At 35.4% G+C, this 144,179-nt stretch overlaps 2 protein-coding genes across 2 annotated transcripts; one reads left to right on the top strand and one right to left on the bottom strand.

Moving 5' to 3' along the window:
* Nucleotides 1-4,050: 4,050 nt before the first annotated feature.
* LOC123538365 (uncharacterized) lies at nt 4,051-11,876 on the bottom strand. Its single transcript, XM_053530448.1, has 6 exons — nt 11,161-11,876; nt 10,215-10,281; nt 9,368-9,535; nt 7,728-7,904; nt 6,462-6,590; nt 4,051-4,557 (listed from the first exon to the last, which is right to left on the bottom strand). Exons 1-6 carry the CDS (start codon nt 11,467-11,469, stop codon nt 4,271-4,273), a joined length of 1,137 nt encoding a protein of 378 aa, XP_053386423.1. The 5' UTR covers nt 11,470-11,876; the 3' UTR covers nt 4,051-4,270.
* A 24,715-nt stretch (nt 11,877-36,591) lies between these two features.
* On the top strand, nt 36,592-141,438 carry LOC123539393 (neurobeachin-like protein 1). Its single transcript, XM_053530566.1, has 55 exons — nt 36,592-36,731; nt 53,678-53,769; nt 55,630-55,779; nt 56,569-56,650; nt 57,684-57,799; nt 61,357-61,430; nt 62,636-62,718; nt 66,399-66,578; nt 67,315-67,423; nt 68,647-68,753; nt 69,405-69,587; nt 72,484-72,727; nt 73,824-73,927; nt 74,227-74,328; nt 76,180-76,316; nt 77,098-77,230; nt 78,230-78,349; nt 79,265-79,639; nt 82,915-83,004; nt 84,895-85,066; nt 85,469-85,602; nt 87,058-87,214; nt 89,119-89,221; nt 90,124-90,271; nt 91,470-91,628; nt 92,293-92,452; nt 92,947-93,947; nt 98,290-98,422; nt 98,907-99,016; nt 99,208-99,339; nt 99,801-99,921; nt 105,562-105,746; nt 108,026-108,175; nt 112,337-112,494; nt 113,360-113,484; nt 114,710-114,839; nt 116,221-116,369; nt 116,703-116,833; nt 118,245-118,352; nt 118,686-118,781; nt 119,646-119,770; nt 120,690-120,830; nt 122,084-122,214; nt 123,337-123,446; nt 124,064-124,181; nt 125,266-125,363; nt 126,009-126,122; nt 126,746-126,835; nt 127,193-127,302; nt 128,008-128,180; nt 128,561-128,655; nt 129,125-129,241; nt 135,222-135,383; nt 136,739-136,887; nt 137,189-141,438. Exons 1-55 carry the CDS (start codon nt 36,672-36,674, stop codon nt 137,328-137,330), a joined length of 8,178 nt encoding a protein of 2,725 aa, XP_053386541.1. The 5' UTR covers nt 36,592-36,671; the 3' UTR covers nt 137,331-141,438.
* Nucleotides 141,439-144,179: the final 2,741 nt, after the last annotated feature.

The following is a 144,179-nucleotide window of genomic DNA, read 5'->3' as shown; positions in this document are numbered from 1 at the left end:
GCTTCTGCTGCTGCTGCTGCTGCTGCTGCTACTGCAACTGCCACTACCACTGCCACTACCACCACTGCCACTACTACTACTACTACTACTACTACTACTTTCTATTGTTGCCGCTACCGTACTTTACTGCCACTGCTAAGTATTGCAACTTCTATTAATACTAAGTTCTATGCTAGCAGTTTCTTGTGCAGTTTTCTTCAGAAGAATTACGTCATACCGAAGTTTGCAGGGATTATTGACACTGGTGTGTTTTGTGAACGTATTGTGAATTGTTATTTTCCTGAAAAAAAATGTATACACCAAGATACAGCGTCTAGAAATAGAATCCCTTTTACCGTTGCGGAATGCTCTGATTTCTGTGTCAAGTGATGGTATCTGGGGCTATCGTCAAACGGAAGGACGGACAGACGGACAAGGGCAAATCTATATGCCCCCCTCCCCCGAGTGGGGGCATAAAATGCAGCAATTAGGCCTTAGATACATGAATTATCACTAAATTTGACCAAATGACCGGGGGTCGTTTTTTTATGGGAGTCAATATTCTTCGTGAGATTCAGTTTACTTCACGTTGGGGAGTCATAGTACTATGATCTGGAGGTCATAATACTATGACCGGGGGGTCACTTTTTCTATAGAATAATGACCGGGGGGTCATTATTCTATGGGGGTCGAAATACTTCATTACACCGGCACATTTTTTATATAATCTCGCCATGGACAACACAGAAAATGACGTCAGATGACCTTCAGCTTTTTCCGGAAGTAAATAAAATGAAAGTACACAGGATAAAGTCGCATTTGCATTGGTCTATAATCAGGGTTCACCCGCAGGGGTTACCCCGTTTTGCTAATGGAGAGTCAATTTTCAGCAGTTTCTAACGATTTGAAAATGCTTTAGCACAACATGTCAGCTTATCATTTACGAAAAATATTTGCAATCAAACAAAAATCCCACAGGGGTCCGTAACGGAGCTGCAACCTAGACATTTCAGAAATATTTCTAAATTGAATTTCGTGTAATAAATGTTGATTCTACGGAAGCGTGAAAGGGCCACCAGACGCTAAGACGTTTTATTACGTTACGGCCGCGGAAAGGATATAATTATAGTTGATATAATTATTCATCGATTTTTTCAGTTACACGAGAAACATTGTATTTTTATTTTATCAACATTTGTTGTATTAACGGCAGATAGTTCACAAACTAATACAGAAATCATCTCACTATCTCACTAACTATTTATGTTTTGCAGTAGAAAAACAAGATAGAATTATATTTCAATTTTAATTATTTATTTATTCAATGATCATTAGAGCTGCAATCTAATATTGAAAACTAGAGAAGGTTTCTGATGAATTAAATTCCTTTTGTACAGTTGAATGTATAAATATTGTACCTGACACGAGACGTGACATTTTATGTTGCTCATTGCTTCTTTTTAATAAAAACCATAAAGGTGAGAAGCGGTTATCAATTAGCTAATTAAACCTTATTATTTGTTTTGTACACTACTTGCGTTTTATATAACCATAGATCGAAGAAGTATTTGTCAATATGTCAAACAATTGTCATAAAAATAAGATATGTTTCGGTGGTGTTATATTGTACAAAATGTAATATTTCAAAAGATTTCCGCTTTAAGTGTTTTGAAAGTCGGTGTTTTAATACAATGTTCAATGCAAAACGTTACTCTAGTACAAAAAATTAATTTATTAAGATAAAAAGCAACACTACTATTTTAATTGTTATTATTTAAATTATTATATTATTTGAGCTGAACTTTGGTTATGAGGAGACTACGTTCTTGAAAAGTGGCTTCTCCCTTGGAAAGTGGCTTCTCCCTTGAAAAGTGGCTTCTCCCTTGAAAAGTGGCTTCTCCCTTAAAAGGTGGATTCTCCCTTGGAGGAAGTGGCTTCTCCCTTGAAAGGTGGCTTCTCCCTTGGAAAGTGGCTTCTCCCTTGAAAAGTGGCTTCTCCCTTGGAAAGTGGCTTCTCCCTTGAAAAGTGGCTTCTCCCTTGGAAAGTGGCTTCTCCCTTAAAAGGTGGATTCTCCCTTGGAGGAAGTGGCTTCTCCCTTGAAAGGTGGCTTCTCCCTTGGAAAGTGGCTTCTCTCTGGAAAAGTGGCTTCTTCCTTGGAAAGTGGCTTCTCCCTTGGGAAGTGGCATCACCCTTGGAAAGTGGCTTCTCCCTTGAGAAGTGGCATCACCCTTGGAAAGTGGCTTCTCCCTTGGAAAGTGGCATCACCCTTGGAAAGTGGCACGTTTTGTTTCGTCTTTCGTCTAAATTTTCAGGCAAAAGTGAAAATTTGTATTTTTTTTTTAAATAAATAGAACAAAAGAAAACATTTACAAGAGACGTTTCATTTATCATTTTTTGCATTTCCCAATACTACTGGAAAAAACGGATGCAGGGTTTATCATAAAGTTGCTGTAATGTCAATTTAATATATAATTATGGTATTTATCATACACGAACGTGTTATTTTAGTTGGTTAATTTACGATCATTAAAATAGATTTGATCTCTCATCGCTTTTATATAAAAGCTATCAAAGTAAATCCTCTCCTTTTCATCAACATCACAGCACATCTTTGTCATCCTAAACTAAACTGACAGTTGACCAGACTCGAACCATATGTAATCGTTGCTTACCTTTCCCGTTCATCAAGTTTCTCTACGCTGTTGAGCATAATATTATCAGAACACGAAACAGCGATGATTTTCTGCTCATGCAGTACGCTTTGTCGGTGCAATTCGATCAAAGCAAACCCATCGTTTTAAATGAATTAATTACTGATCCCAAGTACGTTAATATTATTACGCTTAAACAACAGAACGTATATTTACTACATTGAACACAACACAGAACATCTTTATTATACCGTTACTTGATTATTTCGCGAGATGATATGTGCTGCCAGAGCTTTTTAAAGTTTTAGGCAGAAAAAACGAGTAAACCTTGGTGACATCGTCAACACAGTTATGATTTCACAATGTTTTCTCTAACATTTAACATACTGTTTGCTGAGTGGCCGGGTATTCATTTATTGCTTCAGGATGTATTACTTAATCATTTTCTTGTTAATAAGGTGAGTTTGGTCTCATGTTCTCATTTTTTTTACAGCTGAGATCAATGATGACATTTATTTAATTACAGAAAGCACAGGATATCTTAAATGTTTCATTGTAAACTATTTGCTTAATTGGTGGGAATATTTTCCAATAAGCAAATAGGTGCGTAATTGTGTGTATAATACGAACATTAGAAGTGGTAAGGCTTGTTCTACAACATCAGAATAACTTGAACAATGATATTATTGAGTTTTCTGAACATAATAACATACCCCCTGCAGTTTCTAATAGAATCACCATACGCCAACATATATTGTAAAGCCACACATGTTTCGGTTCCCAAGCAAGTCCACAATACATTTACTTCGGTTGATTATAGTACCAGGAAAGGAATACAAAGCTCATAGCTTAATCGTATAAGACGCTTGCGCTACATGTAGTCATATAAACACACAGGTAAAACTGCCATTGGAAGAAAAACACTTTGAAAGGGCAAAGATATTTCATTTATTGCAATAACCTGCAACTTACCTTATACGAGTAAGTTTGTATCTGTACGACGACTTTTGATTAATTATCTAAACGAGTCGAGTAATTGATCTAACTTTAAAAAATGAAACAAGTGAGAGTGGAAACAAAAGTCAAGTTATACAGCGCTGAAGGAGTACGAAACCAAAGTTTGCTAGTAGAACCTTCTGTCTTATTCCTCGAGCTAACTTAAGTACTCGTAGTATTTTGCAAAAAAAAAAAAACAATTAGATTTGTGATTCTGCGTCTGATATTTCAAACCTTGCAGGTAACGAAACAGATTATGATATAACAGCATCTGCCGTAGCTTCCAATATCCTCGTAAACTAAATCACGACTATACACTTCTTGAAGAATCGCCCATGTAAACTGCGTGCAGTGGCACTCCGCACGCACACATTAAACGAACGCGCGCCCGCGCGCAGGTACGCACGCATTCACAGCAGGCTATTTTAAAAGTATATTTACACCCTATAACAAACCTAACAACCATATGACATTATGGTAATATGGAAAGTAAATACCATACTCATCTGCACATTTAATTATCTAATTTATAGCAATTTAGGTATGAGAGTTAAAGAGTAACAATACAAATCAGAATCTCCTTAAAATCAGCAGTCAGTGTATATGTATAAATGTGCTTGAAGTACTAGTTTTCGCGATCCAGTTTAGATACAGTTTCTGCTATAAATCGTTATCCAAGTATATTGAACAATACTGCCCGGATCACTATCCAGTATCGCTTCGTACGTTAAGCTTGCCCTATTACACATCTTTATTGGGTCTGAATAATCCAAGTTTTCCCAAATCTCAAATGACAAACAATTCGGATCACCTCTGCACATATCCTCGCATTGTCCCTCGGAATCGACCGCATCCCCGTAACCTACATCATTGTAACCACTAAATCCAGTATTCACATGTGGTGTAAATGTGTCAGTAAATGATAAACATTCTGAAATATGAAATCAAAGGAGTAGTTTACAGTGTTATAGGAAGAATTCAATATCTCGTTTTATTAGATGAATATTCATGTTAACATATTTCATATATTTCTATTATGCACCTATATATGATATATAATAATAAAATCTATGAAACGATCTTTCTGAAGCATCTAGAATGCATCCAAGCAAACTCAGCAGATTCAGTGTGAAGCTGATCTCTTTTTACACAGATACTGAATTGACTCCATGGTCTCAAATAACCAGAAAGTAGTATTTGTCTTAATAGAGTCATTCATGGTATGATGAAGTATTACCCATTGAAAACAAATATTTAAAGATTGTCATACATTCCCAATGGTAAGAGGGTGATTTAATAAATTCTGTCATTGGTATTCGCATGCCTAAATTTTTAATCAGATCAAGACAATTTTCACGTCATCCTATCTCCCGGCACAGAAACACACTTTTGGAGTTTTGCTGTCAATGACCTAAATGCTGCTCACTAGTCTCTCATTGATATAATGTTGTCGCAGACTTCTAGTGGCATGGCGTTTACCTACGAGCACTTTCCTTAGCAAGGGAAATTGGAAAAAGTCACAGGGACTTAGGTCAGGAGAATTAGGTGCTTGCTCAACCTGAATAACACACATCTTTAATCTCAAACGGCCCGTCAGAATATAATGGACGGTACCTTCTGAGATGCCTGTAGTGTGAGCTATTTCGAAAATAGTATATCGAACAACTTCTTCTATTATACCCATTACGGCAGCAATGTTTGACTTTGTTGCAACAACAACAGGCCTGTAGCATGGACGGTCAATGTCTAGAAGACTATTTTGACTCCCTTGACTTTTTTAACCCAAAGAAAAACAGTTCTTAACGTCACAACAGAACATCTATAGATACAATTCGATTAAAATATATCTCTTTTGGAGATGCCTGCAAAGAAAACTGGGCTTTATTGCAAGCCCTGATTTCTATTTCTTTTCAAGTTTCTTTATAACATTGAAATATAGCCAATGTGTGTGTGCGCGCGTGTGTGTGTGCGTGTGCGCGTGCGCGTGCGCGTGCGTGTGCGTGTGTGTGTGTGTGTGTGTGTGTGTGATTCAACAATGGAAAACTTGGTCAATTGTGGGCAGTGTTGCATTTTCCATTACTGCTCATGAACAGACTCAATCAAACCGAGTCTGCAATTTTCACTGTTTGCATTGTTTTCGGTGCTTTCTACTTTCCAGATTTTATTAGATCGATAATTCACAAGTATATTGAATATAAATCCATTATCCAGCATATGGAACTCCGGAGCTGTCATGTACAATTGTTTCTATGGAAGACCATAAGTGACAGAATTTATTGACGGGAAAAGTACATTTCATGAAACCTGTATAATGACTTCAAGTAATTTATTTAATGACAAGTCAAAAGTTTGTCCTTTATATATACAAAATGATATGGAATTTAATACAGTCATATCCAAAATGTATCAATATTGCCATTTTCTTCCTAGTTTTGATTCTAAAATGGTTTTTAAATTACCTATATGATAGGATTACGGTCATTTTGGTTTTGATACATACACACGAGCTTACGTTACGACGTACCGTACTCTAAATTTCATGCCGTGAGTGAGTTCTTTTTAAACATTATTCAAATAATCGCTTTATAAGAACGCTGTGGGAAAATATTTTCTTTCCTAGACTTTAATGACTTTTTAAGTCATGCATATTCAGATCTCATAACAAGGCCACAATGTGTAATTGTACATTTTTGTAGATCCAGTTTATTTTTATTTTCTAAAAAAAATTGTATTCTTGATTCTTGAGTCAGTTATAATTACAGAAAATAAACCACTTTACATTTACTTATTCAGGACAATATTTTAATTCATTTGGAAATGACCTTTTTGAGTTACCTTGGAAACAGTCGTTGATCTCAGTTTTGTAACGGTATAATGGACGACAGAAGCATTTGCTGTTTACGCACATACTTCCTGTTAACAGACAGTCCGAATGAGCCGAACACGTACTTCCAATTAGCTTCTCTGAAACACGAAATAATGTAAAGAACACGAACTTGTAAAATTGTCTATTCTTAACATGTACTTTAAGCGTATATAGATACACCTATTGTCTCCCATGAAACCTTTAATTTCACACTGAATAACTAATAAACAACTAAATTTATACTTTAATCACGTGATGTAATAATACATAAAATGTACATGTATTTGTATTTTAGGCTTGAGAATACTAACGATACCGCCGGACAGTTACCTTCAAATTGTGTTCCATAAAATGATATTATTATTAAATTTATATTTATAGTCCTTTCCATTGGTCTAGATGTAGTCACATGATCAATGATAAAAAGTCTTATTGACTCGAGGTGGAGCCAAAAACACTTATTGACCTCCAGCTGTGACATCATCACGGTTTGACGTCAAAACAATGCGACGTCGTACACAATTTACCACGAAAAATGATCAAAGGCTGCAGACATTTGTATTTAATGTTTATACTTATAAGTAGGCTGGATTTAATAATAAAACAATTGTTGCCTTTTAGGTTTGGTCGATATGTGGATTTATCGACCTGATAAAAGCGATATCAACCTCGGGCGCATATCGCTTTTATCAGGTCGATAAATCCACATATCGACCTCAACAAAAGGCAACAATTGTATATTATAAATAGATAAAGATTTTTAAAATGATGGATATACGAATATCATTGCAAATATATTTAGATGGTTCATCACGATTCATAGCAAATATAAAATATATCTCATATTTCTTCGTTTGATATATTAAGTTTGTTACCATACACGTCTGTGGGAAGTATGCAAATGTAAGCGACGTTACTGACATGTGGCACAACAGACGATACACTGCCTGTAGATAATTTTTCCGGGCCCCAAGGTTTACTAAAAAGTTTTTTTTTTAAGTTTAAATAATCTCAAAGCACAAATTGTCAGTTACTTGCAGAAAAAAAACTGATTTAGGGTGTTCGCACAATTACAATAAAATCAACGGCATTATTTCATATGATATGTTATATTACAAGATAAATGTTTTTCGTTTTCGCAAATTGTAATGTGTACTCGAAAAAGCCATATAGCTTTGTAATTGCAATCGTGCTTTGGATACATTTGTGTGCTTTAAGTCCGGAATGGTACTTACGACAATGGACTTCGTTTTGATCGAACCATATACCATCGTTAGTACACCGCAAGTAGCTCGTGCTTCCGATGGGTGTGTACCCAGACAAGCATTCGTACTGCAACAGTGCACCTTCTATAGTTGAGTCTCCACCGCCGATCAGTTGAGCGTTAGCAACATTTGGGTAAGGACCACAGTCTTTTGAACAATATACAATACCATTTAGATAAGCATAAAATATATAGCATAAAACACATGTAAACATGTTTGTAGAAAACAATATTGTGTGTAAAAAGTTTTAAATGCTACACATTAAGTAACTATGGAATAAGTCTAAATAAGTGGCTGTCATCAAATATATTAAAAAAAATAAAAAACATTTAAGGTCTGCATATACAATTAGCTCATTATATAGCCCATTTTAACATGCTCGATAATTTTCCAGTGTAATGATACATTGTAACATGTTTCAATGGAGGCTGAGCATAGCACATCTTTAAGACTGGTCTAAGAAAAATATTAATAAATGTGCCAACAAAAATACGATGTGTTGATCTGAAATGAATGACACCAAAAATACTTTACGGAAAAGGTTGTGGCGACATTTAAATATATTTTGAAATATTTAGCAATGAATCATGTTACGACAAAAATACCAAAGAAATGCGCCTGTGCACTTTGCAAAGAACTGTATCCCTTCACGTTTACTTTATGACTTTATCTGGGCTGAGTATGTCTACAGATCAACCTTGTCTTACACGTTCTCCTCAGTGTCAAAAGCAGTATCCAGATGAGATGAAAGTACACTCATTAAATTAAGCTCTTACTTAAACGATAGAGTTTTAGCCTTATAAATATCAAATAATATCTTATATTCTAAACCGGGCATTAAATATATTTTATACGATTCAAAGACTAATTCTTACCCCGTAAATATTGTATCACTTTAACTCTTTATTCTAAGACAGTCATTGAAATTTACCTCGTAAATAATATCGAATGTCATATTTTTTATATTTCTAAGATTGCTTATTTACCTTATTCATAGTATCAATTTTGATTTTAAGACTGGTTTATTAATTCATTACCATTATCAACCTTTATTCTACATTTTGTATCTTAACTTGTTAACAGTAGCAACCTTATTCTAAGATACTAGTACTCGTTACTTTACTAGTAGCAACTTTATCCTACGTTTTACCAGTACTCATTACTAGTATCACCCTTTTATTCTACGATTTACCAGTACTCATTACTAGTAGCAACTTTTATTCTACGATTTACCAGTACTCATTACTAGTAGCAATTTTTATTACAAGTTTGGTTTCTCAAAGACCCATCACAGAATAAATGTATTCGTTTATGCTTTCATGATGGCAGTTATACACATTTTGCATTAAGCAACCGAGAAATACGGTCGGTATTTTCTTTGTTTTTTCAACGCGACGTTTCTCATTGCGAACAACTACAAACTTTTAAAATGATTTTATGTTGGGCGACCTGTGGTTTTCCATTTTAGTAAACAATATCAGTCTCATACCTACTTATTTAAAAACTGATATTTTGTCTCATTTACAATCGAGTTTCCTAAAATATATTGCTATTTCATCTCTTGAATAACAACATATTTATAACTATATGTTCTAAGATTTAAATATTACCTCGTATGCATTGTGGCTGATATGACCATTGACTGGATGTTCCACATGTCGCGTACTTTTCGCCTGATGTCTCCAAGTAACCCGTGTTGCATGTGAACTTTACACGAGACCCAACAGACAACATATTGCCAAGTATACGAGCATTTGCTAATTCGAGTTTCGAGCATTCTGAACAGTTTGAAATAAGAAAGCTTTATGAGGTTATACATATATCTTTCCTGTTATCCTACAAGAAGTGAGAACATATTTTTGATAAAAATAGTTCGTTACTTTAAAATCAATGCACTTCATTTTCTTGCCTTTCTTAAATGAACATTGTTTGCTTATTTGCATTTGTTCGTCTTTTTCTCAACTCAATGACTAGAATTATATACTATCTAAATTCGGCATGTTTATTTTAAAATGTCTTGAATATACTCAGTTCCAAAAGAAAGTGTGCACTTTTTAAGTTTAAATATTTCAAAAAATTCCCCGACGTTTTTGTTTCATTTTTTCATACACTAACTCTCAGGTATAACTCAAAATCTAAAATGCACACCAATTTGTTTACGAACTGATTTAAATTTTGGTACCAAACATTATAAGTTTTCATGAAAATAACCGAGAAAAAATAACAGAAAACTAAGTGCACACTTTCTTTTGGAACTGAGTGTATTTACCTATATCATCCACAAATAGTATTTACTAGCTAAGCAAAATACGGGCATAAGTATGTTAAAGAAGTCATTTTAGTGGTTCAGAAAAAAAAATGATTACAAAACATATCGCGAACTGTGCATACTTGTCAATTTTGGTGACAAAGCAACTGATCAAATATTACTTTACAAAATCCTTAGTAAATAGGTACCTGTAATTCGGCATGTTTTTGTTTCGAGATCGCAAGATGTCCCATCTGTACAATTACACGCAGGTAGCTTAAAATAAACATCAGAACTTTTATTTACAGAGGATTCATGTTGCATTATTACATGAGATGAATAACGTTATAATATGCAGTGCTCTGAGCTTAATAAATTCATCTTGGAAAGACAAAAAATAATTTCATAATCTTATAAGACATCTTTGCTTGTATCAAAATGCCTTCTTTCTGTACCTACTGTGAAATTATTTAATTTCGTGGGCACGAAATTTCGTGGTTTTGGTCAAAACGGCAATTTCGTGGGGATGTAAATTCGTGGATTTCAACTTCTGAACATAAAATGAGTGGAAATTTTACGTGTCCGTTGGCATTAAATTTCGTGGATTGACTCAACCACGAAATCCACGAAAATTAGTCCCCCACGAACATTAATGATTTCACAGTATTATATTTGTAAGAAGATCCGTTGGAAGCATAGAACGCAACCAAGCAAAATAATAGCAGATTCGGTATGAACGAGGCTAAAGCGGAGCTCTGTTACCCATAAATATTGAATGGATTTAATGATACCAAGTTAATATTACTTGACGTCAACGTCAAAATGTTAATAACACTTATGTAATACCAGAACTATAACATGGCCTAATTTCGTCATTTCACTCCCGTGACAAATACCAGTATCATTACTATCTCAAAGTAGCTGATTCCTGTTTACTTTAAATACAATATCCGTTCTCTTTGGTTTAACGTTTCTTTAACATAACATAAGATTCATGATTGAACAATTGAAGCAACAATGAAACCACTGAATTTAGACATTTTCGCACAGAATACAATGAAAGTATCAATCTAGTTACAATACTACCCTTATTGTTTATTCCTTTTAATATGTTAATAATGTAATAATAACACTGAATAACGCGACAAAACTTACACTTCCAATTGAAATGTCTGATTTCTTCACAAATAAGCATGATCTTTTACTTCCCTGGTGTACTAAGACACGTCCGTGGTCCACTCTCAGCAGCTCACACAACTGAAAAAGTCTCCGGTAATTGACTGCTTTGCAATGGGATCTTTTACCGCATTCTTCTTTACATTTCTCCAACGAAATCTCACTTATTCTATGAACTTTTTCATCTTCGTCTAAACAACTGTCAAGTTTTGTGAAGGCAGATTCACAAACACCATACAAAAGCAATAGGAGAACACCAGCGTGATATTGTTGTATCACCAAATTCATTTTCGACTTTAATAGGAATTGTAGAATTGATAGCTGATCCCACTACATAGTGCGATGTTATTAAAGCATGAGTGCATGTATTTCATTTTGCCATAGAATAGAAACATGCGTCAGAACATTTTTACATATTGTATAGGTTTAGAGTTTAATTAAATATTTGTTTACACAACTGTCCAAGTGCTGCTTTAAAGAGCCGGTTTTGAATAGACAAATTTATACACTCTACGCCTTCAGACACTTTTAATTACTGTTTTGTTGTCTGTCTCCTTATTGACCGGGCAAAATATGACAAAAGTCCCACGCTAATAGGTTAAAATTTCACTAGTCAGTATATTCATGACTGTTTTGTTTTCGTGTGCCGACCTTGTCGTTCCTATAGTGCTGGCGAAGATAAAATAATCGTTTGTGACAAAGCCTTCAGTAATTTGAGTGGGAAAAAAATAAACAAATGCTTATCTTCCAGGAAAACATTGTGTTCACATGTCTGGAAATAAACATTTGTTTCTGTTTAGAATCGTACAATGTATCTGAATAATTAAGTAAATGAATTAATTACCAATATTCCCAACCAAGTCACGTCTTAAACTGACAAGATGAATGAATACTGTCACATCCGTTCAAGTAATGTTTGATCATATATTACTAGCATGTTCACTTGAAAATTATAAAAAATATCCTTATTTCGATATGTGTATTTAAAGACATTGTGTTGTATCTAAAAATTCTGTCTGAAGGCATATGCTGTACATATGTATCATACACGGACAATATTGGAATGCAAGTATCCAAGACACAAAACCTGAGTACCTTCTCAATATATGCAGAAAATGAAGTCCCTCCTACAAATGCTTCATTCTATACGTTATAATTACTAAAATAAATATACAGTTTTTTGAAACAAACACAACAAGATGTTTAATTAATTTTTTATTTTATCGATAAAACACCTGCTCAAAGACTCTCAAATTACGGAAATGAAAACGGTTGGTCGGTGGTTTGCTCAGTATTTCCATTGTTTATTTTCAAATATCTTCATGAATATGACAGAACGATTATAATAATAATAATAATGTATAACAATGTGCCTGTAGGTGTCACATTAAAACAGGATATTTGGTAAACTTCTAACTTTCCACACATTTCCATAATACATGTCAATAAGATTCTAAGAATGTTTTGTTAATATTACTGGTCGTAATATATTATGTATTATTTGTTCTCATCTAAATGGCTGTACTTTCATCTCAATGGAATTCTGCGGTAAACACTGAGAAGAACGTTTAACTCAAGTCTCATTTACAAAATAACCATTCACCATGTAAGTTTTCGTAATCAGTCATTCCAACACCTGGAATCCGAGCCGTCAGTGATTGTGTCGTTTTAGCAGGGAAATACTGGATTCCAGCAAATATTCCTGCACCATCGGCGCTGCAACTGGACTGTTGCTCATCTGAAAATCATACTGGATTCGCCAATCGGTACATTAACTATGCGTTTTGGATGGATACTCGTCCAAATACATCGCACAGAACATTGCTCAGCTATTGAAAATTTGGACAAAAATGATTCATTTATTTGATTTCCCTTACGCTGTTAATTGGCAATATTAGAATGAAAAAAAAATACTTATTTGCTTTCTTTTACAAAGTAGAATTAAGATCTGATATATAATGTAAATCTGTTATATGTTACTATTTAGATAATTAGCTGTAGCGTATATCGACCATTTTTTAATGTATATAGGTACTTGCAATCCACATTAAAGGACAAAAACATAGTTTCAAATCACTTTGTTTTAAATAAAGAAAAGGGAAAGTGATATGAATCAGTCAGTTTGTGTATGCTTTGTCTATTGCTTGTCTGGTGCACATTTAGCCCATAGAAAGAAACATGCGATCAACAACATGTGTTGTTATGTGTATTATTAGTTTTAGTTTTAAAACAAAGTCACTGAAGTCCTAATGCAAATACAGACAATAAAAACATTCAAAACAAATAGATTGCACGCAGTCGACATTATGGATACAGTTCTTTGCAAGCTGCACATTCGCAACTCTTCGGCATTTTTGCATAGCATTGTTCGTTGTTAAATATTCCAGGCATTAACGGCCTTTTTCTGTGTTATCTTTCATTTCAGATCAACACGTCGTATCTTTGTAAGCAATGTTATCCATATTTGTCTTTAACTAAAATTTCAAGAATTCTATCCAAATAGAAAGAAACTTTTTTCATTAGATAATGATTTTAAAATCTAGAAACTCATGATCAGCTATGATAAATACATAAGTTAGCATAAGTTAGCATAAGTTAGCTGCATGTACAAAACTCAAATAGATAGATACTTTATTTTAGTCCATAGAGTTTTAAAATACATGTGGATAATAACATACAATAATACATGATGACCAAACAGTGTGAAAACATATAACAATTAGATAGATATTTTGCCATAAATATCTTTTAATACATAACATAACATAACATAACATATCATTTATTTGGCATTAAACACATTTACATTTATAGCCAAACTATTTCAATGCATGCATGGAGTAGAACATGTGACATTTTCAGAGAAAGTCCTAACATGAAGTATGTTTACAAAGTAAGACAAATATAATAAGAATACTTGTAGATAAAAAAGCATTTCAATAACAATGCAAACTATTTAAAGTAAAGCACAAAATAGAATCTATTACACATTATTTCGTTCCTTATTAGCAAAATAAAGGTACTTGGATAGATTATTAAGTGTCACAGAATTTTTTGAAGACATTAATGTTTCAAACTTATGAACAGTTGGCCAGTGGCAAAAATATGGTTTCAAAAATTTCCTACGTAACATATAATATTTTGGACAGACTAATAGAAAATGATATTCGTTTTCTACTACATTCATGTTGCAGTTTAAACACAGTCTGTCTTCCCGTCTGACTTGTTCATATCTCCCTGATTCTACCGCTAGGTTATGAGAAGATAGCCTAAATTTTGCCAGTGATATTCTATATTTGCTAATATTTACATGTTTAAGGTATTCTTCAAGTTGAAATGAGTGTTTGTAAAGGCTATACGAAGCCAGTCTGCTAGAATTATTAATGTTTGAGTACCACACTTGTTTATATATATCAATTATTCTGTTTTTAATAACTTGAAAGTTGATCTGGATATTTTCTTGGTTAATCCATAAATATGTCATTCCGATTTCATTTAAAATAGATTTGATTTGATGGGCCCAGTTTTTCCCACTATAAGAGTTATCATTATCAGCATCAGTTTTTAGTGTTCTATACATACGTTTCAACAAGCAATTATTATCTAGTGATATTAATTTTAACCAATATTTTATTAAAATCAGTTTTCGTTGAATTCGCATTGGATATCGCCCCGTTTCTCCATATAATCCATCTAGATTAGTTGATTTTTTAACGCACAAAATTTTTCGCAGAAACTTGCAATGGATTAGTTCTATATTTTTCCCTTCATTATAACCAAAAACTTCTGCACCATAATTCAAGATAGATCCGACTAGGCTATCAAAACGTTTACATTTATCAGTTATGGATACTTCTAGTTGATTAAATACTATAAATAGATTATGTAATGCAAATAATGAATGCTGGGCTAATTTCTTTTGTGTACGATGCCAGTGTCCATTTTTGAATAAGTTTATTCCGAGGTATTTAAAAGATGTCACGTTTTCTAGGATAGTATCACCGTATGTAAAGTTGTATTGAGTATGTCGTCCTAGCTCGAATATCATGACTTTCGTTTTATTTGTGTTTACTTTTAGGCCCCAAGTTTCGCAATAAATCTTTAGGTCATTTAGCATTGACTGAAGAGCTGTAGGTGTATGTGCAAATAGCACGGCATCGTCTGCAAACAATAACATGAATACCTTTATGTCATCAATAGTAAAAAGGCCATCTATATTGGAGTTAATACTACCCAACATGTCGTTTACGAAAAACAAAAAAAGTAATGTTGAACTAGGGTCCCCTTGTTTTGCACCTATATTTGAATCAAAATAAGATGACACTTCATTTTTGAATTTAACAGCGGCTTTAACAGTATTATACATACTTTGAATAGCTTTTACAAATTTGGAACTAACTCTTTCTGACAAAAGTTTCTGGAATATAGAAAATCGATCCAATTTATCAAAACATTTTTCGAAATCCAAAAATAAGCAATAAACCTTTTTGTTTTCTGAAAGTGATCTGGCGATAATAGAATGTAATAAAAAGATACAATCCACAGTCGATTTTCCCTTTTGGAATCCAAACTGGTTATCAATGATTTTATTATGTTTTACCGACCATTTTGTCAAGCGATTAAGTAATATCTGCGAGTATATTTTCGCGATAATATTTATTAAGGTGATTCCTCTATAGTTTTTGGCTTCTTCGATATTTCCTCCCTTGAATATTGGGACTATAATTCCAGCACCCCATTTTTTTGGATATTCTCCACTTTCAAAAATCCTATTAAAGGTTACAGCTAAGAAGGGAGAGATGATATCAAAAGAGTGTTTATATATTTCCGCGATTAAAGTATCTATGCCCGCGCTTTTGTTATTATTCTGTGAAAACACCGCGTCTTTGATTTCGGAAATGCTTATAACTCCGTCAAGATCATCGTCTTCTATAATATTTGTATCTAAATTTAAATTCTCGTCTCGTGCGTCAGTGCTATATAAATTATTAAAGTGATTGTATAACTCCGATATATTCAGTTCATTTGAATTTACAGAGCCTTTTACATACTGTTTCTTAATTTCCTTCCAAAATTTACGTGGCTGTGATTTACTTAAATTCGTAAGCTTTTTTCCTTCTTGTGATTTATATTTGTTTTTGTTAATACGTAAAACTCGATTATATTCATTTTTAGCGCTTACATAATTCTGTCTCAAAATATTATCAGATTTATTTCTTAAAAATAAATTTCTAAATTTCTTAAATTTCGCTCGTGTAGTAAAACAATCAGCGTTAAACCATGGCTTTTTGTTTCTACCCGGATTAAAATCATGCGTTTCAGTGCGTAATATACGTTCTTGTCCAAATACTGTTTGGGCAGACGTTTTTAATGCGTCGACGAAAGAATCTGTCACCTCATCGATATCTTCGTGGCTGCGCATACGCTCAGTAAGGGTTGAAAATGTATTTTCTTCCCTATTCAAAATTTGTTTAAAATCACTTATTTTTTCACTATCCCATTTTAATATCATCTCTGTTTTTAAATTTGCATTACGTGTTACTTGGTGAGATTCTTTACTTAATAAATTAAACGAAATACCCGAATGATCAGAAAATTCGTTCGGTTCTAACACTTCGAAATGAGAAATACAATATAAGTCATGAATATTTAATAACAAGTAATCTACTACACTTGACCCATTTACTGAATGGAACGTAAAGTCACCGATGTTAAGATCAGCGTGTAGCCGCCCATTACCTATTACGAAGGACGTTGATTGGCAGAGCTCAATCAAGCGTCTTCCATTGCTATCGAGCACGTGATCTTTTGAGGCTCGCGTAGGAATACATACATGGTTCGACAAATTATCGTCTGCATCGATATATCTATCATAATCTAATACATCAGAAATACTAGACGTACGGCTATTCAGGTCACCTGTCACAAAACATTTACCTTGTAATTTATATTTTTCTAAACCCGACTCTATTGTTTCAAAAAAGTCAAAATCATAATTATCTACTAGCACTAGATTATTTGGTGTTACATATGTATTACAAATATATACATTTTCTTCAAAAGGAAAAAGATCCTTACTCAGTTCAATCCAAATAATTCCATTTTGATTTTTTTCTACAATTTTAACATTATTTCCTAAAGTCTGTTTATAGTATACACTAATACCACCACTGTATCTTCCTCTACGTGCCTTACGTGATTTATTTCCGAATATATGTTCGCTATTAAATCCATTTATGTTAAGATTAAGATGAGTTGTCTTAGAAATCCATGTTTCTGATAGAAAAACTACGTCATAATTTTTAATGATATTAATAAAATCCGGGTCTAGTATTTTTCGACTTAGACCATGTACGTTCCAAGATAAAACTTTAATATCTTTCTCGCGACTTCTCTAAGGATTGTCACATACTTTGCCGTCTACATATTTCTTTGTTAACCTATTGTTGACATAACAATGAAAACATATCGACGTATTCAGCGAGTACAGTTAAGTACAGTATTATGTATTCCAAGACACTTAAACCGAATGTAATATTAACCTCGTTATATTAAATTTCAACTTGAACTACATATATGTTATCTTGTATACATTAACACTTACCGTTTACATATACTAATAACGTAAACAAATTTCAATCTCCGTATTGTATTCATGTTAACAGTATCAGAACCGGGGAAGGCCAAGTAATGACCATAGATATACGTGTGTTAAATTACCAATCACGATAGAGCAATAAGGACATTAACCTTTAGCCCGCTGGCGGCAAGTGATTTTGCCTTTGCGACCAGTGCAGACAAAGATCAGCTGCACGTCTATGCAGGCTGATCATAATCTGTATTCTTCGCTATTCAGTCAGTACATTTTAAGTGAACACCACTTTGAATGATAAGTGGTATTGCCCAAACTGAATGATTGACCAGTTCATTATAGAAATTTAGCAGGATGAAGGTTAATTCCAATATAATGTAGAATCTCTTAAGATAAAAGAATGATAAATAAACATTCCTAAATTTCCTTTAAGTTATGTTGACTGGATAAGTTCAATAAACTTCATCATACTCGGTCTATTCCAATACTTTCGTGGTAAATACTGTTTTCTTATATCACTATATGAACTAAATTTAGAACAAGCTGATATTCCTCTTCCAATTTATTGCAAACAAAGCCTTTTCTTTTATCAATAGGAATTCTTACAGGTCTAATCCGCCTTCCAGCTTCAATTTGTAATCTATGTGAAGAGACTCGTAATTCAGTTAACACTTGACAAAACGTATTAACCCTAAAATATTCTAAATATTATGGAAATTGAAATACAAAAATAGTTTTATAAAAAGAAACGGGCTCTATCTGAATTATTAAGTCTAGAATTCCAATTTTGATGAATTGGTCATCCAATCTGCTTAACAATAGACAAAAACGTTTTAATATTGCCGACACCTTCAAAAATCATCTACCAGGCATCTACCACACCTAGGAAACATGACAATTTGTATTACCCGGATATCTTTCCATATCATTTTTTAACAAGTTACATTTATAAACAATAAATACATACTTGTGCTCACTCATTTGTAAAATTCTTAACCAGTGTTTAACTATTCTAAGCAGTTGTACAGTTTTAAAAGACACACGGCCAAGTTCTCCATAAATGAAATCATTCTTTGTGGTTTTTCTTAAGTCCTAAAATTTTCTCGCAAAACTGAAGATGTACTCTTTCTATTGATAAATCGTTTGCAAAGCCACATACTTATATGCCACATACTTCACAACAATAGTTCAAAATATGTGAAATCAATTTATCAAATAATTCTAATTTATTCTTTGGCATTATAAATGTAACTTTATATTAGTATTTATTCAATTTGAACAAAGCTTTCTGGGACTAACAAGAAAATATATGTTGTGCAGTGGCGAAAGAACCACTACCCCTAATTAAATGAATTTAGAAAGTATTTTAGTTGGTTCCGCTTCGTAATAAAAACTAACAACACGTGAAACAATACCCCATTTTCTGAATATCATAATTGTTGTCTTAACATTAACACGAAGTTTCCATTCATTACAATACTGCTGCAACAAATTTATGCTATCTTGTAGTTCATTAGCTGAATTAGCAAATATAACAATGTATATATAACCACAAATATCTTTAACATGTCGACATTTGTACCTATGTACAATTTTTTCTTCTAAATCATTAATAAAGATTAAAAAAGAAAAGGAGAAAAATATTCGCCCTGTCTTACGCCAAGTGCACATGTAAATACTTCACTCAAACTATTACAGTGCTTTTCCCGTGTGATTTTACTGAGTCATAAACTGACTGTGCAATGTTCAAAATCTTTCATCGAAGTCTATATATGTACTTATTTATGCCAAAGTTGTTCACGAGCAATATAATCAAATGCCTTTGTAAAGTCAACAAAAATAGTAAGAATTGTTTTTCCTTGATATTAAACCATTCAATACAAAACTTGTCTATTGTTACAGTACTCATTTGATCAAAAACCTGCCTGAGCTTCAATTTATATATCATTATTTGCTGCCCACGATGTCAACATATTATTGATAATGCGTGTGAACAATTTACTGTACATAATAATGTAATTCCTCCATAATTTGTGACATCATTTATACTTCCTTTCTTATGCAATGGTATCTAACCTTCGAACTATCTATCAGGAAAATAACCTACTTCAAATATTTTGTTGAACAAAGAATATAATACAGGTAATAAAAGATCTTTACCTTAATAGTAACAACCTATCCGAAATGTTTGCATCCGCGTTACTAACTGGTTCATCTTGCAAAAAATATCCGTAGAGCTTGAGCTTGAGCTTGAATCATCGTCCGATACGGATGGCTGCATCTTCTCATTGTTTGATCGCCAAGTCTCAACGTTGTGTATGCCGACGTCATCTGTAGAACGTAGCCATGTTCTTAGTGTAGACTCATTATTAGTGTTTTGAGATCGTAGTTCCTGAGTAGTACTAATAGGTTGTGACCTACTATCAAGATGAGCCGTATAGTCCTGAGAACTTCCGGCTGCTCCGCCTCGCCTTCTGGTATCACTGGCCGTACGTGAACTAAGCCTAGAACGACCTGTTGGTCCCGGGTTCGAATCTACACATTGTGCAATCAAGAGGAAAAATAAGCAAATCCGGATACACAGCGAAAGATTCCTTACTTCTAAAGTAGCATGTCTGTATTTAGACTTTTGTGGTTGGCTAAAGAGCACGCCAAAGATCTACTGAGATTCCCATCTTGTAATGTTATTTTTACACAGTACTTGAAGTTCTTTGTGCAATATTTACACAATGTTTATATATCAAAATAATATAACGTTTTTAACTCGTGTAGAATACGGCTATCCGCAGGTCAGCAGATCAGCTGATGGCTACTATATACTCTATTATCGAAAGTCAGTGAAGCTTGAAATACCTGTGTTGTACCTGTATTATCCTGTCCCATTATAATGTCCAGTTTTTCAATTTATCAAATATAAACTAAAACCTTACACACTGTTTATACCGTTCCAACAAATTATTCCATCATTTTAATGTCACCACACTGTTCGTTAGATGATAACGTTTTACATGCTGTACATTTTGATCATTTAATTTGCAATAAGATTTTTTAAAGAATGAAATGCAAGCATTACATAAATTGGCACAACATGAAGAAAATGTGAACAAATGTACTTCTGCATTTTAAACAAATGCATAACAGCAAAAATGTATTACATGTAAATCGATATTATATGGAATATGATGTAATTGTTATCAGGCATGTAAATCATTTCAAAGTTCTGACACAATTGTTGATACATATATGACACTAGAATTTATATAAAAATAACATTTCTAAAACAAATTCAGAATTTCAGCGCAGTTAGTGATAGAATTTGCATACAATCTTTTGTACATACAGCTTTATACAAGTTTCAAATTAATTTACAGAACACAAAAATTTGTATAAATACAAAAAAAAAACACGTGGTGAACATAAATATGTAAATAGTACGATTAATCTACAATCACAGAGGGCAAAACAAGATTAAACGTGTAATCGCTACTTGGGTAACAGTTTAGTGAATATATTACATTTGACCTATAACTGTCAATCAAATTCGTCAAGTGCAGTCCATGTAATGCATGCAATATTGACCCCGCGTGTTTAGTTCTGGGTGTTTATGTCAGAGATTAATTACCGGGGTGCGGAAGAAGAGGTTAGCTTGTTCAATAAACAGCGTTGTGAGTATAATAGATTATGTTCGTCTTTTAGTCATATTTGTCGCATGTATACAGTTATGAAATTTGACTTAAATGTTAGAAAAAAACAACAAAGAAACAAAAATCAACTGTCATCAACCGGCCGCCACACCTCATAACAATATTATTATTATTACATAGGTCATCAACAGGTCGAAGACTTCTCATTAATCGAGAGACAATCTCTCAAAGTAAAGACAATCTCTCCTTCTAAACATATATCTGTCTTTCGATCAAAAGATATTTTCTGATCCTAAGATTAAAATGAAGGCTGTAAGTGCCACACGAAAAACGCGCATCCGAAATCGGTCTTAGACGAAAATACGTAAAGATTATCTATGAAAGGAAGCGGAAAATAGTTTCACATAACACGTCATTTCCAGCGTTAACTGATATTTTGAACACCGAGGAAGTGATTTTTTAGCCAGAGCTCGACTTTTTGTCTCAAATATTACCTTTAGGTAAGACATAATGTGAAAGAACAAGTTGAGTTGAGTTGAGGTCACAGCCTAAAACTTGGCCGATTGAACACTTCGTCGGTAACGTCTACTTCCGGTAGGATCCCTCAGGTAAAAACACTCAGGTATGTATATGTGACGTCTATGCTTAAAAGTGGTTATGCGAGAATATTTCTCGGACCACGGGTTCCAAAACGCTTGGTGGCTTCAATAAAATCATTTAGTTCGTTGTTGAGCGCCCGTCGCCATTCTTTGTAGGGGTCATTTTCCTCAATGGTTAGGACAGGCTTCTCACTGAAGACTGGTATACCGGTCAAAAGGAACATCTCTTTCTTTGCCTTCTCTCTTGCACTGGTGTATATAGGGCACTCACATAAAAAGTGCTCCACTGTCTCTCGACTTCCACATTCGCAGTATGAACAGTCAGTCAAACCAACTTTATACTTATAGTCTTTCAAACAGTACCCACTCTTTATTGCTAATATGCTTCTTTGATGTGGTAGACCATCAAAGTTTACTTTGTTGCAGTTGACTTTCGGTTGGAACTGAAAAAGAGTTCGTCCACTTTCTGAAATGTCCCATCTACGTTGCCACTTGTCACAGGTAGCCAGCGATGCTGCAGCACGTATCTCTGTCTGACTGGTGGGCTGATCGAACTCCTCTGCCTCCATGTCTTCAGCCTCCTTCGCCGTTTCTTTAGCAAGGGCGTCAGCTTTGTCATTCCCATGTATGTTAGCATGCCCTGGTGTCCACTGGAGGTCTATTCTGCAGTCAGTTTCCTCCACTTGCCTCCATAGTTGGCGTATTTCGGAGCAAAGGTGGGTATTTGAATTGTTCTCCCAGCCTAATGATAGGATTCCCACTGCCGACTGACTGTCACTCAGGATCTTTACTTTTTGGATCTGCCGCTTTTTGATTTCCTCTGTGTGTGACAAGCACCAGCGTTATCTTAATTGCAACCAGTTCACCAACCAGTATTGAAGCGTGTTTGGAAACTGGCTGATTCAACTCTACTGTCTCCCCATATGGCAGGAGGATAAAGGCTCCTGCGCCACAGGGTCCAGGGTTTCCTCTACATGAGCCATCCGTAAATGCTACCATTGACTTGTCATCGGTATCTTCTATCACGGCGGTTATCATTTCCTTAGCCTCATCTTTTTGTTTTTTGCTTCTTGACTTGGAGGAGCCCATGTTGTTCCAGTACTCTGATCTGGATCTTGTAGGTTGAAGGTACTCCAAGTATGAGAACTCTGGTTCAATTGATTTAAGGTTTATTTCTGTAAGAGAACCCATGTCATCTATCTGAACTACCATTTTACCAAGAGGGGATGTATATTTTCTATGAGTCAATCTGTCCTTTATTTCCTTTAGTCTGTTGGCTGTAAGACGGTCTCTATTTTTTGCAAGCAATTTTCCAGCTTCACGTATACCCAACTCTTCTCTGCGCAAATCAAGTGGTAATGTACCAAAAAGAACATCGGCAACATCCCTGCTGGAAGTACTTGGTAGACCCAGACACATTGACAACTCTTTTCTTTGTACCGTTTCTAGTGGTTGACAGTTACTTATTTGCCAAACAGTTGACGCATACTCAAGTTGAGTCAGCACTATGGATTTGTACAATTGCAGCATATTCTTTACACTGATCTTTTCTGTTCTGGAGACTGTATGAAGAATAGATAAGGCTCTTGATCCTCTTTTTTCTACATCTTCAATGTGTGTCTTAAAACACAGTTCACTGTCTAATGTGACTCCTAAAAGTTTTGGGGTTTGTGTTCTTTTGATAATTTTGGAATCTATTACTAGTTTTGTGTCTGGCAGATTGTCTTTGGATTTGGAAAAGATGCAGTACTCTGACTTGTCAACATTAAGTTTCATCCTCCATCTGTAAGTCCACTTTGCAATAACCTCAAGATTAGCATTTACTGTTTCTGTCAAGTCCTGTAGATCACTTCCGGTCTGCCATAATGTGCCATCATCTGCAAATTTAACCTTGTTGCTTGATATATTCTGGAAGATATCTACCATGAAGATGTTGAATAGTAGGGGAGACAGCACTGAACCTTGCGGGAGACTAATCTTAGTTGAGAATTCTTCTCGTAATCTGTTTTCAATAAGACATTTTCCTTTTCTATTTACCAGAAAGTTGTCTATCCATGACCAGATCTTTCCTGTAATACCTAGTCTGTGTAACTTGACTCTTAGACCGTCCCTCCACACACTGTCAAAAGCTTTTTCCATGTCTAAGAATACTGCCAGGGTCATTTGTTTCTTGTTGAACCCATCAATACAGCACTGTACCAGTCTCAGCAACGCATGTGTTGTGTTTCTGAACTTTCGGAAACCTTCTTGTTCTGTGTCCAAGATATTGTTGTGCTCTGAAAAGGCATATAACCGGGAATGAACAATTCTTTCCATGCATTTCCCAAACACACTTGTAAGAATGATTGGCCTGTATGAACTGGGTTGGAAGTATGATTCTTTTCCCTGCTTTTTTAGGAACTTGATGACTGCAGTCTTCCATTGTACTGGTAAAATTCCATCTTTCCAAGATTTCAGAAAAAGGTAATGAATTGAAATACGCAATGTTTCGTTGACATTGATAAGGAGGTCAGTGTAGATTTCATCTGGACCAGGGGCTTTATTTGTTTTAAGAAACTGCAGTGATGCCTCAACTTCCTCATATGTTATGTCTCTGTTTAGAAATGTTTCATTTTCTTCTTCTACAACAATCTTTTCATTATTTTTACTGCTCTTTCTGCGCCATCTTGTATCTTGTGTAATAACCCCAAAGGTACTAAATTAGGACAAATTCCAAGAAATAGAGGACATGCATTATATGTAATATAAAAAGTATGGCGTATCAGAGTATAATTTTTTAATGTGTCAATAGTCGAAAGCATTGATAATAATTGGCATTCTGGTTGAATTGTTATGTGTATTTTCAAATTACAAGATGATTTTAATATTTCGGTTATTTGCGGTAGTCACGTGCATTTTCATAAATGTGATTTGTAACATATTTGTAGCCTTAATGGCCCCTTGAAATAAAGTAAATAAATATTTTATGCATATTTCCCTTAATTCCTTTCATAATAAAACAAATATTACCTACATGTATATTCATAATTGCTGTTTTTTCTATCAGGAATATCAATAACTTTAGCAATTCTTGTATCTTCAGAATTGACAGGGATACACTCGTTATAATCGTTAGCCTTATCATAGTGACAAGAGAAAACTAGATACTTTTCTTGAACCACAGCCAACCCTACTGTATGTATCTCAAGTCCATCACTTTTTTCAGCTGGAAGTTTAATTTCAGATACATGAACCGCAGATACCATTCCGCTCATTTCGGCTAATGTTCTAAAGATACCATACCGCTCATTTCGGCTAATGTTCTAAAGATGAAAGATATAGGTTATAACACACTAAATAGCCACCACTATATATTCTATATAAAATGACAAGTTTTCACAATGCTGCAATACACACCTAGACCCATTTTAAATTTCTGTAGCTTACATTTTCTTGTAGATCAACATTAATACTGTAAAAATATCCAAAGAAAAGTAGGGGTCATGTTTGATGCAAGAAAAATATTTCTGGTCAAACGGACACACCGTAATTTTTACACTGAAATGACAATCACAATTTAGGGTAGGGGTGTATGAATAAATTTCACATGTTAAATCAGTTTGGAGTCTTTTTTCAACATGCAAATGCTACCAGTATGTCAAGTATAGGCATGCAATATGATTTCAACCAATATATAGCAATGATTTCAAAAAAAATCCTTCTTACGGCAAAAAAAACTGATAACTATTTGAATCCGCCATTATGCGACTACCATTTTTTCATAGGTGCTCAGGCTATTTAGTGTCTGTATGCCTATAGTGAAGAAATTATACATGTTTTCGAAAAATATTTTTCACAAATTATTAAGAATAAGAAGTATTCATGCAGTACCAAGTTCATTTAATTTGTTTTTGATTAAACCATATTTCATTGCTAATATAAACACATACTATATAATGAAGAAAACAATTTCGATTCGATCGTACAGAACTATTATAAATCTGATATAATCGAAGTGAAATTATAAAATACTATAGATATTACATGCAATAAAGATGTGAAGAAATAAAAGAGATAATTTTATTGCTATTACATGCAATAAAGCAGAAAATAAGTCCAAAATCGTTTTCGAAGTGACATTTTAGAATTAATTCTATACATTTGAAGAAATAAAAAAGATAATTTTATTGCTATTACATGCAATAAAACATAAAATAAGTCAAAAATCGTTTTCGAAGTGACATTTTATAATTAATTCTATACATGTGAAGAAATAAAAATAGATAATTTTATTGCTATTACATGCAATAAAACATAAAATAAGTCAAAAATCGTTTTCGAAGTGACATTTTATAATTAATTCTATACATGTGAAGAAATAAAAAAGATAATTTTATTGCTGTTACATGCAATAAAACATAAAATAAGTCAAAAATCGTTTTCGAAGTGACATTTTATAATTAAATCTATACATGTGAAGAAATAAAAAAAGATAATTTTATTGCTATTACATGCAATAAAACATAAAGTAAGTCAAAAATCGTTTTCGAAGTGACATTTTATAATTTATAATTAATTTAAGAGTTCAGTGTTAACAACACTTACCTTATATCCCTCCTTTGCTGAATTGAACACAACTCACTTTAACAAATCTCTTTATATAGTATATGTTTGTATTTCACATCAAGTAATAGCTATAAATAGTATATATGTTGATATTTCACAACATGTAATAGCTATTTATAGAACATTATATTCAAATTGCATTAGGCCATGCTTATCTTTATCTGGTAGCTGTTGCTGTTAATAATTCAATGTCAGATTTCATAAACATTCCATAGGATAGTAATCTGGGCCCTTTGCTTTTTGTGCTACATAAATGATATGAACATAAATATTAGAAAAAGTGTAAATTAGTCCTATATGCTGATGATAGTGCTGTTCTTTACTCACAGAAAGATCCTAATATTGTAAGTAAGGTACTTGGTAGGGAACATGAAAACTGTAGTAAATGGTGAGTTAACAACAGATTATCATTACACCTTGGTAAAACGGAGGGTATTCTATTCGGTTCCAAAAGGAAACTTTCAAAAGTTAAAAACTATAGTATTTAATGCAATGGTCATACTATTGAATCTTAAAAATCTGTTAAGTATCTTAAATTGGTAGTGTGTTGGATAATGATTTTTCTGCCACTTAAGTTTTTAATAACATTGTTAAAAAGATCAATTTCAGATTGAAGTTTTTGTACAGACAAAACCATTGTTTGAATATGAAATTGAGAATACTGTTAAGATTTGTTTTATTACAATGCTGTTTTGACTATGCATCATCCTCTTGATAGGGTAGCATCAGATTTATATATGGTTATTTTTATATGACACAGTTCTATAAATAACTCACACAAACACTACACTCAGTTCTATTTTCACATCGATAAACTGTTAAAACATTGAATATGTTAGTTCGATGACAAAGCGACAGAACAAAATGTGGAGGTATATAATAAAAGGGTCATTAGAACAGTAGCTAGATCTGGGATTTTGTATTCGGCTCTCCAGTGTTTTCGAAATATGAATGACGTTTGACCAAATACGTAAAATGCACATAAACCAAAAAGGCTTTGTATAACGCCCTTACATTGGAGCTTTTGGTAGGTATCTTAAGTTTTTGCTTATTATATATGTATTTATCATTCATAACAACAAACAGTTTGTTGCAGGTTTTTGATATGATTTTAAAAATAAAATCTTATATAGTATGTATATTTTCTACTGAAGAAAGACAAGTTAAATAGTAGAGTGAAAATATGTTGGATCTACAGCTAAACTGATAACAAATTTAACAGGTTTCCTCTTTCTGTATGATTTTTGTTGTGTTTAAAGTCGTACCGACTCAATTATGGTCATATGGTGACTTTTCCAGCTGTTTATGGTAGAGGAATGTCCCAGATGCCACTCCTAGCATTATGTAAGGTATGGGCGGGCACCTTGGTAGAATGTCTGTCTGAATGAAGAATGTGATTTTATTACATTTTGCTTCATGACAATTGATGATATATAAAACATAATTTTAAACATTAAATGTTCAAGGGGAGAAATATGTACATTTGTTTGCATAATAGGGTATTGTACCAGTACCTTGATTTTGCCAAACCTGGGTCTCACGAGGCGCTTGCTATAAGAATGATCTGGTCTGGCAAAATCCACGAGAGGCGAATACATCATTGCAGGTGAAGGTAATGCTTTAATGACCCTTTATATGCATGCATGTATGCCCATTTCTGCTATAGCAGCCAAATAAGGCTTAAAAAAATCCGTAAGCTGATCCATTAGAAGCATAGAATGCAACCAAGCAAAATAATAGCGGACTCGGTTTGATTGAGTCTGTTCATGAGAGGTAATGGAAATGCAAAACCTCTCAGGCCCCCTAGCACAGGCTTAAGCGGAACTCTATTACACATGTATTGAATGGACTCCATGATCCCAAAGGACCAGAAAATATAACAACACTGAATCCAAGTACGGGGAGACTCACGGCACTTAAATATTGCTGTTGATAGTTAATAAAATCTGTAAGAAGATCCACTGGAAGCCTAGAATGCAACCAAGCAAAACAATAGCAGACTCTGTTTGATTAAGTCTGTTCATAGTTAATGAAAAATGCAACACCCCTTCACGCCCCCTAGCACCTTAAACCTCGTTTGAAACGCTGAACTGTTTGACGCATGGAATGTTGCAAAGTTTTAAACAAGTAATCCCGTCATTAAATACTTTATGTATCCGATATGAGTTTGTATTCATTAGTGACATACAGGTTGCTTTTCAGGGAATAAGGAAAAATAGAAAGAAGGACCGTTCAGGGAAACACCTCATAAACCGGACGGTCTGTTTCTTATTGAAACAAAAAATAATGCATGGGTAAGTTATTTTTTAGTAAAATATTACCAAACTGTCTCTAAATATTCAAAATATAAGATGCTAAGTTGGAGATATGCATAATTTGTAGCATAAATGAAATTAAATACACACACCTGGCTGTTGCCATGCACGACCATGTCAACCCGTTTTTAAAACGTTCTTTCCGTCATGTCTCTAAATGCGTTCAGTGACATATTTAAAATAAGAAGATAACGAAGATAATTCATTCATATTTTCAGGTATGTTCCTTTTGAATACTTTGTTACTTCAACTTTAATTTTTGTCAATCATGGAACAGCCCTTATTATAAATTATGACATAAGACGCTTTAAGTGTAATGAATTTATGGCTTCATATTGATAAATCGATATGCAAATCAATAAAATATGGTAATAGGTATATGAGCTGGTTCATCCTGTTTCATTCCAAAATAACGTCATGGCTCAGTGGACTAGTTATTATCAAAAAGTGCATCATTTATTTCGTTGTATGGAGACTGATGAAATATTCGTTGTGTGGAGACTAATCTATGTGAGTATATCCACGTGCAATAAATGTTGTAAGGAGTGTATAAATATGAAAATATTTTGCTGTATTATAGAAGAAAAGTTTGCGTGTGGTGCAAACCTTGCACAGATGAGCAGTACTTAAGGTGTAAAGGAAAGTTATGAAAAAATGATCATTTGTAATATATGGCACATTAAAATATGATATGAAAATACAAGATTGTCGTTATTTGCCTTTACTTCAAATAAACGCTAAATTGCACCAGTTACCGTCATCACTACAACAAAATTCCGTGGAGGATACACAAACCTAGCTTCCTCTGCCTACTATGACAAATTCCTAGCTAGCTACTTACCTGCAATCAAGTGCTGGCACTAAAATAGTTTCTTTTAAGATATAAACTTAAAATTTAGTTACTGTATAATCTGTCACGTTACTTCATTAGCTTTTTAATTTCAAAAATTCAGTCATGAAAGGTGTTGTTACCAGATACAATCTTACTCAGTTGAAACTTATTCTTCTATATTATTCTTAAAGGAGTTCCGTAAATCTTGAACACTCAAAGTTTAGTTTGAATACAATTTTGACTGGCAATATTTCTAAAGTCTCTTTTTAAACTCCGACCAGTTTGCCATATCAAACAATAAAAATGATTGCTGATGCACTTTAAATTTAAAAGAAAACATAATTAATGATATATATATTGTCCCAAAGTGTACATGTGTTCGAACAACATTGGTTCAAGTTAAATGTTATCATGGCCCTTATCCGCTTCCGTAGATCTTTTTTTTTTTGGTACACCATAACTGCATAAAAGTTGCCTTTCTTGCAAGTTTGCTGGTAACCTAATAATAATAAGTTATATATGTAGAGAGATATGGACAATTGTCATTTTATATGTTTTAATAGATTAAATGACCAAAAAAAAAATTGTTTGATAACTTTGATACACATGCTGGGATATCTGGTCCTCTGCCTTGATATTTAGATTTTAAGAAAAAATTTATCTCTGTTTATCAAAATATTTTAGGCAGTGTTCCATGTCTGTGCAACTCCTTTGCTTTTTAAACACAAAAAAGCAACTAACGGATTAAACAGTCTCTTTAACCACCTCGATAGCCTAGTGGCAGAGCGTCCGCTTCGAATGCGGGAGGTCGTGGGTTCGATCCCCGGCCGCGTCATACCAAAGACGTAAAAAATGGTACCAGTAGCTCCCATGCTTGGTGCTCAGCATTAATTTAAGGGAAACTGGCCTCTTCTCTCATATCGTCGTGTTGATGGATTCCATCAGGAATAAGGCGTCGAGTGTGGGCGCGTTCGGCATACATACTCGAGCTAATCCGAGTCACCCTGGGTATTACTCGAGTATTACTCGTGTAACCCGGGCGATAGTAGTTGTGTCACCCGAATTCTACCCACCTCCTGAAGCTGGGAAAGGCGGGTGATCGTATCCGAATGCATTAACACTTTAAACATGCCGTCGTTGGTAGACTTGTAAAATTTTGGGTGTAATTACTATCAAGGTTTTATCTCAATACCCACAGATGATATTGAATTGAAACTTCAAAGAAGTCTTTCAACTCATCAGACCGACCAAAATAATCTTGTTAGATACCTCTTGAACGAATCTTATGTAAATTATGGGTTCATTATAGACATTTGCTTTGAAACCTATTTTTACTTTTTAAGGCATTAACTAACCGCAGATGATCTAGTCCCATTACTCTAATATGTATTTTGACAAAATTATTCTCCTTTTGGACTTACATGCAAGTTAGTACATCCAAACTAATGCAGATGTTTGGTTAAAACTTCACACATTTCTACGGGTCTGTACAATAAGGTCATAACTCTTAATTGTGTCAGACCCCATTTTGGGGTTAAAGTTTTGCATGCAAGTTATTTTTCTTTAAAAAAACTGATGCAGATACTGGGTTGAAACTTCACACATGTCTTCCATGTTGTATATGACATGACATCAACTTCCATAACTCTTACTTGAACTTTGGTCAGGTTATGCCCCACTGCTTAAACGTAGAAAAAGCTGGTTTAAGTTTTGCATGCAAGTTACTATCTCGGAAACTAATGCAGATATTGGATTGAAACTTCCATACAGGTCTCCAGTGATGTAAAGGAAGGTTAAAACATCAATTCCCGTAACTCTAATTTTGGACAAGTTATGCCCTCTTTCTTGTGCATAGATACTGTTGTGTTTGTATGCAAGTAACTATCTCAAAAACTAATGGGGGCATTGGGTTAACATTTCTCACATGTTTTCAGGTTTGTAAAGCAAGGTAAAAGCATCAAGTTCCATAACACTTACTTTAATTTTGGCAAAGTTATGTCCCTTTTTTAATAAGAAAATGACGGTTAAAATATAATTTAATTTTTAAAAACTAAGGTCGGTACTGGGTTGAAAACTTCTTATATCTATTCAGCCTGAGGGTTTTAAGTTAGATCATAGAATCAAGTCAAATAATCCTTGAATCATTATTTCAGTTCTAGAACCGAAAATCATTCATATTGACAATTGCCTTCGAATAGTGGAGCGTGCTGTCATTGTTCTTTTAAAACCTTTTACTTTCTTATAAATGCAGATTAACCTTGAAATGCTCTTTTGGCATTCATTCCAAAGGTCACGGGTTTGATCCGGTTAGCGAAGAAATTCCTCCCATGGCCATTTGCAATCTACCTCAGTCCATATGAATGTAGAGTTGTCAGTTCCTTATGAAAGTGGACTGGTAAGCCACTTAGGTTGCTAAGCTTGCCAGGAAGAGTGAACATTTGTTACCGTTTGTGACTGTCAGTCATGTATGGCAATAAGATTGTTGGAAATGGTGTTGAACCCAATTGAACAACATCAAGCACTGGTACTTGGTTTTTTAAAAGTCAAACTAGCATTTAGCACATTTCATGGCTGTACTACGTAAAAGGTTTGAAAAAAGCATACTGTTTGTTATGTGCTATTTGTGAGCATGGTGAATTCGGTTATGTCATTTTAAACAAAGACAATTTTAAAAAAAGAAGAAATTCATTAGCATGGGGAAATATAGACAGCCAGCAGAGTTGAGCTTATTCATTTTCGTAATAATTTCTTCCTATAAATGGGTATTGGCAAACAGTGCAGACTGAGCACCGTAAAACAGATCATGTGATCAGAGTCTCCGTTGTTTCCTTAAATGAATTTCTGTCACAACAATAAAAAAAGAAATAATTATACCAAACACCCTTTTAATTTGAAATGGTCCGGGTTAGTAGAGTCATGTGTAGATATAAGAGGACTAATATAAGTTCTGGCTCATGCTTTAGAAATAATTTAAAGTATAAATTAACATAAAATAGAAATTTCTAGTCTATTAAACATTATGGGCTGAACATTTTTTTCAAGTGTTACTTGATCCCAGAATCTGAAAAGTCGATTGATAATCATCCAGTCTGATATTTTACTCTGACAGAAGTCGTACCAGTTCATCTCTAACAACGATACCAGACAGTCTGTCCTCATTATAGTCATCAAACATATCTTTATTACGTTAGGTTCGGTTCTTCACAAAAATCATTTATTTCATTGTCATTAAAAATGCAAACATTATGTAAGATACACGCAACTAACAGCACTATATCGCTTACATAAACATATACATGTAGTCCACTAATTCAACATAATTTCTGATACGAGGGATTCTGTCTCGTCTGATCAGCTGTTTATTTTGGAAAATGAAGTCATTATGTGTCAAAAGTAGTAACCATTCTCTATTATTGTTACAGCTCAGAGGCCTTTGAACTGTTAGCATATAGGTAACGTTCTCCATCATTTTCAGTTACTCGATAAAGCGTTCGGACTACAATTGTTACTCGTGTCACTCAGGTGAACTCGGGTGATCTAGTCAGAGTTACACGTGTTTGTATGCCGAATGCGCCCAGTGATTGATATAAGTTAAAGAACTTTTTTCACAATCGACCTAAAACAAATAAGTATAAACTAGAGTCTCTTGTAAACGCAACCAACACAACATCGCAGTATTGTTTACTTTGATGGCGGTGCGGAAGTTATCGTATAACGTCGTTATTACCATGCGCTTTGTGAAAAATTTTAGTATTGTGCAAAATTTAAAAGCGCAATTTTGTTTATATTGCAAGGGCGATTTTAAGCAACATTTTGGGTGTGAGTTACTACGATCATATTGTTGTTGTCTTAAAGTTTCCTCCGTTGATTTATCGGAGCACCCAAGATAATCTCTTGGTGGCTCGAAGGCAGCTACCACACGGCTACTAAACCCTAGCTCCACCACCAAAAAGTGGTGATAAGGGAAGGAGCTGTCTACATTTCCGTGGTTAAGCTATCACCGGTTTCAAAATGTAAACAGGTGAGTAATATTTACATTTTACATTTTATTTTCGTTGATAGAACTTATTTCAAAAATCGGAGAATGTGGTGCCGTGTAAGAACATTTTTACTATAGGTTGACTGTAATTTCGTTAAAATATCATGTAAATTGTGGTGTCAAGAGCTTTTCTCCTGATTAAGACGTTTGTAAACTTTAACACCTGTAGGCCTATGCATTTCAACTAAACTCCGATGCATTAGCATAGACACACTATATGAACATAATCGCGCATACAAATGGTCTAAATGTATATGATACTCACATAGACATACGTTAGTTTTAATGAAATCTCTCGTAAAAGACATATACCAACATTTTTAAAAGTGGTGGCGCTTTCACATCAGTGATGGCGCTATACAGTAGTGGTGGCGCTGTGGCAGACGGTAAGCGTTAGAACGTCTGACTACAAATAAGTAGTTTTATTCAATGGAAAATAAGGTATGATTACAGGGATTGTCATTAACCTTTTTCAGTTTAATGTTTTAAAGTTATTTTAGAATGAAGAGAAGCATGTGTGTGAATAATTAGTGGACGACTAATTTTTCAATCACATTATAAAACTTCTATATATTCAAGTATCATGCATACACTGTTAATCCATTGCAGATTGGGCGTTTCAATTTAAACCTCTAGTAACAATTTTAAAAAAAGAACAAAATCTTCCCAAGCCTTTTACACCGAATGTATTAATTAAAATGAAGTATCCCACTGAAGGCAAATTCTACAACAAAAAAGCATACTCCTCCAAAATATCGTCATTCAAAAAGGGTTCAATTTGTTCACCATTCAAAAAATATGTCATAAAACATAAATCACCTTCCAAATGAAATATTATTCACTTTCAAGTCAAGAAACACTTTAAGATATGAGATGATTATGTGACAATGAATATAGAGAAGTACTTGAAAATGTTTGCGAAATGGAGGAATGTAACACTGAAATTGTGTTTATTTGGTCATTAATTACTCAGATAAGTCAATTGATTCCTTTGTTTTCAACGAAAAGAAATGTTGGGGAGAAAAACATTCCAGAAGTATTAAAAGATGTTCTAGAAATATTTTAAAAAGGAAATGTAACAATTGAGTCTCTGTCATTTCTAAGTAGCGGCCAGGAAAATTCCACATGACGATATTGCATGTATGTTGTTTCTAGATGTAATGAAATGATTCAATGCAGATAGATTTGACAGGTTAGAGATATGTATAACGATACCTTTCTCGGGGAAAATGGCCATATGAAATATTATGTGGTGGACACTATTATTTCGGAGATGCTTAGCTACGAACTATTTGTTTTTTCTATGTTCTTCTTTTATTGGAAATTTGTCGGTTATATGAGAAATAAAGCTGTTCAATTTGTCAGCTGACGTGATAGCGCCACCACTTTTAAAAAACACTGGCATATTTCTTTTAGGGAGATTTCATTACTTCTAATGTTTGTCTGTGTAAGAATCATACATGTGTGGACCATTTGCATGCGCGATTATGTTCTTATAGTGTGTCTATGCATCGAAATATAGCTCGAATACAGACAGATATCAAAATGTACAAATGTGCTATTTATATATAAATCGGGAGAAAAGCCTTTGACACCACAATTTTTGAAATATTTAATGAAAATACAGTCATCCGGTAGTAAAAGTGTTGTTACACGGAACTACATTCTCCGATTTTTGAAACAAATTTTATCAATAAAAAAATAAGACAGAATGTAAATATTTACAATTTGAAACCGGTGATAGCTGCACCATGGAAATGTCGACAGCTCTTTTCCTTATCATCACGTTTTGGTGGTGGCGCTAGGGTTTAGTTGCCATGTACCGATCCTTTTCAATTAACTGAAAACCACCGCAGAATCGTAATTCAAATCCAAGAATAAATAAACACTTTTATCCAAGGGTCACCTAATCACTGCTTTTAGCCTTATTTCCTGAGATCAGGAAGGTCAGTTGTTCCAGCTTAGATCTAAATATTTTCATCAAATCGAACTTTTCCAAACTTATCCCTATATAACTATTAAGATTAAGATTCACTAGTATTCGCGGAATTCTTAAATATATCACAATGATATTAATGTTTTACAATATACGATGAGTATATACACATGTGCCTCCCAAAATGATTCTCTGTTATAATTTTTATATACGCTAAAGGGGAAATATTTACATGGGTACTTCAACTGTCAGATACATGTATCAGTTTATGGTTACACAACTCCCTCAAGAAGTTTTGATAAGTCAAATAGGAATATTCTTGAATGCCGTTCTAATTTCTCTATGGCAGTGTCTTTAATTGATATTATTGTTGAACCTCTGGTTGAGAACAATCTAGTACCATTTGTGTGAATAAACTTGGAGTCAAAGTTTGTACGATGTGTAGATTTGGATTTGGTTGATTTAGAATGCCAGCAGTTCTTGAGATGAATTGATATACATTTCACAACTTGCGATCATGTGTATGCGAGTTTCTGGGTGTTTTTACATACTCCACATGTCGGATCTACATGAAACTGATTGAATTTTTCTCTATTAGCCTGTAGAGTGTATGTACCTGTTCATATCGTTTTGTACAGTACAGGCTGTAAATCTATCATTTTTATTTCTTTTGCGAATGGCAGTGGCTAGGGTTACGGTACCTAGCCTTTACATTATTAATTTTGAGAGTCATAAAAATATTCCGTAAATCAGATAATTCAAATCAGTGGATTTTATATGAAATAAAGAACGGCTGGATTTAGTGGTGTTCAACCTATATTTTCATCATTCGGATTTTTCTACTTTTATCCACATTGCGGAAGTGCTGGATGGTTTTGGCCAAAATTGTTAATAAAATGTTTTTTTGGAAAATTGTGCTGTAGCAATTATGGATGAATTGAGCGCAAAAGAGAGACTGTTTCAGTTTTGGATGATTTATACAACTAAGGTAATGTCATTACGTTGCCTATTCCAACTACTATTGTCGAAAAATAAAATTTTGGCCAAACAATCACCACTGGCTACTGACCAATAAATCATATTTTACCAGGGCAGGTGTGCAGCTGATGGTAGCTTAACAGTTTCAGATCAGAGAATTTTATATATTGCTAAGGGATACTTGAGCTTAAAAGCATCCTCAATTTAGACTATTGAAACGTAAACAGAAAGTCTGTAAGATTCAGTCAGTCTTTCACCTGAGCCATAATTTTGCAGCAGTACGTCCAAAATGAAAAGTTCCAATGGACACCCATCACCGTGATACCAGACTAGCGTGTTCAAAGAAATTTGACCACCCAGCTGGGTGATTTCACCGCAAATCGCTAGGGCTGTCATCGATAGAAACGATATCGATGTATCAACGATATTTTTTGATCGATCGATTATCGATTCCCATTTTCAAAAATCGATATTTTACAGAGAGAAAAAACAACTGTCTAGATAAACACTCAGACCCTCTAAAACAACTTTTTCTGCCTGCAAAAATGTGCCGTAAGTAACGGAAGTTGTCAAAAAAGGTCATGTCTAAACTTGTACCGTAGCAGTCTTTTCCCACTAGCCGGCACTACCTATATGGGTAGAAGTAAAAAGGGCTCAACTTCAGAATCTATTTGCAAAAAGTTACGTTGTCCTGTCTTGAAAGGTCGCTTCGTTGTTTGTGCATGTAAAAACATAGTGTATATATATACTGTTTCTACGTCAATCTCGGCTTTTTACTTGTTCGCGTATAGCTGATCACTCAGTAGAAAGGTACAGAATTTAGCTAGTGTCCGTAACAATAACAATCAAAAATGGCCGAAGAGGAAGCCGTCGCTGGCTTAAATAGTGGAAAAAGAGTCGAAAGACGGAAAGAAAAGCTTTGTTTGGGTTCGTAGAAACACAAGGTGTTGCTTAAACATGTCTTTCAGTACAACAAACAAACAGCCAAACGCTACACATTTGAGGCCCATCGAAAACGTGGGCAAAAGTTAAAAAAGAAAACCAAAAAAAAGAAAAAAAAAACAAAAACACGCGATGCCAGTACCGAATGTAAGTGCAAGGTAAAAATTAGACAGGGTATGAAACAGGCTAAAAATAAATAAAAACATGGTAAATAAATAAATTAATTAATTTAATAAATAAATAGATATCTGTGGAAGAAAAATGCAGAATTTTAGCTGTTTGAAACCCTACTCCAGTGCCTGGTATTATAGTTCACTAGGTTGTAAAGTAGGATAAATGCAAAAGAGGAGTGAAGGCACAATGAAGATCTATAAAAGATTTCATTAATTTTCATTTATTTTATTTATTTCACAGATACAAATACAACACAATCAAACAGTAATATAAAAAGTAGGCAATAAAACTAAACATAACATCAGGGCACTCGTTTGGCCATTTTTGAGGCCGAATATGGGTACCATTCCCCTCCTAAAATAATATGTTTTTTCCCTTTTCTTAGAAGAAAATTCCCCTGTCAGGCTGATGATAGGTTGTTTGACACAAATAGATATGAACTCTTTCTTTTAATATTATATAGTGCCTCAAAGGAAAATTACTGTTGCAATATAGTCACATCAGTTAGAAATGATTGAAAACAGTACTAATAAGTGTGAAAAGTAGTTACATATACATGGCTTAAACTTCCCTTTTTCGTCTTAAAATGTCGAATAATTTCCCTAAGTGAGGGTATGGGTACCTGTCCCCAAAAGTTGTCTAGTGCCCTGAACATTAACAAGAAGGTATATAGCATGCCCATGAACAAACAGGTTTTTAATCTAACTTAATAATCGATATATCGATGTATCGTCGATATTTGTCTTCCGATATATCGGTATCGTCAATATGCCAAAGACCCAATCAATGACAGCCCTACAAATCGCGGTGAACAGTGTGTCCGGACACGGTGCTCGCGAACACGCTGTTTCACGATGAAATCGCGGCGAATTGCGGTGTTCATGATATTGTTTTAAAATATGCTATTTTTCATTTTATTTTAACCAAAACTTAAAATATATATTTATGTGTATGTTAACACATAATATCATCGTAATTTTTCAGTTTCAATGTTCGTCTGCAAGGTAATTTTGGAAACTTTTTGTATTTTGCAGGTACAGCACTTGACACGAAGCGTATACGACGAGACAGTGCTTAATAAACAATAAAACTTATAAATTCAGTTGTTTTATTTAGAGTTCACTTTTGCAGTTTTGTATGTTTGTTGCAAACTTCTGTTGTTATACTAACAATTACTTTAATACGATAACGTTATTTTAAGGCAGTGGCTACGATTACGGTACTGTAATCCTAGCCTCCGATTCTAGGATTACGGAAGTTCCGTATTCCTAGACAACCCTATGAGGATAGACTAGGATTACGGAAGTATTTTAAGAGGCATAAAGTAGATGTTAGGACATGTATAAATGATGTTGTAAACTTACTTATTTCACTTAATTTTTCATGTCTGCCTTATTATTTCGTGTTTTCTATCTGCCGTTTTGGGTAAGTATAATCTTAATGGCGGCGCGCGGAAATATATTAGAAATATGAGTGTCAAAGTTAGATTAAAATAAATCCTATACTTTGAACTTTACGATTCATAACCATATTGTATGTTATTAAAGACCATTTGTGTTGACTTGATAAAAAAATGCAGGTATATACGAAACATAGATAATTCTATAATATTTCCGCACACCGCCATTAAGATATACTAACCCAAAACGGTCGATCGATAGCACGAAATTAAGTGAAAAGAGTAAGTTTACAATGTCATTTATGCATGTCCTAACATAAACTTGATGCCTCTTAAATTCTTCTGTAATCCTAGCCTATTCTCATACGGTTGTCTAGGAATACAGAACTTCCGTAATCCTAGAACCGGAGGCTAGGATTACGGTACCGTAATCGTAGCCACTGCCTTATTTAAAACCCAAACGATTAATCTTCGTTCACAGTTTGGCATGGAGTTTGATAATTATTTAAGAGGTAAGTTACCAGTTAAAATTAATAGGTTTTGAATAACTTGTTAATTTGTAACGAATTTATTTGCTTTTGTAAATATCAAAAAAGAATTTGAAATTTAATTTTAATACAGTATAGAATATCGGCATTAAAGTTTTCGCTCGGGAAAGAAAACAGTGGTATTCACTTAAAGTAAACAAAGTAATTATCCATTTAAACATTTAGATGCATGTCTACATGTCTGAAACAACAAATTAATCGAATTATATCACATGACATTTCAAATTTCAGGAAACTAGTGATGTGTAACATACAGCTGTTAAAAATTATGTTTTATCTGCTTTTTTTTTCAGGGCAAGATTACGAAAAATAGTGCTGAGTAAGAGCCTTGGAAGCAACAACTTAAAATTTAATTTTTTTTTTATTTTTTCTTTTGTAAACATAATTTTATTAGCATTAAATGTCATATATGTTTATAGCCACATATACAACAAAAACCTGTGTATCGATAATGCTTACAGAAATTATTTTGTGTTTGTTATTTAATTCATATTATGTATTCACTGCTGACAAAAATTGTTTATTCTCCATTCTGTATTATTTTCAGCAAGATTAAGATACTTTCATATTCGTAATATTTGCATATTCGTTATAACGTATATGATCTTTTTGATAAAATTTTGTCTGTGTAATAGACCAAAGGGAACAGAAACAAAATATGAAATAGAATTATACTGTTTAGTTTTAACAACTGCACGTGTATTTGTCACGTTATGTGTGTGATTATTACATGATGATTTATAGAATATGTCTGTCTGTCTGTCTGTATTTTGTGTAAATAATCTTCGATTGTTGGTATCGTTTGTATCTATGTACATGTTATGAATAAGAAATAAAATCAAATGGAAGCATTATATGAGAACGCAACATAGCAAAATATTTTTTTCTTTCTAGTGTTAATCATTCTTGGCTTTATTTGTTTGAATTGTTTGTGCTTCCTAGTACCGTAAATATTATATTCCGTTAAATTTCGTATAGAAAAAAAAAGGGAATTAATAAAAGATATAGAAGCCCGATTTTCGTTTTCTGTTTCTTCCCTCCACTGGTGGTGTGCTGTAATTTTCACTCTTGTTGAAAGTTTCTACCAGTACCCGTAAGTATAGATAACAACTACTTTATGCTTTCATTATTTATTATAAACCATATGGAAATTATACATATTTATTAGTGGCTTTAAAACATCCTGTAGTGAACAGTCCCGCGCGACGGCCAAAAATCTAGTCATGTGATTATCACTACTCTTGTAGTCCAAGCAAGACTGTCTAGCTGAACGTGCCTCACGTATGACTAGCTTTAGGACCGTGCGGGACCATATTACTAGCCACAACCGGGTCTTGCTCCGAAACTTCACTTCTGTTTTTTTTCTCTATTTTTTATATACTAGTAGTTGGTGTGTACCTGAAATATAAAACAATAGCTTCCTAACTTTTGATTTATCCCTTGTTTCATTGTAAATTTTACGATAATAAATCATTGCAAATTGAAAATAAACAAGACTACATGTACAAGTGAAAATGATATTGATTTAAACATCGAACAATTTTCATGACTTGAAGTTAAAATTAACTGTTTGAAACTGCATTTTATAGAAAGAAGTTTTACTCGAAAACTAATAAATTTAAATACACTTTATTGATGTCGACAATTATCTAATTAGCACTTGTTATACCAACATGAACTTATTAATCATAAGTAACTTACCAAATAATTTCGCAACATGTGAAAATGGGCAAACATGCTAAACGAAAGAAAGACTTAGGCAGTTTAATTGCAACAGAGGTGAGTAAAACATTTATTCCAACATGTAATGTTAGTAGTAATTCTTAGTGGACGTTTTAACATTTTTTACATACAACTATGAACATAAACAAAGGAAACAAAACAGTTTATAATTACACATCTTATAAGCTTAGTGTTTACCTGACAGAAAACAAAACATAGGAGCAAAAATTATCTTTCTACAATCAAAAACGGGATTAATTGAGACGATCTGAACATGGAGAAAATCACCGCAGTTGCACATTGCGACGCACCGTGTCCGCCGATCGCTAGGCAGCCGATAACGGACTCAGTGTCCGTTTCGATGAGCTAGCGTGTTCGGGACACCGCAAAAGGACACAGTCAATCGTTTTTTGTCACGGAGGTCGCGCGAAAAATTGACTTTTCATCTTGGACGTACTGTACATTTTCATGAAGGAAGTGTCTAGCCATCCGGTAACCGCCACAAATAAAACTGCATCTAGAGCTTACCCGCCGTGACATCACTCCTTAAAATATGTTCATCTGGCGGGCAAAGCAGTCTTTTTACTGGATTGGAATTTTTTAAGGCAGTGGCTACGATTACGGTACCGTAATCCTAGCCTCTGACTCTAGAATTACGGAAGTTCTGTATACGTAGACAACCCTTTGAGGATAGGCTAGGATTACGGAAGTATTTAAGAGGCATCAAATATATGTTAAGTCATGCATAAATTATATTGTAAACTTACTTATTTCACTTAAAGTAGTTAAAACGAAATAGAAAAACGTATACGGATGTTGATTTCGCCAGATTCTATACGCGCGGAAATGTGAAGTGACAGGCAAAATCAAATCATAAAATTGAAAGTATATTTTTGAAAATCCTTTTGAGCTATTATTTAGAGTATTGTTCTTCATTTATCTGCTAACTAAATAATGATAATTATAAATATATTTAGTATAAAAATACATAAAATTTAAAATATAGAAACTTAAGTTTGACCCTCATATTTCTGTAACATTTCCGTGCGCCGCCATTAATATATCTTTTAAGATTATACTAACCCAAAATGGCTGATAGATAACACGAAATAATAGGGCGGGCATGCTGTTTTAAGCGAAATAAATAAGTTTTACAACATCATCGATGCATGTCCTAACATACATTACCTCTTAAATACTTCCGTAATCCTAGCCTATCCTCAAAGGGTTGTCTAGGAATACGGAACTTCTGTAATCCTAGAATCTGAGGCCACTGCCAATTTTTTAATTAATCCCCCATCACAAGTGGTGGGGGGTTACAGGAATGGTGTCCGTCCTTCCGTAACACTTTCGTGTACGCTCCATATCTCCTAAACCCCTTGAAGGATTTTCATGAAACTTGGGTCAAATGATCACCTCATTAAGACGATGTGCAGAACTTATGAGTCAGCCTTGTCGGCTTAAGGTCAAGGTCACAACTCAAGGTCAAAGGTTTGAGCCTTCCATTTTGTGTCCGGTCTATATCTCCTAAACCCCTTGAAGGAATTTTATAAAACTTGGGTCAAATGATCACTTCATCAAAACGATGTGCAGAACTTATGAGTTAGCCAGCATAGGTCAAGGTTACCACTTAGGGTCAAAGGTTTAAGCCTTCCATTTTGTGTCCACTCTGTATCTCCTAAACCCCTTGAAGGATTTTCATGAAACTTGGGTCAAATGATCACCTCATCAGGATGTTGTGCAGAATTCATGAGTCAGCCATGTCAGTTCAAGGTCAAGGTCGCTGCTTAAGGTCAAAGGTTTACCGTTTCACAAATCATAGCAGTGGCGGGGGATTTCTGCCTTGTTTTAGCAATTTTTTCACTGGCTTTTCAAAAGTATTAAAACAGTTTTGATATACTTACAATTTTCAAATTTTAATATCAAAATATTTTTTTAAATGATAACTGTTTTAAATGACATTTAATTTCAATAGCGGCTGTGTGATGTTCAAAACTTTTAGAAAAACAGTAGTTAAGCATTCATAATTAATCCATTTTATTTCAAAATAATAGTCAAAATTATTTAATGGAAGTGGCTAGAGAACCGGAATCGGTTCCCTAGACAGTGAACTTATTAAGTGGATTTCGGCAGCATTATGCATAGAAATAAAATTTCCGGTTCCCTAGCCTATGCACGGTACTTTGGCTAGAGAACCGGTTCTGGACGAATAAGTTCGCAGTCTAGGGAACCGATTCCGGTTCTCTAGCCACTGCCTTACTTAATGACTTGCTTGTTTTACATGCTCCAAACAATAATTTATAATTGTGTGTTTAAAGAATTGAAGTTTCTTAAGGCCATTAGGCCCAAAAACATATATGTGGTTCAGGTAACATTGCCAAAAAACAAATAGGGTAGGTAGGTAGGATTTTTTTTTTTTTTTTTTTTTAATTGTTTTTTTTTAGAAAACCCATGTGGGTCAGGTAACTTACATTGGTCAAAAAATAGGGTTGGTAGGTAGGCTTTTTGAGTAATTCTGAAAGGGGACTATTCAAGAAACATTCCTGTGAAGTTTGATCTAATTGGCCAAGTGGTTTAAGAGTAGTCCAAATAATAGGACGTTTCAGGACAGCATGATCACTTTTGACTGTTGCTGTCTCTGTCACAGGGATGACTGCAACTACAAAATATCAGATCATAAAATAAGTCATTCCAATAAGCCAAATGAGTAAGGCTAGTTTAAGAGATGTCATTTGAAGCCTTCCTTGTAGCCATGACTTTAGCCAATTGCAAAAACATTTTATAGCCAAAAGTGCCAGAATTAGTAGCCATTTTTAGCTCGACTATTCGAAGAATAAGTAGAGCTATCCTACTCACCACGGCGTCGGCGTCACGCCTTGGTTAAGTTTTTCGTACTAGACCACATTTTGACAAAGTCTTTTGAGATAAAGTTTTGAAACTTTTAACACTTGTTTACCATCACTATGGCCAGTTATAGGCAAGAGCACATAACTCCATCAAGGATTTTGGCTGAATTAAGGCCCCTTTTGACTTAGAAATCTTGGTTAAGTTTTTCGTACCAGTTCATATTTTGACAAAGTCTTTTGAGATTTATAAAGCTTTGAAGCTTTCAACAATTGTTTACCATCACCATGGCCAGTTATAGACAAGAGCACATAACTCCATCAAGGATTTTGGCTGAATTATGGCCCTTTTTGACTTAGAAATCTTGGTTAAGTTTTTTCATACCAGTTCATATTTTGACAAAGTCTTTTGAGATAAAGCTTTGAAACTTTCAACACCTGTTTACCATCACCATGTCCAGTTATAGGCAAGAGTACTTAACTCCATCAAGGATTTTGACTGAATTATGGCCCCTTTTGACTTAGAAATCTTGGTTAAGTTTTTCCTACCAATTCATATTTTGTGTAAAGTCTTTTACATATGGCTTTGAAACTTTTATCACTTGTTCAGTTTAATAGTCTCTATCTGTAGGAAAGAGTACATAACTCTGTCATCTATTTTGGCTGAATTATGGCCCTTTTTGGACTTTAAAATTTGTTCTGTTTTCATACAAGGCCACAGTTTGTTAAAACTTTTTGACATATTGCTTTTAAACTTTGAACACTTGTTTATCATCATGATTTCTATCTGTAGGCAAGAGTACATAACTCTGACAACTATATTGGCTGAATTATTGCCCTTTTTGGACTTTGAAATTGGTTCACACATTGCCATTTAGTGCAAGACTTATCGAAATCCTGAGCAATGCTTAGTGAGTTTTTCTGATCACTCGATGTCCGGCGTCTGTCTGTCTGTCGTCTGTCCGTCATCATTTAGCTTGTGTATGCGATAGAGGCTGTATTTTTCAACTGATCTTCATGAAATTTGGTCAGAATGATTACCTTGATGAAATCTAGGCAGAGTTCGAAAATGGGTCATCTGGGGTCAAAAACTAGGTCACTAGGTCAAATCAAGGAATAACCTTGTGTATGCGATAGAGCCTGTTTTTTTCAATTGATCTTCATGAAATTTTGTCAGAATGATTACCTTGATGAAATCTAGGTCGAATTTGAAAATGGGTCACCCCGGGCCAAAAACTAGGTCACTAGGTCAAATCAAGGAAAAACCTTGTGTATACGATAGAGGCTGTATTTTTCATTTTATCTTCATGAATTTTGGTCAGAATGATTACCTTGATTAAATCTAGGCTGAGTTCGAAAATTGGTCATCTGGGTTCAAAAACTAGGTCACTAGGTCAAATCAAGGAAAAACCTTGTGTATGCGATAGAGGCTGTATTTTTCAATTGATCTTCATGAAATTTTGTCAGAATGATTACCTTGATAAAATCTAGGCCAAATTTGAAAATGGGTCACCCAGGGTTAAAAACTAGGTCACTAGGTCAAATCAAGGAAAAACCTTGTGTATGCGATAGAGGCTGTATTTTTCATTTTATCTTCATGAATTTTGGTCAGAATGATTACCTTGATGAAATCTAGGCCAAGTTCGAAAATGGGTTATCTGGGGTTAAAAAGTAGGTCACTAGGTCAAATCAAAGAAAAACCTTGTGTATGCGATAGAGGCTGTTTTTTTTCAACTGATCTTCATGAAATTTTGTCAGAATGACAACCTTGATGAAATCTAGGCCAGTTTTGAAAATGGGTCATCTGGGGTCAAAAACTAGATCACTAGGTCAAATCAAGAAAAACCTTGTGTATGCAATAGAGGCTGTATTTTTCAATTGATCTTCATGAATTTTGGTCAGACTGATTGCCTTGATAAAATCTAGGTCAAGTTTGAATATGGATCATCGGGGATCAAAAACTAGGTCATCAGGTCAAATCAAATAAAAACCTTATGTATTCAATAGGGGCTGCATTTTACACCCGATCTTCATGAATTTTAATCAGAATTTTGTCTATATGAAATCTAGATGGAGTTTGAATATGGGTCATCTGGGCTAAAAAACTAGGTCACCCTGTCAAATTAAAGAAAAACCTTGTTTATGCAATAGGGGCTGCATTTTACACTGGATTCTCATAAAATTTAGTCAGAATGATTGCCTTGACAAAATCTAGGTCAAATTAGAATATGGGTCATCTGTGGTCAAAAACTAGGTCACTAGGTCAAATCAAAGAAAAACCTTTGTATATGCAATAGAGACTGTATTTTTTAATTGATCTTCATGAAATTTGGTCAGAATGCTAGCCTTGGTGAAATAAAGGTCAAGTTTGAATATGGGTCATCTGGGGTCAAAAACTAGGTCGCTAGGATATATCAAAGAAAAACGTTTTGAATGCGATAGAGGCTGTATTTTTCAATCGAGGTTGCGAAATTTAGTCAGAATGATTGCCTTGATCAAATCTAGGTCAAATTCGAATGTAGGTCATCTTAGCTCAAAAACTAGGTCACTAGGTCAAATTGAAGAAAATGCTTGTTTACACTTAAGAGACCATATTTTTGATCCAATCTTAATGAAAATTGGTCAGAATATTTGTTTCCATGAAATCACTATGTCAAACATGTTTACACTGTTATGGTATGTTTATCAGGTGAGCGACCTAGGGCCATCTTGGCCCTCTTGTTTCTTTTGTCTGAATATTATCTGTGGTAATATTTTGACCCCATTCTTCAATCAATTCTTCGAAAAGTCTAGCGCGCTGTCATCCAACAGCTCTTGTTTTAAAACTCTTTTTTCATTTGATACTTTAACCATCCAATTTGCTCTTGAACATGTTCATCCTAATATCACATTGAATCAAAAATCTTCTCATAAAAATGTTCTAGTCATTTTTCAAGAACAATTTCAAAGCAAAAGTAATTGCTCAATGTATGAAATTATCCCTTTAATAGTTTGCAATTTTTGAATTATCTCCCTTTAATAGGCATTTTTCACTATGTAGATGGTTTTAAAACATTAATATTTAGCTCTTTATTTTTGACCTTTGTACCACCTAAAGGTATTATTAGCACTTTGTTTTGAAGCTCTTGGGTGGGGCTTTTAAAAATTTATCCCCATGTACAGTCAGGGGTGTAACTGTTTTAAGTTATGTAACCTATTTCAGTTATTTTTTTGAGCATTTTATAACCTCTATTAGTTATAAAATATAAGTTAACTCAGGTAAGTTATTCAAAAAAAGTCTTTTTGCTGTTCTCACAAGGTGACCTATACAGTGAAATAAGTAGCAATCTGTGGTTAATCAAATTCTCTTTTAGTCTGATCATGACCTGATAAGCATAATGGGATGGTAAGAGTTTTATAGCTTTAAACCTTTTGCGTAAAACCTTATCAGCCTTGTAAAACCTTATCAGCCTTGCGTAAAAAAAATTACTTCATAGCTGGAAAGATAAGAGTTCAAGGATTCAGGAAATAATTGAATTAGTCACATTCAAAATGAGGAATTGGCACAGGAGGGCTTTGTAATATTTTATGATAACTGAAACAAGTTATGAAAATATAAGCAATAACTCAAATGGGTTATAAACTGTGATAACTTGTAACAGTTACACCCCTGACTGATGTATCAATGTGTTACATTTGGCACGTGAAAGAACCAAACAAACTGCTTTAGTTCATTTGTATCTCAAAGATTCTTCACTGAAATTTTACGAACGCGACTGAAATGTTACGAACGCTTAGATTTATTTAACACATTTCACAATCGCACATTTTTAATTCTTTGCGAGCGCTTCAACTTATCATTATTTCCAGATTATTTTCCTCCTCCTGATCGACCATTACTTCTGCGGCTTGTTATCAAAAATTACTTGTAAATACATCTCTACTGGGGAATCGGCTTGTTATTAAAAATTACTTGTAAATTTATCTCACATATGTAAATTTATCTCGCTCGATGTTAAAAATAACTTTTAAATTCATCTCGCGTTTTAAGCATCAAGAAAATGGGCAGAGCTTTAGACAAAGGACAAAATGCATCAAGAAAATGGGCTGAGCTTTAGACGAAGCGCGCAGCTAATATTTCGTTTCATTTGCTTTCGTAGAAGAAGACGGTGCGAAGTTTGGCGAATCAGATTGACTGATAATCGTTCTTGCGTGAAGGAACAATCTAGCAACTCTTGGCAAAATTTTAGATTATGCCCTGCAGTGTAATTCGATATTGACACATTGGCGTATTGTCTTTGTGTATTACTAAATATCGGATTATCTGTCGATAGAAGCTTTCTTCAAAGTGTTTCAGTTCATACTCAGTATTTTTCGTCCCAGGCTAATTCGTAACCACAAACAATTTTCGTTTCAAAAATCGATAAAAAGTGTTAAGAGTCGGCAGTAAAAAATTAGGGTCGGTCGGGTTACCTGAACCACACATATTTTTTATTTTGGCCTTAGAAAAACATCACTTTTTACAAAATAACATGGACGTTCGACGATTATTGTTTTTATCATTTCTGAAAATAGAATATCAATGGATTTGTATACACACACAATCTCATTCATTTTATCAATTGAAAAATCAGATACATTAAGTATTGCTATCTTAAGTAAATAACAGTTAAAACTACATAGAATCATCACTTATTCAGTAAGAAATCAATTACCGGACGGCTAGAAAATCACCTGAGGTCAAGGTCACACTTAGAGGTCAAATGTCAGATACAAGAATGACAGCAAGCTCTCGATGGGAGTATTTTGTGACTATGGCACGTACCCTTGTTTAAATAAATGTATGAATAAATAGAAAGCAACTGCAATATCTCAGAATGGCATCTTTCAAAATGACATCAACTTCTCAATTCAAATGGGTAAATGTCAGTTTTGTTGTTCAGAGTTTGATCTCGGTTAAAGATAATAGTCGATCTTCCATTAGTATCATAATATTTATGATGTTTAGCTTAACTATATTAAGTATGGAGAGCTATTCTACTTGGCGTTGGCGTCTTTCCGCGTCCCTACCTTGGTTAAAGTGTTTATGCACTTTCTCTTTTTTATATCTTTGTTATTACTTGATGGATTTGCTTAAGATCTGCACTGTTTGCTATTTAGTCAGTATCCTTTAGGTAATCAACCCCTTTTAACAGTAAATGGTACTGTCCAAACTGAAAGATGGACTAGTTCATTATAGAAATTTAACAGGGTTAAACAGAGTTATAAATGGCTGTTTTAATTAATAAAGCATCTTCCTGAGCTGGTCTATGAGTACCAGTCGTTTTGAACACCTCATAAATTCCTTTACCTACAGGACTGAGGAGTAGAAACGTTCCTCCAAAACATAAAAAATTATAGAAGAATAGGAAGAGATTCCAAAACATTAGTGTACATTCCAGGAATGTAATGTTTATTTGTTAGAAATGCTAGGCTGCAGACAGATATAAACATGTTTTTAATTGCAGATTCTTGTGAAACATATGTTTCCATAGATCATGTAGGTGCAGCAGTTGAGTGAGTGTTACCTGCAGGTTTACTTAAGGCAATCAAGGAAATTGTCTGAAGTTGTGTTTACAGAATCGGTCGGCACCAAGAAAGTCCGTTTCAGTTGACCCATTAACATAGTTTTTTACATAAATGTTACTAGCATGATTGATAAGTTGAATATTTGGATTTAAATGCCCCACCACGTTCTACAAACTTTCTCTACTGTCAGTTTAAAAATTGTTAGAAAAAGTTATATGCATTCAGTTTGGACAAAAAAGAGTAAAAATGTTGTTTCTTTGTCTGATACAAATAGTTACATAAACCAAATTGTGAGGAAGAATTTAAGCAAGAAGTGATCAGTGCATTTTTTGTATTCTCAAATTATCAGTATCTCATAAAATCTTTAACTTGTTGATGCCGAAAAGGAAGAAAACAGCAGTTTTTTGGGCAGTTTCAGTGCAATAAGTGTAATTTAATGCTGTTAAAAGGCTATAATATTATGTAAAATAGTTCTGTTTTTGAATTTATTGTAAGCTGTTATTTTGCAAGTTTTATTCAGTTTTTACTGTTGTTGTGTAAATTCAGATTTTTAAAGGTTGATTATCTTGAGTTAGATTCTGAGACTGTTAAGATTTGACACAGATTTTTTGTGCAAGACTTGACACAAACATTTTGTGTAGAGATTTGACACAATGAGATTTGACACAAATGTCTGTGTAGAGACTTGACACAAATGTGCTGTGTAGAGAATGACACAATGAGATTTGACACAAATGTGTTCTGTATGGAGACTTGACATAAATGTTTTGTATGGAGACTTAATTAACAAAAATGTGTTATGTGGAGACATAACACAAATGTTTTGTGTTGAGATTTGATACATTTGTTCTGTGAAATTTGAGACAAATATCTTCCTTTAAGATTTGACAGTGAAATTGTTTCTGTGAAGGTTGACCCACATGTACTGTGTGAAGTTCTGACATTAATAATTTTTTGTGGAAATTTAACACAAATGTTTTCCATGAAAATTTTATAGAAAAGTTGATCTGACATGAAGACATAAAGATTTGAAGTGCATAATATTCTGTATAATGAGGATTTATGTGAAATGAACTGCTTGAATTTTCATTCTTCACCAAGAGGTGCTGAACTGTATACACAGGATTCTATACATCAAATTATGAAGTTTATGATTTAACGTCTCCCTCTCACCACCCACCATGACCTCCACTCAAACAGAGCTATATGATATATAGCATTAGGAGGAGAAATGTACATCCAGATGACTTCATTGCACCAAAGTGTATATAAAAATGTTGCTTCATCATCATGTGCAGGATTTCCTGAGATCTCTGTCTAATTTCTGCCAGTTAATATAGAGATGCAGTCCGGATAGATTGATTTATGTGTAACTATTCTGGCAATGTTGTTGATAAGATGTAGACAAATGGTCAATTAGAAGATAAAGAAATAGATAGAAATGATTCTTTAGGATGCTAATAGAGTCTAGAGATAATACTGTGAGAACTGATCTTTTTGCTTGAGATGTTCAAAATGTTCATTTTTTGGGGCACAAATTTATGATCGTGTCAGTATGGTTGCTTCCATGGCCAAGTAGCTAAGGTTGCTGATAGTCACCCCACTATCACTGATAGTGGGAAAGTTTTCTGTGAAATTTGAAAGAAGACAGTGTCCTGCAACCATGACTCTTAAGAGTTCTACTGTAATATTCGGGCGGGGGGTCTAGCTAGGTTTAATTTTTTGGGAGAAGTCACTTCTCCCTCAAGCTGATTTAGGGAGAAGTGTATGGGGAGACTTCAAGGAGAAGTGGGAAGACTTTTCCTGTACTGCTATGCTGTTCAGTGGTTTGAAAGGTAGCTGTATTAAATTATATGTTTCTAGATAAAAATCATTGATGTGACCATTCATTTTCTTAGTTTGATCATTTCCCAGTTTGATCATTTCCCATACAGTGGTTATTGTTTCATTACAAAATTCTGAAAAAAGTCGTTTTCAGAATTCAAGCCGATGCTGTAAATGTAATCCACCAAATTTTGGTTATATCTTGTATGATGTGTTGGTTATTAACACTGAGTCACCACCTCGGTGAATGTCAGTATCTCACTTGAAAGTCGAATAAAACTGAAAGTAAACTGTGTAAACTTTAAATACATATTCAAATCAATTCATCGATGGAAGTCAATTTAACGTAGTTAATACATTACATGTCGTGTACAATAACCCAATCAATCGCATGGTTAATCAGCAGTATCTTTATAAAACATTGATTTTTTTTTGCACTCGAACATGTTGACAATTAATCGCGAAGTGTCAAAGACGTAACTGCGGCACTAATTGGCTGAACACAATCGACCCTGGTGTATCGGATAATTTGATTCGCTGTCACACTTCTCGTGAAAATCTCGCAAGTACCTGAAGTAGGCGGAGCTTAAATTATGCTATCAGCATGTGTTTGTGTATTCAACACTAGTTATGACACCGTGCAAATTGTCAACAGTCCTGGTCGCAGTAATTAGCGAGTGCGGAAATCAAAGAAAATCGGACAACTTGCATTTCGCTTTGAGGTTAGATTTGAGCGAAGTTTGAAGTTCCAAAGAGCCTATCTCGCTCAAGTTGCCCACTCGCGAGAGCCCTGATATTTGTATGTTTTTAATTCAACTATATGAAAAAAAATCAATTTATGAAAAAAGATTATTTTCCAGAGGTTTGCCCTTATTATCTGGTAAAATTGTATTTAATAATCAGAAATATTTTGCAGGTTGAGGAAAATACACTGCTAAAATTAACAGCTGTAATAGTTATGTGTTATACATGCATATTTTAAATCTTTTCTTATTAGCTCATCTGATTTTTGGGAAAAAAAATGATGAGTTATTGTCATCACTTGATCGGCATTGGCGTTGCCTGGTTAAGTTTTATGTTTAGGTCAACTTTAAAATCTCCTTAACTATCAAAGGTGTTGCTTTGAAACTTGTAACACTTGTTCACCATCAATAGCTGACCCTGTACAGCAAGAAACATAACTCCATCCTGCCTTTTGCAAGAATTATGGCCCCTTTTGGACTTAGAAAAAAAATTCTTGGTTAAGTTTTATGTTTAGGTCAGCTTTTCTCCTAATCTATCAAAGCTATTGCTTTGAAACTTTGCAGCACTTGTTCACCATCATAAGCTGACCCTGTAAAGCAAGAAACATAACTCCATCCTGCTTTTAGCTAGAATTATGGCCCCTTTTGGACTTAGAAAATCAGATTTCTTGGTTAAGTTTTGTGTTTAGGTCAGCTTTTCTCATAAACTATCAAATCTATTGCTTTAAAACTTGCAACAGTTGTTCACCATCATAAGCTGACCCTGTACAGGAATAAACATAACCCCAGCCTGCTTCTTGTAAGAATTATGGCCCCTTTTGGACTTAGAAAATATCAGATTTATTGGTTAAGTTTTATGTTTAGGTAAATTTTTCTCCTAAACTGTCAAAGCTATTGCTTTGAAACTTGTAACAGTTGTTCACCATCATAAGCTGACTCTGTACAGTAAGATACATAACTCAATCCTTCTTTTTGCAAGAATTATGGCCCTTTTTGGACCTAGAAAATCATGGGTAGCCTACAATATTCAGAGACAAAAAAATCAGATGAGCGTCTGCACCCGCAAGGTGGTGCTCTTGTTTCTTTCAGAGGTTGATAGTATTTTCATTGGGAAAGTACAGCTTTCTTTGTTATTGCTGTTTTATATGACGGAAATGAAAATGCCCACACCATCTGCGTATGGATTTTAAAGTAGCGGTTGCCTCTATTTTCAGACTGATCCAAAAGCGTTACTCGACTATATTGAACTGTTTATAGAGACCTACCAGGATCTGATAGACTACAATCTGAATCATCTAACTGATGGGTAAGTTAATTAGTTCTTTGTTTAATAAATTTATCTTTTCCCAGGTAAGACAGTTGCAGGGATAATCAGGTAGCTACAGTCACACCTATACTATATACCACCTTTGAACAAGAATCACCTTGCACCAAAGACCACTAATTTCATTACCAATTTTAACATCGGCAGTGCATGTTAACCTGTGAATAAAGATTTGAAGATTACTCACACCTGTGATTAAGACTGCCTGTGAGTAGAGGCCACCAGGCTTGTACATAAACTAGTTTATAATTCATTTATCTGCAGTGTACTTTTACCTGTGAAACAAGATAACTTGTAGGGGGTCTGTGTGGCCAAGTGGTTTAGAGGTCGCTGACTTCAAATCATTTGCCCTCTTATCGATGTTGGTTCAAGCCTCACTCGGGGCGTTGAATTCTTCATGTGAGGAAGCCATCCAGCTGGCTTACAGAAGGTGGGTGGTTCTACCAAGGTACCCACTCGTAATGAAATAATGCACGGAGGGGCACTTGGGTCTAACATTCCTCCGTCAAAGCTGGAAAGTCACCATATTTACCTATAATTGTGTCAGTGCAACATAAAACCCAACAAAATAAATAAGTACATGTAACAAGGTAACTTGCAAATAAAAACCACTTTCTGTCTCTCTTTAGAATGGTCTTTATACACAGCTTCGACTGTATTGAAAATAGCATTTCAAGGAAAATCAATACATGTAGTGGCTTTTATACCTGAGAAAATGGGATGGTGAAATGTAAGAAATGTTATTACTAAATTTCAAAGTATGAGATGGGAGAATGACTTAAAATGAGAAACAGAAATTTATATGAAGTGTTATTGTTCCAAAGTTTTATGGTGGAGGAGTGATTACCTTATGCTGAGCTTGCAGAAGTTAAAAAAAATACAAATTGAGGAAGGAATTGTTGACAAACATGGTTTAAAAAAATACAAATTGAGGAAGGAATTGTTGACAAACATGGTAGAAAATGAGGAATTAAAAAAATATTTGGCTGAAAAAACCTGTTGATGACTGAGAGCTGCATTTTCAGAGATGTGATCAGAAACAGTAGTAATGTAGTCTCAGGAAAAGGTAATTTAAGTCCAGCTCTTGAAATTTGCTAACTTCAAGGGTCTTACAGGAGCCTACGGCCCAATGGACCCTTTGCCAAAGCATAGCCCTTGACCCGTGGGGCCCTGGCCCCAAGCACAGTTTTTTAGGTTTTTAAATTTCACAACTTTTACCGATGCTTACAGCAAATTTGTCATTCACTCCTTTAAGCAAAGGGCCATACAAGCCTTGTGGTCCTTAAATAAATAATGATGCCAAGTGAAATTGAAATGTGGTGCCATAAGGTTATTATAAGTAAGTTAGGGCTATGGATGCCCCTGTTCCATCTTCAGTTTTTGTTACTAAACTTGTGAGGCTTGAGATTGGCAGGACTTTAAAGTGGCAGGCCTTTGGACAATGTGGCTTTCAGACATCAAGGCTTTCAAGTTACTTGGCTATAATATACAGTCATTGAATGGCAATATCATACCTTTAGTTGTTATTAGCATGACTACACTTACATCTATATAAGCCCAAGGGCATAGCCCCAGTACCAGTATAGGTTTAGGAGTGCTAGTAACCACATAAGGCATGTCATATTGCCATTTAAAGAGTTGTTTATTATATGCTAAAACATAGAATTATATGTAACTTTAAATAGATCATATAAAATATTGACATAAACAAACTTTTTAATGCTGATGTGACACAGAAAAATGACATAAAAATGATGTTACATAAAAACAGTGGTCCAATAACCAGCTATTGTGCATTTATCTTTCAGTTTCTCACGTGTTTCAGCCTTTCTTTATTTACAGGTTTTCAGAAGAAGGTCCACATCTGACCAAACTGCCTGATGGGATACTACAGGTGCTTGGTAACCAGTTGAACCAGTGTTGCTATGGTGATGACACAGAAACTATCAAAGCAGCCACAGATATTGTCAAATGTTTAATTGTACTGTGCAGGTATTAAAATGTCTAAATTGGTTTTTTTTTCTGTGACTACAGAAGATAATCAAAATTTTCTTTAACCCTTAGCCTGCTAAATTTCTAAAATGGACTGGTCCATCATTCAATTTGGGCAATACCATTTATTATTGGAAGGGGTGTTCACTGAAAATTTACTGACTGAATAGCGAACAGTGCAGACCATGATCGGCTTCCACCTGATCTCGCAAAGGCCAAATTACTTGCCGCCGGCATGCTAAAGGTTAATTGATCAATACAAGAAAATTTAGTGATGCAAAGCACTGGTCCCGATAGTTTAGTGGTAACACGCTTGACTGTCAATCCAGATGTCTGGGTTCCCAGTCTGGGCACTGGAAATTTCTGAGATGCTGTTGAGTGTCTGCTACCTAACTAAAAGGCCAGAACAGATTCTTGCCAGGAAAGATGGATTTATGTGTATCGGCCCTACACACTAAGCATGCTGAAGAACAGGCTATCTATTCCCAAAGAGCTAGGCTAACTTACCTGGACATGTCTATATCTAAAAGATTTTTCTCTCTCTCTGTTTTTTGGGGCTTTCTCTCACAGTGCCTCTGGTCAGATAACTCTGTATCTACTGGTAGAGGTGCCCTGTGTGGCTGCCCTTCTATGTAAAGCACCTTTGAACATGTTTGTCATGAAAAGGGTGCTATTTAAATCAGGTATAATATGATCTATTATATTATTTTCCTATAAATCATAATAATAATGATTTTATTGACAGATGAGTTCTATAACATAGTTACTGTATTTCTTTGCTTATTATAGGAATTATGACAATGTCCAGTTGGTGGCTTCATGCGAGTTCACAAGTTATGTTGTAAACATTGCTACAACTGTTGTTAATAAGGTGAGATATATAGATTGTAAGAAGTAATAGAGAATGTTTAGATTTATAGAACTTAAAAATACTGAAATCTTTAAAGGAATATCAAAAGGTCTTGTTTAGCTTAACTGAAGAATAGGTAGAGCTATCACACTTTATCCATTCATTGATGTTGATGTCCGGATCCACACAGACTTATGTGTAAAGTCATGATTTGGTTAAGTTTTTGTATGTAAGCTAGTATCTCAGTAACCAATTGTAGCAGTGGATTGAAACTTCACACATCTATTCACTGTGACAATCTGACATGAAGTGCTTAGGTTCCATAACTTTATTTTGCTTCACACAAAGTTATGCCCCTTTTACAGCTTTTGGTATTCATTAATTTAACTTTCCTATTAACAAGGCTATTGAATAGTGTAGGGTTGTGGTTTTCCAACAGCTTTCGTTTCATCTGACATAGATCTAAATGTATCCCCTTTAAAACATACAATTCTTCACCATTAGACTGCTGGTATTTTATAGATATTACGAATTAAGTACAGTCGACATTGTATTAAGAGACCACCCAAGGGACTGCTAAGAAGTGGTCTCTTAATGGAATAGTCTCTTAATGAATTTCAGTCAGATGAAAAGGAAAGTTATTTTTAACTGTTAATGTAACTGTATTTATTATGAACAGACATGTATGGGTTCAAAATCCACAAACCATGAAAATTATGGCTAGATTGTTTGTCAGTTTGACTCATACAAAGGTTAATTGCATTCAGTCACGTGCAAAACGTACTCGCTAATTACACAGATGAAGAAATGCCCGGGTAGAATTTTGGTACCCAGTCGCTTAATAGATACTTTTGTAGAATATTTTACCTGTCGGGACTACATTAATGTGGTCGCTAGTCGTTTAATAAAAAAGTTGTTTAATGGAATGAATTTATATACTGAAAACGTTCGGGAGGGATTTTGACTGGTCGTTTAATACAAAAATCGCTTAATAGAGGTGGTCGCAAGTACGATGTCGACTGTATTCAGCTTTCATCATTTGTCTATATTGCAGATCAAAGGAAATCTTGGAGAAGATTTACAGCAACATATCATCTTTGTGAAGTTGACGCTTCATTTCTTTGAATGTTTATATGATCCATATTTTATATGGCGGAAAAGATTGTTAGGGTAAGCTGTAGGTGTTTAATGAAAGTTTTCCATCTGTAGCCTGCTTTGCCTGTAAAAACATGAACCTTTACCTTGCTTATTTTATAAAATGGACTGGTTCATCATTCAGTTTGGGCAGTACCACTTATTATTCATCCCCGCCACGAGTGGTGGGGGTTATAGGAATGGTCTCCATCCATTCTTCCGTCTGTCTGTAACACTTCGTGTCTGCTCTGTATCTTCTAAACCCCGCGAAGGAATTTTATAAAACGTGGGTCAAATGATCACCTCATCAAGACGATGTGCAGAACCCATGAGTCAGCCATGTCGGCTCAAGGTCAAGTTCACAACTTGGGGTTAAAGGTTTGAGCCTTCCATTTTGTGTTCACTCTGTATCTCCTAAACCCCTTGAAGGATTTTCATCAAACTTGGGTCAAATGATCACCTCATCAAGGCAATGTGCAGAACTCATGAGTCAGCCATGTTGGCTCAAGGTCAAGGTCACAACTCGGGATCAAAGGTTTGAGCCTTCCATTGTGTGTCCGCTCTGTATCTCCTAATCCCCTTGAAGGATTCATATGAAACTTGGGTCAAATGATCACCTCATCAAGGCAATGTGCAGAACGCATAAATCAGTCATGTTGGCTTAAGGTCAAGGTCATATCTCGAGGTCAAAGGTTTTAGCCTTCCATTTCATGTCTGCTCTATATCTCCTAAATCTCTTGAAGGAATTTTATAAAACTTATGTCAAATGATCACCTCATCAAGACGATGTGCAGAACTTATGAGTCAGCCATGCCGGCTCAAGGTGAAGGTCACAACTTGGGGTCAAAGGTTTGAGCCTTCCATTTTGTGTTCACTCTGTATCTCCTAAACCCCTTGAAGGATTTTCATGAAAATTGGGTCAAATGATCACCTCATCAAGAGGATTTGCAGAATTCATGAGTCAGCCATGTCAGTTCAAGGTCAAGATCACAGTTCAAGGTCAAAGGTTTACCCTTTCACTATCCATAACAGTGGCGGTGGATTTAGCTGTCTTTCAGACTGCCTTGTTTGAAGGGGTGTTCACTGAAAATTTACTAACTGAATAGCAAACAGTGCAGACCATGATCAGACTGCAAGGATGCGCATGCTGATCTTAGTCTGCTCTGGTCGCAAGGCCAGAATCACTTGCCACCAGCAGGCTAAAGGTTAAATTGTACTGTCTTTACATTTCAATGTTGCAAATATTCAGTTAATTGAAATTAGAGAAGAGAAAAAAATGAATTTAGTATACTGTTACATCATTTAATTTGTTTGGGCATAAAACTTTGTGGTTTTGGCCAAGGTTACTGTTTCCTTTAAAGATGAATTATGTGGATTTCAAAATATTGCATAAACTTAACTGCACAATCCGTGACAGTAACAGATTAACTTCGTCATAGATATAAATAATTTCACCTTAATTGAAACTTAACCACACTATTAATGACAGTGATATCCTCATACATATAGATAATTGTACTGTATTGAAGTGAAACATACATGTACTTGAAATATGATAGTAAATGTAATTCTTTTTTAGCTCGACTATTCGAAGAATAGTCTAGCTATTCTACTCACCCTGGCGTCGGCGTCGGCGTCGGCGTCACACCTTGGTTAAGTTTTTGCATGCAAGTACATACAGCTATCATTTAAAGGCATATAGCTTTGAAACTTATTTATTCTTTTTCTAGGTCAATTACCAACCTCTCTGGGTCAAGTCCCATAACTCTGACATGTATTTTGAGCAAATTATGCCCCCTTTTGGACTTAGAAAATTTTGGTTAAAGTTTTACATGCAAGTTACTATCTCCAAAACTAATGCAGATATTGAATTGAAACTTCACATGTGTCTTCGGGGTTATAAAACTAGTTGATAGCACCAAGTCCCATAACTCTGACCTTCATTTTGGCCAAATTATGCCCCCTTTTGGACTTAGAAAATTCTGGTTAAAGTTTTGCGTGCAAGTACATACAGCTATTACTAAAAGGCATATAGATTTGAAACTTATTTTTTCTTTTTCTAGATCAATTACCTACCTCACTGGGTCAAGCCCCATAACTCTGACATGTATTTTGGCCAAATTATGCCCCCTTTTGGACTTAGAAAATTCTGGTTAAAGTTTTGCGTGCAAGTACATACAGCTATTACTAAAAGGCATATAGATTTGAAACTTATTTTTTCTTTTTCTAGATCAATTACCTACCTCACTGGGTCAAGTCCCTTAACTCTGACATGTATTTTGAGCAAATTATGCCCCCTTTTGGACTTAGAAAATTCTGGTTAAAGTTTTACATGCAAGTTACTATCTCCAAAACTAATGCAGATATTGAATTGAAACTTCACATGTGTCTTCGGGGTTATAAAACTAGTTGATAGCACCAAGTCCCATAACTCTGACCTTCATTTTGGCCAAATTATGCCCCCTTTTGGACTTAGAAAATTCTGGTTAAAGTTTTGCGTGCAAGTACATACAGCTATTACTAAAAGGCATATAGATTTGAAACTTATTTTTTCTTTTTCTAGATCAATTACCTACCTCACTGGGTCAAGCCCCATAACTCTGACATGTATTTTGGCCAAATTATGCCCCCTTTTGGACTTAGAAAATTCTGGTTAAAGTTTTGCGTGCAAGTACATACAGCTATTACTAAAAGGCATATAGATTTGAAACTTATTTTTTCTTTTTCTAGGTCAATTACCTACCTCACTGGGTCAAGTTCCATAACTCTGACACGTATTTTGGGCAAATTATACCCCCTTTTGGACTTAGAAAATTCTGGTTAAAGTTTTACATGCAAGTAACTATCTCCAAAACTACTACAGATATTAAATTGAAACTTCACATGTGTCTTCGGGGTTATAAAACTAGTTGATAGCACCAAGTCCCATAACTCTGACATGTATTTTGGGCAAATTATGCCCCCTTTTGGACTTAGAAAATCCTGGTTAAAGTTTTGCGTGCAAGTACATACGGCTATTACCAAAAGGCATATAGCTTTGAAACTTATTTATTCTTTTTCAAGGTCAATAACCAACCTCACTGGGTCAAGTTCCATAACTCTTAACATGTATTTTGAGCAAATTATGCCCCCTTTTGGACTTAGAAAATTCTGGTTAAAGTTTAACATGCAAGTTACTATCCCCAAAACTAATGCAGATATTGAATTGAAACTTAACATGTTTCTTCGGGGTTATAAAACTAGTTGATAACATCAAGTCCCATAACTCTGATATGTATTTTGGTCAAATTATGTCCCCTTTCGAACTTAAAACTCTTTTGATATTTAACATTTTGGGTAATAATTTCCTGCTTCTGTGACAATATTTCGAATAGTCGAGCTTGGCTGTCTTACGGACAGCTCTTGTTTAAAAAATGGTGATAAATCATGTTTCTGCGTATGAATATGTAATTTTACAAGTTCTTTTCTAGTATTAAATTTGCTTTTTCCCACTTATATTTTGCAAAGAATTCCCAATGATAATATTATTGTATATGAAAGATACAGGCATTTTAATGTTTATCTTAATGATTTATTTCGTTCCTGTGTTTTAGGTGGACAGTTGAGCAGTCACGCTTGAACTTCAAGCCAGCATTGTTGCACGTGGAAATAATACCATTCTTTCATGGTAAGATACAACAAAAATTTAGGATAAAAATAATAGGTGCTTCAGTATGGAGCCTGGTCTCAAAATGCAACCTTTTAATTGGTCAGTTTTAGGATTGTGCTGGGAATCAACCAATCATATACTGGAGTTTTTAAGCTTTGTCATTAAAACCAGCTTTATGACCTTTGACCCTGAAATGCCACAAGAAGGGCATGATATATTCAGTCATTTTGTCCTTGAATTGCCTTACACTTTAGAACACCGGGTATATGTCACATATTGCTGCAGTTACAAGTTTGACATAATTGATTGGTGTCTAGAAATTATCAGATACATGTATTTGTTAATGTCATACAAAATGGGTAATTTTCTGTTCTCTGAGACTTAGTAGGACTCCTGCTGTTAAATTAAGATGTTTTTAGATATGTAAAATTTAGTATTTGTGCCCTTTCATCTTGAAGGTGGTATTCACATGTGCAAAAAAAAAAAACAGCTACTGTAAAATCATTTAATTTCATGGGCATGAAATTCGTGGTTTTCTCCAAAACGGAAATTTCGTGGGATATGAATTCGTGGATTTCAACATTTGAACATAAAATGAATGGGAATTTTACTTGTTTGTTGGGATTAAATTACGTGGAATGACTCAACCATGAAATCCACGAAAATGAGTCACCCACGAATATTAATGATTTCACAGTATATAGTTTTATGGTTAAAGAGCAAAGAACTCCTAACATAAGATGAGTTATATGTAAGGCACCATGAAGCATTTCATTAAGGTGGAAGAATATTAAAATCTGACATTTGTGGTTCAAAATTTAAGAAAATGTCTGACCATTGATGCTGGCCTTTTAGTGTGTTTATGAGGTCATTAACATACTGCTGGATTATATATTGAGCAAGTGACATTTTAAACAGATTAATCTGTAACGGTTCTTGTAATCAAGATTTAGAACATGGTAATTTCTTTCAGTATTGTTGGAAAAGTAGTGAAAAATGATTTTATAGAATTGAAATAAATATCAAGAAATTCAATAAATCTACCATGTTACCTTGGACACAGAATGACTGCCAGTTTGTTCAGATGTTGAAATGTTCATTACTTGATCATACTTTGACTGATTTTGAATATTCTTTTACTTACTTCATTAAAGAAGTGCTAACAGATGGAATCGATATAAGATCCCTTAAAGGAATTATTTTTCTGTTGTTTGTTTTTTCAGACTGTTTTCAGAAGAGCTGGTTGCCATCAGATCTGAAAGTACACTTGATACATGTGTTTGGTGCAATAATATCTGGGTCACAGGTGAGATTGTTCATGATATTTTAACCTTTAGCCTGCAGGCTGATCATGGTCATTACTGTTCCCTATTCAGTCAGTAAATTTTCAGTGAACATCCCTTTGAATTATAAGTGGTGCTGCCCAAATTGAATGATGGACCAGCCCATTTTAGAAATTCAGCAGGAGAGACCTTTTAGTTCCTGGCAAATATGTTTTCAATATAACGACTAATTTAACTTAAGGGGAATGAAATTAATTTTGCAAATTTTGTTGGTGTTCCATGTTTTTGAAATATTTGTGTTAGAAAGAGAACCTAGGCATAAATAGAGGTATTTCCAGCCGTTTATGCCACTCTTGAAATCTTACTCCACACCCGGTTGTTGTGGAGATGTTTTTCTGATTTGGCAACATGTGGCTGACTCCCACATAAATTATTGTGATTTCCAAGAACTTGTAAGTTTCCAGTCATTTCTTTTTACAGTGCCAAGGTTTTTAGCTCGCCTTAGCCAAAGGCTCATGGTGAGCTTTTGTGACTGCTCAGTGTCCGTCGTCAGTCGTCGATCATGTGTCCGTCAACATTTTCTAAAAAAAATCTTCTTCTTGAAAACCACTGGGCAGAATTACACAAAACTTCACAGGAATGATCCTTGGGTGGGCCCCTTTCAAAATTGTTCAAAGAATTGATTTCCATGCAGATTATGCCCCTGTGGTGAAAAGAGGCCCTGCCCCAGGGGGCCCAAAGTTTCACATAGACTTATATAGGAAAAGAGCTTTAAAAATCTTCTTGCCTGAAACTGCAAGGCCTAGGCTTTTGATATTTGGTATGTTTCATTACCTTTTGGTCCTCTACCAAAATTGTTCAAATTATGCCCCTGGGGTGAAAAGAGGCTGGGGTCCCAAATTAAACACTTATATAGGGAAAAAAAATCTTTTTTGAAAGTTCAAGGCCTGGGCCTTTGATATTTAGTATGTAGCATTGCCTAGTGGATCTCTAACAAAATTGTTCAAATTATGACACTGAGGTGAAAAGAGGCCCCGCCTTTGGGGACACTTGTTGTATGAGTTATATAGGAATGAATACTTCAAAAATTATCAGTATATATTTCCTAGACATATTGATTTACTCCAGTCTGTGTGTGTGTGTGTGTGGCTGTGTGTGTGTCTGTCACAAAGCTTGTCCGCACTCTAAGTCGAACATTTCTCATACGATTTTCACCAAACTTGAACAAAATGTGTTTGACCATAAGACCTCGGCCAAGTTCGATAACTAGCCAAATCGGTCCAGGCGTCTTGGAGTTATGGCCCTTGAATTACCAAAAATCGGTCTTTTTACTCTTGTCCGCACTCTAATTCGAATATTTCTCGTCCAATCTTCACCAAACTTGAACAAAATGTGTTTGACCATGAGACCTCGGCCAAGTTCGATAACTAGCCAAATCGGTCCAGGCATTTTGGAGTTACGGCCCTTGAATTATCGAAAAATTAGCCTTTTTACTCATGTCCGCACTCTTAATCAAACATTTCTCATCCGATCTTCACCAAACTTAAACAAAATGTGTTTGACCATGAGACCTCGGCCAAGTTCGATAACTAGCAAAATCGGTTCAGGCATTTTGGAGTTACGGCCCTTGAATTATCGAAAAATCTGCCTTTTTACTCTTGTCCGCACTCTTAAGTCGAACATTTCTCATCCGATCTTCACCAAACTTGAGTTACGGCCCTTGAATTACCGAAAAAATCCGTCTGTTTACTCTTGTCCGCTCTCTAAGTCGAACATTTCTCATCCGATCTTCACCAAACTTGAACAAAATGTGTTTGGCCATAAGACCTTACCCAAGTTCGATAACTAGCCAAATCCACCTAGGCACTTTTGATTTATGGTCCTTGAATTACTGGTTGGATCCACTCATCAAGACCATCTAATTGGATCCACTCGTCTAAAACGTCTAGAGAAACTAACATTTTTCATAGGGGCAGTTGTGGGAGACATGCGCTTTTCTCAAAAGCATCTCTAGTTACCTGATGACCCCAAGTGATTAGGAGTCACTTGACTGTGACCTTGACCTACTGACTTACTTTCTTGTTTTTAGCTCACCTGAGCACGAAGTGCTCAAAGGTGAGCTTTAGTGATCGCCCTGTGTCCGTCGTCCGTCGTCGTCCGTCCGTCTGTCCGTCGTCAACAATTTGACTGTTAACACTCTAGAGGTCACATTTTTAGCCCAATCTTAATGAAATTTGGTCAGAATGTTACCCTCAATAAAATCTTGGACGAGTTCGATATCGGGTTATCTGGGATCAGAAACTAGGTCATCAGGTCAAATCAAAGGAAAAGCTTGTTAACACTCTAAAGGTCACATTTTTGGCCCAATCTTAATGAAACTTGGTCAGAATGTTACCCTCAATAAAATCTTGGACGAGTTCGATATTGGGTCATCTGGGATCAAAAACTAGGTCATCAGGTCAGATCAAAGGAAAAGCTTGTTAACACTCTAAAGGTCACATTTTTGGCCCAATCTTAATGAAACTTGGTCAGAATGTTACCCTCAATAAAATCTTGGACGAGTTTGATATTGGGTCATCTGGGGTCAAAAACTAGGTCACCAGGTCAAATCAAAGGAAAAGCTTGTTAACACTCTAGAGGTCACAATTTTGGCCCAGTCTTAATGAAACTTGACCAGAATGTTAATCTTGATGATCTTAAGGTCCAGTTTGAATCTGGGTCATGTAGGATCAAAAACTAGGTCACCAGGTCAAATCAAAGGAAAAGCTAGTTTACACTGTAGAGGCCACATTTATGACCATATCATAATGAAACTTGGTCAGAATGTTAATCTTGATGATCTTAAGGTCAAGTGTAAATCTGGGTCAGGTGGGTTCAAAAACTAGGTCACTAGGTCAGATCAAAGGAAAAGCTTGTTAACACTGTAGAGGCCATATTTTTGACTGTATCTTCATGAAACTTAGTCAGAATGTTAAACTTGATAATCTTTAGGGCAAGTTTGAATCTGGGTCATGTGGGGTCAAAAACTAGGTCACCAGGTCAAATCAAAGGAAAAGCTAGTTAACACTTTAGAGGCCACATTTTTGACCATATCTTAATGAAACTTTGTCAGAATGTTAATCTTGATGATCTTTAGGTCAAGTTTAAATCTGGGTCAGTTGGGGTCAAAAACTAGGTCACTAGGTCATATCAAAGGAAAACCTTGTTAACACTCTAGAGGCCACATTTATGACTGTATATTCATGAAACTTAGTCAGAATGTTGAACTTGATGATCTTTAGGTCAAGTTCGAATCTGGGTCATATCGGGTCAAAAACTAGGTCACGGGGTCAAATCAAAGGAATGGCTAGTTAACACTTTAGAGGCCACATTTATGACCATATCTTAATGAAACTTGGTCAGAATGTTAATCTTAATGATCTTTAGGTCTGTAGGTCAGGTGAGCGATACAGGGCCTTCATGGCCCTCTTGTTTAAGATACAGCCTTGAAATTTGGATGACATGTACAGTTTTTGCACACCAGCCTTTAAACAGACATTCAGTGACCATGAATGTGACCTACTGACCTACTTTCTAACATTTTAGCATCAGAAACATTTGAAACATGTGTCTCATATTACTCAGGTGAACAATTCAGGGTCATCATGACCCTCTTGTTATATTATTTCTTTCATTGAATTTCTGCTATACATTGCCATTCCAGCATAATGCATTGAGTGCAGTAACTCCCGCTACCTTGGATGTATTACTGAAGATATTGGCTGCCAGTGGGTCTGACAAACCAACCAATGAGCAGAGAGAGGAAATGAGCCGGCTCAAAAATCTCGTGCTCAAGTGTATGGTTAGAATGGTTCATGTAATTCATTGCTGTAGTCCCGACCTTGTGAGTGTCAAAATATTGTACCTTTAAATTTTAATCAGTACATTTTGTACTTTCTGGTTTTTCTGGTACTGTGAAATAATTTAATTTCATGTAGATGAAATTTTTTGGTTTAAGTCAAAATGGCTATTTTGTTAGGAATTGAATTTGTAGATTTTAGCATTTAAAGAGGAAATAAATGGGAATTTAATTTGTTAGTTGGTATTTAATTGGTGTGTAAATGCAACCAAGAATTCCATTGAAATCAGTCCCCCTTGAGAAATAATGATTTACAGTGATTAATGTAATTTAGCATATAAGCAAGGAAAATAAATAAGGTATCTTTAAATAAAAAAGGTAGTTTAGGTTCAAATTTCATGTCTAGAAACAATTACACCATATAGTTTACATAGAATTAACAGGTTTATTTGTATTAACAGTACTATGCAGTAGGTTTAAAATAGTACACACTGTATATAATAATTGTATAGATAAACACAGTATGAATGTGTACTACTATAAAAACTGACTGCTTTTTTAACAATCAACTGTTACTGCATGACATTTAATTATGAATTCAGTTCTATATGCAAACTTTATTTATGTGTTAAGTAAAGTTAAATACATTTAATGAGTATTTTATACTTTTTAAGTAAATATATAAAGATAAAATATTTTAGTGAAAGGTTGCCATTGGATATCATTCTTTAACATTCATTCTAAATACTTCAGCCTTTAACATTCATCCTAAATATTTCAGCGGCAAGTAGAAGTGAGTCATGTCATGGAGGGGTACATGCAGGTATTACTGGACTTTGAATCCCAGTCACAGGATGATCCTTATAATGACATGCAGTTGTCCATGATTGGTATGTGCTCATACAACTTTGCTTTGAGAAAATGATATACTGCGAGATTATTATGTCTCCAACCACACAGTGGTGTGGGAGACATATTGATTTACTCCTCTCTGTCTGTGTATCTGTCTGTCAGAAATCTTGTACGAACATTTCTCGTCCAATCTTCACTAAACTTAGCAAAATGTGTTTGCCAATTAGTCCTGGGCCAAGTTCAGTATCTAGCCAAATCAGCCCAGACACTTCGGAATTATGGCCCTTGAAACTTGTTTTTTGACAATCAAAGCACTCAAAGTCAGATAAGGCAGTTGTTGTCTTGGTGAATGGTTGACTCATATACTACTATTCAGATGATAAGGCAGTTGTGGGAGACATGTGCTTTTCTCAAAAGCAGCTCTAGTTTAATTTTGTGGGCATTATTTAAATTGTGATATAACATTTTGGATTTCAAGTTTTGAAAAGTCATTGTACAGACTTACAAAGGAAGTTTATTTGTTAGTTGGGATTAGACTTTGTATTTTCACTCAACCATGAAAACCACAAAAAGTAGTCCTCCACCAAATAATATGATATCATAGAATGTGATTAATACCCTGTAAAATTAATGGTATTACCACCAGATCTTTGAAATCTGAAAAGTGATTTCTTTATTTAGTAATTGTTAATAGGATGTAAAAACCTTTATGTAGGATTGATATATAAAAGCTGTTATGTTGTTTGTAGATTATGTAGAAAAGCTCACGTTTTCAGCTGACTTTATATTACTTGCCCCTCATCGATGTGGGTTCGGGCCTCACTCAGGGTATTGAATTCTTCATGTGAGGAAGCCATCCAGCTGGCTTACGGAAGGTCCGTGGTTCTACCCAGATGCAGGCTTGTGATAAAATAATGCCTGTAGAGACACCTGGGGTTTTCCTCCACCATCAAAGCCGGAAAGTCGCCATATGACCTATGATTGTGTTGGTGTGACGTTAAACCCAACAAAATAAATTCCATGTTTTCAATAAATTATGGAAAAAAGCTTGCATGTTGACAGTAAATGATAAAGAAAAGCTGTCTTAGGCAGAAATGTTAGGTATTTTGATGTAATTTACATGAAATTCATAAATTATCAACTTAAATGATACAGTTAATTGAAATTTCATATACTCTGCTTTAAATATTAAACTTAAGATTTAAACACTATTATAAATTTGAGATGTAAATTAATTATGTTGTTTTACATACATTTATAGGTGCTATAAATGAGATGTTATCCTGTGATGACCGCAGTGCTCTACAGGTGATTCTGGTGGGTGGGGGAACATTTGATGCCTTTGTTTCTTTGCTACAGAAAACAGCTGTAAGTATACCTCTCACCAAGAGAAACTGATAAAAATTTGTTATATGCCCAGATGCAAAGTATTGTATCCATCCATTGCTAGGGAACCACTTCGGTAACCTAGTGATAGTAGAGCTCCTGCTTCAAGTGCTGGAGGTCGTTGTGGCTTTACTTCCTGGTCAGGTCATACCAAAGACTTAAAAAATGGTACAAAAGCTTCCTTGCTTGGCACACAGTATTAGTACTAGGACTGGTCAGGCCGTTGTCAGTATATTGTGACTGTGAGGGGTATCACGTCACATGGGTATAGTGTGAGGCAGCATTATAAAGTTGGACATTGTGCTCACTGCTACAAGTAGACACAGTCACACTGTTGTTTGTATGTCTGTAAAAGTTTTTAAAAAGACACAAAAAAAAATAAATACACACATCCATGGCTAGGTGTGGCTAGATCACACTCTTCCACACTTTTGTGGTCCCTGTCTGTGCATTGCTACTAATTTTGACCTCTCTCTCTCTTTGATGACTTTTTGTTGTAAAAGTGACCACATTCAACCAAGAATTGCAATTAAACAGCTCACTCTTGTTGAATGCAAACATCTGGCATGCACTACTTCAGAAGATGTCAGAAATATTAATTATTAGTTATTTACTTGTGAAATTATTTTCTAGCTGTGTGGGTTGGAAGCTCAGAACCTTGCCATGTCGGTGTTGAAGGTGATGACCACGGTCCTTGCTGGCTCTGGGAATGCCAAAGAGAGATTCAAACTCAGAGTGGGGTATGGAAAATTTGTAGAAGTTCTGAAGAGCCTCGGTCAGCCGTCCATGGATCTCCTGAAGTCTGTTCTCAGTCTGGTATGATCACTTAATTATTTGAAAAAAAAAAAACGTGTTTATTTTTAAGGCTTGACATCAACATTTATCATTATACCCCCACCAAACTTGTTTGAGGGGGGTATATAGGAGGCAGTTTTGTCGCGTCCCGTCGCGTCCCGAAATCTATTATCTCAGTTATTACCAAATGGATTTGATTCAAACTTAAAATACATGTTCCACCTCATCACCCACATCATGTGACACAAGGTGCATAACTCTGACACCAAGTTTTCATGAATTATGTCCCCTTTTAATTAGAATTTAAGGTAAATTTTGTTATATTTTCACTATATCTCAGTTATTACTAAATGGATTTGATTCAAACTTAAAATAGTTGTTCCACCTCATCACTCAGATGATGTGACATAAGGTGCTTAACTCTGACATAAATTTTTTATGAATTATGTCCCCTTTTACTTTAAATTTAAGGTTGATTTTGATGTATTTTCACTATATCTCAATTATTACAAAATGGATTTGATTCAAACTTAAAATAGATGTTCCACCTCATCACCCAAATCATGTGACACAAGGTGCATAACTCTGACACCAATTTTTCATGAATTATGCCCCTTTTTACTTAGAATTTAAGGTTAATTTTGATGTTTTTTCACTATATCTCAGTTACTACTGAATGGATTTGATCCAGACTTAAAATAGATGTTCCACCTCATCACCCACATCATGTGACACAAGGTGCATAACTCTGACACTAATTTTTCTTGAATTGTGTCCCCTTTTACCTAGAATTTAAGGTTAATTTTAATGTATTTTCACTATATCTCATTCTGAATGGCTTAGAGCCAAAGGGAAGTAACCTTTTTTAACTTTTGTACTGAGTTTCTTCCCCTTAAATTCCAGGAATTAGTCTATTTTTAGAAATCCTATTTTTAGATTTTCAGTATTTTAGGTATTTTTCTAACTTTTTTATTATAAGTCCTATGTAAAAAGTAAAAACATTTTTCTGTGGTAACATGGGTCGGTAAGACACTTTTTTGTATTCACTTTTAGTGTATCTCTAATATTAGAGATTTAATATATTTACTTGTATTACTATACTAGTATTATACTAGTATTACTTATATGTGGAAGCCCAGGATGAAGTACTCCAAAGTATTTTTAAGATTCCTTATGGTTGCCATTCTTCTGTTACAAGACCGTATGGTGGGGTTATGAGTCACTCCTGTGACAGTTCTAGTTTATTTTGCTATAAATCAGGTATTTTTGAGGCTGAAAGGTTGCAGTCTTTAAATTTGAATAGATTGGCATGGTAGCATATTGCCGATATACTGTGAAATCATTTAATTTCGTCGGCACGATTTGGCCAAAATGGCTGTTTCTTGGGGACGTAAATTCGTGGATTTTCAATTTTTGTAAAAAAAAAATTCATAATTTCCACAGGATTTGATCTACTTCTGTCTTTACATGTGAAACCTACACGTGTCAAACAAAGCTATTATTATTATTATTATTATACCAGATTTATATAGCGCCCTTTTCATGATAAACACGTTCAAAGGCGCTTTACAGCAACTCTAAAAGCTACCATGGTTACCGAATTTGCAGTCTACACCGCGGAGATTAGCGAGTGACCATGTGCCAGTTAACGACCGCGTTATCTATAATTATACGACCCCTAATTTGCAAAACTTTTTAAACTGTGAAATATTCAATAAGAAAAGTCATTGCCAATTTTCATTTTTTTTGCAAAATGAATTCGCATCTGCATCTAAAATTACAAGCTGTTGAACTTGTGCATGTGTTATTTTCTGCCGAGAAACGTGTAATGTGAATCAAGTATTAATGCATCGGATGCAAATCTAGCAATTAATTTATAATATGTAATAGTTCCAAAGTCGTAGTAGGCCCTATTTTACTACATGTCAGTAAACTAAAGGCTAGTGTATAAACATTGCATAGCGGGCCCGAAAAAATCAAATAACCGCCGTATTATAGTGTGGTTGGCACGTGACGCTATGTCAAACTTCTATTTTTAGTATCTACTTTTACTTTGACAAGCATGTCATAAATAAACCACGGGTACATTTCTAAATGAAATAGTCGGTTTCGTTTCCATACATACGCTATGTTTATCGTTGATGGAGCCTCCATAAACTACACGAAAGCTGCAGGTTAGTACTGCCACATGCATACAACTACGGATCAGATCAAACGGCTGTGGAGTCTTTTTTGGAGACTTTGCGTACAATTTAAATTATCGTGGGCACAATTTGTTCGTTTGGACTTAAATTCGTGGTTGAGTTCAACCACGAAATCCATGAAAATTAATCCCCCACGAATAATAATGATTTCACAGTATTGGCAACTTTTGAAACAGATACTTATCACAATAATAGCAAGTAACGGTTTTTCTTTGATTTTATGGACTGTTGGAGAATGTAGTGAAAATTAATTTCTGGTAATTTATTTCATTTTACAGTATAAATATTGCAATTAGCTGCTACATATATTTCCAGCAAACTTGAAACCAAGCCAAGTTAAACTATTTATACTATTAGACCATTTAAAATTTTTAGGACATTGTTTCTATGTTAGTAGCTATTGGCCTCTGTGGCTGAGTTAGCTATTAAAACAGCTGACTTTGAATCACTTGCCACTCACAGAGATGGGTTAGGAACCTCATTTGGGGTATAGAATTTCATTTGTGAGGAAGCTTTTGAGCTGGCTTACAGATGGTCAGTGGTTCTAGCCTGTGCCCCCTCATGCCTGGACAGACTTTTGGAGCCTGCCGCCACTAACGAAAGCTTGAAAAGTCTCAGTGTGACATACATTGTGTATGTATGACACTAATCCCAACAAAAAAAGCTATTTACTTTACTAACATTATAATGTTTTGCTTTATATTTGCTGACAGGTTGTTGAAGGAGTTTATGAGGAGAACTGTACATATACTGTGCATAATACTCATGCTGCTATCATGCTTATCCAATGGTTGCCTGACATTCAGTCACATGACCTACAAATATGGCTGATGGAACATTTACGGCAGCTGTGTAGTTCAGATCATAATAACAAGATGAATTGCTGTAATAATGGAATGATTGGGGCCATTTTGTCAGTTCTAGGGAGAGAGAAACAAATAAATCCAGCAGCAGTCAGTAAGTTCATTGTTGCACCTGTAGCTTGATTTAAGAAATGTATATCACAGTTTAGTTATAAATATTAAAGCAATTTCTACATATTATATAAATCACTATGAACACCTCATTCCTGATGGGATCCATAGCTATGAGGGTTTGAGAAAAGAGAAGTCAGTTTCCCTTTTAATGCCGAGTGCCAAACAAGGGATCAGCTGGTACCATTTTTAAAATCCTTGGTATGACGCAGCTGGGCACCAAACCCATGAGCTCCCGCACTAACCCATGACCTTGTGCACTTGAAGCAGACTCTACCATTTAGCTGTCAACGCTTGCATACTTTCAACACAACCATAGATTTCATACCAAAATAAAAATTACAAAATGTAATTTATATCTTTTATTTCTCATTACTGCACATTCTTGAAATGATTCAGTGTTTTACTGTTGAAGTTACAGACCTTTAGACTGCAATATTGTCACCTTACAGTAGCTGAAAGAACAGCAGATGTTATAAAATTTTGCCATAATGTATTTTGGATATTTATTGGGGCTATATCTTCAAATTAGGGAAAAGAAAAATTAGCAGTCTGTAAACCACTTACATGACTGTTATAATATGTGTGATTAACTGTACATGATGTCATGAAAATACTGCTTACAGATCCAGCAGATATTCTCCATTTGTTATAACTACCCTTTTCCACCATTTATTAGTAGTTACTAAATCAGTTTTGATATTTTTATTAAAGTCCTAGAATATATACTGTGAAACCTGTTTCTAAAGACTACTAATTCCATTTTTGATTACTATGTTTCACTTCATAGAGCTTTGAAGAATGGGTGGGGGGATGTTGTAATAGACAGGATTGACTGCATAATAAGCCATTTGGAACATTTTAGGCATTGTTCAACTTTCAAGTTATTCTTCTTGCTTGCAGGAAGTTAATTTTCTATTGGTGCTCACACAATCCTGAAATAAGGTGAGGAGGGAGCTTGAAGTCTTCCTCCACCAGTATGAAACATTATAAAGTCACAATATAACTTGTCTTAGAACCCAACAAAAAGTGATAAATTCTTAGAAGTGATACCAGTCTTCAAATTGTTTATGTTACAGGTCATTTGATTGGTCTGTTAGAATCTCTTGGCACCCAATCAATAACAGCTATAGAACTGAAACAGCTGATTGGACTGCTAAGGCTGGATGAAGAAGAAAATCAGGTAGATATTCATCAGTGTGCCAGTTTTCATCCATAGTTCTTGTCAAGGTTGTTTCACCTGAATTAAGGCACACAGGTGTATCAGCAGCATGTCAAGTATTTAAAACCAACAAAATGAACTCATAGAACAATCTTTTACCTAGAAAAGTTTTAGAAACATACCTTCAGTATTTCACATGTTTACCTATATCATTGAAAAACAGCTGTTATCTGATCTACCAATCTAAATGAACATGCAAAGTGTTATCTCTATCCCGACTGTGGAAAGTATGATAAAAGTACAGTGTATATGGTTTTCAGAACACTTATTGTAGTAGACTGATGCGAGGCATGTCCACTATGGCTAGAAGAGAGGGAAAAGAAGGAGCTCTACATTTCTTCAACATTCAAGATCCAACAGATGTAAGTTTAGAGAGTATATATCATGTGAAGATATAGGTGTGAGTATTTGAACATACAGGTCTGTATATCCTGTCTGTCTATCTGTCTGTTGGTAGACAATTTGGTTTCTGATCAGTAACTAGAGAATGCTTAGGCCCACAGTAATAAAACTTCACATTAACCCTTACCCTGCTAAATTTCTATAATGAACTTGTCTATCTTTGAATTTGGACAGTACCATTAACTAGAGGTGCTTGACTGAATAGCGAACAGTGCAGATCATGAAAACTAAGCCATTTTACAGAGAAAGATTGCGTGTAGTCATTAGAAGATACATTTTTTCAAATCAAAGGTTAAGGTCTCAGCATACAAAATTACATACCCAGCTGCCCTCCCACATGTCATCATGGGATATACATGTCTTACAAACAGCTCTTGTCTACAAAGAGTTTTTAACCAGGTTTTCAACGAAAACCTGAGTTATTAGATTGGGGTAGATGTCGGTCGGGCGGGCGGCGGCGGCGTCAAACTGGTGTTTCCGGTCAATAACTTTTGTTTCGGTAAAGATATTTGAATAAAACTTGGTGTGTATGTAGCTTATATCAAGACAAAGGCTGGAATTGATTTTGGGGTTTCTGGGGTCAAGGTCAAGGTCACTGTTACTTAAAATAGAAAAAGGGTTTCCGGTCAATAATTTAACTTAGGAATGAGCTATCATGATGAAACTTGGTATATAGAAAACTTATATAAAGTTGTAGCTTGGGATTGATTTTGGGGTTTCTGGGATCAAGGTCAAGGTCATTGTTACTAAAAATAGGGTTAGGGTTAGGTTAGGGTTAGGGTTAGCATATCTTCTACATGCATGGAGGGATTTTGATGAAAGTTGGCACAATTGTTCACCATCATGAGACGGAGTGTCTTGCGCAAGAACCAGGTCCCTAGGTCTAAGGTCAAGGTCACACTTAGAGGTCAAAGGATACAAGAATGAAAACTTTGTTCGGAGCATATCTTCTTCATGCATAGAGGGATTTTGATGTAACTTGGCACAATTGTACACCATCATGAGACGAAGTGTCTTGCGCAGTTCCCTTCTTTAGAATTACTTCCCTTTGTTGTTACTATAAATAGCTTATATTGTAACTTTTTCATTACTAGACGTAGGGAAAAATCAAGACCACTTTTCTGTAGTACAACATGCATGTTACATCCAATTTTGAGGTGTATTTTGACCAATCTCTACCTGGTAAGGATTTCTGTGTGGACTTACAATATTTTTTTTTTGTATTTTTTTTTTTTTTTTTTTTTTTAAGATTAACTTCCCTTAGTTGTTACTATAAATAACTTATATTGTAACTTTTTTATAATTGACCGTAGGGAAAAACCAAGACCACTTTTCTGTGGTACAACATAGTTGTTACTTTCTAATTTTAGGTGTATTTTAAGGTATCTCTACCTGGTAAGGAGTTTTTTTTGTGGACTTAGAAAAACAAAAGAATTACAATGATTACTAAACAACCACAAAATTAAAATTACATCTGCAAATACAGGTGCTAGAGTAAAGAAATTTGCTGTGACGGGCGTATATTGTGACATTCTGGCACTCTTGTTTATTCTTATGAAAAGTGTTGAAAACCTGGTTTCGTGGCATTGCCGCGTTTCTTGTTTTCTTCTTCAAGTTGACATTTTTACACACCGTGAGAAATAAATCGAATATCGACACAGTGGTTGCCATACAGACAGGTAAAATAATATGCATGTTGGTTAAATATAACATTGGAAGGAAAGACCATTATAGGGCTGATCTAATGTAGTCTTATGATAAGAATTGCAAAGAATAACTTTAGTCTAAAATATCATTTTATTTTATAACAGGGCATTCATCTTCCGGGGATCAGAAAATGGCCGGGGGCAGCGTTCTCATTCCATACATGGTTGTGTTTAAATTCTCACGTAGATAGAGGTGTGTATGATCTACCAGCCTCTCAGTCATGCAGGAGAATTATTTATAGGTATGCAGACTTCCATTTTTGGTAGAAATTACTGTATCACATCAGATTGATGTTAAAAATTTGAAATACACAGGCTGGCATGTGAAAAGAAAGTTAAGAAATATGTTTGGCCGCTTTGGCTGAGTGGTTAAGGTTAAGGTTCCTGAATTTTAATCACTTGGCTCTTGCTGATTTTGGTTCAAAACTTCACTCAGGTTGTAGAAAAAATAGGGGAGCTATCCTACTCGCCCCAACTTCGGCGTTAGCGTGAGCGTCACACAAATGTTAAAGTTTACGTACCACCCAAAATATTTTGAAAGTCCATTGAGATATTGCTTTCATATTTTGCATACTTGTTTACCATCATGACCCCAACAGGAGCAGACAACTCTATCAAGCATTTTGACTGAATTATGGCTCCTTTTTGACTTAGAATATGCTTATTGTAATGTTAAAGTTTGTGTACCACCCCAAATATTTTCAAAGTCCATTGAGATATTGCTTTCATATTTTGCATACTTGTTTACCATCTTGACACCAGTCTGTAAAAAGGAGGAGGCAACTCTATCAAGCATTTTGACTGAATTATTGCCCCTTTTCGAATTAGAATATGCTTATTGTATGTAATGTTAAAGTTTTACTCATAGCTTTTATTATACTATCAAGCACTGAGAATAGTGGAGCGCGCTGTCCACTGACAGCTCTTGTTTTATTTCTCTTTCTGTGCACACAAAATAGGATTCCCCGAGTGTGTCCTCATCACTCATTTTGTCCTTATATCAATCTTTTCATTCAATTTCAGTTTCTTATCAAATTCTGGTTGTGGGTTTGAATGTTTTGTGAGTGATTCAGGGGAGCTAACTGTTGCTGTGTTTAGTAAGAAGGATTATAATGGAGTTACAGTTCATGAAGTGGACCTACAAGATGGTCACTGGGTAAGTTTCTATAAAAAGATTACAGTGGTGGTGTAAGTAGGTTAGAGGTGAAAGGTTGACTTAAACTGATAAAAAGTTATGCATAGCCTGGTGCACTCTGTCTAACATTAAGCTTCTCATTTTTCATAAGGAGAGCTTGAAAGTTATTGTTTTGTTGTTCCACCTTAATTATTATGACCCCCTTCGAAGAAGGAGGGGTATATTGTTTTGCAGATGTTGGTCTGTCTGTTGATCCATAGACCAATCGGTTTTCGGATGATAACTCAAGAATAATTAGGCCTAGGATCATGAAAGTTGATAGAGAGGTTGGCCATGACCAGCATATTACCCCTATAAATTTCAAGATCAGTAGGTCAAAGGTCAAGGTCACAGTGACCCGGAACAGAAAAATGGTTTCCGGATGAGAACTCAAGAACGCTTAGGCCTAGATTCATGAAAGTTTGTAGGCGGGTTGGTGATGAACAGCAGATGACACCTATTGATTTTTAGATCAGTAGGTCAAAGGTCAAGGTCACAGTGACCCGAAACAGTAAAACTGTTTCTGGACTTTTAACTTGAGAACACTTGGGCTGAGGATCATGAATCTTAATAGGGAGCTTGGGCATGACTAACAGATGACTCCTATTGATTTTGAGGTCAGTAGGTCAAAGTTAAAGGTCACGTTGACTCAGAACAGTAGAACTTGTTTTTGCCAAATAACTAGAGAATGCTTTGGTCTTAGATCACATTTGATTCAGAGGTCACTTATGTCTGGTAAATGACCCGTAATTATTAATTTGACATCAGTATGTCAAACATCCAGTGCAAAGTGACCAAATAATTTCTGTTTCTTGTGCAGTTACTGAATGCATCAAGGGAAGCATTTCTTGTTCTAACAGAACTTGTTACATACTTGTACAATTTCTAGAGTTTGTGATCTAAATTTATCCTGACGATTTAAATGTATTGATAATATGATGATATTTGCAAATATTTTAATCACTATGGCTTATATTTCAGCATGATGTATGTGTAGTTCACACAAACTCAAAGAGACCATTTATAACAAGTCAACTGTATGTGTATGTAGATGGTAAACAGAAACACAACTCGCAGCTCAAATATCCCAATATGAGTGAGGTAAGTCCTAGCATTACAGTCAGACAGGACTGGTGTGTATGTAGATGGTAAATAGAAACACAACTCGCAGCTCAAATATCCCAATATGAGTGAGGTAAGTCCTAGCATTACAGTCAGACTGGTGTGTAAGACCACCTGTGAACAGTGACAAGTCTGGCTTTTAATTAATCACAAGTTTTGTTTCTAGTTTTAACATCTGCTTTGTATTTTAAACTGGGCGTAAGGACTACTGTGATATAATCCACTGGATAGTAAGTAAGACTTTAAGGTGAGCTGAGTATATTTTGTCTGTTTTATTTCAGGATTTCATAGTCAGCGTTTACTTCATGAATCTTTAAATTTATGAATTCGTAGTTAGCTTTTATTCTGCGATTTTGTAGTCAGCTTTAATTTCATAATTTAATAGTCATCTTCTGTTTCATAATTTTGTAGTCAGCTGCCTTGCTGTAAGAAATTGTAGAAAGTTTGTTGTGATAATTTTAGCCATATTTTTAAACTGTTTATATGTTGTGCTAATTTTATATTTGCGATAATATTTGTGAAATTAAAATTATTGTGAATATTGACTTGTTTACAATGCTACAGTTTACTGATGTGAACCTGTTTAATTCATTAAAGATTAAATATTACCAATAACACAGTAAGACCTGCCTGATACTCATAAATAAGATTACTTGGAGCATTGAATTCTTCACCTGAGGAAGCCATCCAGCTGGCTTACGGAAGGCCGGTGGTTCTACCCAGGTGCCCTCTCATGATGAAATAATGCATGGAGGGGCACCTGGGGTCTTCCTCCACCATCAAAGCTGGAAAGTCCCCATATGACCAATAATTGTCGGTGCGACGTTAAACCCAACAGAATAAATAAATAAAATAGATAAGATTTGCTTATGTTGTTGAATTATTTTCTTGCAGCCTCTTACGTCATGTCGGGTTGGTTCTATGGTATGGCAGAGTCAGTCAGACGCTTGGCACACAGAATCTCATCTGAATTCCACAACAGATAACAAGAAAACGTCTCCGTTAAAATCCTTCCTGCAACATGCAGTAAAATCAAATGGTAACATTCCAGGAGTGGACTCAATTCCAACTGGTTCTCAGGACGATACTCATGGACTTCCGATTCCGTTAAACGGTCAGATTGGATCTGTGTGTATTTTCCATGATGCGGTCTCCATCAATCAGGTGAAGAGACTATATGCGGCTGGTCCGAATAATTTGACGGTGTTTAATGATGACAGTGAGCTCCAAGATTTACCAGGAAAAATGGTGTTATACTATAATGCAAGGGTAAGTCAAGTGGGACCATGAGTTGTAAATGTTGTATATTATTTTCTCCTTTTAGTTAATACTGCTGTAAATATTGTCACAAAAGAGAAATGAATCTTTATAGTGGAATAAAATTTCGTCATTTCCACTAGTACATGACATATGATTAGCTCGTCTGATTTTTAATCCCCCGCCATGGCGGAGGGATTATAGGAATGGTCTGCGTCCGTCCTTCCGTCCATAACAAAATCGTGTCCGGTCCACATCTCCTAAACCCCTTGAAGGATTTTCATGAAACTTGGGTCAAATGATCACCTCATCAAGACGATGTGCAGAACCCATGAGTCAGCCTTGTCGGTTCAAGGTCAAGGTCACAACTCAAGGTCAAAGGTTTGAGCCTGCCATTTTGTGTCTGCTCTATATCTCCTAAACCCCTTGAAGGAATTTTATAAAACTTGGGTCAAATGATCACCTCATCAAGACGATATGCAGAACCCATGAGTCAGCCATGCCGGCTCAAGGTCAAGGTCACAACTCAAGGTCAAAGGTTTGAGCCTTCCATTTTGTGTCTGCTCTATATCTCTTAAACCCCTTGAAGGAATTTTATAAAACTTGGTGCAAATGATCACCTCATCAAGACGATGTGCAGAACTTATGAGTCAGCCATGTCAGCTCAAGGTCAAGGTCACAACTGAAGGTCAAAGGTTTGAGCCTTCCATTTCGTGTCCGCTCTATATCTCCTAAACCCCTTGAAGGAATTTAATAAAACTTGGGTCAAATGATTACCTCATCAGAACGATGTGCAGAAATTATGAGTCAACCATGCCAGCTCAAGGTCAAGGTCACAACTAAGGGTCGAAGGTTTGAGCCTTCCATTTGGTGTCCACTCTGTATCTCCTTAACCCCTTGAAGGATTTTCATCAAACTTGGGTCAAATGATCACCTCATCAAGAACTCAAGAGTCAGCCATGTCAACTCAAGGTCAAGGTCACAACTGAAGGTCAAAGGTTTCAGCTCTGTATCTCCTAAACCCCTTGAATGATTTTCATGAAACTTTGGTCAAATGTTCACCTCATCAAGACGTTGTGCAGAATTCATGAGTCAGCCATGTCAGTTCAAGGTCAAGGTCACAGCTAAAATCAAAGGTTTACCCTTTCACTATCCATAGCAGTGGCAGGGGATTTAGCTGTCTTTCAGACTGCCTTGTTGAAAAAAAATCTACAAGGTATTGTCGTCACTTGATCATCGGCGTTGGTTAAATTTTTTGTTTAGGTCAGCCTTTTCTTAAAACTATAAGAGCTACAGCTTTGAAACTTTGCACACTTGTTTATCACCATTAGGTGACTATCTAGGCCTTGAACTATAACTCTGATTTGCATTTTGTCAGAATTTTAGCCCTTTCTGTGCTTAGAAAATTTGAGTTTCTTGGTTAAAATTTTTGTTTAGGTATACTTTTACCCAAAAACTACGAGAGGTACATCTTTGAAACTTTGCACGCTTGTTTATCATCATTAGTTGAGTAAGTAGATGAAGAACTGTAACTCTAACCAGCATTTTGTCTGACTTATTACCCTTTTTGTACTCAGAAAATCTGAACTATAACTCCTTTCTTACATATTGTTCAGCACTTGCAGACAAGCAATGGCGCCCGTAGGCAGTGCTCTTGTTTTAAATATAGCTCAGCACACACAATTTATGTATTTAGTCAGTTTAAAATATATTTAATGAGGATTTCCTACAATTTTTTTACTGTCAGGTGAGCATTGGATATCTTTACTAGGTTTCCATGGCAACGTCAGGTGTAAGTTTATAAATCTCAACTGTATATGTATAATAGTTTTTAGCTCACCTGAGCAATGCTCATGGTGAGCTATTGTGATCACGCTGTGTCCGTCGTGTGTCCGTTCGTCCGTTGTTCGAGCTCACATTTGCATACATAGGTGGCTATAGGAACAATAGGTAACTGTACTAGCTTTTTCTTTGATGTCATTCATTCCGTAAGGCTTTTATGTGGCTATTTTTCTCTTACTTGGCTAAAAGAACAATAGAGAGAACAAAAGAGTAGCCACATAAGTATCCATATGTAGGAACGTCCGTCGTCAACAATTGTGTTTAAAAGACATCTCCTCCATAACCACTGAATGGATTTTGATGAAACTTGGCATGGATGTTCCTTGGATGGTCATCTACTAAAGATGTTCAAACGGTTCCGCTTGGTTGCACATAGGGGCTGCCAGATCTAAAAATAGAAAAATCTTCAAACGACATCTCCTTCTAAACCGATGGTTCGATTTTGAAATAATTTCACACAAATGGTTCTTATGTCACTCTCTACCAAGATTGTTCAAATTATACCAATTCGTCAACATGGCCGCCAGAAGGCGTGGTCTTTTTTCCCTGTATGCATATAGTGGAAACTTTAAAAATTTTCTTGTGTGAAACTGCTTGCCCGATTTTAGAATAATTTTACACAAATGGTCCTTGTGTGACCCTCTACCAAGATTGTTCAGATTATTTTGATTTGTCAAAACACATGGCTGCCAGAGGGTGTGGTCACTTTTCCCTATATGTATATATTAGTAGAAACTTTAAAAATCTTCTTGTGTAAAACTGCTAGCCCGATTTTAAAATAATTTTACACAAATGGTCCTTGTGTGACCCTCTACCGAGATTATTCTAATTATTTTGATTCGTCAAAAAACATGGCCACCAGAGGGCGTGGTCACTTTTCCCTATATGTATATAGTGGAAACTTTAAAAATCTTCTTGTTTGAAACTGCTAGCCCGGTTTTAAATTAATTTTACACAAATGGTTCTTGTGTGACCCTCTACCAAGATTATTCAGATTATTCCGATTCGTCAAAAAACATGGGTGCCAGGGGGCTTGGTCTCTTTTCCCTTTATGTATACCATACTTGTCCAAATTATTGCCCTAAGGTAAAAAAAATGGCCACGCCCCTGTGTCTGACATGTACTTACTATAGGCTTTTATATTAGAAACTTTGAAAATCTTTTTCTCTGAATCAATAATTGCTAGAGCCTTGATATTTGGCGTGTGATATCAGATTTGTGATGTCTACTGTAATTGTCAAATTATTGCGCTTAAGGTTCAAAAGTTTGTGTGACATGTATATAATATAGGCTAACATAGAAGAAACCTAACTCTGTACTTATACAAACAAGCTTGAAGCCTTGTACACAGGTGAGTGCTTCAGGGTCAATGACCCTCTTGTTTGTGTAACTTTACAGAAAAATATAACGGTTCTTTATATTATCTCTATACTGCTTTGTTTCAGGCATGTAAAAACACACATATCATGGATCTCTCAACCAATCAGAACCATGGCCAGTTACTGGGCCAGAAATGTGTTACCTGGGATATTAAGGTATATAGGCTTTTATTGTATAAACCTAACAGTATTTTTTGCCAGTGAGCCAGACATTTTTTGTAGTCAGTTAACCAAAGAATATTCAGTTCAGTTATCAAAACAGTATTTGAGGTCAGTTATCCAAACAGTATTAAGGTCAGTTAACCAATAGTATTTGAGGTCAGTTATCCAAACAGTATTTGAGGTCAGTTAACCAAACAGTATTTGTGGTCAGTTAACTAAACAGTATTTGTGGTCAGTTAACCAAACAGTATTAAGATCAGTTAACCAATAGTATTTGAGGTCAGTTATCAAAACAGTATTTATGGTCAGTTATCAAAATAGTATTTGAGGTCAGTTAACCAGACAGTATTTGAGGTCAGCTAACCAAACAGTATTTGAGGTCAGTTAACCAAAATGTATTTGAGGTCAGTTATCCAAACAGTATTTAAGGTCAGTTAACCAATAGTATTTGAGGTCAGTTATCAAAACAGTATTTATGGTCAGTTATCAAAATAGTATTTGAAGTCAGTTAACCAGACAGTATTTGAGGTCAGCTAACCAAACAGCAAGAGGTCAGTTAACCAAACTGTATTTGAGGTCAGTTATCCAAACAGTCTTTAAGGTCAGTTAACCAATAGTATTTGAGGTAAGTTATCAAAACAGTATTTGAGGTCAGTTATCAAAATAGTATTTGAGGTCAGTTAACCGGACAGTATTTGAGGTCTGTTAACCAAACAGTATTTGAGGTCAGTTAACCAGACAGTATTTGAGGTCAGTTAACCAGACAGTATATGAGGCCTGTTAACCAGACAGTATTTGAGGTCAGTTAACCAGACAGTATTTGAGGTCAGTTAACCAGACAGTATTTGAGTTCTGTTAACCAGACAGTATTTGAGGTCAGTTAACCAGACAGTATTTGAGGTCAGTTCACCAGACAGAATTTCAAATCAGTTAACCAGACAGTATTTGAGGTCAGTTGACTTTCACAATCAATGCTTATGTACATAATTCCCATAAAGGGTAAACATTTCTCATTTAACATGAGTATTCGATGAATAAACCCCACAAGAAATTGATGGAACAACTAATTATCTGTCAAGCTCAAGGCAGGTGTCATAGTTAGCTTCATTGCATCCAGTGTAAGCTGATTTGGCAGTACCAGTTGAAGTTATCAACAAGCACTAAACATGATAGTGAGAAACAAACCAAGGCCGCTAGTGGTCCAACCTGCTAATCACTGCACTACTTACTCCCTTGTTAAGGGAAAACTTAAGTACAATTGATTTGAGTGTAGCTGATAACCTGTGTATTACTTACTGTAAAATTCCCCGCCAATAGGGGCCCTCCAAGGCTGAGTAATTAAGGTCACTGACTGGAAAGAACATCTATGATCTTCCTTCACAAAAAAGCTGCCATATGACCTATATTGTGTCTGTGTGACAATAAACCCAAATTATCATTCCTAGCCAGTGGACTTTATACTTAACCTTTTAATTCAGTAATTATGGTAATTCTTCTTTGAATACAATAATTATTTCAAGTTTATCCATTTTCTTGGAAATAAGTAAGTTGAAAAGCTTTTCATTGCATTCTATTCCATGTTATATGTGGTTGGCTCGAAAAATGATATACAAATCGATATATAAATTTGACATAGTCCAGAAGTGGTTTTTTGTTCAAAGGTTAAAATTCACTGCAAATGTTCCAATAAAAAAATAAACAGATGATGTTACATACTGTGAAATCATTTAATTTCGTGGGCAAGAACTTTTGTGGTCTAGTTCTGGACAGCAGCGTGATCTGTTTTTAACATAAAATTAAGTCTTATGGAACTTTAACACATGTTCGACTGTAAGTATTTTATTAGACTAACTTACATGCAAATATTTTGTTGAACTTTTGCAGGATGTAATCAACTGTATAGGAGGGATACAGGTGTTGTTTCCTCTCCTAGAACAAGTTAACAGACTTCCCTCACCCCCTGAGATCAGCAGTCCAGAGTTCAAATCTCTTGCCAGTCTGAACAAGGCCACAGATCAAGAAGATTGGGTTATATTGCCTAGTAGCTCATATGCAGGTACATTAGAAAAATAATTATTTGTTTTTAACCCTTAGTCTGCTTGCAGCAAGTGATTATGCCTTTGCGACCAGTGCAGACTAAGATTAGCCAGCACATCCGTGCAGTCTGATCATGATCTGCCCTGCTCGCCATTCAGTCAGTATCCTTTTGGTAAACACACATTTTAACAGTTAATGGTACTTTTTAATTGAAAGATGGACATTTACCCTCTCTGTTTTTACCCATAGATTTGTTGTCTGAAAAGTTCTCAGTACATCAGCCATTATTGTAAGGGTCATACCAGATATAAATCAATACAAAACTTTGTGCAGGTGAGTACTTTATTGTTAATATATTAATAAATATGAATATTTTGTTAAAACATGTAGTAATGTTTTGCATGTAATTTGTTGCTTTTAGATACAAAGCTTGAGCAGAACCAAGTTGCAGGATTCCTGACTTTGCTACGGAACATGGTACAGACAAAACCTGTCAATCAACAGACGTTTGTACAAACAAATGGTGCTGCAGTCATAGGTGCTCTCTTACAAAAGGTACAAAGTGATCAGATAGTTCTAGTGTGTGAGTTATGGAAGCCTCTGTTGCTAAGTGGTTCAAATAACTGACTTGGTTTATTTATGGTAGCCTATTAGGGTGAACATCCCTTCATGAGATGAGGCTGTTTTGCTGGCACTATACCAGTCTGAAGCTGAAGGCAAAATAATGGCTGGAAAGGCCTTGCAAGTTGAAATACTTTTAGCTTATTATTTGATTTATAGCTGTCTGTCCATCTGTCTGTTCATCTGTCACAAGGTTTATCCAAGCAACTTCTCCAACACCGGCAGGCAGATTTACACCAAACTTCATAGGAGTGATCACTGCCAAGCTTTATTGTGCATATTGTTAGTATTTTCAGGTTTGATGATTATCAGCGGAGTTACGACTGTTGATTCATCAAATTTTATGATATTTCGGCCACTTCTCTTTTATTATCAGGTGGAATTCCACCAAACCTTACAGAAGTTATCAGTACCAGACCTCATTGTGCATATTGTCGGCATGTTCTGGTTCAGTAATTTTCCATGGAGTTATGCCCCTTGATTTGTTGTATTTTACTTTGTTTGGGCAACTCTTCCGATACCACCATGAGGAATTACAACAAACTTCACAAATTTTAAAGTGATCATTGCCAAGCCTAGTTGTGCTTATCATTGGCATGGTCCAGTTTGTTGTTTTTCAACAGAGTTATTGCCCTTGATTTGTCAAATTTTATGATGCTTCAGCCACTCTCTTATATAGTAAGGTGGAATCTTACAGGAGTGATCAGTGCCAGGTCTTATATTGCATATTATTGGCATGTTCTGCTTCAGTGATTTTCAGCAAAGTTATGGCCCTTGATTTGTCATATTTTACACTGTTTACATTTCTTTCTGTATACAGTTAGGCTGATGTTCACCAAACCCACGAGTGATTAGTGTGAAGCATAGTTGTGCATATTATCTTCATGTTCTAATTAAATGATTTTCAGAAGATTAATGACCTTTGATTTGTCAGATTCTTTGATCTGTGCTACTTCTCCTATACCACTGGTTGGAATTCCACCAAATTTCACACAAGTTACCACTGCCAAGCTTAGTTGTGTATGTCATTGGAATGTGATGTTTGTGATTTTACTTGGAATTATGGCCCTTAATTTGTGACATTTTACAATTTCTGCATGGTAAGGGGTGGGACGCCTTAGTTTGTCATGAAAAACAACCTCTAGTTACATTATTCTTGCTGTCATGGTAACACAATTTTCTTAGACATTGTCATAAAGTTATTAGTCTTTAATTATAACCCTGATAGTCAACATTTTATGCCTGATTCTAATTCTAATTTATACATTTTATTGATTTTTTCACCTTTGGAACAGTTTCAGCTAGCATCAGTAACAATGAATTTTATGTACAGGTGTTAATAGAGATTTAATTTCTTGCAATTAAAAATATATATTTTATTGTGTACAGGTGAACTGCAAGCTAATAGATGTGAATGTGTTAATGGCTGTTCAGCTGCTAGTAGAAGCCACTGCCTCTACAAACAGAACCATGCTTCATCACATGTACCAGTACATACTGTTTGACTTTAGGATCTGGAGTCGTAGTGACTTCCCTGTTAGAATAGGTAAGTATTTGTTAGTTTCCCTGTTAGAATAGGTAATAAAGTTGGGCATTGTGCTCACTGCTACAAGTAGACACCATCGTTTATATGACTGAAAAATTGTTGAAAAAGATGTTAAACCCGAACACACACACACACACACACACACACAGAATAGGTAAGTATTTGTTAGTTTCCCTGTTAGAATATTAGGTAAGTATTTGTTAGTTTCCCTGTTAAAATAGGTAAGTATTTGTTAGTTTGTGGCCTGTTAGAATATGTAAGTATTTGTTAGTTTCCCTGTTAGAATAGTTAAGTATTTGTTAGTTTCCCTGTTAGAATAGGTAAGTATTTGTTAGTTTCCCTGTTAGAATAGGTAAGTATTTGTTTAGTTTGTGGCCTGTTAGAATAGGTAAGTATTTGTTAGTTTCCCTGTTAGAATAGGTAAGTATTTGTTAGTTTCCCTGTTAGAATAGGTAAGTCTTTTTTAGTTTGTGGCCTTTGGGTTAGAAGTAAAGGTATGCCTACTTGAGCCTGAAAGCTAAATATCAGCACTTTAAGTGAAAACCTTAAATTTCAGCAATTATTGATTCTATGATTAAACATTTAAATTGAGGATGGTGATATTGAGTATTATTCTATGAATGGTGACTTCTGCAGTGTTTGATGGCAAGTACCTTATATGTACAATGTAAATAAATATTACCTTATATATTGATTATTACCCAGACTAGTTACAGTGTGGGTAAGTAACAGTTAAGCCTGACTTGTGTAGAAGTTACGCATTCTGAAAATAAATTTAGATGAGCGATGATTATTGTGCAGTGATAGAATGTTGAACTTTTTTCAGCCTATACAATAACATTCATTCTCCATTCCACATTTTTATGCCCCCAATGGGAGGCATATAATTTTTGAACCGTCTGTCTGTCTGTCGGTCTGTCCGCATTTTTCGTGTCTGGTCCATATCTTTGTCATCGATGGATGGATTTTCAAATAACTTGGCATGAGTGTGTACCACAGTAAGACGACGTGTCGCGCGCAAGGCACAGGTCCGTAGCTCAAAGGTCAAGGTCACACTTAGACATTAAGGGATAGTGCATTGATGGGCGTGTCCGGTCCATATCTTTGTCATCGATAGATGGATTTTCAAATAACTTGGCATGAATGTGTACCACAGTAAGACGACCTGTCGCACGCAAGACCCAGGTCCGTACCTCAAAGGTCAAGGTCACACTTAGACATTAAGGGATAGTGCATTGATGGGCGTGTCCGGTCCATATCTTTGTCATTCATGCATGGATTTTAAAATAACTACGCATGAATGTGTGACACAGTAAGACGACGTGTCGCGCGCAAGACCCAGCTCCGTAGGTCAAAGGTCCTAAACTCTAACATCGGCCATAACTATTCATTTAAAGTGCCATCGGGGGCATGTGTCATCCTATGGAGACAGCTCTTGTTTGAAATATTATTTTGATTAAATGTTACCTGTACAGTACAACTTCTGTACAGCAACACCTTTAGGGAGACCAAAACCTGCTTGTTACGAAGATCTCAAGGTGCCTAGTTTAAGTTCACAGTCTTTTAATCTCTTTCTCCTCACTACTTAATGCATGTCTGAAACCTTGCTTTTAGGTGTAGAATTCATTCATATAGGGAAGCTATCCAGTTTGCTTATGAAAGGTCAGTGATTTTACCCAGGTGCTCATCCTGGATGAAATCATGCCTGTAGGAGCATCTAGGGTATTAAACGATCCAAAGCTAAAACGTCACCATAAGACCTATGATGTGTTGATGTGATGTTAAACCACACACACAAAAAAACAAAACAAAATAAGATGTCATCCTTTCTAAGGAAAGTAATTGATTTTCAGAACAGTCCTACATTCATTTTAGTGTGTTTAATGTTAACTGAATGTTTTCAGGACATATTCAGTACTTGTCAACTATAATCAAGGATGATAGAAGACATTTTAGGAAGATGTTTGGTGTGCAGTACATACTGGATGTGATTCGATCACACTACAGGTAATTATATAAGTGAATAAAAACAGAGCTCATCCATTACCAAGTGGTTATGGTCATTGGCTTGGCATCACTTACCCATCTCTGCTTTGCATTTGAGTCTTGCTTTGCTGTTGGGGTCAAATTTTCTTATTTGAGGGATCCATCCAGTTGACTTGTGGACAGCCAGTGGTACTCAAAGGTGAAAGGCAGTGTGACCGATATATTGCTCAGTTGGACACCTTGTGTCTGTCATAAAAACCTGGAAAGTAGCATGGAATTTACAGAGGAAAATAGTATTATATTACCAGTAAATTGCAAGAGTAATAGGTTTAGGGAATCTGACTGAGCAAAAACAAACAAATTAATCATCAGACACCTTTGACGGTCAAATTAGATCAAAAGATTGAGCCTGTCAGTTAGTAGGTAAAAATTCATTGCAGTGGATCTATGGTAATTTGAAAAACTGCACAGTTCAAGTCAATGTATATTTACACCTGGATGAAGTTCATCCCAGGAAAAAAGAAAAAGTTCTGTTATACTCTGAAACCCAGGTCTAGTATACTGATTGATATCCATCTTAGGTTTAACAGCTGTAATGTGTCAGTGTATAAATAGCTCTATGAAACAGTTTTGGGGTGCTCTGCTTCCCAGAAAACCACTCTTACCTTTTATCTTATATAAAGCTGGTGGCCTTAGAGCAAAAATAAAATTTGTAATTGTCATTGTCACTATGGTCTAAACAACTGTCTGTATTGCATATTATATTAATAGCATTTACATGTGTGTTTTTTACACACTATATACTTTACTATATTATATTTACATATATTTTATTTACCAGACAGTTGTCTGTATTGAACATACAAAGCCTTGCCGGTATTGTTTTCTATTCTCATAGCATTCAATGAATGTTTGTTTCTTAGCAATGATTGTGTGCTGTCGGAGGAAGATGCCAGGACTATCAGAGTGTCTCTCCTTAGTCTGGTCAAGTACTACATTGTCAGGGACATCACAGTGGAGGAGTTATCTGCTGTATTCCATTTCATGATGGCGTGCAAAGATGAAAATATGGTAAATCTAAATCTTTCAGATTTTGCAGTATTAAGTTTGCTTGTAGCTGAGTTCTCATTGTTGTCACTTTTTGTCCATTTTCTCTTTTCTGTCTGCTATCCATCAAGAAAAAGCTGCTTCATATAAGTCTTAAGCAGCCATGATCTTGATAAAATTGATCAAACTTGCAGAACTGGTTGATACGGCAACAGAAAAAAAACAGCTTAAAATACATGTATCTTTACCTATGAAACAGATTGTCAGATTTCGAAAGTTCACAAAAGAGAACATCAAACGACTCCTTATTGGAAGAGCTGAAACATAGTCAGAAGGCGAAAAAACATGGCAACAATTTCCAGGTCTTGATTTTTAGCTCACCTGAGCACAAAGTGCTCAAGGTGAGGTATTGCGACAAGTCATAGTCCAAGGACCGCCGTCTGTCAACATTTGCCTTGTGAACACTCTAGAGGCCACAGTTTTGACCCAATTTATGTGAAACTTAGTCAGAATGTTTGTCTTGGTGATCTCTAGGTCAAGCTCGAAAGTGGATCATGTTGGGTAAAAAACTAGGTCAGTAGGCCAGGTCAAAGGAGAAGCTTGTGGACACCTAGAGGCCACAGTTGTGACTCAATCTTTATGAAACTTGGTCAGAACGTTTGTCTTGATGATCTCTAGGTCAAGTTCAAAACTGGGTTATGTGGGATCAAAAACTAGGTCAACTGGTCAAATCAAAGGAAAAGCTTGTGAACACTCTAGAGGCCACAATTATGAAACAATCTTTATGATACTTGGACAGTATCTTTGCCTTGATGATATCTGGTTAGGTTTGAAACTGGGTCAGTAGGCCAAATCAAAGGAAAGTCTTGTTAACACTCTAGAGACCACAATTTAAGTTTGAAACTCATGAGAATCAATCAGAATATTTGTCTTGATGACCTCTAGGTCAAGTACTAATCTTGGTCATATGGGGTCAAATACACTGTCAAATCAAAGGAAAAGTTTGTGAACACTCTGAAGGCCATACATGTAGTTTTGACTCAGTCTTTACAAAACTTGGTCAGAATGTTTGCATTGACGATTTCTAGGTCAAGTTTGAAACTGGGTCATGTTGGGTAAAAAGACTAGGTCAGTAAGTCAAATTAAAGGAAAGTCTGGTTAACATTCTAGGGACCACTGCAATACTCTGTCACTTGTTTAACTGTTCATTTATATATTATAGATCTGTGAAGCATTGGATATTGTGATATCTCTGTTGGATGGTGGTAGGAAACAGGACCAGACTTACCTGTTGATGTTTGAGCCTCACATTGGTGAGATGTTGTATGGCCTTCTCACTATCAAGGGTTTCACAATTATATATTATGAGAAAATTGTCAAGGTGAGTACATTATTGCTTCGTAATTGGATTTCAAATTACATGATTAATTACTATCAAGGGTTTCACAATTATATATTATGAGAAAATTGTCAAGGTGAGTACATTATTGCTTCGTAATTGGATTTCAAATTACATGATTAATTACTATCAAGGGTTTCACAATTATATATTATGAGAAAATTGTCAAGGTGAGTACATTATTGCTTCGTAATTGGATTTCTTGATGTATTTCAATGAAAATATTTTGATGTTACTTTTAATTTTATTGATCATCAGACAATTGCAAAATTACAGTTACATTGCAGTTAAAACATTCTGATGTTCATTAATCATTTAACAGAATTGAAATGATCTGAAATTGAAATGGTGCAGTGGAATAAAGATACAGTTTATGACTTAAGCCAGGAGGTATTTTCTTGTGAAAGTGGAATTTGATTATGGTCTCCACGATTTATTATTCTGGTCAGATAATTCATTACAGAAGTCTAGGAGCAGTCATCCAGTTGTCAAAACTTTCTGTAAATAATTTTAAAATAGAAAAAGACATTTAATACCTAAATTTTTTATTGAGAAAAAAATAGTTGAAAAAAAGAAATACTTTATACTTAAAATTCAAGCACCGTAAGGGGAAGAAATATAAGCCAGTCTCGTTTTTATATCATAGGTTTTGTACATTCTGCTAAAAACAGACAGAGTATATGAGAAAAGTAAAGCCAGACTGAGGTTGACAGACTGTGGTTATCTAGGCCTGATAGGTCTGATACAGGGGTTTGAAGTGTCTGGGCCAACAATAAAAAGATTTCTGGAGCAAGTCATGGTTGTAGGTAAGATGTTGTCGGGGAAACGGTCCCACATGTTGTTAAAATTGTAAGACACAATGACATCATTTGATTTTGTTGATATAATTGTGATTTTTGCCAAAAGTGGACTTTTCTTGACAATATTAGTTGGTGGACTTTAACTTTTGAAGATAAAATGGATAGAAGTTCTCTTTCATGTCATGGATTGATAGGACCACAAAATCCACAAGAACATGTCTCCCACAAATAGTTACGATTTCACAGTATGTTCTCTGTAAACATTTGCCAAATGTCAGCATTCTTGAAATACAGATGAAAGTAATTTGTTTCAGACGAGAAGTCTCTTTACCTGACATTATATGTTGTGAATGATCTTTCTGCATCAAGAAAACCAAAATGTTATACTTCAGAAGAAGTTTCAAATGAAATAAGTTCCTATGTCATTGGAGTGTTTTATTTTTCTTAACATGCATACAACCTCTCAAGCTCTTTAATAAGTTTATTATATTTTCCCACAGATACTCCACAGAGTTACAATGCAGTGCTGGCAGTTCTACAGTTGATTTACACTAGCGGGTTTGATATCAAACTTGAAGCCAGTCGTCAGCTTCTTTCTATTCTCGTGTCAAAAAATGGTGCCGCCAAAAGTTTTGCCAAACAGTTAGGATGGCAAGAGGCTTTTTCAAAACTTTTTATTCTCCGCCCAATCTCCTTGGAAACAAGTGACCTTGACCAGTTAGACTGTGATATCACCATGGAGACCCAGACTGATTGTGATGAAAATAGTGCAAAGGGGGGTGACTCTGACTTATTATGTTTAAAGGGAGATAGCTCTGAACAAAATACAGAGGACAGTCCTCTTCTTGGAGATTATAACTCTTCTCAAAGTGCAATATCACCAAAAGACTGTGTTCGAACTGAGGCAAAGTCCCCAACAAATGTTAACAAGCTTAACTGTGATAGTGAAGTTGATCAAAAAAGTGATAAAGAAAATTGTGATAGTAAAAGTGTTCAAAAACCATCTCCGCCAAATCAACTTAATCTTAGCGCTGGTGGGGATGCAACTAATAAAGTGAATGTTGAATCTTTTTCACCTCCACTTGACACACCGTCTACACCTCTCTATCTTAAATCTCAACTTTTCGACGATCTTGCGGAGGATGAACTTCGGCCAATGAGTCGAAGTTCAAGTGCGAGTGCGGAGGATTTAAGCACCATAGCTCAGAGAGCAGCGGAACGAAAATCCCTCCACAAAGAAACTAGTTCTTCTTCAATATCTCAACTTTCACAAAGTGAAAGTGGATTAGACTTGACGGAGGAAGTGGAAATGAGACGTGACTCTTTATCATCGTCATGGCATCAAAATAATACACATAGAATGTTGAATAGTCTCGGGTTGCGAGGAAGCTTTCTGATGGATGTGGTCGAGAATTCGGAAGAGTTGTGTCAAAATTTACTGATTGTACTTTATACGGTCATGTGGAAAGGTGTGGAAGGGTCGGACGAGGCTGCCTGGAAGGTAATGAATTTTGTATAAATATAGAAGATATAACTGCATGCATGCAGGATATTATGTGCAAGTGAAATCAATGACTTTGAAATGGAGTTTGAAAGATGAGTGTCTTTTACAGGATGTTTCATAGATTGTGACTTTCGGTTGAATGATCAATTATTTTTAGATTATGAGATATTTGTGATAATAAATGTTACAGAATGCTAGAAATTGCTGCTTAAACACACATTCAGATATAGTAAAACATTCATTGCTTACAGGTCAAACCATAATGAGCAAATACTTTTGAATTATTAAGGGTTTTATGTGATCCGAAAACAGAAATTGTAAGGATTGTGGCCAAAGTCCACATGAATTACTGGAGTGAGCTTTGTCTTCCAGCTTTTAGATTAAACAATTACTTTATTGCATATAATACATGTATTTGTATAATTAAAGTAAAAGTTTACATTAATAGTCAGTGATATTATAGTAGTTTGCTTGGACCAAAAGGTCAGTAAGCATTATTGAATATTCTAACATGATCCGATTCATTTTCCTGTTAAACAAAAATGGATGAAAACAGTGAATTATTATACAACAATTCACTGATCTGACGTCACAATCATTACGTCATGGCATCAAACAGCAAAGCGGCGCGCTGGAAAAGAAACGATTGAAAACGGGCAAATATTTAATGGATGCCGTCAAAGATATACTTTAAAGTAGATGGTAACGTGTTAGAATCGAAATAATATATCTCATTTAGTGATTTGCTCTTGAATGAATCATTGTTTGTCGTTCAGATGTGTATTATTATATCACTCGGGCTGCGCCCTTGTGATATAATTCCTTCGCATCTGAACTCCTAACAATGATTTATTCAATGACAAATCACTAAATGAGATATATTATTTCTTAAGTAAATGGCCATTCTCCTAAATGTTCAAGTTTGCAGTGTTACCCTGTACAGTGAAATTAGTGTTATTCATGGGATTAGGCTTGCGGAGTTCACATTTTTGATAATCCGAGGAATTAAAGCCCAGCAAACTAATAAAAGTCCAGTTTCATTAACCTTTAGCTTGCTGGCGGCAAGTGATTAGATAGATAGATTTATTTCGGTAAGGAGTGCACATACATGGACAATTAAAAACAACATGTATAGTAATTACAACATAATAACATAATGCATACATGAAATTAAAAATAGCCATGACAGGCACACCGTCACCAAGGATTACACAAAAAAGAGAAAACTCTTATTTCCATTGTGGTCCTTTGTGTTGGTGGCATGACGTAGAGAGCATAACAGAGTTTACAGAATTATGTGACTAGATGGAAATTGAAGTATGTGACTAGATGGAAATTACACAGCTATATCAAATAAAGAATTATGTGACTAGATGGAAATTGCACAGCTATATCAATTAAAGAATTATGTGACTAGATGGAAATTGCACAGCTATATCAATTAAAGAATTACGTGACTAGATGGAAATTGCACAGCTATATCAAATAAAGAATTAGGTGACTAGATGGAAATTGCACAACTATATCAATTAAAGAATTATGTGACTAGATGGAAATTACACAGCTATATCAATTAAAGAATTATGTGACTAGATGGAAATTACACAGCTATATCAATTAAAGAATTATGTGACTAGATGGAAATTGCACAACTATATCAATTAAAGAATTATGTGACTAGATGGAAATTACACAGCTATATCAATTAAAGAATTATGTGACTACATGTAGATGGAAATTGCACAACTGTATCAATTAAAGAATTATGTGACTAGATGGAAACTGCACAACTATATCGATTAAAGAATTATGTGACTAGATGGAAATTGCACAACGATATCAAAAAGTAAAATGCTAGCTTAAATTAAAATGTACATACATCGAAGGCCATAAGAATAGTTATTAAAACACATTAAATAGTTATTAAAACACATTAAAGTAATTATGCTAAACTGTCTAGTAAATAATTCCTTACTAACGTTTTAAAAACAGGTAATTTCTCAGTCTGTGCTATACTAGCAGGCAACTTATTCCATAGGGAAATACCAGAAAAGAAAAAGGACTTTAACCCAAAACCTTTGACCTTTGGAACAGCAAAGACACCTTTGTGACTTAACCTTGTCCTATATGAATGAACAGTATCCTGTGGGATAAAATTGTCTCCCATGTAGTCCGGGGCTAACCCATTTTTAGCTCACCTGAGCACGAAGTGCTCAAAGGTGAGCTTTAGTGATCACCCTGTGTCCGGCGTCGTCCGTCGTCCGTCCGTCCGTCCATCGTCAACAATTTGACTGTTAACACTCTAGAGGTCACATTTTTGGCCCAATCTTAATGAAACTTGGTCAGAATGTTACCCTTCATAAAATCTTGGACGAGTTCGATATTGGGTCATCTGGGTTCAAAAACTAGGTAACCAGGTCAAATCAAAGGAAAAGCTTGTTAACACTCTAGAGGTCACAATTTTGACCCAATCTTAATGAAACTTGGCCAGATTGTTACCCTCCATAAAGTCTTGGACGAGTTCGATATTGGGTCATCTGGGGTCAAAAACTAGGTCACCAGGTCAAATCAAAGGAAAAGCTTGTTAACACTCTAGAGGTCACATTTTTGGCCCAATCTTAATGAAACTTGGTCAGAATGTTACGCTCCATAAAATCTTGGATGAGTTCGATATTGGGTCATCTGGGGTCAAAAACTAGGGCACCAGGTCAAATCAAAGGAAAAGCTTGTTAACACTGTAGAGGCCGCATTTATGACTATATCTTCATGAAACTTGGTCAGAATGTTAATATTGATGATCTCAAGGTCCAGTTTGAATCTGGGTCATGTAGGATTAAAAACTAGGTCACCTGGTCAAATCAAAGGAAAAGCTAGTTAACACTGTAGAGGCCACATTTATGACCATATCTTAAAGAAACTTGGTCAGAATGTTTATCTTGATGCTCTTTAGGTCAGGTTTAAACCTGGGTCAGCTTCGGTCAAAAACTAGGTCACTAGGTTAAATCAAAAGAAAAAGCTTGTTAACACTGTAGAGGCCACATTTATGACTATATCTTCATGAAACTTAGTCAGAATATTAAACTTGATGATCTTTAGGTCAAGTTTGAATCTGGGTCATGTTGGGTCAAGAATTAGGTCATGGGGGCAAATCAAAGGAAAAGCTTGTTAACACTCTAGAGGCCACATTTATGACTGTAACTTCATGAAACTTAGAATGTTAAACTTGATGATCTTTAGGTCAAGTTTGAATCTGGGTCATGTTGGGTCAAAAACTAGGTCACGGGGTCAAATCAAAAGAAAAGCTAGTTAACACTGTAGAGGCCACATTTATGAACATATCTTGATGAAACTTGGTCAGAATGTTAATCTTGATGATCTTTAGGTCAATAGGTCAGGTGAGCGATACAGGGCCTTCATGGCCCTCTTGTTTATTTTAAAAACATGACACAGGATAATCTGGTCTACACGTTTGTTGACTGGTAACCAGTTGAGAGATTTAAAGTGCTCTGGGCCAATGTGCGACCTAGCATCAAGGTCCAGAACAAACCTCATTAACTTATTCTGCCTTTGCGACCAGTGCAGACCAAGATCATCCAGCACTGTTTGCTATTCAGTCTGTAAATTTTGAGTTAAAACCCCTTTGAATAATAAATGGTACTGACCAAATTGAAATTTAGTAGCGTAAAGGTTAACATCATTAGTTCATTGAATCCATGAAAAGTCATTTCAGCTGAAACTAGGAAATATCATGCCGTTGAAATTGAATGGTTAAATCTTTATTTAATGGAGATGAGGGATAAAAGAGTTTCATTTTTAGATCTATATCCTGTGCTTTTTAGGAGAGGACATACATTTTTCAAGACATCTCTTTGTCTATAAACCAGTCTATGACAAAGACATGGAAAATATACATACATGTACTTGTGGTTGGTATGCACACAGGTAGTTGAAAACTAAAGAAAAAGTGAATCCTGTGATAATTTGAAAAGAACATTAGATTTTCCATGAAATCTGGTAAATGGGTGGAAGGCAATATGAATAATTTGCACATCTTTTTATTTTGTCTCTATATTTTATCTTTTGTCTGCCTGTCTGTGACCAAAAAAGTTGAGCTTGCATTAACTAAAGTGCAGTGTAGAAAGATTTTTTCTGGATATCTAGATAGCTGAATTCATCATCCATATGACTGTCAATCAGAATTTTATAGTTGTAATCACCAACGCAGCATTAAGAGCAATTATAACAGGGAAATTCTGTAGTACTGTTCTTTTTATTGTACAACTAAGACAGTTCTTGTTTGAAAATGTCTTTAGAATTACATTTTGTTGTTTTATAACAGGAGAGGGGTCAGGTGTTTGCCTGGTTAGATCATATTAGTCAAACCAATGAGCTGATGTGTCCTGTACCCGAGTTGAAGAGAAGACTCCTAGAAATGATGCTTCATGCATGTACCTCGGATATCAAAGATGCAGGTAACATTGTTCATGTTTTTAATTAAAAACGTAATTTTGGCCAGAAAATTGTTCAGACATATGTCTTTCATTAGTTTAACTATGAAATATGTCTTTCCCTTTCATAGGATTCATACTGAATACAACTTCACAGCCTGTTTGACTGGCTGTCTGTCTACCTTTCCTCCTGCTTTAGCTTGTTTGTACTTCTTAAAATTCTCCAGCTAGATTTCATTGAAATTTCATACAAACATATACAAGCAGCTTTTGTTCCCTAAGTAATAGTTCTTTAATTAAAAAAAAATAAAATACATACATAGCATCATGAATAACTTCCAGTATGCTCTATGTAGCAAGTTTACATTTATTTCCACAGTCTATTTCCTAAAACAACCTTCTTCAACAAGAATAAAATATATAGGAAGAAACAGGTTGTTTACAAAATCGCTCGTCTATTTATTGACATTGATGAAGAATTATTTCCCCTTTATTGTTTACATATCAGGTCACTCCTCCCAGCCGTACATGGAGAATGCTATAGAGTTAGTACGTCTTGTCCGATACTCTCTGTTCAGAAATGAAGCCTGTATGGATGGTCATATGTACAGTGAAATGGTAAGTTACCATGAAATAAACACACTGCTGTAGCCTATCAAGTACTCACATTGAGCTTGAAAAATTAATATCCACCTTTGTAATATAGAAATATATCAGTTTTTATTAGAAAAGAAAATCACTAATATTAAAACACACAAATATATGCACCAATCCATGGAAAATCCTGAATGAATCAGTTGGTTTTTCAGTTGCTTGAAGATGTGATGAGTCTGTTGGATAGTTTAGCAGTGTGGGATGTTCCCAGTGGAGCAGGCTGGCAAGAAATGGTACATCTTGGATTGAGTGTGATTATGGCATTTGCACAGAATGACCAGTTGGAGGTAGAATTTTATTTCTTCTCATTCCTTGTGGGTAATTAATGCAAAAAGATACCATTAACCCCATGTTATGTTGCCATTAGTTTTTTTGAAATGCCTTAAGACAGATTTTGTTTTCATTTTAGGGATATTTTGCTTTTTAGCTTGCCTTAGAACAAAGTGGTGTACTTTTAGGATTGTTGGATGTTTTTATTCATCTATCTGTCAGTCCACAAGCTCGTTTCAACCAAACTTAATAGGAATGTTTCAACTAACTTCACAGGATTTTACATCATGTGATCCACTTTCAGATTCCTTCAGGTCTAGGTCTTTCATGGGGAATTCTTTAAAAAATCTCTTAGAAACTGCTTGCCCAAGTTTTAAATAATTTCACAAGAATGTTCATTAGGGGACCTTCCAAGTTCCTTTAAACATTTCCATTTTACAGTTACAAACCTTTTGATGTGTCATATCTTATTTTCCAGTTGTGTGCTAGTGCTACTGCGAGACTTCATATGCTGGTACAGACCAAGCTCATATCCAGTTCTGCAGAGGCAGCCTATCTGATAGGACATCTGAACAGTGTGATCGTAAAAGCAGTAGATGGTATGCTGTATATTCCACTGCTTTGATAACATTTTCAAATTTCACCAAACATTCTTGCATAAAAACTACATTTTTCACTGGATCCGCCCACGTATTAATGGGAGAAAAATCGTGTGCAAACAAGGCAGTTCACATGCTGTTAATACCCGATTTTTATTTTTGAAATGCTTTCCCAGGGACATATATGTAATTCTGCGCAGATTGACATCTGGTATTTGCGTCTTTTTTCTTTCATAAAAACCTCTTCTTGAAGCATTAAAGATGCAATCTAAACCATAGAATGTTTTACTGTATCAGTTACTGTAACTAACGCCAAATGCGCTGCCCCCAACATTGTTCGTACTCGTTTCTTCCCTTGTTTACTCCCCTTTTAGAACTCTGCATCAATTCAGATTTTGTAGACAACCATGAATGTTAAAGAATCGCGTGTTTACCTGTGCGATTCTTTGTTTTTAGCTCGACTATTCGAAGAGTAGTCTAGCTATTCTACTCACCCTGGCGTCGGCGTCGGCGTCACACCTTGGTTAAGTTTTTGCATGCAAGTACATACAGCTATCATTTAAAGGCATGTAGCTTTGAAACTTACTATGTCTCCCCCAGGAGACATATTGTTTTTGCCCTGTCCATCCGTCCTTCCGTCCGTCCGTCCGTACGTCACACTTCATTTCCGAGCAATAACTGGAGAACCATTTGACCTAGAACCTTCAAACTTCATAGGGTTGTAGGGCTGCTGGAGTAGACGACCCCTATTATTTTTGGGGTCACTCCATCAAAGGTCAAGGTCACAGGGGCCTGAACATTGAAAACCATTTCCGATCAATAACTAGAGAACCACTTGACCCAGAATGTTGAAACTTCATAGGATGATTGATCATGAAGAGTAGATGACCCCTATTGATTTTGGGGTCACTCAGTCAAAGGTCAAGGTCACAGGGGCCTGAACATTGAAAACCATCTCCGATCAATAACTAGAGAACCACTTGACCCAGGATGTTGAAACTTCATAAGATGATTGGTCATGAAGAGTAGATGACCCCTATTGATCTTGGGGTCACTCCATCAAAGGTCAAGGTCACAGGGGCCTGAACATTGAAAACCATTTCCAGTCAATAACTAGAGAACCACCTGACCCAGAATGTTGAAACTTGATAGGGTGATTGGTCATAAAGAGTAGACGACCCCTATTGTTTTTGGGATCACTCCGTCAAAGGTCAAGGTCACAGGGGCCTGAACATTGAAAACCATTTCTGATCAATAACTAGAGAACCACTTGACCCAGAATGTTGAAACTTCATAGGATGATTGTACATGCAAAGTAGATGACCCCTATAGATTTTGGGGTCACTCTGTTAAAGGTCAAGGTCACAGGGGCCTGAACATTGAAAACCATTTCCGGTCAGTAACTTGGGAACCACTTGACCCAGAATGTTGAAACTTAATGGGATGATTGGTCATAAAGAGTAGATGACCCCTAACGATTTTGGGGTCACTCTGTGAAAGGTCAAGGTCACAGGGGCCCGAACATTGAAAACCATTTCCAGTCAGTAACTTGAGAACCACTTGACCCAGAATGATGTAACTTCATAGGATGATTGGTCATGCAGAGTAGATGAACCCTAACGATTTTAGGGTCACTCTGTTAAAGGTCAAGGCCACAGGGGCCTGAACATGGAAAACCATTTCCAATCAACAACTTGAGAACCTCTCGACCCAGAATGTTGAAACTTCATAGGATGATTGTTCATGCAGAGTAAATGACCCTTATTGTTTTTAGGGTCACTCTGTTAAAGGTCAAGGTCACAGGGGCCTGAACATTGTTAACCAGTTCCGATCAATAACTTGAGAACCACTTGACCCAGAATGTTGAAACTTCATAGGATGATTGAACATGCAAAGTAGATGACCCCTATAGATTTTGGGGTCACTCTGTTAAAGGTCAAGGTCACAGGGGCCTGAACATTGAAAACCATTTCCGGTCAGTAACTTGGGAACCACTTGACCCAGAATGTTGAAACATAATAGGATGATTGGTCATGCAGAGTAGATGAACCCTAACGATTTTAGGGTCACTCTGTTAAAGGTCAAGGCCACAGGGGCCTGAACATGGAAAACCATTTCCAATCAATAACTTGAGAACCTCTCGACCCAGAATGTTGAAGCTTCATAGGATGATTGTTCATGCAGAGTAGATGACCCTTATTGTTTTTAGGGTCACTCCGTTAAAGGTCAAGGTCACAGGGGCCTGAACATTGATAACCAGTTCCGATCAATAACTTGAGAACCACTTGACCCAGAATGTTGAAACTTCATAGGATGATTGTACATGCAAAGTAGATGACCCCTATAGATTTTGGGGTCACTCTGTTAAAGGTCAAGGTCACAGGGGCCTGAACATTGAAAACCATTTCCGGTCAGTAACTTGGGAACCACTTGACCCAGAATGTTGAAACATAATAGGATGATTGGTCATGCAGAGTAGATGAACCCTAACGATTTTAGGGTCACTCTGTTAAAGGTCAAGGCCACAGGGGCCTGAACATGGAAAACCATTTCCAATCAATAACTTGAGAACCTCTCGACCCAGAATGTTGAAGCTTCATAGGATGATTGTTCATGCAGAGTAGATGACCCTTATTGTTTTTAGGGTCACTCCGTTAAAGGTCAAGGTCACAGGGGCCTGAACATTGATAACCAGTTCCGATCAATAACTTGAGAACCACTTGACCCAGAATGTTGAAACCTCATAGGATGATTGAACATGCAGAGTGGATGACCCCTATTGATTTTGGGGTCAGTCTAATAAAGGTCAAGGTCACAGTGGCCTGTTCATGTAAAATCATTTTTTGGAAATAACTTGAGAACCACTTGACCTACAATGTTGAAACTTAATAGGATGATTGGACATGCAGAGTAGATGACCCCTATTTATTTTGAGGTCACTTGATCAAAGGTTAAGGTCACAGGAGCCTGAACAGTGACTTGAGAACCACTAGGCCACGAGTGTTGAAATTTAGCGGGATGACTGGACATGCCAAGTAGATGATCCCTATTGCAGCCAACCATCAGTGTCTCTTTGACTTTCGCTCCTGACCCCTATTGACTTCGTGCCTATAGGACTTTGCATTGGGGGAAGACATGCGCTTTTTTACAAAAGCATTTTCTAGTTTATTCTTTTTCTAGGTCAATTACCAACCTCACTGGGTCAAGTTCCATAACTCTAACATGTATTTTGGGCAAATTATGCCCCCTTTTGGACTTAGAAAATTCTGGTTAAAGTTTTATATGCAAGTTACTATCTCCAAAACTAATGTAGATATTGAATTGAAACTTCACATGTGTCTTCGAGGTTATAAAACTAGTTGATAGCACCAAGTCCCATAACTCTGACCTTCATTTTTGCCAAATTATGCCCCCTTTTGGACTTAGAAAATTCTGGTTAAAGTTTTGCGTGCAAGTACATACAGCTATTACTAAAAGGCATATAGATTTGAAACTTATTTCTTCTTTTTCTAGATCAATTACCTACCTCACTGGGTCAAGTCCCATAACTCTGACATGTATTTTGGGCAAATTAGGCCCCCTTCTGGACTTAGAAAATCCTGGTTAAAGTTTTACATGCAAGTTACTATCTCCAAAACTACAACAGATATTAAATTGAAACTTCACATGTGTCTTCCGGGTTATAAAACTAGTTGATAGAATCAAGTCCCATAACTCTGACTTGTATTTTGGGCAAATTATGCCCCCTTTTGGACTTAGAAAATCCTGGTTAAAGTTTTGCGTGCAAGTACATACAGCTATTACCAAAATGCATATAGCTTTGAAACTTATTTATTCTTTTTCTAGGTCAATTACCAACCTAACTGGGTCAAGTTCCATAACTCTTAACATGTATTTTGAGCGAATTATTCTGGTAAAAGTTTTACATGCAAGTTACTATCCCCAGAACTCATGCAGATATTGAATTGAAACTTAACATGTTTCTTCGGGGTTATAAAACTAGTTGATAGCATCAAGTCCCATAACTCTGATATTCATTTTGGTCAAATTATGTCCCCTTTCGAACTTAAAACTTTTTGATATTTAACATTTTTGGTAATCATTTCCTGCTTCTGTGACAATATTTCGAATAGTCGAGCTTGGCTGTCTTACGGACAGCTCTTGTTAGGTATAGGTATCATATTTATGACTTTGGTAAGTATCAGTTAGTATGTTTTTATCTAATTTCTCGAAGAATTTATTTATATAAACAGCTTGGAAACTTGACACTACGCTCGTACTCGTCCGTACTCCAACTGCGTGTCCGTACTCAATGTAACTCGAATGTAAAGTTATTATTCTTGAAATTGTGATCGAGTCCACCAAATTGTGAAATGATATGAACAATTATTGTAATTTTATGTTTGTAATAATGAGAGATAAAAAAATCGCTTAAAAAACCTTCAGGATATGCTTTTGATAGTGTTGTTTATTTCCGGGCCCTGGATACGGATATTTAAAACATGTTTACCATTTCCAAGAACAACTGGAATGGTAAATAAAAAATGTACCGGAATCGTCAAGTCATCAGAAGCCCTTGGGATATGTTTGTGACCTCGACCTTTGGTCTCGGTCACAAACATATCCCGCGGGCTTCTGCAGACGTTAATACACAAAAAAACGTGTATTATCCCTACAGTAAAGACTGCCTTAGTGACCCCTTGCTTTCAGCGACTTGCTGTCTACAACAACCTTTTTATTTCCTTCTGATCCATTTTGCATTAACATTGGCTTGTTTCTAGTAACCCTGATGCATACAGCAACCATGATTCCTTAGCCCCAAACCAAATCTTCGAACCATGCAATGACTTACTGACCCACTCTCTCCAGTATAAGTCATGGAGTATAGTTCTTGATATTAATAACAGAGTCACCGTCTTATCGGTGAAAATAAAGTGAAGCAGACTGAAAGGTCAGTTGAAATATTCCTTGTTTTATCAGTGTTGCACTTAGAAAATGCTAATTAGAACATGTGTTATTTGCCTTAAATCAAGACCTCTCCTAGTCAGATTGTGTATAGAGACTCCCTGTATACAATGACGTTTTTGAATTCTCTAAAGGTTGGTCACTGTAGACTGTCTTTACTGTCGATAGTTAATGTTTCTGTTTGAAGTTGAATTTACTGTTTGGTGCTGTCTGTTCTGTTAACAGTTAAATTAACTTTATGGTGCAGTCTCATGTCTGTTTCTGTTTACAGTTGAATTTACTGTATGGTGCTGTCTGTTTCTTTTTATAGTTAAATTTACTGTATGGTGCTGTCTGTTTCTGTTTACAGTTAAATTTACTGTATGGTGCTGTCTGTTTCTGTTTACAGTTAAATTAACATTATGGTGCAGTCTCATGTCTGTTTCTTTTTACAGTTAAATTTACTGTATGGTGCAGTCTGTTTCTGTTTACAGTTAAATTAACATTATGGTGCAGTCTCATGTCTGTTTCTTTTTATAGTTAAATTTACTGTATGGTGCTGTCTGTTTCTGTTTACAGTTAAATTTACTGTATGGTGCTGTCTGTTTCTGTTTACAGTTAAATTTACTCTATGCTACAGTCTCTTTCTGTTTACAGTTAAATTAACTGCATGTTTCTGATTGTTTCCATTTATAGCTGCCACAGACAACTACAGTTTCTTAATACCTGTAATGAAAGCTTTAATAGATAAATCCTACCAGCTATTGAACCTTGATTTGAACCTTCCAAACCTACCGTCAACAACGATGAGCCCAACATTCTTTGATGATTTCAAGACCTACTGCAAAACTGAAGAATGGACCACATTCATTAATAACTACGTATGTCGGAAAATTATCTTGTTATTTACATACTTTTGCTTAGTTTACTTTATACTAATTTATTTAAGCTTAATTGTGATGAAAGCTTCAAGCTTATTTGAACCAGTCTCGAATCCGCTTCCTGGAAAAAACAATACTGGTGTCATATTACCCAGAGGGGCTTGGACTCATGACCCCTGGGTTGAGTGGCCAACACCTTAACCACTCAGAATGTGAAATTCTTGATTAAAAGGGTTTCAGTGTTATGAATATAGTTTCTTATAAATATGTCTTGTTACATAAATCGAGGACTGAGCCCCAAAGTATTTTATCTTGTTATTTATTTACATGCATTTACAATAGTTTCACGCTAAGCCCATTAAATGTCTTGTTACAGATATGTGATGTTGTTAAGTATGTCATTATGTCTCCCCCAGGAGACATATTGTTTTTGCCCTGTCCATCCGTCCTTCCGTCCGTCCGTACGTCACACTTCATTTCCGAGCAATAACTGGAGAACCATTTAACCTAGAACCTTCAAACTTCATAGGATTGTAGGGCTGCTGGAGTAGACGACCCCTATTGTTTTTGGGGTCACTCCATCAAAGGTCAAGGTCACAGGGGCCTGAACATTGAAAACCATTTCCGATCAATAACTAGAGAACCACTTGACCCAGAATGTTGAAACTTCATAGGATGATTGGTCATGAAGAGTAGATGACCCCTATTGATTTTAGGGTCACTCCGTCAAAGGTCAAGGTCAAGGTCACAGGGGCCTGAACATTGAAAACCATTTCTGATCAATAACTAGAGAACCACTTGACCCAGAATGTTGAAACTTCATAGGATGATTGGTCATGAAGAGTAGATGACCCCTATTGATTTACGGGTCACTCCATCAAAGGTCAAGGTCACAGGGGCCTGAACATTGAAAACCATTTCCGATCAATAACTAGAGAACCACTTGACCCAGAATGTTGAAAAATCATAGGATGATTGGTCATGAAGAGTAGATGACCCCTATTGATTTTGGGGTCACTCCATCAAATGTCAAGGTCACAGGGGCCTGAACATTGAAAACCATTTCCAATCAATAACTAGAGAACCACTTGACCCAGAATGTTGAAACTTGATAGGATGATTGGTCATAAAGAGTAGATGACCCTTATTGATTATGGGATCACTCCGTCAAAGGTCAAGGTCACAGGGGCCTGAACATTGAAAACCATTTCTGATCAATAACTAGAGAACCACTTGACCCAGAGTGTTGAAACTTCATAGGATGATTGTACATGCAAAGTAGATGACCACTATTGATTTTGGCGTCACTCCATTAAAGGTCAAGGTCACAGGGGCCTGAACATTGAAAACCATTTCCGGTCAGTAACTTGAGAACCACTTGACCCAGAATGTTGAAACTTAATGGGATGATTGGTCATAAAGAGTAGATGACCCCTAACGATTTTGGGGTCACTCTGTGAAAGGTCAAGGTCACAGGGGCCCGAACATTGAAAACCATTTCCGGTCAGTAACTTGAGAACCAGTTGACCCAGAATGATGTAACTTCGTAGGATGATTGGTCATGCAGAGTAGATGAACCCTAACGATTTTAGGGTCACTCTGTTAAAGGTCAAGGCCACAGGGGCCTGAACATGGAAAACCATTTCCAATCAATAACTTGAGAACCTCTCGACCCAGAATGTTGAATCTTCATAGGATGATTGTTCATGCAGAGTAAATGACCCTTATTGTTTTTGGGGTCACTCCGTTAAAGGTCAAGGTCACAGGGGCCTGAACATTGATAACCAGTTCCGATCAATAACTTGAGAACCACTTGACCCAGAATGTTGAAACTTCATAGGATGATTGAACATGCAGAGTAGATGACCCCTATTGATTTTGGGGTCAGTCTATTAAAGGTCAAGGTCACAGTGGCCTGTTCATGTAAAATCATTTTTTGGAAATAACTTTAGAACAACTTGACCTACGATGTTGAAACTTAATAGGATGATTGGACATGCAGAGTAGATGACCCCTATTTATTTTGAGGTCACTTGATCAAAGGTCAAGGTCACAGGAGCCTGAACAGTGACTTGAGAACCACTAGGCCACGAGTGCTGAAATTTAGCGGGATGACTGGACATGCCAAGTAGATGATCCCTATTGCAGCCAACCATCAGTGTCTCTGTCTTTCGCTCCTGACCCCTATTTACTTCTTGCCTATAGGACTTTGCATTGGGGGAGACATGCGCTTTTTTACAAAAGCATTTTCTAGTTTCTTTTATTTTCTGTATGGTCAGGTTGAACCTCAGAAGCAACATTTTACAGAGAATGTGTTCATGGAGTTGACAACAAAAACTGCGGAGTTCTGGTCCAACTGCCAGCAAGAGATGATGGTGAACATGCACAAGCGTAACAGGGAACACGGAGAGAGTAAACTCAAGTTTCAGGTATAATAGCAGTATATTACAGGGAACACGGAGACAGTAAACTCAAGTTTCAGGTATAATAGCAGTATATTACAGGGCACACGGAGAGAGTAAACTCAAGTTTCAGGTATAATAGCAGTATATTACAGGGAACATGGAGACAGTAAACTCAAGTTTCAGGTATAGCAGTATATTACAGGGAACACGGAGAGAGTAAACTCAAGTTTCAGGTATAAACTCAAGTTTCAGGTATAATAGCAGTATATTACAGGGAACACGGAGAGAGTAAACTCAAGTTTCAGGTATAATAGCAGTATATAACAGGGAACACGGAGAGAGAACTCGTCATATAAAGCTTTCAGGGAACGAGTAACTCAGTTCAGGTATAATAGCAGTATATTAACAGGGAACACGGGATAGAGAGATAAACTCAAGTTCAGGTATAATAGCAGTAATTACAGGGAACACGGAGAGTAAACTCAGTTCAGGTATAATAGCAGTATATTACAGGGACACGGAGAGAGTAAACTCAAGTTTCAGGTATAATAGCAGTATATTACAGGGAACACGGAGAGAGTAAACTCAAGTTTCAGGTATATAGCAGTATATTACAGGGAACACGGAGAGAGAGTAAAACTCAAGTTCAGGTATAATAGCAGTATATTACAGGGAACACGGAGAGAGTAAACTCAAGTTTCAGGTATAATAGCAGTATATTACAGGGAACATGGAGAGAGTAAACTCAAGTTTCAGGTATAATAGCAGTATATTACAGGGAACACGGAGAGAGTAAACTCAAGTTCCAGGTATAATAGCAGTATATTACAGGGAACACGGAGAGAGTAAACTCAAGTTCCAGGTATAATAGCAGTATATTACAGGGAACACGGAGAGAGTAAACTCAAGTTTCAGGTATAATAGCAGTATATAACAGGGAACACGGAGAGAGTAAACTCAAGTTCCAGGTATAATAGCAGTATATTACAGGGAACACGGAGAGAGTAAACTCAAGTTCCAGGTATAATAGCAGTATATTACAGGGAACACGGAGAGAGTAAACTCAAGTTTAGGTTTTAGCAGTATATTACAGGGAACACGGAGAGAGTAAACTCAAGTTCAGTAATAGCAGTAATACAGGAACACGGAGAAGTAAACTCAAGTTCAGTTAATGCAGTTTACGGAAGGGAAACACGGATAGAAGGGGAGTAAACTCAAGTTTTCAGGTTTATAGCGTATATACGGAACACGGAGACAGTAAACTCAAGTTTCAGGTATAGCAGTATATTAAGGAACACGGAGAGAGTAAACTCAAGTTTCAGGTATAGCAGTATATTCAGGAACCGAGAGTAAACTAAGTTCAGGTAAATAGCATAATTACAGGGAACCGAGAGAGTAACTCAAGTTTCAGGTATAATACATATATCAACAGGACACGGGAGTAAACTCAAGTTCAGTATAATAGCGTATATAACAGGGAACATGGAGAGAGTAAACTCAAGTTTCAGGTATAGCAGTATATTACAGAGTAAACTCAAGTTTCAGGTATAATAGCAGTATATAACAGGGAACACGGAGAGAGTAAACTCAAGTTTCAGGTATAGCTGTATATTACAGGGAACACGGAGAGGGTAAACTCAAGTTTCAGGTATAGCAGTATATTACAGGGAACACGGAGAGAGTAAACTCAAGTTTCAGGTATAGCAGTATATTACAGGGAACACGGAGAGAGTAAACTCAAGTTTCAGGTATAGCTGTATATTACAGGGAACACGGAGACAGTAAACTCAAGTTTCAGGTATAGCAGTATATTACAGGGAACACGGAGAGAGTAAACTCAAGTTTCAGGTATAATAGCAGTATATTACAGGGAACACGGAGAGAGTAAACTCAAGTTTCAGGTATAATAGCAGTATATGACAGGGAACACGGAGAGAGAGTAAACTCAAGTTTCAGGTATAATAGCAGTATGTTACAGGGAACACGGAGAGAGTAAACTCAAGTTTCAGGTATAATAGCAGTATATTACAGGGAACACGGAGAGAGTAAACTCAAGTTTCAGGTATAATAGCAGTATATTACAGGGAACACGGAGAGAGTAAACTCAAATTTCAGGTATAATAGCAGTATATTACAGGGAACATGGAGAGAGTAAACTCAAGTTTCAGGTATAATAGCAGTATATTACAGGGAACATGGAGAGAGTAAACTCAAGTTTCAGGTATAGCAGTCTTTTACAGGTTCAGTCTTATTTGTTTCCATCATAAGTTAGGCGATTGAAAGTCATTGACTGAAAAAGTACCTATCAGTTGATATTGTAAAGCAGCTCGTAAATTAACCTTTACCCTTCTATATTTTTAAAATGGACTAGTCCATCATTCAGTTTGGGTAATGCTATTTATTATTTGAAGGGGTTTTCAATGAAAAATTACTGACTGAATAGAGAACTGTGGTCTGCACTGGTCGCAAAGGCAGAATCAATTGCTGACAACAAGCTAAAGGTTAAAGCACCAGAGGTCTCTTTAATTTCATAGCAAAAGAACCAAAAGTTCTTAAATTCATGAAACTGATTATCAAAATAGATGGCAATATGGAGAGTGTACAATCCTTTTATTTTTGTTACTTACAAAATATATGATGGCAGAATGACATCTTGCAAAAACTTAACATACTTATTTATGCAGCTAAGAACAAGGGTAGATGACGATAAAGAGAATAATATGCAAGTGCTTTTATCTCTTTACTATGGCAACAGATACAGTTGCTGTGGCAATAGAAAATTAAAAAAAATGACAAAAGTGTGGAATCTGGCATAACTTAAAGATTAATGTACAAGATATTTTTCACGAAATTTGATACATGAATGGATAGCAACATTGGGAACAACAGCCATAGATTTTTAGCTCACCAGAGCACGAAGTGCTCAAAGGTGAGCTTTTGTGATCGCCCTGTGTCCGTTGTCCGTCCGTCCATTGTCAACAATTTGACTGTTAACACTCTAGAGGTCACAGTTTTGGCCCAATCTTAATGAAACTTGGTCAGAATGTTACCCTCAATAAAATCTTGGACGAGTTCGATATTGGGTCATCTGGGGTCAAAAACTAGGTCACCAGGTCAAATAAAAGGAAAAGCTTGTTAACACTAGATAGAGGTCACAATTTGACCCAATCTTATTGAAATTTGGTCAGAATGTTAATCTCAATTAAATCTTGGACGAGTTGATATTGGGTCATCTGGGATCAAAAACTAGGTCACCAGGTCAAATCAAAGGAAAAGCTTATTAACACTCTAGAGGTCACAATTTTGGCCCAAACTCAATGAAACTTGGTCAGAATGTTACTCACAATTCAATCTTGGACAAATTCAATTTTGGGTCATCTGGGTTCAGAAACTAGGTCACCAGGTCAAATCATAGGAAAAGCTTCTTAACACTCTTGAGGTCACAATTTTGGCCCAATCTTATTGAAACTTGGTCAGAATGTTACCCTCAGTAAATCTTGGAAGTGTTCGATATTGGGTCATCTGGGGTCAGAAACTAGGTCACCAGGTCAAATCAAAGGAAAAGCTTCTTAACACTGTAGAGGCCACATTTATGACTGTATCTTCATGAATCTTGGTCAGAATGTTTATCTTGATGGTCTCAAGGTCCAGTTTGAATCTGGGTCATGTAGGATCAAAAACTAGGTCACCAGGTCAAATCAAAGGAAAAGCTAGTTAAAACTGTAGAGGCCACATTTATGACCATATCTTAATGAAACTTGGTCAGAGTGTTAATCTGGGTTAGGTGAGGTCAAAAACTAGGTTACTAGGTCAAATCAAAGGAAAAGCTTTAGAGGCCACATTTATAACTTTATCATCATGAAACTTAGTCAGAATTTTAATCTTGATTATCTTTAGGTCAAGTTCGAATCTGGGTCATGTGGGGTCAAAAACTAGGTCGCCGGGTCAAATCAGAGGAAAAGCTAGTTAACACTTTAGAGGCCACATTTATGACCATATCTTAATGAAACTTGGTCAGAATGTTAATCTTGGTGATCTTTAGGCCAGTAGGTCAGGTGAGCGATACAGGGCCTTCATGGCCCTCTTGTTTGAATTACTCGAATAAGCATGGGAGCTTGTACGATCAGTGCTGAAGAGAGCAAGGTTTCACAGTTTCACCAAATAAGAGGTTATGTTGTTTTTCAGAATCAGATATTAGATGTGTACAACAAAAAAGTCACGAATGAGGAGAAACGTTTCCAAAATGTGACTACACAGTTACGTAACCAGCATGCTGCCGCACTTAGGCAATGGAGAGCGGCAAAAAGATTCTTTACAGGGGAACGAGGAGCTTGGGCTCAAAGGTAGGAAATCAACTTGTGTCCATCGAGTTAAGAGTATTGTTTAATATAAGTTTTACTAAGCATAGGTATTGCAAATACTTTGATGAATTTTTAATGTAATAAAATCATACGGCACATAAAATGTGATTTGTAAAAAATGTTGTTGTTCCTTGTTTGTAACTGGATATAAAGAGAAAAAGGAAGATGCAAAAAAAATAAATTAAAATTGAAAAGCTTCAGTCTACAAATTCAGAGGTCCTTACATAGATTCTAGTGAAAATCTATGAAGATAGGACCAAAGATGTTACTTTTAAAGTAATGCATGCTCCACTTTTATTTTGTGAAGAGAATTCTGCTTTTTATTAGCACTTTTAAGAAATCCAAGAACAAAGAATGAATTAATTGACTGCCAGTTCATTTATTTTGTTGTTTTATGAAAAAAAAACATTACTAGGAACCGAACAGTCAGTTAACTGAGGTTTTGAAATTCAGATACTTCGTAAGAAAGAGAGTGCATTTGACAAAGAAACTGGTTATTTTAATAAGAATGAGAGGGCATTTTACTAAGGGGCACTGTATAAAGAAAGAGAAACAGAATGATGTTATTTTATTAAGAAATTGAGGTTACTTTACTAAAAATAAGAGGGCATTTTTTGAAGAAACTGGTAACTTTACTAAGAAATTGAGGTTATCTTACTAAGAAAACAGGTTACTTTACTAAGAAACCTGTCATTTGGAAAAGAAATATATGCCTTATAATAATTTACTTACACCGCAAATTGTGTTATTTAATTTAGATGTTGCATTCATGCTGTCAAAACTGTTAGGTAGCGGTTATGAATAAATTTAAAATAATCATGTCATGTGTATATGATTTTTCTTTCAGGGAATCTCCAGTGTTACATTGGAAGCTGTCAAACCAGGAGAACTTCTCTCGTATGAAAGTAAAACTCATACAGAACTACAACTTTGATATTCACAGAGAGGCCAGTTTGCTCAGAGATAATCTTGGTAAGTCTAACAGTTATACAGAACTACAACTTTGATATTCACAGAGAGGCCAGTTTGCTCAGAGATAATCTTGATAAGTCTAACAGTTATACAGAACTACAACTTTAATATTCACAGAGAGGCCAGTTTGCTTAGAGATAATCTTGGTAAGTCTGGAGTTGAAAAAAGCTATTTTTAGAATGTAAACGAAGGGTATTAATTATTTTTTTGTGTGTGGGAAGTGGTACCGATTTAAGACTCGCACTGACAGCTGGATAACTTGCTCACATGAAAGAATTCTACATCTTAAGCTAAGTTTCAGACCCACAGTGGTGAGGGACATGTCAGTGATCCTCACCACTTAGCCAGAAGTTATAGTTAGTGTATAAGATGCCAGTATTACGGCATAAAGGTTGCTTTTGTAACTTAACGTACTCTAATATCACTGTCATTATCCAGTTTGCAAAGAAAGGGTATTATATGTATTATTTTCTGCTCATCAGTCTGTTTCTCAAGTTCCATATCTAGCTGGTATCTCAAAATTACATGAAATACAGGTCAGGTATTCACCTACTCCAGTTGATATTCAATACTCCGATAGCTGTCATGTTCTTAATAAATTCTGTGTCATATGTTCCAACTCATTTGAGCCACGCCATGACAAAACCAACATAGTGAATTTGCGACCAGCATGGATCCAGACCAGCCTGCGCATCCATGCTGTTCTCTTTCAAAGCCTATTGGAATTAGAGAAACTGTTAGCGAACAGCATGGATCCTGACCAGACTGCGCAGATGCGCAGGCTGGTCTGGACCCATGCTAGTCGCAAAGCCACTATGTTGGTTTTCTCATGGCACGGCTCATTTAAGTTTATTTGCAGAACCTCATGATGGAACTAAGTTGACTCGGACGTCTTTCCATGGCCTAATGTTATAAAACCTGAGTTTGAAGACCAGTCAGAATACTCCTGCTTCTGATTGGTTGATTCTGAGTACACATATAACATTAACTAATGGCAAGACTGCACTCTGTGACTTGTTTTCAATCTATTTTGTTATCTCTGTTATGCAACAAGTTCTTGCAGCTCCTGTAAATCATACTTGAGCCTAATCCAACAAATGCAGTTTGGTTTGCAAAATGTAGTTTCCTAAAGGAAAGTGTATAATCGAAATGAAATTTAGTATGGGTAACTTATTACTTTACATAATGGTCACCTGAGGTTAAGCATAGTTTTATTCCACTTAAGGAGTTGAAGACAATGTTTTGATGGATGAAATCCAGCAGCTTATGGTTACCAAGGAAGCTCTGGTATCCAGGGAAAACATTGGGGATGATGGGATAGGTGATGAAGATTGGAATGTCATAAGTGCACAGAGGTTAGTAGATTTTATTTTTTTTTTGAAGTTTAGCTTGACTATTCATAGAATAGTAGAGCTATTGGACTCGCTCATGCGTCAGCGTCCGCGTCCCGATTTGGTTAAGTTTTTGTATGTAAGCTGGTATCTCAGCAACCACTTGTGGGAATGGATTGAAACTTCACACACTTATTCACTGTGATAAACTGACTTATATTGCACAGGTTACATAACTCTATTTTGCTTTTTTTTCAAAATTATGTCCCTTTTTTGACTTAGAAATTTTTGGTTAAGGTTTTGTATGTAAGCTGGTATCTCAGTAACCACTTGTGGGAATGGATTGAAACTTCAGTCACTTATTTACTGTGATAAACTGACTTACATTGCACAGGTTCCATCACTCTGTTTTGCTTTTTTACAAAATTATGCCCTCTTTTCGACTTAGAATTTTTTGGTTAAGGTTTTGTATGTAAGCTGGTATCTCAGTACTCACTAATTGGAATGGATTGAAACTTCACACACTTATTCACTGTCATAATCTGACATGCACAAAGCAGGTCCCATAACTTTATTTTCCTTATTTACAAAATTATGCCCCTTTTTCAACATAGAAATTTTTGGTTAAGTTTTTGTATGTAAGCTGGTATCTCAGTATCCACTAATGGGAAAAGATTGAAACTTCACACACTTGTTCGCTGTCATGATATGACCTGCAATGCAAAGGGTCAATAACTCAACTTCGCATTTTACAAAATTATGCCCCTTTTTCAACTTAGGAGTTTTGGGTTAAATTCTTATATGTAAGCTAGTATCTCAGTATCCACTAATGGGAATGGATTGAAACTTTACACACTTGTCCACTGTCATGAGCTGATAAGCACTATGCAGGTTCCATAACCCTATTTTGCTTTTTTACTAAATTATGCCCTTTTTTCGACTTTCATATTCATTCAATCGACAAGGCTGTTAAATAGTCGAGCGTTGCTGCCCTCCAAAAGCTCTTGTTGGATCTGTTATATATTACATGTAAATTATATTTTTTGTTTCACCCTGATTACAACTGTATGAATGTTTTTGATTTAGTACAGAATTAGAAAAAAATGTTCTTTCAAGGAAGTTGATGAGGGTTTGAAACTTTTTGATGGAAGGATGTGGTCTAATGGTCAAGGTGAAGGCTGCTTGGTCTGGAGGTCATGGGATTGACACACACTGGTCATGACAACACCTCATATTTTCATGGAACTAGACTTGGGGAGTATTTCAGATAAGCTCCAAGCTTTCATGACATCTGAGCAAAGTTAATTAAACAAAGTCTTACAGAATGTGAAAGCACATTGATGAACCTCCTTTCAATCCTGAAAGTACAAAGTACACTATAGGTGTAATACTAACTTTATTTCAGTACGAATGTTGAGGAGTACCAGGACAAAGAAAAACTTGTTTTATCAGAGGAATGTGAACTTGTGACCTTAGTAGAGGTCATAAAAGGTCGTTTGGAGGTCACCACAACCCATGTCTACTTCTTTGACTGTAGTACTACCAGGGATGAAGGTTTGTAGCTCGGAACATGTTGCATTTAGCTTTAAGGCATTAATGCTGTTTTGGTTTAAGCATACAAGCTTAACAATTTATTTACAGTTTTATAAGATTAAACCTGCTTTAATTTCTGGAACAAAAATAAAATGATTAAAAGTTTGGTTATAGTGTTTAGATCTTTGGAGAAGCCATTAAATGAAGTTGTCTTGTTGAATTTAGGGATATAGATTAGGCTATGTTTGTCTGTAAGTCTGTCAACAATCTTTACATCAGACTCTTTGCAGAATTGATTTAGACTTTTATTGCTTATTATAAATGTGATGTACTGACATAGCTTTTTATTGACAGGTGGTGAGGATTTCAAGTGGGGTCTGCCACAGCTTAGAGAAATCCATTTTCGTAGATACAACCTCAGGAGGTCTGCACTGGAAATGTTCCTCATTGACCAGACAAACTACTTTCTCAACTTTCAGAAAAAGGTATTAACATTCCAAAATATAGATATAAAATTAGTATCTGTGTTGTGCTTAGGTAAAATTATGAAGACTTTAGTGTGAAATATTGTATATTTAACCAAAAATAATTTCTGCTGGCATGCAAGATACAAACATTGAGTTAGAGTCAAAGAGTATTAAACACTGCAGATGTATTCCATTCTGAAGTGAGTTTGATTAACAGATATTGAAATAACCAGGATTTTCATGAATTGTGGCTTTGTTTTTGATCAAGATATAAGCTGTACATCTTCCTCAAGATTTCCACCACCTCTGATAATTCATGAGGGGAAGTTGGCAGTTACTTGCCGAGAACAGGTTTGTACTGGTACAGAATCCAGTAACACTGGTTAGGCTAACTGCCCGCCGTTACATGACTGAAATACTGTTGAAACACGGTGTTTAACAAAAATACCCACAAAAAATGAAGATTTCCAAGTAATTTCTTTAATATTGTCAGTTTTATAGCAAAAAATTAATGTTGGGCAAATAATTTGCTTGGAAATATTGCCTTTATGCTAGCTAAATATCCTGAATGCTTTATAACAATCCATTTAAAAAAATTGATTTGAAATTTTAAAACTTTTTGGGTGTCCAGACTGGCAGAAATTTACAATAGAAAATATGCCATTAAAATAGTTTTTGATGATAACAAGATACTTTGAAAATTTGGAATTTTCAATTACCACCCTTGAAGTTCTTTGGAATGATATACAGTCTAACCTGTACTAACGGTCACCTCTGATCAGCGGTCACCTCCGTTTAGCGGTCATTTTATGATGCCCCCGACAGATTTTCCTCTATTTCATCACTTTATTCAGTGGCCAACTCCCGTCTGCGGCCACCAAAATTGCCTCCCAACCGTCGTATTTGACCCCTTTCAGCGGCCATGTTTCTTCCAAAACATATTATTTTTAGGCGATGATCGCCGACGATACCCGATATTTGAGAAAAAAATTGTAAACAAACTTGTTTTGAAGTTGTTGTTGAAAAATCACACTGGAGTTTTAGACTGCTTAGAAGACAATTCGTATTGCGAAGGTAAATGCAAGTCAAGGTATCTTGGTAAAATAATAATAGAAACTGAAAAAGAAATGGGCCTAAAGGCTAAACTGGTCGGAAGTCTGAAAAATACATATACTGGCTGCACCTCCAATCAGCGGTCACCCGGCTTCAGCGGCCAAATTGTCTGCTTCCCCTGGCTGGCAGCTTAAGACAGGTTAGACTGTATATTGTTCTAAGTATCAACGGTATTGTCATATATTCAAACAGAAATCAAGGTAAAACCTTGTGCAGATAAGTTGGGTCAAACAGTAGAGAAAGTTTCCAGATGGATTACAGTTAAATTGATAGAATTGAAGCGATAAGTAAAGTTATTATGTCTTCTATTTTACAGGTCAGAAACAAAGTGTACAGTCGTATTCTAGGTCTAAGACCACCAAATCTCATCTACTATGGGTCACGGTCTCCAGCTGAACTTCTCAAGGCATCCGGGCTTACTCAGGTATGCTGCCAGAGTACAAAGTTTAGGGCAAGGTATTAGAAAGGTAATTACCTTAGAATCAGTTTCACATTAGACTTGCAACAGTTCAAAATAGAAAAACCACCTCTTCTCATGAACCAACCGAGAGGAGCGGTGGTCTAGTGGACAAGGTGTCGGCCGCTCAATCAAGGGGTCATGGGTTGTGTACTGGTACAGAATCAAGGCACACTGGTTAGGTTAACTGCCCACCATTACATTACTAAAATACTATTGAAAAATGGCGTTAAACCCAAAGCAAACAAACCTGTAACATATAGATCTTTTATTAAACATTTGTATGTAACATGATTTCAGAAATGGGTACAACGTGAGATCAGTAACTTTGAGTACCTCATGCAACTAAACACAATAGCAGGAAGAACATACAATGATCTAAGTCAGTACCCAGTGGTAAGTACAAACATACCCAGATCATCATTTATGCAAACTCGCTATCTGCTTAGCCAACATCATCTTTTCTGTCATCCCAATTATTATAAATTGCCAACAAATTGCATGGCTGTATCAACAATCTTTGGAAATTAAACAAGAAGCTAGGTTTTAGGCCAAAATTGGTTAACAGAAGATTGGATGAAAGGACAGCTGCAATGTTTACATTAGTTAGGTTTTGGCCTTCGTGAATGACTTTGAATCAGTTGTTTCTAATTGGGTTTGAAACATTGCTTTTAATGTAGAATTCTGTCATGTGAGGAAACCATCCAGCTGGCTTATGGTAGGTTGGTGGTTCAACCCAGGTGTGAGCCTGTGATTGAAACAATGCCTGGTGGGATAATGGGTCTTCCACTTCCATGAAAAGTTAGAAAGTCACCTCATGACCTGAGTATGTGGCATTGTGATTTAAAACTCAAAAAAATATTAATTTGTTCCTAATCATCCTAGGTGTGTACTGTAAAATCTGTTGATTTTGTTGGCATAAAATGTAGTGATTTGTCCCAAAACAGTGTTTGCATTAGGACATGAATCAGTGGATTTCAAACTTTGAAAAATGGACCTAAATTGTATGTATTGACACAAGATCTAAGGAAATTTATTTGATAGATGGGATTAAATCTTATGTATTGACTCGGCCACAATATTATATGAAAATTACTTCCCTGGGAATGATAGAAATTTCACAGCATTGCCTAAATCACTGAGAACAACAAATTGAACTGAGAATAGACCACTGTAAATGCCATTTGCTTAAAGTTGTATAGTGAAGTTCTTGATATTAAGTTGCTTTGTATAACCAATACATGTATTTGTATGTTTCAGTTTCCATGGATACTGTGTGATTACACATCAGATACTCTAGATCTAGATAAACCTGAAGTATTTCGAGATCTCACTAAACCTGTTGGTGCTTTAAATCCCAGAAATGAAGAAGAGGTTAGAGAGAAGTAAGTCTTATAACTTTACTACTGTAGAAAGGGATGTACACTTTGGGTTTTTGTCTTGCATTCTTGCATTACTTTAAAGCAAATTGTTCTGCAACTAATGGACATTGCTTTCAAAATCCACACAAGTTTTTGCACTTGTGAAATGATCTCAAATCTCAAACTGGGTTTGTTAGCTCTTGTTACAAATTGATGTCCCTTTTTATGCCCCCACACATTTATGTGGGGGCATAATTATAGCGTTGCTGCTGTCCTGGCATCTGTATGTCTGCTTGTCCCAAAATCTTGTGTGTCCAACTCTTCCCACACTATTAGCCTGATTTGCTTCAAACAGATGAACGAACTTGATGTGCAGATGACCGTAAATAAAAGAATTTTTTTCTTTGACTATTTTTACTGCAAGTTATACCTGGATCATTTTAAAGATATACTGTGCCCATCTTTTGCTATATTATATGTTGCTGTATATGTTGAACATATAACTTCGATGAATATTTTAACTAACTGTATGTACAGCTGCAGTCACAGTTAAATGTTGCATAGCAACAGCCATTTGTTAAAAAAGACTTCCAGTTTTTTTATTTGCAAAACATATTCACATTGTGTTTACTTATATTTATTGTGTAGTATTTTAAACATAAAAACACCACTTTTTATGTACACAAACACATTTATTCTATGTTTACATTACATGCTTGTATTAATTGACCATATTTTTGAATGTGACATTTGGGCATAATGTAGCTTTAAGCATTGGTATGCCTGCTAGCATCTCTGCAATTGCATAAGAATCTTTTGAGAAAAATAAACAGTCAAGTATGCTTTCATATGACAGCCCATTTTGAAATTGTACTACTTAATTTATGTTTCAAGAGTTTAACTGTATAGATGTATTGTATTAATGGTTTGTTTTCTTTGCTAGGTTTGATCATTTTGAGGATCCTACAGGAGTGATAGAGAAGTTTCATTATGGAACACATTACTCTAACTCAGCTACAGTGATGCATTATATGATCAGGATGGAGCCATTCACTACATTACACATTGCTCTACAAAGTGGAAGGTAAATAAATTTAACATTTGAGAATACATTAATTCAGCTAGAGAGATGCATTACTGTAAAAGCAGAAATTTTCACAAGTATGTAATTTAAGCTATATTCGCCAGGCCCTACATCTCACAAAAATTAATCCTCACGTAAATATTGACCATAGTATAATTCATATTCAGGTATGATAACATTTTTACAATTTTGCAAATACTTTACCTTGTGAACATACTCAAATTTTCAAATTCGCGAAATTTCGATCTGGCGAAAATATGTGCTTTTACAGTATATGATCAGGATGGAGCCGTTCACTACATTACACATTGCTCTACAAAATTGTAAACAATTGTAACTGTACTCAAAATTTGTAAATTATAAGATTGCAATGCTTTGTCAGTTTCCAGTAAAATTCATTGCTTGTAAAAATGTGTACCTTTATACCCTTTTCAAAGAAAAGGGTATGTATTGTTTTGCTTGTGTTGGTTAGGCAGTCTGCATGTCCATTCATTTCAGATCAATAACTTGAAAAGCTTAGGTCTGTAGCAGTCAAACTTAACAAGATGATTGCCTGTGGAATGTGTTTAGGGTCATTAGGTCATGGTCATATTTGCATTGAGATTAAAAATGGTTTTCAATTGATACATGGGCAATGTTTGGGGCTTTGGACATCAAACCTCATGAGATGCTTGTCCCTGGTCAGTAGAAAACCCCTTTCTGGAAGGTCCTAAGGTTAAAGGCCACAGTGATCTTGAGATGACTTGAGACCATTTAGAAGTAAGGCTGACAAATTTCATGTGATGATTTTGGAAGATCTTAATTTCTTCCATTCACCTTTTGTATAAATGTCAAAATAACATGGACAGTTGTGGTAATTTTAGCGTAAGTTTACTCTTTAGATGGGTTGATGGTCGGGTTTAAGTGCAGATTAAATATAGTATGTGACAAATCTATTGTATACATACATACATACATATATACATACATACATACATACAGTAAAACACATATTGCTTGAGGTAGCAAGAGGAATAGCAATATGCTCAAGTTAATAAGGATTTCTTGAGATCCAGAAGATGTAAGAAAAATTGCCAGATACCTTATGATGCTCATGCAAGCCCGAGTGCTCAAACTATCTATACTCAAGGGACAAATGTGTCACTGTATTTGTGTTCAAGCTTCAAAATACTATAAATGTTTTAGGTGTACTGACTCATTTACCAATCTGAAGAATTTACCCAGGTAATTACTATATATACTGTATTACACAGGTTTGATGTTGCGGATCGCCAGTTTCACTCTATACCAGGTACCTGGAAATCTATGTACAACAATCCCAATGATGTCAAAGAACTTATACCAGAGTTCTTCTACTTACCTGAGTTCCTTAGCAACAGAAATGGTAGGTATTCTTTTATTTCCAAACTGGTCAGTCACATTCTAACAATAGTAATTTGGTATTCAATTCCTTTCATTAAATCGTTTTCGCTCATGCTCAGAAATTCATTCTTCTGAACAACTTTGGTCTTGTCTGATTACAACCAGACAAAGAAGAAACCCATTGCTGAACAGGCATAAAAATGATGATATAAATTTTTAAACTGAGAAAAAAACATACAGAATTTTCATTCTGTGCATCAGATTTTAAATGTAGCTAAGGATCCAACTGGTAAAACTAAGTTAGTAGAGCATTCGTGTAATGGTTGCTAGTTGATTCCTTGGTGAGGCAAATGTTCCTTTTGACCATTTGAAATAAGACATTATGTCTGACATAAGACAAGTATACCTAATATATATCTAAGGTTGAACATGTATGTCTAACACAGGACAGTATGTCTGACATCAGAAAGAATATATAGTCTAAGAGTCAATTGTCCTCTGTCTCTGAATTCATTTACAGTATGGCTTGTCTAAACAGTATGGCTTGTCTGAAAAGTATGGCTTGACTGACAATATGGCTAATCTAAACAGTATGGCTTGTCTGAAAAGTATGGCTTGACTGACAATATGGCTAATCGAAACAGTATGGCTTGTCTGAAAAGTATGGCTTGTCTGACAATATGGCTAATCGAAACAGTATGGCTTGTCTGAAAAGTATGGCTTGACTGACAATATGGCTAATCTAAACAGTATGGCTTTTCTGAAAAGTATGGCTTGTCTGACAATATGGCTTGTCTGAACAGTATGGCTTGTCTGAAAAGTATGGCTTGTCTGACAGTATGGCTAATCTAAACAGTATGGCTTGTCTGAGCAGTATGGCTTGTCTGAACACTATGGCTTGTGTGACAATGTCTGATCTAAACAGTATGGCTTGTCTGAGCAGTATGGCTTGTCTGAACAGTATGGCTTGTCTGAACAGTATTGCTTTGAATAGTATGGCTTGTCTGAACAGTATGGCTTGTCTGAACGGTATGGTTTGTCTGAACAGTATGGCTTGTCTGAACAGTATGGCTTGTCAGACAATGTGAGAATTTATTTTATGAATGACATCTAAACTTGTCTTTCTTCTGTATGTTACATATAGAATTTGATCTCGGCAAGCTACAGATCTCAAAGGAAGTTGTCAATGATGTCATTTTACCCAAGTGGGCAGCAACACCAGAAGACTTCATCTACAAACATAGGAAGGCTCTGGTAAGTGAACTGTAAGCCTAAGTATAATTATATTGCAAAAATGTTTTATCTCTTTACCATTCTAATGCCTGAAGATTTTTAAAAGCAGGTACAATTGAATTAGAGGACATAAATTCCACTTGTCATGTAGAAACTGCCATGAGTGGAATTTTCTGTCAGGTAGTCCTGCAGGATGAGTGCTTTTTTTTTCCCATAAGGAATTTACCAATCTCGGCTTATGTAGTCGTGCAACCAGGGTTTCATCGGGCTTGTACAAAATTAACATTTTATTGAATTAAGTGCCCAAAAGTTGTTGGCAAAAAGTTCAAGCTCCGTTAAAATCGAATGTCATGTATTTTCGTGACCCAGTATTTGCTGTGATTTTGGACAATTCAATTGTAGTTGTGTTGAAAACAGTCCAGGTTTGTTCTAGTACTGAATCCAGGAAGCTTGTTGTTACTGTGCTAAACCCAAAACAAACACAGAATGTAACTGTTCCTTTATTACAACTCTTACGTCACTTGGCTGCTTGCCATGTTGGAGGTGCATTTATTTTACTATCACATGGAACCCCTGTGTATTTAGGTTATTTTGCTAACCATTATTGACAATTCACAAATCCCTCTGATTATTTTCAGGAGTCAGAATATGTGTCAAACAATCTACACAACTGGATAGATCTGATCTTTGGATATAAACAGAAAGGCCCAGCAGCTGTTGAGGCCCTCAATGTGTTCTATTATTGTACTTATGAAGGTTTGTTGAATTATTGTTACTTTTGATACTGATAAGCCATTTAATTTCTTGGGCATGAAATTTTCAGCTTACACAGATTTTTATACTTTGTAATTTATATTAATAATATTGATAAGGACAGAGTTTCATGGGTTTCACATTTTATAAATAGAATAGTTTTTGTTTTTTTTCCATGGATTGACACCAACACAAAAAGTAGTCCCTAATGAATAATTATGATTTCACAGTACAATACCATTCCTATCAATTTTCATTTTCATTCTGTACACTGGTCAGCCTAAGACTTGGCTAAGGAGCATATAATATGGGGTTTTACACATTTCATATCTTTCCGTGAACAGAATCAAACCAAGTCTGCCATAATTTTGCATGATTGTGGTCCGTGCTTTCAAAAATCTCCCTAGCAAATTGATTGAATTACTCAGTTTGTGATCATTTACCGATTATTCTTGTTCTACTAGATTCTTTATATATATTGTGATATTGATACTGCTTATTCAAAACAACATACCAGTATCAGATATTGAAATTTCTAATTTTCATGTAAAATATAATAATGAGTTGATCAACCATGTGGGTGGTGCATAGAAATTCAAAGACCAAGTAAATTTTTAAAGGAAGAAAAAAATATGTCCACAATCATTTACATATAATCGCATTTAAGGCCAACAATAAAAGCTAAATTCTCCTGTTCTTGTACCCTGTTAGTGTTTCAGACATACTTTATCTGTGATAGAATCCAAACAAGGCACCTCAGTGGTCAAGAGGTTACTGACTTTAAATCACTTGCCCCTTACCAGTGTTGTTTCAAACCCCTGCTTGGGTATAGAATTCACCATGTGAAGAAGCAATTTAGCTGACTTACAGAAGTTATAGGTTCAACCCAGGCACAGGCCCATGCCTGAACCAATTACCAGAGAGACACTGGGTCTTTCTCCACCATCAAAAACTGGAAAAATCGCCATATGACCTAAATATATCTGTATGAATTTAAGCAAATAAAAAGGAAACAACAAAAAAAACAGATAAGCAACTCAAAAAAGAGACAAAACAATAAGATAGAATTTTCCCATGCTACTTGCAGGAGCTGTAGATTTAGATGCAGTAAAGGATGCCAATGAAAGAAAAGCTTTGGAAGGAATGATTAACAACTTTGGACAGACTCCTTGCCAGTTGCTGAAGGTAATATTGCTTAGATTTTATATTCTAAACTTTACAGTATATTAACACATACTGACTGGCAAGTCATGAATTAAGTGTTTTATTTCATAACATCAAAGTAAAATATTCACAGGTTTTACCCCAAAGTTTTGACGTAAGCCCAATGAGCGTGTGCTGTATAAGACAGGCCATGTAGTATAAACTATGGACCAGCAATTTATATCAAGAATCATGTGATAATTACAAGTAATGCAGCATTTCTGCTTAGGGTACTTACCACAAAAGATAATAATATGGTATATGTAGTTGTAAGTCCACTACAGAACTGGGTGAAACACTTGAAATATTCAAGCTGTACTGTAAAATATAGATTACTTGAAGCAAGAGGATGGGAAACTGAGTTACCTGTTGTTTCAAGTGATTCAAACATTGACTTGCTCAAGATCCCAGGTGCTCAAGCAATCAATACTCAAGTGAGCATCATTTCAGGATAATAAAATGTTTACCACATATAAATTGATATGAAAACTTCATATGTGTACAGTGCAACAATCTATCATCCTTTGAAATGAAATATTTTTACTAAAATATTTAACCCTGAATAGTCGTACAAATTAAATTTTATTCTTGCATATACTTATATTCTCTTTATTATTGTAAATTTAGGATCCACATCCAAGGAGAATGAATTTTGATGAGGTTGTCGCCAAGGCGATGAAGACTGACAAACATCTCAGTGTCTATTACTTCCTGGATCAGCTCAAAGTCTACTTTGTAGAGGTAAGTCTGACATTTAGTCTCTGCTTAATAGAAGTTGGTGTGACTGTGTAGTTTACAGAGCTAAGAGTGACACTCGGTCAAGTCTGTAAATTGAGGGTTGATAATCAAAGTCTTCTTTGTGGAGGTAAGGGTAACCCAGAGTTTGATTTTTAGAGGTAAAGGTTACACTCAGTACAAAGTTAAGGGTGACATGTAGTATCTACTTTATAGAGGCTAGATCATTACTCTGTGCACTTTACAAAGGTAAGGGTGACACTCAAAAACTTACTTTGTATATTTTAGGATTTTCCTAGTTCTCTACAAAGGTAAAGTTGACATTTGATTCAGTTTATAATGACTAGTGTGACACTTCATTTAGTTTACAGTGGTTAGGGGAGTAACACTTGATACAGTTTACAATGATAAGGATGACCCTCAAAGTATACTTTGTGGAATCAATAAGGACACACAATTTTGAACTTGTAGAGGTCAAGACTGACTCAGCATCTACTTTGAAGAAGTAATAGTAACACTTGATTTACCTGTCTTCATAGGTATAAAATGTTGTAACATATGAATGGATTCTGTATTATGTATAGATTTATAAGCAAGTTATTATTAGACCAAATACTTTATACTTGTAGCTTTCATCTGAGGCGGACCCACTGGTATATATAGCTGTTCCTAGAAGTCAGCCAAGGTCTATTATACAACATGGAATGTTAGATACCCTGGTATACATGCATTCTTACTGATTTTTTTGGCAAATTTCCTAGACAAGAATTATTTGATTTAACATTATGATATTTATGCATAATCTTTTATACTGGTACTACATGTATATACAGTATCATCTATGCTGTTGATAGCTGTAAAGAGCAAACACCTCTATATAGACAGATATATTCCTGATTAACCTTTGTGGACCGGCAGTTTCTGTACAACAAAGTGCAGTCCTTCCCATTAAATATTAAACAGAACTTGTGATAATAAAAGGCATTGAAAATAAATCTGCAGACATAAAAGTTTCTGAAAATTTTGCATGTTGTTAACATGATGGCTGTCAGTAATTTATTTATAATCTCTTTTAGGTAACCGTATCCTCACAGGGAATACTTGGGACACATGGTTGGCTGCCGTATGATAAATCCATTACTAACTACTTCACCTTTGATAAAGACCCTTCAGTCTCGAATCTCAAGTATGTAAACAATACAATATGAACTTATTGAATGTCTCCTTGTCACTTATTGAATGGCTTCCTTGGTAATAGTCAGAAGTATTGCCAGAGTATGAAGGACGGATGACCTTTATTGACCAACAAGCCATTCAATAGATGTTTATTACATGACATTGTGTAGACATTTTTCTAACTTGTTTTATCGGTATAAAACTTTAGAATGCAAAATTTAGTGTTGTACTATAGACTGGTGAATAGCCCACACTGTTGACCAGAAGTTGATCTATAAACAGTTATGTAACAATTGTATTATTGACCAACGAGCTATTCAGTTAGTGTTTTACTTGACTACATCAAAAATAAATTGTCACAATGTTTTCTTGAAGTTTTGAGTCCTGTAGTCACATGTTTATAGATGGCAATAGGTAAAATAATGTAAGTATGTTTTTTGGGGGTTTTTTTAAACACAGTTTATCACAAAATGGTCGTGTTAACTTGGATTATCTGAGATAAGATGCTGAGCTGAGAAAACATTTTCTGTAATGCTTTTATGGTCAGACGAATTGTTGTTAAAAAAAATCTAGGAATTTATGTTTTTTGACAAACTTTTAATATCTAAGAACGTATGTGTCAAGTTACCTTGGCAGGCTGCCTTGATGATATAATTATGTGATTTACTAATAGCTCTTGTTTCATTGTTGCTGAACTGTTCTATGTCTGTTTCAGAACTAGGAAGAAGTTCAACAGTCCGTTTGCCCCAGGAATTGAAGTGAGTGCCAAGTTGTTTGTTGTTACCCACGATTCCAAGCTGTTGATCAGTGGTGGTCACTGGGACAATAGTTTACAGGTTTACCATATTGGCAAAGGACGTAGGATCAACCATATATGCAGGCATATAGGTACTGAGATATTGAACATTATATGTTTACAGGTGTGTCATATTTAGATGAAATGTAGACTCCATTTTGGAATGTGATTTTAAAACTTTTTACCTATACTCATGATGTCAGGGTTATAGGATAAGCCATATTTTAAATAGTTGTCAGTTTGTGCTAGTTCTTTTTACTTTTCTCACAGAACTAAATTTAGATTGATTTATTTATGAATTCATTTTGTGTAATTTATTTATGGAAATACAAATTGATAATTATGCAAAAATCTAACTAATAATTTAAGCAGAAGTGGCGCCATCATCAAATTTCAGTTGTTTAATTTCCTAGTTTTATATTGAGGTAAAGCAGCAGTATATTCATGTATATAAATTGTTCCTGTATTTTAGATATTGTCACATGTTTAGCCTTAGACTACTGTGGCAGCCATCTTATTACTGGATCAAGGGACACAACTTGTATGATTTGGCAAGTTCAGCAGCAGGTATATATTGTTTTATAATTCCAGGTAGTGTCTTATACTGTTAAATGCTTTAATTATGCCCCCCTTTGAAGAAGCTGGGGTAGTTTGCTTTGCAACTGACGATGGTGTCAGTCATTCCGTCTTTCAGTAGAGCACAGTTTCTGTCCAATAATTTGAGAACTAATTGACCCAGAACCTTCAAACTTGGTAGCATGAGTAAGAGGGATCAGTTGGTCAAAGGGTCCTGAGTATTGAAAACGGTTTCCATCCATTAACATGAGATCCACTTGACTCTGAACCTTCAAACTTGGTAACTTTGGCTTATGAAGTAGATGACTGCTGTGATTTTAGGGTCATGAGGTCAAAGGCCAAGGTCACGGGCTGGAACTTTGAAAACGGTTTCCCCTCAGGACCACTCGATAATATAATAGTAAATAATGTGTAGCTGTTTATATATGCCTTAATTGAAATTCAAACTGTGTTATTTCAGGGAGGAGTGTGTGTAAATCTCTCAAACAAACCTCTACAAACCTTGTATGGTCATGATAATGAAGTGACTGCAGTACATATCTCGTCTGAGCTTGATATGGCAGTTTCTGCCAGTAAGGTAAGCTTGTTGAGCTGGATTTGGCAATTTTTGCAAGTAAGCTAAGCTTGTTTAGCTAGACTTTGCAGTTTCTGCAAGGAAGTTAAGCTTGTCAGGCTGGATTGGACAGTTTCTGCAAGTAAGGGAAGCTTATTGAGCTTGATATCCTTTCGACGGTACTAACGTAGTAAAACGTATGGAAAAATCGATCTCTGAAAAACCAGTGGCTATACACATAGCACGTCTACAACGTAATTAAACGGTAAGAAAAATGTGCTCCGTGAAAACCATGCCGTATTAGCGTAGAAAGGCCACCGTTTTTAATATTTTCTACAAGGATTGTGCTCACTTTGACATGTAGTTATATTAATAACATTACGAGTTTGAAAGAAATAACTCCAAAAATATTTGCTTAATTTCTTTTTTATTATGATATGATATGGAGTTATCAGATCGGTTACATGTACATAAAATAACGTAATAAAATCAATTCATCATAAAAAAATCAATTAATAACAAAAATGGCACTCATTTCAAATGCGAATCGTTTGACTTTCCAGTATAACTTAAATAGGTTTTACAATTTCCTGCATAAGTCGAAATCTGAAAATATTAGATTCAGAGAACAAAACTTTGATTAGTCAAACTATATCCGTGAAATTCGATAATTATTGATTTCAAATAATAACGGATCAAAACTCTGTGAACTTTTTACTAAATACGATCTGTTACGGTTCTTTACACTATGGCTTACGTTTTTGTCCTAATAATTTAGCTTTAATAAAAATGTCACAGTAGTGGAAAAGTGCGTTTTCTGCATTTTCATATGTTATGGTCTCCGTTACTAGCATCAGTAATTTGATTTACAAGGAAAACAACAAATGCTTAGATACTTGATACAAGTTGCAGTAGCATGATACAGAAACAACGGCTAAGTACGCTGTGAATGCCCACACAAAAAGAAAATTTCAATAAAAGCTAAACTAATCCTAGGCAATGGTACGCTTTGGTTGTCTAACAAGAGGTTCAAGTGGAGGCAATATATTTCAACACTTTTACGCATTTACTCTCACTGGATAGTTTTGCATAAACAACTATAAAAGCTAGCCTAAGCAGTGTTGAGCGTTGTTCCAACAACATAGACCGTTGTGAATATTTTGCCTTTCCAATCTTTGAATACGTTTCGTCAAGTCAATTTACACTCGAATACATAGGATACGAATACCATAGGATGAATACAGTAATGTAACTTTTTCTACCATAATAATTATAAAAACGATCTGACTTACACATAAATAGAACATATTACAGATAGCATTACAAGATCATAAGATTGATATTATACGGATTAAATAGCATCATCTATCAGATTGAATACTTGCATGCATAAGTATAATTACGAAAATAAAATAAAGATATTTTCTTCACATGGTAAATGACACAATAAAGTATACTTAAAACTGACAGACAATCCAAGCCTTCCAATATAAAAGCAACGTGATGTACTGCATTTCTGCATTCAGTGTTTCTTCTGGTTTCACTATCGAGCAGTTTGAAACACATGTTTATAAATGTCATTGCTGGATAGTTTGGGCATCATTTAAATTCCGTTTTGCAGTTTTGACACCTTAAAATGTCTCAACGAATATATGCGCATACATAGTCCGACATTGGTCCCATGTTACATGTACAATGTAAACTCGGGTCGGGGTTTTCTTCCGCGGCGATTTCCTTGGCGGGCTTCCAGTAAGGTCTGCTGAATAAAGTTAATTAAGAAACAGACATATTCTTTGGTTATTCCGGCTTTATTCAAAAACAAAAAGAGTACTATGTTCGTTAAGCCTGATAATAAAAATATTACCTCGTTACATTATTTCTGTCTTTACATATTGACCTGCCCGGTAAGCTCTATCGGTAGAGCCATGGGCTAGTGTACCTATGGACTCTGGTTCGAACTCCTGAAGGTCCGGCTCCTTATGACGATTTTGACATCCATCTCTGTTTCAAGTGATAAGTTGCCAGGAGTTAGACAGCCAGGGAACGTGTTGGTCAACCGGTCGCTTTGATATAATAAAAATACTATCTATCAGTCAATCACTCACTCAATCATTCCTAATATATTCAAATGTTTGTTGTGTCGATATGTACAAACCTTTTCTCGCAGGAATCAGTCTACGTTTCGTGCCAGATTTCCTTTCATCATCTAAAATGTTTAAACGTGTTTAAGTAGAATTAAGAGGCATGAAAAGAGTATGGTATTTGTTTGCAAATATGTCATTATTCTTTGCAATAGTTTATTATCTTTGATGCTGAATAATGTTATGTTACCGAAACAGTTATGACAACGAGCCTTTACTATGATGCGGTATGTCGTAATATAATTTATGTGTTTCATACTGTGCATAAATAGGGGTCATAATCAGTTTTTGTTTCGATGTTACCTTTATTCATCTGGCGAATTGAATCCCTTTTTCTTTGAGGGCGTCGATAATACTGATTATTTATTTATACATTTATACATATTTGTATTACATATTGAAACAAAGTTAAAACAAAATGTTTTCTTACAAAAATTTAGACAAGGAATGAAGGTGTTAATTACTTGTGCAAGTTGACATTGCATTGTGAACATCCATACAAAGTTTCACGTGATCGACCTGTTTCTGTCTTGAATTTCATCTTGCTGGAGTATCGACCCGTTCTAGGACGACCCCTGAAGGACACCGACTGGTGATTTGAGACTGAAGTTTCTGACAGGGATACTAGATCCATTTGACTTGCCAGGCGTAAGTGATCAGAATACCCTCCAATAAGCTGTTCAGCAACCTATTTCAACATTTAGGTACATGTAGGATAATATAAATAAATTTGTAAGCATGACTCTTTTACTGTTGCTCATGAAAAAAGACTTTATTGCTTAAGGATGTACGAGCGAATTTTTTCTAACGTTAAGAATTTTTTCATACCCTGTGAACTTGAAGAACATTAGTTTCTAAGACAAACAAGAGCAGAAAAAACATAGGTCACCGAACTCGTCACCCACTGTTTACGCATTTCTGAAATTTTGTAAAATTGAAAAAATGTTGGTACTTTATAAAACATATAATATCCTACTTAATCTTATAGGGATTTCGGGTCTTACTGGTTAATATGAATATAATGGTGATGTCAGTATTATATAAGCATAAGTGTCACTAACAAGTCTCTTTAATGTTTACATGTTGACATAATTACCCCACACACTTTATTTTCAATGGAAAAAACGTATTTAGATCTACAAAAAAAATTCTGACGTTAAGATTTTCAAAATATTTTGCAGCATTATTGACACACAAAAATGCTTCAGAATGGAAAGAAAAAAAGTTGGGGTCACCGTGCATCTAAGAGATTTATTAAGAAAAAACTGTTAAAAAGTGGTGAATTTTGATATATTTTGTTCTTTTTGTTTTAATTTATATTTTCTGGATAATATAAAGTGCTATGTTGAAAATTTTTATTTTATTTATAGCTTAACATTATATGTATCAGTCAGAAAAATATCAAAACCAAACCTGATCTACTTTAATAGATATTTGAAATTACCTACCCCTACCCCATTGTAAATCTTACGTCAATTTTAGGCAAATGCCAGCCAAAAATAAGGGTGAAAATTTTTTTTTTGGCAAAAAGCGTAATATATTTGGTTAAATGGTACATTATTAGCCATATTTTAATTATTTAGCATTAATTTTTGGCAAAACTTTTGTTAGAAAGCAATATTCGAAGAAACATTTTTCAAAATGGCGGATATCCTGAAAAAAATGCTCGTACATCCTTAATATCAATAGAAATACATGTACAGGTACATGTCGATGTTTTATGTATTACGTTTTAAAAGTAAGCTCAATTTATCTGAACAAAAAGGATGCAAGAAAGATATTATTTTAACCTCAATCTGAAACTTCACAGAATAGTGAAAATGTTACCTTCAGCTGAAACTTCTTGTGAGTTATCTTTGAGTGGGCAGTCTTGTAGAGCAAGTAGCTGTTGATTAAAGCCATGTCTATACCAAACCAGGCAAAATACGTCCACCAGCTTGTACTGCTTCTTTGTAACGAGAAACTACTTCTCAAATGGTCATGCCTATCGACACCTCCCATAAACTTGTTGAAGTTTACGATTGCCTTCGGACATGGCACTTCCGGGCATTCCCATTTCCCCTCCTCGTTTGTCTGTTTGCGAATGACTGTGTCTGAGCGAAGATTGGTGATTGGGTCGTAGTATGTATTTAGGTTGTAGACCGCCTTCTTGTCTTTCCATACCGTCGCCACGAGTCTTTTGTCTGTCTTGTAAGGAATTCCCCTCGTTTTAGGCTTTTAAAATTGTCGTCCTTTTTCTTTAGTGTTTAAGAGTCCTTCAAATAGTCGGGCCAGTATTTTCTGCCAGTATTGAAGGAACTGCACAAGTACGTATCTTATTCCAGCAGAGACAATGCTAGTTTAATCGATGTGTAATACTTGTAAAACGCTGCAACATAATCTATTGATGTTCAAGTGTACTTTAGAAAGTCCACAGCGTACGCAACACGAACTTTTTGTGTTCTAGCAACAAGACTCAACATTTTGTGTGTGTTATTTTCTAGTTAATATTATTACATGCTTTTGAGGAAAGCCATTACTGTAACAGTATTTTTCGTTAAATTTACGTAATACATGAATTTTTTTTAAAATTCATGTTTGTATTCAACTGTCAACCATAGCGGATATGAACGTATCTTTACTTTTATAGCACTTCAACCATTATGGTACGTTTTGTTGAAATCTGTTTGTTATAAAAAGGCTATAACGTAATTTATTGATGTAAAGACGTGCAATAAAAAGACCACAGTATATGAAAACAACATTTTTTTCGTATCGTTACGGTATATTTTAAGGTTTTACGCATTTTTACGTTATGGATATATGGATAGCCAATTTTCCGACCGTTTTATTATGCAACGGTCGTGTTCCGTGTATAGAGCATGGCTTTTTGGAACACAAAATTTCGAAACGCTCTATTACGTTATGGCTGTTCTACACGTATAGCGCCTGGCCGTCGAAAGGATATGGCAGTTTCTGCAAGTAAAGTAAGCTTGTGTGAGTGAAATTTGTCAGTTTCTGCTAAAAAGGTTGTTGAGTTTGATTCTTCTTTTCTCAAGGTAAGGTAAGCTTGTTTCAGATTTAAAGTTCATTCAGCAGTTTCTACAAGGAATAAATGATTATTTTTTATATGTTGAGCTGAATATTAAAGTAGATTTTAGTCATCTTAAGTTTATTTGAGCTAATTATAGAATTATCCGCAAGCAAAGTAAGCATATTCGAGTTCAGTGTGGATGTAAGTGAGTTCAGTGTGGATGTGAGTTCTGTGTGGATGTAAGTGAGTTCAGAGTGGATGGAAGTGAGTTCTGTGTGGATGTGAGTTCAGTGTGGATGTAAGTGAGTTCTGTGTGGATGTAAGTGAGTTCAGAGTGGATGTAAGTGAGTTCAGTGTGGATGTAAGTGAGTTCTGTGTGGATGTAAGTGAGTTCTGTGTGGATGTGAGTTCAGAGTGTATGTAAGTGAGTTCAGAGTGGATGCAAGTGAGTTCAGTGTGGATGTAAGTGAGGTCAGAGTGGATGCAAGTGGGTTCAGTGTGGATGTAAGTGAGTTCAGTGTGGATGTAAGTGAGTTCTGTGTGGATGTAAGTGAGTTCAGAGTGGATGTGAGTTCAGTGCAGATGTAACTGAGTTCAGTGTGGATGCAAGTGAGTTCAGTGTGGATGTAGGTGAGTTCAGTGTGGATGTAAGTGAGTTCAGTGTGGATGTAAGTGAGTTCAGAGTGGAGTTCAGAGTGGATGTAAGTGAGTTCAGTGTGGATGTAAGTGTATGTTATGTTCAGTACTGTTTTTTTTTTCTTTTCTGTATCTTAAATCTTTTTCCATTGAAATGCTGAGATTTCTTTTAAAAATGCACATATATATATATATATATATATATATACTACAGGATGGCACAGTTATGATACACACTGTAAGGAAAGGACACTACATGAGGACACTGAGGCCTTCCCAGACACCAGGGTACAATCTCAATATTCCAATACTCACAGTGGATGATATGGGACAAATTGTCATATATTGTCATGAAACTTTACCCATTGATCCTAAGGTAAGTTATAACTGTTACACGTTAAAGTAGATGTATGATCTAATATTTAAAGTATAACTGCGAAATGGTTAACTTATGTTGGGGACTACTTATCATAGATTTCATTGTTGTCAATTTATGTAGTTAAATCCCAACATATAAGAACATTTTCCATTCCTATTGTCTTTAAAATTAGATTTCCACAAATTATGTTCAAAAGAAGCGGTTGTTGTTACAGTCAAAACCATGCAGTTTTGTGCCCTTGTTAAATGATGCCACTGAAGGCTGCTTGACAGAGAGGTTGTGGCTTTTGAAGCCTTGAGGTCTTGTTTAACAACAGTATAGGTTGTCCTGAGAGAGCCTAACTCAAGAATGATTCAAACAAACTTTACTGTGATAAGCTTTCTTCACAAATAAATTAAAAGAATAGTAAAAACTTAGTGTTTATTAAAGGAAGTGTCTAGGGGTATGGATCCATACCTCTAGAACCTGATTCTAGGGGTACAGATCTGTACCTCTAGACAAGCCTGTTGGGGGTTTTCTAGGGGTATGGACCTCCAACTTTCTAGAGATTAAGGGTCATTTACATTTCAAATTTTGTTGAAAATGAAATAACAAATAAGAATTCATCAGAATTCACCTTAAACTTGGATCTAAATGGTTTACTGATAACAATGTTCACCCGATTTGTTACATTTTCTTTCGAAACTTAAATAACCGAGGAACACCGAATAAATCATGATGATTTGAATTGGCAGAAAAAAAAGATATAAAGACTAAAAAAAAAAAAAATCGTTTTTGGGAAAAAATATATTTAATGATAATTAACCCATAGGGTATTTATGTTTTCCACACAATTGGTAGCCGTTACGAGATACAAGGGACGTTTTCACAAATAAATAACAAAATAAATAGGTGCATATTATTATGCTTAATTTATTTTTTCTGCTGAATTTCAAATAGAATTCATTAAAGGGTTACAAGCACGCATTTATCTGTTACCAACAGTTTATTTTACAACAAACTTATCAGCACGGAACAGTGTATTCATTTGGAGTTCCTCGGTTATTTAGGTCTTGAGAGAGAAGGTAAACAATAGGGTGAACTCTGGTATCTGTAAACCATTTAGATTGAAGTTTTAAGTGAACACTGGTTAAATCTTATTTTTGTTTTTTTTTCAACAAAATTTAAGATATATATTACCCTACATATCTAGAAAAAGGAGGTCCGTACCCCTAGAAAACCTCTAACAGGCTTGTCTAGAGGTACGGATCTGTACCCAACGAAATAAAATCAAATTTAGTAGCCTACAACCTTTATGTTGTCTTGCCACGCATCTTTTTCTAGCTCCATGATTTGCATATCTCTTCTTTCAGGTTGTTACCTCTCTTCATTTGTACTCTCTGAATGGAAAGCGCATTTGTACACAGGAAGTTCAGAGTCATCTTGGTCACATAATCATTAAGGGAGACAATTTGATAACAGGAGATGTTGATGGAAATGTGGTTGTATATGAAATTTTTGGGTAAGTTTATCAAGAAGTTGTAAATGAAATCTATAAAAAGATTCTTTTGGAAGCAAAGAATGCAACCAAGAATAATAATAGCAGACTCAGTTTGATTGAGTCTGTTCATGTAAATTAACTTATTGGGTAAGATCATAATGGTTTTAAATGCTGTCTGTGTAGGACAGGATCTTGCCAACCCAATGGACAACAGAGATGAGTAATTTAAAATGTTTAATCATGCAGTTCTTTAACTTGTTTACATGCATATTAAGAGAGAAAAACAGCTTGTTACCAAGAATTTTTTACTTCTTACTTTCAGTTTGAAGCAGTTGACTTCCATACCGCTGATTGTTCCTATACATAGCCTTGCCTTAACTAACGGAAACAGTCACCTGTTAGCCGGACTCAAAGATGGAAAACTTATCATTATAGGGATAAAGTCACTACCAGAAATCAGGTGATCAGTGGATCACACATATGTTTTAATGTGATACTTGATCTGTTTATATTGGATATAGTGTGTGATGCTGGGATGATGGAAATTTTTACATCTCGGTACTTTGATGATCAGGGGATAATGGAAATGTTTGCGTAACTTGATGACTGATAGTCACAGTAAAGTGGAAATATTTACAGTATTTGGAAAATGATGAAAATGTTGGCACTGATTTGAAAATGTACAAGTACATATTGCTTTAAGATAATGGAAATTGCCTAGTACATTGCTTGGAAAATGATGGAAATGTTTACACTTTGTGGGAAATAATGGAAATGTTTACATTCCTTGAAAAATGATAGGAGGGTTTACATTGGTTGGAAAAATGATGGAAATGTGTATCTTGCCTTGAAGATAGTACAAATATTTACATTGTTTGGAAGATAGGGAAATGTTAAGTTTTCTTGGAAAGTAATGGAAATGTTAACATTCCTTGGAAATGAGGAAATTGTTACATTGCTTGGAAGAAAATTGAAATGTTCATACTTCTTGGAAGATATTGAATTGTGTACAGGCTTGAAAGATATTAGTGATGAAAATGGTTTGCTTGGAGACAGAAAGTCATAGTAAAATAGAAAATAATCGAATTATTTTTATCGAGTTGAACAATATCTAGGTCCTTCTAGATACTGGATAACTTGAGCAGATTGCTAATCCTATTTGATCAGTGTTTAACTCTGTAAGAAAATATACATATCCTTTACACAGTTACATTTGTTAAGTCTTTTATGGAAATGTTCACATACTACATGTATGTGCATGTTCCATTCTTATTTTTGTATTGAAATCTTTCGCTTTTTTAAAGGGACGATGATTTTTATGTATCAAGATGTACCTCAAAATATCTATATATCTTTACTTCATGGCAAATGCTCTTATTTCTTCCTTTTTATAAATGAATCCTGCCAAGAATATATTCAGTCACTGTTTTTCCTGCTGACAAATAGAAATAGCGTTTAATGACCATACACGAGACAGTAAAACAGTTGTCTTTATTCGTGTGTATTTTTATTTGCTTAACCCTTTACATGCTGGACACGATTTATTCTGCCTTTGCAGCCAGTGTAGATCATGATCAGCCTGCACATGCATGCAGTTTGATCAAGATCTGCACTGTTTGCCATTCGGTTCGTATTTTTTAGGTAAGCATCCCTTTTAACAGGTAATGGTAGTTTCCAAACTGAAAAATAGACGAGTTCATTATAGAAATTTAGCAGGGTAAGGGGTTAAAAGACTGTAACACTTGAAATGGTGATCCTTGAAGGCATTTGGTGCCTGTATCACAGGGGGTCTTTACTCACATGTCTGACTGTAGGATCGAGTTTTACTGTATTATTCTGAGATCAGCATTGCCTTTTATTTGTACATATCATGTTAAAATTATTGTGATTGCCTCTAATGTGATGACCTTTGTATACTCACTTGTTCATATTACATTACATTGTACTATCATTGTTTTTGTTACCTAGTTAACATTGTTCTAGAAGTTTGGATACACAGTAAAACTTTAAATATTGACCATCCTTGGGAAAGAAAATCTCAATTATTTATAGGGCTGGGACAATTTTAAAATTTTGAAACCAGTTAATCATTTGTATGAAATGGAATCGAACGGGTTAATCGGTTGCCATATTTGAAATGCTGTTTTCTTTCCTGACGATCGTATAAAGATACTTCCAGCAGCTGACTTCATTAGAAGCTTACGGACTTTATCGTTTGGAAGCAGTGTGATAATTGATGTCATATTTTGGTATATTTTATTTTAGTTATATCACGACAAGCAAATCTGAGACTATTGATTATGTTACAGTTGATATGTTTTAGAGGAAATATTCTGCGGGTTTATGTGCTGGTCAAAGAAATGTATAATTTGTGGTGTTTATTATTTGAGAGCGATTAGCGGTTTTGCAATATTGAAACTGATTTCACCTAGTAATCGAATCGGATCCGATTAACCGAGTAATCGTCCCAGTCCTAATTATTTACAGTATTTTTGGTTTAACAGGAGGAGAAAATAGTTTCCTTTATAAGCCGATTTTTAAAAGTTGGCCTTTATATCAAGCAGGTTCTAAAAGGTGATCTTTATTTGGAGGTGGTCTTTGGCTTAGGTTTTGACTATATTGTATGTCAAATTTTTGTGGTGTTGTGGTGAAGTGCGAGATGCAGCTGACTTGCATGACTTGGAATAGGAATTTATGTCTGTAATATTTTTACTGGAAAAGATTAGATCTCCTCAAATGTGATTTTAAGCTTGCGTGTAAAAGTTGGAATTTTTGGGGGTTTTTTTGGTTTGTTTTGGATTTAGCTACATTTTTCAATGGTATTCAGTTTATGTTAACCTAATCAGTTTCCTGTATTTTATATCATACAAGCCTGTTCTTAAGAACTGTCAACTGCTTCCCATAAATCAGAGGTTGGAGGATGAATGATTACAGACACAATGTCTTTTATCAAATAGTCATGGAGAACATAAACCTGGCCCTGGGATCAATCTCATGACTTTGCATGAACTCATGAACATGCATTTCTTGAATATTGTAAGATCATGTTCCAGTTAGACATACAGGCTGTTTCATTATTGATACTGTTATTTATGAGGGAGAAGTTATGTTTTGGCAAAACATTTATACAGATGTTGGTACGGTACATGTTGCTATAATATATATATTTTTGTTATGTTTTATTGTGCAATATATATAATTTATATATGCATTTATATAAGTGCTTATTTGAATCATTTATTAAAAAGACCTGTTTACTCCTTGTTGCTTTGTGGATAAGATGAAGATAAAATAAGAACAATATGTAAACTTGTTTATTCACCTAATACAGCTTTTCAGAAAATGTCTTCAAACGTTTTTCAAAACCAGTCAATACACAAAGTACATGTATGTTATGTTATGAAACATTCTTAGGTATCTAAGGGGCTTCCGTGGCGGAGTGATTAAGGTAACCGCTTTCGAATTATGCCCCTCGCCAATGTTGGTTAAAGCCTTACTCGGGGTGTTGAATTCTTCATGTGAGAAGCCATCCAACTGGCTTAGGGTAGGTCGGTGAACCCAGATTCTATATGGTTCTACCCAGATGGCTGCCTGAGATGAAATAATGCATGAAGGGAACTTCCTCCACCAGCAAAAGCTGTAAAGTCGCCATATAACCAATAATTGTGTCAGTGCAACGTTGCAAAAAAAACCTTATTTAATGACAGTTTTAGAACTGGAATGATTAAAATATCTTATATAGATATGTCATCATAGGAGATTCCACATGTAAAATTTTGGAACTTTGAAATTAAAAATATTTTTATCATATATTTATAAGTGAGAAATAGGCAAGTGGTACATGATATCTTAGTTTAGTATTATTTGTATAGTACCAGAATAAATGGTGCTACATTAAACAAGAGTAGGTTCTCCTGTCTCTCTCTCAGGTGAAGTTAAAAGTTGTTGTTAAGAATAACAGGACTTTTTAAGGATTTTTGGTTACTATGAATGGTTAGCTGATACAAAGGATTTTTCTTGCCTTGAAATTAAGCTTCAAATTATTTTTTCTAAGACTGAAAGTTAATTACTACATACATACATGATTTTTACCATCTTAAAGGAGTGGCTAACTTCACGATTACTTTTCCCATTCTGCTGTAGGTTTGAAACCTTCCTTAGTACGTTATCTTGTGTGGGTATGCTGTGTAATGGATTTTGGAAGGTCACTGATTGTCCCCAGTACCCACTCAATACCAGAAACAACACCTGGATGAGATCCTGGCATCTTTTTACAATTTAATATTGAATTCACCATATGATCTGGATAGTATATGAGTAAGTAAGAGGACCATCAAATTTGAAATGTTTCTGACTACCATTTACAGCATGTTTGGTGACGTTGTTATATTTATTTATCATCGCTTTATTGCTACTGTATGCGTACATTTACTTGTTACCAGTATGTGCCATTGTATTTAATTGCATGTTTTATCAGATGTTATCTGTGAATTCATCAGTTACATATATCTTGAAGATTTGTCTTAAATGTATCATGCCAATTACCTGGATTAAAAAAAACTAAATATAAAACATGTTTTGTAATATCTGCATACCTTTTTTATCTGTGGACAGTGGTGGAGGCAAGACACTTCCAACCTGAAGCAGGTGAAGAACAAACAATTATTGAAGGGTCAGAGGAATTGCCATGGTAAAATAAATTATGTGACCTTTGCCCTTTTTATTTGCTAACCTGGGGTGTGTTTCATAAAAAATCTTAAGACTGTACTTTCTCCTAGGTGCAAAACTAGGTGAAAACTGCATTTCAAGAACATTTATGACTAAAATTTGAACTATTATTATGTTCTTTTTTTGTCCAGTTCTTTCTTCTTCTGGAATCTTTTGGTTTTACTTTATAGCAGGTGTTTGCTTCTTAAAAACAAAGAACTATAAAGTCTTTGTTAATAAGTTAATTAATTAAGGGAGTACCTCAAAATAGTCGATTCTGCAATCACTTTGCTTTTTAGCTCATCTGTCTAATAGTGACAAGGTGAGCTTTTGTGATCACCCGTCGTCAGTCTGTGCGTCTGTCCGTCAACAATTTCTTGTCTGCACGATAGTGGTTTCATTTATGATTTTATTTAAAGCAAACTTGCAAACAACTTGTATCACCAAAAGATCTAGGTTCCTTTCTTGAACTGGCCAGATCCCAGAATTAGCTGTTTGACCTTGTCTGCAGCTTCATTTATGATATGAATTTAATCAAACTTGCACAAAACTTGTGTCACCATAAGATGTCTGTTCCTTTTTTGAACCGGCCAGATCCTATAATGGGTTCCAGAGTTATGGGCCATGAAAGGGCCAGAAATAGCTATTTTGACCTTGTTTGCACAATAGCAGTTTCATTTATGATATGATTTTAACCAAACTTGCACAAAATTTGTATCACCATAAGATCTTGGTTCCTTTCATGAACTGGCCAGATTCCTTTATGGGTTCCAGAGTTATGTCCCCTGTTAGGGCCAGAATTAGCTATTTTGACCTTGTACAATAATAGCAGCTTCATTTATGATTTGAATTTAATCAACTTGCACAAAACTTGTGTCACTATAAGATCTTGGTTCCTTTCTTGAACTGGCCATAATGGGTTCCAGAGTTATGGCCCCTGAAAGGGCCAACGTTTTTGCTATTTTGACCTTGTCTGCACAGTAGCAGCTTCATTTTGACTTCCCCTCTTAGACTAGAACCTTCTAACGCGTTATTCTTTGTCTCCTTTTAACTGACCTGGAGGGCAAATTAAACAACATACGACCTCTATGAAGATCACTATCAAGCAGGCGGTGCTTTATGATCTTTACCGCGTTTCCGGTCTTCAGTAGGGGTGCAGTAAAACACCACGCCACCAAAGCGTGAAACATCGATAATAATGCATAATACACATGACAGCTTTTTTATCAGTAGTTTGCAGATTGATATTTTGCAAATTCATTTACGCACCCATGTCAGGCCTTCATGTTTCGACAGTGAGCATGCGCAAAAAAACCCTTTTCCCCAGTAATTTTTGATAAATATTTTTTATACAAATAAATGTAAGTCATTTATCTATACAGAATATTTACTAATTTTGTTTGTTTACACCTGTTGGTGTTTTAAGGGAAACTATTGGATAGTGTGTTCAATTTTATCAATAACCGATTGCAATCGAATAGACTTTATCATCTGTCCGGGTTTATCATCAGTACCAGTAATTCGATTTCGAGCACTGAGCCGTGAATGCACTTATAGTGATCGAATTAAATACTACAGTACGATGCATTTTTGTTCATGTTTATTTACAAACTATTGTGAGATATAATGTGACCGGCCATTGTCCGGCGTCCGTCGGCGTCCGTCGCCAGGCGTGCATCGTGGGTCAACATTTGCATTGTGAACACCTTAGGGACCACATTTTTGACCCAATCTTTATGAAACTTGCTCAGAATGTTTGTCTTGATGGTCCTTAGATCAAGTTTGAAACTGGGTCATGTGGGGTCAAAAACTAGGTAAGTAGATCAGATCAAAGGAAAAGCTTACTAACACTAGAGATTACAGTTGTGACCCAATATTAACTTAGAAAGTTTGGCTTGATGATTTTTAGGTCAAGTTTGAATCTGGGTCATGTGGGGTCAAAAACTAGGTCACCTGGTCAAATCAAAGGAAAGATTGTGAACACTTTAGAGGCCACATTTGTGACCCAATATTTATGAAAGTTAGAAAGTTTGTCTTAATCATTTCTAGGTCAAGTTTGAATCTGGGTCATGTGGGGTCAAAAACTAGGTCACTAGGCCAGATCAAAGGAAAATCTGTTTTCATAGGGGCAGTTGCGGGAGACATGCGCTTTTCTCAAAAGCATCTCTAGTTTTATATCTTATTACCTCCCCTTGTTGTAATCAAAATGGATTTATATCAGTAAGTACTTATAGGACTCATTTGAAATTTCATTATTGTCATTAGTTGGACTGAGACAATCAGGGTTGATAACTATGAATGGTTTATATCAAATTACCTCCCTTTGTTTCAAATTAAAATGGGTATATCTCCGTAACTAATAAAATATTGATCTGAAATTTCATTTATGTCAACAGATGGACTTGGACAATCAATAACTGAATTTATGACAAATTACCTCCCTTTATTTTTATCTAAATGAATACATCTTAGCAGCTTCTAATGAGACTGTGCGTCTTCCATGGAAAGAAATAGTCATATAAGATAACTCTTGATTGAACATTTGTCGATATGAATACTTTACCAATATATTGTATTATAGGCTTGTACTCTGTATCTTGTACATG

This window comes from Mercenaria mercenaria, chromosome 18 (assembly GCF_021730395.1).
Source record: "Mercenaria mercenaria strain notata chromosome 18, MADL_Memer_1, whole genome shotgun sequence".
In the NCBI taxonomy this organism is placed as follows: domain Eukaryota; kingdom Metazoa; phylum Mollusca; class Bivalvia; order Venerida; family Veneridae; genus Mercenaria; species Mercenaria mercenaria.
This window is presented reverse-complemented; position numbering and strand designations above follow the sequence as displayed.

Bases quoted from the DNA above. Each gene is read 5' to 3' on its own strand.
- LOC123539393 (XM_053530566.1), top strand. From the start codon at position 36,672: ATGGATGAATTGAGCGCAAAAGAGAGACTGTTTCAGTTTTGGATGATT. The intron at 99,017-99,207 runs GTAAGTTACCAT...TTGGTTTTTCAG, and splicing joins GTCATATGTACAGTGAAATG to TTGCTTGAAGATGTGATGAG. The intron at 125,364-126,008 runs GTAATATTGCTT...TTGTAAATTTAG, and splicing joins CTCCTTGCCAGTTGCTGAAG to GATCCACATCCAAGGAGAAT.
- LOC123538365 (XM_053530448.1), bottom strand. From the start codon at position 11,469: ATGAATTTGGTGATACAACAATATCACGCTGGTGTTCTCCTATTGCTT. The intron at 10,282-11,160 runs GTAAGTTTTGTC...GTTTATTTTAAG, and splicing joins CAGACATTTCAATTGGAAGT to CTACCTGCGTGTAATTGTAC. The intron at 6,591-7,727 runs GTAAGTACCATT...TTCGTGTTTCAG, and splicing joins TCAAAACGAAGTCCATTGTC to AGAAGCTAATTGGAAGTACG.